Source organism: Carettochelys insculpta, chromosome 1 (assembly GCF_033958435.1).
Source record: "Carettochelys insculpta isolate YL-2023 chromosome 1, ASM3395843v1, whole genome shotgun sequence".
NCBI classification, from domain to species: domain Eukaryota; kingdom Metazoa; phylum Chordata; order Testudines; family Carettochelyidae; genus Carettochelys; species Carettochelys insculpta.
Window position 1 is genome coordinate 178,902,649 of NC_134137.1, and position 144,179 is coordinate 179,046,827.

Here is a 144,179-nt window from a genome sequence, read left to right on the forward strand (position 1 = left end):
CAGGATGCTGGCATACAACTTTGGCAAACAAACATCCCTCTGTTTTATGCCTTGCTTAATTTTGATGCTCAATAAATCATCAAAATACATGATTTCCATAGTTGTGTCCTTCATGGAGTCTCATATGATTCTAACATATATACTGGGGAGACACCCTGTGACAGGAGAGCTTTAGAACTACATTTTGTGCCACCAAGTCAAAGGCTTTTTTAAAGTCAATGAACAGCACACACAGTGGAATCTTATACTCGCTATACCTTTTGGTTATCCATGTGACTACAAAAATCTGATTCACTGTGGAGAATCCGCTGTGAAAACTTTCCTCTTCCCTTCTCATGTTTTCATCAAGAGTACCCTCAATACAAGCATAGATCATTCACATAAAGACCTTGTAAAGATGAAAAAGTGGGCAGATGGGTTGGTAGTTGAGAACATCTTCTCAATTGCCTTTTTTTGCAGAAGAATAGTTCACTATCATGTCCAATCTTCTAGAACTTTTCCCTCTTCAACATACCTTGAGAATCTCTCACTAAGTGCTTTTAGAAGTGTATCAACTCCCATGCAAAGTTCTTCCATGTGTACTTGGTCTAAACCAGCCACTCTTCCTGACTTCATTTTCTGAAAGGCCACTGCCACTTCTCCCTTGAGGACATCAGGCTCAGAGATGATGAATTCCAGATGCAATGGGTCCACGGCTGCTGCTGCTGAAAATAGTTTGCTATAAAAATACTGGCAAATCTGTTCCATTTCATGTCTGTTTGTCATTCTTCTAACATCTTCATCAACAAATGCACTTGGAAGAGTTTGGCTTCGCCAGGTTTCATGCCAAGCTCTTCGCAAACCTGTTTACTCTTCAACTGCCTTTCACTGTTTTGCGAGGTGATACTGCTCATAATCTTCTATAATCCTTCTCCTCATATTTTACAAGTAATCTTATACGCCAGGCTGTTATCGCCCTAGGCTGCCTTGTCTCTCCACTTGGCAAGAGGGTCAAGCGTTTGATGGATAAGATGGTCTCTGGATTCCTTTGCCTTCTTCACAGAGTCAGCAGTTCTGCATTTGTCAAACTTCAATAAAAAATAGTAGTAATTGGAATCAATATCTTTGTTTTCTTCTATTTCCTATGACTCAGAGCCAACAGCATACTTAAACAGATCTGAATGGAACTGCTGTGCCAACATGCAGTGCCAAACTCTTGCCTTTATCCTTCCTTTCCTTATGATGTTTTTTCTACTCTTATTCTAACCAATCGATGGTATGACTGTATGCAGATGGATGATTCTGAAATGATAATTACATCTGTAACCACTCGCCTCTTGTCCACCAGGACATAATCAATTTCATTTCTTATTACATCATTCAGCACTGACCAAGTCCATTGCCTTCCAACCCTCTTCTTGAAGACGGTATTTATGATGTATAGAAACAAGGCTTCTACATAATTCACTAGCCTTTGGCCTCTTTTGTTTCTCATACTCCAACCATATTGTCCGATGTAGTTATCTCAATCTTCCCCTGTACGCTTCATGGCATGGAAGTTGCCAAACACTACCATGTACGTTGCTTTCATCTTCAGGATCCTGCCAAGTTCTTCACAGAACCTTTCCACTCCTTTGTCCCTCCACAATCATCGTCAGTATATAAGGTGCAATTATTTTCATGGTGGCCTGTTCGCTTACACTCATCATAAGCACTCCAAAATGAGATGATAAGATTATCCATGATATGATGTTTCCTGTCACCATCCAGTACATAATAAATCCAACTCCACCACCTTTTCCTTCCACTTCTACCAGGAGAACTTGTGATCTGTCCTTCCATTTTGCTACAACTTCCGTTTTTCTTCTTGTTCCAGTTATGGCAAGAATATCAATATGAATGTGATGCAGCTCTTCCAGTAGTGTATCAACTTGCTCATTGATTGAGAGGGACTGCACATTAAGTACTCCAGTCTATAAATTAATACAAATGGACAATCTCAATATTGCAAGATTCTGAGCATCTTCTGCCTTCATAGCCATCACTCCACCACCATCACTCTGGAAGCGAGAGGGAACTGCATACAAGTGAGAGTCATACAATATTATTGTAGTGTTCATGGTTGCTATGGTCAAATTGTCACCAGATGGCCAACCGTTTGATGACAAATCTCTCCATACTTTTCTAGGCTGGTCCTTGGCTGGTGGACGCACAGTCTGCCACCAGGACTGTACTCAAAACCTTACCTGCATGCTAGAACCTACCAGAGCATACGCTCCAATGGTGTAGGCTTCAACAGCCCAGTCACCTCCGTGCTACAACAAAGCAACTGAGTAGGACTCTGTGGTGGAGGGCTCAGCTGTGGCTATAAAAATAGCGGTTCCTGGGGAGGAGGAAAAGACAGCGCACTCTTTCTCCCGCTGTGGAGCAGGAGAGACCTGGCTGTCAGAGAAGCTACAGAGGGTACCTGAGACAGAGCTGAGCAGACCAGGGCCAGGGAAAGGCAGGCAGAACTGGGGAGCTCCTGCTCACCTTTTTACCATAAATGTTGTGGTACTCAGATTCATGACTGCAGTTTGGACCCATTAAAGAGGAAAAATCCAACCCGCAAAGCTCAAAGTCAAATTCAGGCTTTCCCACAATTCATTGGTGTTTGGATCCAAAATTCAGTTTTAGATTCCACTCTACATAGTGCTCATAGTATCTTGTCTAGCAATATTAGGTATCATAACTAGAGAAACACTAAAGGCACACAAAAATGTGATTATCATTTGGCCACAGAACTTATTTGTCATTGTTACACTGCAGCATTTTAATTTAACTGTTTCAACAAATTAATTAAGTACCCTCAGACAGCAAAATGGAAAACTAGGGAAATCCTTAGCTAGGTCTAAGGAAAATCTTAGCTAATATTCTTCTTGGAAAAATTAAATAAAGCTAATGTTTCAGTATCAGTTTCACCATATTCTTTCTCAGATTGACAAACCCTCCCTTGTGAGGCTTATGATTTGTACATCATATAATCAAGCTTTACTCTGACTCATTTGTGTAAATTACGCTTGTTTGGATCCAGTTATGATTTTTGCAGATTAGGTTGCTGTAAAGAAACACCAGAGAATAAGAAAAATTTAGTCATCCCAGAGGTTTTCTAGTCATTCAACCCCTGCAAAATGTTAGCTGAAGTCAATAGCCCATCTTACAATTAATGCAGACTAGCATATGTTGAGTGAAAATGTTTGTATTTGTCCTTTGCTCCAGTGCTTGCAAATTTCTGTTTTTGTAATTATCTGGAGAATAGGCAATTTTTTTCCTCCAGTGGTTTGGAGCATCACCATGCAGAGAGCAAAAAGTAGGGGTGGAACACAAAACCAGTCACCTTCCAACACTTAGGCTGTGTCTACACTACCTCCCTACTTCAAAGGAAGGATGGTAAGTAGGGTGTTGGGAGTTTATTAATGAAGTGCATGAATGTAGCCTCAAAATTTTGAGGAGTAAAGGGACTTCAAAGTTGCCCAGGCACTTTGAAGTACCAGCGGGTTATCCACAGCTACACACAATCTGGCACTTTGAAGTGTAACACTTCAAAGTTGCCATGGGGAGAATTAGCTTAATGAAGTGCCGCATATGCAGTGCAGCACTTCATTAATAAACTCCCGACACCCTACTCACCATGCTCCCTTCGAAGTAGGGAGCTAATGTAGACAAGCCCTGATAGAGGAGAGGTGAGAAAGAGATGCCAGTGATGAGAGGAGCTTGCCTTCTTTACACTGGTCAAAGAAGAGTGGGGGTTTCTCACAGAACCTGAAAAGAGAAACAAAGGATGGAGTGACATCCTTGATAAGGCACAGTTTGGGGAAATGGGGCAAATTATACTGACAAGACTGAGACAGAGACGGGATGGGGAGAGAGGGTCACTACTACAATCATGAAAATTTAAATAAATGCCTTTTTCAAATAATTGACATTATGGCAGTCTTCTCGGTATGCAGTAAAGGTTGCCTAAACTAAGTGTGGAGCAGGCAGGGGTCACATTAATTACTTCTGAAGGCAGAATTGTAAAGATTTTGTTGGTGACCTCTGTAGCTCTTCAGAGGAGAAGCAGATAATTAAAGACACTTAGCTGCTGTGCCAGGTCTTGCCTGGGAACAGAGAAAAATATTAATGTTCCCAGTCTCTTTCTAATGCCAAAATGTTTTGCACATGAAAAAAAAACTGGTTTCAGAACATTAAATCTGGTTGAAAAGAGGAAATAATTTTCAAGAAAATGTTCACAAAATTGTCCTTCTTGGTGTGAAAACTTGAAATTGTGATGAAAACCATTATCAAAATGTCAAATGTTGAAAAATGTCTACCACCTTTATATCTGCTTAAAATTTCAACACATTGTTCCATAGAAAATTTTCAACTTGTTTTTAATTGATATTGAAAATGTAGATAAAAAATGTAAATATTGCACATTTCACAACTTTGCAAACAGCTCTCCAGAATATCCTGGGAATAAAAAAGTTGGAGTGAAGGCAAATTTCCCATCTCATGCATTTTTTCTACCTCCCGTTTGGTTTGATAATTTTAATCTCCATTTTTTTTCTTGCTTTTGATGGGACCATTTCAGTCCTAAAGTGTGTTGACATACATTAGTATGTTTTCAAGGGAAATTCACCAGCTCCCTTCCCATGAAGATCAGTGTGGGAGAAGCCAGTACCTGTCTTTCAACATGCAGTTGGGCAGCACCTTAAGCAATGTCCCACGGACGCTACCAACAGTCAGTAGGAGCATGGAGAAGCTAACTGAGTGTGTGGAGCAGCAAGAAGCCAAGACCAGTGGTTACAAGAACCAATAACAAAAAATGTCAGTAAAATATGGCTGGATTAAATATTTAGAGCCTATTTCTTGCTCTTGCTTACTCTGGAGTAAATTTGGAGTAATTCAAAAGAAGTCAGCAAAGCTAAGCTGGTGTAAGCAAGGAGAGAATGAGGCCCACAGTAAACAAGTTAAATTCCTTCCAGTTTTAACAACTCAGCACACCTCCAGCGTGTACAGAAGTTTAAAGAGAATTTACCCGTAACTCATATTTTAAGGGCCTCTGAACTTGGCCGCCCACACAGGAAACTGCTTAGAACAGGTGGTCAGTGAAGCTTGCTGATCACGTCTGGCTCCACTCACAATACTTGTGGGCTACTGACTCACTGCTTAATTATGAGGCCAACAAAAGGCTTTAAGATAAACTGCGTGTCAAGAAATTGAAGAAGACAAGGTGAAGGAAATGATGATCCCAGGCTGTGTCTTAAATAAATGTGATGGATGTAGAGTTGTTTAAAAAAACAAAAAAACACCAACGCTGAACACTAAAAATCTAAAAGGGATCTGTTCTTTTGTGCTCCTCCTACCTTCTAGAGCATTTGAAGGAAGAATCGTGGGAGTGTGGTGAGAAATGCCAGGTGAGATTAAAGCTCTTATATGTGTATTATGCTACGTCTCCTTTGGTAATCAAACGAAAGATTTATTGAAGGGAATATCCACCATATAACATAGTACTGAAACTGTTTGTTTCCAGCTGCTCATTGAAAATGTTGAATTCTTTAAGGAATGCTCTCTCCTTGATTAAAGTCCCATTAGTGTTAATGGGAAGTCACTGTAAGGGGATATTATACTGCACCTTTTCATCTCTGGAAAACTAGCAATGGGAGAAACAATTACCCGAGTTTGGGGTTGATTTACCGCATGTTTAATAGTGATATAATATGTACACATTGTCTACAAGTATTATTGTGAACTTACTCTTATATATATATATATATATATATATATATATATATTATTTCCAATCTGTTACAAATCATGTCAAATTGCTTTCAGGTAAACCAAAAAGTTTTGAGTTAAACCAACAAAAGCAAACACAAAATCCAGCATAAAAACTGAGATTATATTTTTAGTATACCCCTGTGTTCAAACAAAGGTAGCTGTACACATGGGATTTTACCTGCACACTGATAACATAATCACTGAAGGCAGAGTTTCACCCTTAATTCAGAATTCTTTTTTTTTTGTCAGTTTTAGTAATAAGTACTTGATCCTAGATTTTAGAGTGGGTTTTTTTTGAGCTAATGTAAAATTCTCCAAGTGTGTTTAATTTGTATATGTTAGCATGTCTGAGAGAGAGAAACAAAGGCAGAAAGAATGGGAAGAGATTTGGAGTAGTCAGAGATCAACGTGACAACAATGTTGCACAACCATTTCATTCACTAAATCCTCCCACAATCCCTTAGGTTTTTGTTCTTTTGGGGGCAGTCCCATTTTCATACCCAAATAGTTTGTGTGCAGCTGTCTAGAAAGTCTCCTGCCACTGCCGAGCTGCACAAGCCAAGTACAATAGTCAGCCAGGTCATCCATCTGACAACAATGCAAACATTTCCACTCATGCTATTGGTCTGTCTCTTTCTCTCCAAAATGCCTCCTGCAGCTTTCCGGACAACATTATTTTTATTACTGTCCACGAATTTGGAGCGTTAATCACTATACCAGTGTCACTTTGGTTTCTACTGAACAGAGAAAAAGAGTCACATTTCCTAAATGGGACATTTTCGTTTATGGAAAATGAATAGGTCATAACATCATGAATTCACACACTGCACCCTGGTTCTGCCTAGATCAGTCACACCGCTTGCCAGCAGACATACCTGCACAAACTCAAGACTGTGCTGACTTATAAATTAGTCTGGCTGTCGGAAGCAGTCACTGCACATCTAACCTCACTGGTAAAACACCCCATTGACTCCACTGGTGCAATATTACACTCTAAGGGCATGATCCAAAGCTCACTTTAGGCCATCAGCTTCTGTAAGTACTATCCGTGAGCTATGGATTTGATCTCATGCTACTACAGCATGCCTCTGCACAGTTCTGATTCAGCAAAGCACATGAAATCAGTAGAGCTATTACTCACATGAGTAAAGTTAAATACTTCAGAGCCCTGCCTCAGAGTTACAGCCTATATAATAATTATTGATGCTCAGATCCAACACAATTTTTCCTCTGCATTTCCGGGTTTTAAATGTAATCCAAGATCTAAACTAGAAACTCATGTTAATAAAATATCATTGAGGAGTATGAGCATTATACTGGCAAAAAGCTCTAGTACAGATGTAGCTGTGCTGGCAGAAAAGTGCTTTTGTTGGTATAGCTTGCTTTGCCCGGGGAGCTCGTACAAACACTACTGGCAAAAAAAAAACCTCTTGACAGTATAAGATGCATCTATACTCTGGTTTGTTGCCAGTATAAGAGTTATAAATAGTCACAGCTTTTACTGACATTGTTATGTCAGAGAAAGTTTCTCCTGTAGCTCTGGCCCTAAGTACGTTTCTGTGCATTCAGGTAAACATTTTTTTATTCCTCTCTATTTTATCAGTGCAACTTCCTGAATGTGACTGAGCCTTAACATAGCTTTGCCAAAACTTTGTTTTAAATATATTTACACATAAAGGAACAATACACAAATGAGGAAAATTTCAAATGTTATTTCCAATCTCCCCATCTACAAACTGTGTCATGGGCAGAAAAATAATGATTAGTGTGTTCTCCTTCTGCCCTCTCCCGCTACATTTCCAGCAGCACCTTTAAAGAGAAATTTTTATCTTTGTAATCTATGCCATACAATATTTCAAGACTTTCTAGAATTGGATCTTCAGACATATCGTGCTAGAAATGTGTTTCCTTTAGTTTTTATGCATTTAAGAAGTGTCATTAAAAATACAACCTTTTGCATGGTTAAATTATTTATTGGGAATAGTTGGCATGGCTGTGATAGGAAATTGAAGGATTTTAGGGATATGTGCTAGACTACAAGCAGCCCAGGGTATTTAAAGCATTGATCTTGCAGATTTATCCATGTGTTTAACATTGCTTGCCTGAATAGGTTCACTGAAGTCAATGGAACAGCTCACAGCTTACAGCTAAGTGCATATGTAAGCGTTTGCCGAATTAGAGTCTGAGATTTTTACTGTGTTTTTATTTCACTGCAATATCCAGATTGAAAACACATTGCATGGATTATTAGGGGCATATGGCAGTGTCAGATCTGCAATGTGGGTCTCTGCAATTTGGTGGTATTTATTCCTGTGTTTATAAATCATGATAGCAGCTTCCTCAATACATTTTGGCCTTCCTAGTCTGATACCATCTCTGAAATTGAGTGGGTTTCAAGATCCACATCATCCAGAGGTTTTTTTTTTAAGTCTGATGTTAACCAAATTCCACCCTGAATCACTTGAGAGCGATACGAAGTACAAAGATACTGCGTAATTTTTTGTGAGTAAAGTTTGATCTTGGCCACAAAAACTGGTCCAGTTTAACTTTTGCATGTATCTGCAGTCACAGATATTTAGTTGTGTGTGTTCTCAATTTCATAACTATCGTCCTTCCCTTTTCCATCTATTTTTTTGTTTGTATGTTTGTTTGTTTTGGTCACGCCAGTTTGTTGCATATCATCTCAAATAACAGTGTGCAGACATGACGTAAAGACTTCATATGTTTGTACAATGGCCAACAGAAAGGGAGTCTGATTTTGACGGGAGCTAGACACCTTGTTTCTGACACTCCGGTTGGGCGGACCGTACAAGTAGACTAAGTAGTTAGCTAACGATCTTTTTGAAAATCTTAATCTAGAGAAAACCAAAGACCTTTAAAACTTGAACCCCACTTAAGGTGACCAGATAGCGTGAAGAATTGGATTGGTGGTACAAGAAGATGTCCGTATAAGACACAACCCTTAATACCAGCATACTTAACAATGAATTTAGGGTTTTCACAACCTATGACTTTTAAGGGCTTATTAGATTTCTCCCACTGCCTTTTCCCCATACACATTTGTCATAATCATTCATCCAAGCAAACTAATATTATGTTGCTGGATTAAAAGCTAATGTGATGACAAGTTCAAGGCATTTAATGAAGTGCAAAAATCATCCCACTTGTGAAAAGGAAATGTTCATCACTCTAGGGAAAATGTGGCCTTTTAATGAAAATTATTTGTGTCAGTCTAACATACAGGACTGTAAGAAAATATTTTGTTATTGTTGTTGTTTTTGGCATGCTAATAATATGGAGTGCTGAACTACTTCCTTTTCTCTAACCAGTTGAACTTTTTGGCAGCCAGATTCTCAGTAGGCTGCATTACCTCTCTAGTTTAATGAGAAAGTTCATTAGAAGATTCAGTGGTGTACTTGACCAGGGTAGCTGAAAAAAATGTAAGAACTGATTTAGGTCAACCTCCTATTGAGTTCTGTAAAGCTTGGACCTACCACAGCTTCAGGATCTCTCAGTTAATTACACTGCCTCTGAATTATATTTTTCCCGCCCCCTTCATTTCTGTCATTCAGCCTAAGTTAATAAAGGGGGAAGGAGAACTGCAAAACAAAACAAAAACTTATGTGTAAATTACAAGTAGTGAGACTTTTCAAGCCACATAGCAAAGGCTGAGATAGCACTGTGTTTATAAAACAATCTATTCCATGTTGGTAGTCTAGGATGTTCTGAGCATGCACATACAAGATTCATAATAAGAATCTACAGGGTAAGTATTAGAACAAACCATTGCTTCTGTTTCTGTCTATCAAAATCAATATGTCACATGGCATAGTATTAATTTTTAAAGAGCTTAAAATACACCTATATTCCAATACTCCAATAAATTAAATTCTGAATTCTGTGTGAGGGATTTCAGCAAAAGGCACCTAACCTCATTATAGATGGGTATTTTCACTGGATTGGACAGAAGCATATTCATTCCAAAGCTAAAATGCACCTATTCAATTTTTGTGGAGTAGTTTCCCTTATGATGGAGATTTGCAACTGAAGATATTGTTATGGTGATTGATGGTACAGCCTATTTATTTGTACCCATAAGTAAATGATGTACAGGTTGAGCCTCTCTAGTCCAACACCCTCGGGACCTGACTGATGCTGAACCAGATAATTTGCCAAACCACAGAAGGTCAATATTGTCTAGCAGTATTACAAACACTTGCACTGCTTTCTGGACTCTTAGAAGATGTTTAGGGGTACATTAAAGCTAAATAACAGCACAGAACACTGACAGCCAGGACTGGTGGCTGTAAACAAACTTTATGGGACCACGAGAAACTTGGGCACATGCATGATAAGTGGTCTTCTGGCTATCTAAAATCATGCCAGGTGACAGATATTGCTGGACCAGAGAGTGCCGGATTAGAGAGATTCAACCTGTATTAATCACAAGAGGCATCATGTGTTTTGTTATTGAAAACCTGGGCTATTCTGTTAATTTTAAAGGGATGATATTATCAGAGGCACAGAATTCTCACAGTCTGATCCTATAGCCGAAGTGAGTTGGAGGTGCTCAGCACTAATTTGGGATCAAGGCCTTCTGGTTTTAAAGATTCCTTTTCTTCACAACTGTAGCAGTATTCATACTTAATTTTGAGCCTGCCTGGAGGTAGCTGTCCCCCAGAAACACTTGGCACGCTTCCTGACATTCCTTGATCTGCCTATGACGAAGTAGCACTTTTCATTCACATGTATCTATATATGAGAAACAGTTAAAGGATACAAACAGGGTATTTATATACAATTCAACTAGACTCACTATAGGCAGCACAGCAGAAACAGGTGTTCTAAGAAAACACAGGGTAATTCAACTGATGTAAATTCATGACTCCAGAGTGGTAAACATGCAAAAGACCAAGCAAGTCAGGTGCAAGGACCAAGTCTAGAAAATTCAAGTATGTAAATAATTTAACTCAGTTAGCACTTCTCAGCTAAAAGGAGAAGTAAAAAGCTAAGCAGGATTTTTTCTAAATGCTCTACTTTTAAAAAAATTACAAAATTTGAAATGCCATCAACACTGGTTTAAATGTCTGAACACCTCTAAGGCTGATTGGAAAAATCTCCACATTTTCCAACAGAACATTTTGTGGAGGTTTTTCTCCTGTCAAAAATCAAATGTGGAATGACAAAACTCATGCAACACATTCAGAGAATTTCAGCAAGTGTTCAGGTGAAGGCTGGTAACAGCATTCAAATAGGATTCCTTCTCAGTGTAAAATAAATATAAAGGATGGGCAATTCTCTGGTATTGTCTTAGATCAAAAGCAGTGCAGCCGTACCATTGAGAGGATATTCATCAGAATCCTGCTCCAAGACATTCAATCCTGCTGGCTCTGTACATTGCTGTTTTATTAGCAAGTCTAATATCTGAGCTGTAAATGTGATTTGGATTGAATGTTTAATGCTACATGTACAGGAGGGAGTCTGGGGTCTGATCCTGCTTCCACTGAAGTCATTGGCAAACATTCAATCAGAGTCAAATTTATAGCTCAGTGGACAACCCAGATATTAGACTTGCCAATAAAACAACAGCGTACAGATCCAGCAGTCTCCAAGGTTAACACAGAAGGCTCCTCTTTACAGCCGCAGCCTCTGTTTTAATTCATTCCATATAAAAACCTTTTCATATGTTTGACAAAGAAGAAAGGCCTCGCCGGAATGATTTGGGTGCTGTCCTCAGGGAAAGTCGCAGATATCCATGGTAACAAAATAAATAATGGGGGAAAGAACTGGGTCATGCTTTATTATAATGTTCCGCGATAACACAACTCTTCTTCTTTTTTTTTTGAAGGGTTAAACTATGTCCTTTAGTTAATGAAGCGTACCAGCCAAAACTGTGGCATTCAGCAGTCTGTAACTTATTAGCTATGATCTGCTCTCGTAGGGAGGCTTTCTGAATAAAGATTTGGCTGTATTTTATTTACAGCAGCTCAGTGTATTAGGCAGAATCGATGGTCTAGTAGGTGAATGTGAACAACAGAAATAATAAATTAGGAGAAGAAAGTGAATAATGCATCAACAGAACAATGCTGCTCTTTTATTTAGTTGCATGTGCACTGGCATGGAATTTCTCACTTGGGCCCTGGTTCCGCACTGGACTTAGGCATTTGCATAACTGTAAGCATGTGCCTAGTCTCATCGATGGCCATGTCACCCAGCCATACTGCACGGCTGGAACAATAAAGCTATTTGTGTGCTTAAAGTTACACATATACTTGCCAAACCAGGCTTTAGTAATTAAACCCACCTGTGAAATCCTTGTGGCCAGACACTTGCGAGGGTGTGGAGCTAAGGCAGAGCTGTTCTGAACGCAAACAAAGAGTTTGCTAGTGTGTACTCAGGGGCTGTGGCCCTTGATTTCAAAAGCGAAATTCAAGCCAGGAAAGGCCAAGATTAGTGGGGAATTAAACCTGCAGTTTACAGGAGATCTTCCAGGATTTTCCTGAACACCTTATCTCAGTTCTTCATTTGAGTTGTGAAGAAGCTGGGAGTGGATTGGAGGGTTAGCCCCTGTGCGTCTATTTTAAATGAATACTTTACTTTCTGGGAAATTGAATTTCTGGGACACACCCACTTAGAGGGAACGAATCAGCTTGAACATGTCTTTTGCACCACTAGAAAGAACGGCCTCTGTTTCAAACTTTTTCTCTGCATTTTTCCAGTCGGCAGGCTACCGAACTTGCTAAGTTGCCTGGTTTGGATTAAAATCCTCATAGGATCTGGGTTCTCCTTACTCTGGTACATTGGGGAGCTCCCTGAAAGACTGGAAACTCTATTGCTCTTGCCTTTGTGTGACAGCATTCTTATCCTCCGGATTTAAATGCTAAGCCTGACAATGAAATAGGTACAGTTTCAAATGGCCACTTTTTTTTTTCCTAGCTTCAGGAAGGCCAGCAGTGATCTTCATCTGTGTTACACATGGGAACTGTCTTACATCGAGCCTTACTCATTTTTTACATCTGCCTCAGAATTCCAAAGAGTTACTGATATCATACATGCTTCATGCTGAAAATAGTTTTTACCCTTCTTAAAGATGATGGTGAATGTGAGCCATATATACAAGCTCCAGCTTTTCAAAATGCACCCAGGTGCTGGACAGCCTTCTCCAAACTGCTCTGCCAATGCACCTTGAGTGAAATTTATCCCCGTGCAGTGGGCCTGGACGTGGTACAGACACCATTCACACCTATTTTAAGGTCTCTTTTGATGGCCTAAGTGCTAGTCCCCTGTACAGAGATGATTTATTCTGCCTAATTTGCCTTGTTCCACGTATTCCAATCCTAAACCTCTGTAGAATATTGATGTGTGCTCTGTACGAGCTGATATCTGGAGATCAGATTTGTGCCCCAAGGAGCTTGCAGTAGAAATTCAGCCTCATTAGTGTAGCCCAGCACACATGACAAGAATACTAGGCACATAGATGAAGACTGCTTCCCGCAGTCACAATGGTTTTAAAAAATATTCTTTCCTTCTCCCCTTTCACTTACCTCTCCTGTGTCTGGGAGATAGCGTGAAAAGGCCTCAAGAGAGAAGTTTTTGTGGCAGGGTTTAACTAAGGGAAGGGAGACTACCTGGCAGATAGGAGCAGAGAGGGAGTTCTAGGTGTAGTAGTTGGCAAGCACAGAAGAAATCATAAAGTGGGGAGAGGGAAAGGGGGACAAAAAACTCAACCATCACGCACACAGAGGGAGGAAGGGAGACTTTTTTTTCTAGGGATGGCAAATCGTACATTTGTACTACCACCTATAGTGACTATATTGTCCAAGAACACCGGACTCTTCCCCTTATTATCCAATTAATATATGAATATCCCCAAGCCCACCTTCCTAAGACTATTTACAAAAGTTATTGCTCATACACACGTAGCTCTCCTCAGACGTACCCGAGAATTCTTTGTTCTGATTCTCATGGAGCTCGATAAGTGGCACTGCAGGAATCAGTACAGTGGTTTACAGAGTTCTTCTGGCGATTCAGGGATATCAGGTGAACCAATCCAGTTATAGTGCAAAGCTGGAGACAGGGAATGGGAACAAGCCTGTGAATTTCCCATTCACTTCCACAGATGATTGATGGGGAGAGTTGAAAGAGTCAGTTAAATATTTTGGGCCATGTTCAACTCTGCTTCACTGACTTCAATAGAAGTGGGCAATGCAGGGGTTGCAGAACAAGAGACATCTTCCTGACATCATCATTTCAACATGCAGAAGCCATGATGGTTTGGGTTTGGTCTTCCATTCCTGATTTTACCCCAAGGGGTTTCAATCTATCACATACAGCCTATTCCTTTCCTTCCCACTCCTCTTAAGATCCCTGCTTTGTGAACACATTTGGTGGACAAGATAAGTAAAGCTCCTGATAGCATGAACTGAGAGAGTCCCTACTGAAATACAAAAAGCATTTGTTCTGTTCCTATGTACTGAGTGTCCAGTTTCTACCACATTGCTGGTCTGGGTAGTGAGGTGTAGTATATCAGAAGTAGAATTTATGTCTTTTGTACAGAGTGAAGATCCCTGCTACTAGATTGGTCCAGAGAATTACTCAGAGGCAGTGAAGTTTGATTACGATGCAGCTACGTTTATTCAAGGCCTGGGGCAGAACGCATCCTACACTTTAGAGTGCACCGATACCTTTCTAATGTTTCAGAACAGGGAAAATGTATCTGTGCATTTAGGAATTTCTATGGTGTTTTATGACTGTCTTAAGGAAACTCTGCATATGTATTAATTTCTGTCACTCATTCTCATTCCGTGCTTGATCCTGCTCCATTAAAACACTTTGGAATTTTTCCTTGGCAGCAGGATCATATATTTTTGTTAAAATAGATCCAAGGTACCATATGGGAGTACAGGAACTCCCCGACTTACAAACATCCGCACACACAGAGAAAAGGTCACCTGCAGAACTGGGGAGCAGGCAAGAAACACAGGGGGTGGCGAGCAGCACAACTGATGCTAAGAAGACTCTGAAAGAGCAGTGGGTGGGAACCACAGCCACCGATGGCTGAAGAGATGTGTCACTTTGAAGAGGAAAACACTGCTTCACTCTAGCCACGACTGCATGGCTGTCCACCGCTCCTCTGGAGTCCTCCAGCCTGTGTTTGCACTGCTCAGTGAATGGAGAATGAGTGCAGGCCATGGCAGTGGGGAATATTCAGGAGCCAGTGCAGAGCCCATGGTAGGGGGTGGAGTTAGGGGCTGGGGATGCCCAGAAGCTCCACCTACCTTCTCATCCTCTAATTAAACCAGCCTTTCCTCAAGTACCTGCACTCAAAGTTAAACAAAAAGCTATTTCTACTATTTTCATTGCACATCTAGAGCATTTCAGCTACATTATGGGTTACATAGGCTTTTGTGAACGAGCCTGGTGGTCTAACTGCCATTTATACCATTGTTTCTAGGGGAAAAAGTGTTCTGAGTTCCAAACAACCAACTTCGAAATAAACCTTAGGAACACAACCCGTTCGTAAGTCGGGGTCGTCCTGTATTTGGCACTGTCCCACTACTGAGAGAGTGAGAGAGAGAGAGTAAGGTGAAGACGCAGGCATTGGGCTTGGACCTGTCTCTGATTCATTGTAATACATTTTCTTCTTATTAATTTAATAGGCTGCAGACCAAATCAAACACTAGACTCTGCCACCCTTGACCACACTGAGCAGAACTTTAGCCCACAGTTAGTTCTACTGAAGATGTTACTCGTTATGAACAAGGATGGCATAATTTGGTCCTTCATCTGAGCAGAAGTGAGTCTGAAATGACCTGCTTTTCCACTTAGACTGAAGATCAGCTGGCCTCAAATATTCATGGCACTTTTGAAAATTTGCTTCAGACCCTAAATATAATCAAAGGGAGCCTGAAAATACCTAACTTACCCTGTTATTCTCCTCTGTGCTTGGTCAGTGTGGCTACGGAGCTGCTCACCCTTCTCAAACTCTCTCCAGGTTACATGTATGAGGCCTTTTGCACAGTGGCCATGCAAATATCTGTGTAAACATCCTGCTTTCTAACAGTACTTTCTATACATGAGCTGGGATGTGAAATTTTGACTCGTAGCCTTTCATGTTTGCATCAGACCTCTTTTAGGAGGGGATAACAAAGAGACACATTACGTAGTCTCTATTCATATCCAAAACACAAATATATTTTAAAAAAACACATGAAAGCACATGCTTGACTACTATTCACTTGACTACCAGAGATTCAAAACAAAGTGAGAAAACTGAGCCTTTTAAGGTTTCGTTCTCAGCTAATCCAACCCATTGTGACACTGAATGTCCCTCACCCACAAAAAGCCTTGGGTTTACACATAATTTCAAAAATTATCACAGCATTGTAGTGAACATCCTGTGAACCTTCATACTCTCTCTGGTCTATTGAAAAACGTTGTGTGATTAGCACTGGTCTGGAGGAAGGAATGAGGAATGCATTGCTCATAAACATCGGCCTTGGAAGCAAATGCAGAGAAGTGAAACTGAATGAATGGAACAGAAAAGCGAGAGAGGGTGGGAGAGAGTAAAAAGGGCAATTCTTGTGGTTTAAGTCACTGGGCCGGGCCTGAGGCTATCATCGTTCAGTTCCCAACTCTGCCACAGACCTTCTGTTTGAGTTGGAAAAGTTCCTTATCTGCAAAATATGGCTGATAGTACTAATACTTCCCTTACGACTTCAGGTGCCCTATGCAGCCTGAGCACCTGCACCTTCCCTCCCCATGGGGCAGCTGCACAGCAACTCTACAAAGTGCGGGGGAGGGGCAGGGCTGTGCTCATGGCTGCGGGGGCAGTAGCAGGACAGGGAGGCTGGTGGGGGAACATGCGGAGGAGGGAGAGGTGAAGCCCATCAGTGCTGAGAGCTGGGAGGTGGAGCATGGGGACAGGGGACCGGGGCCACTGGAACAGGAGTGCCATCAAAGCAAGGTGTGAGGAGGAGGATGGAAACAGCCACTGGGGCTGGGAGACAGAGCAGGGGGCTGAGATGCCAGGGGATTGCGCTGTGGGGCCGGGAGGCAGAGTAGAGGTCCAGGGAGTGGGGAATTAGGTGGCCAAATCCAGGAGGCAGAGTGGAGGCCAGGGTATTGGGGCTGCTTGAAGCAGCACAGGCCTTTGACTGCATTGGGAACATTCAGGCACAGCACAGGGTACTACTTACTTTGGGGCAAAGTGGTTCCCTAAATTTAGTGGTACCCAGCCTATGCAGCTGCATGCTGTACATATGCCTAAGGATGGCCATGACTTCCTTTTTCCCACCCTTCCTCTGTCCTGTGTGTTCAGAATAAGGTAGTGATGGTAGGGAGAGATGGCCCAGGATGAGAAACAAGGGGATCAAAATAACAAGGCTCCTAGAGACTATTTTCCCACCAAGTAATGATGAATACCAAATTATGGCTCTGAACAAATAATACGTACTGGTGGCACTTAGTTACGACATAGAGCACTATTTTGTAATTGTTTTTATGCAAAGCTTCCTTTGCTGTCACTGGAGGTTTCTATTTGATGTATGGAGTCCTAAATGTATTATTATATTAATGGAATTTGGCCATGCTAATCAATTGACCACCAGAGGGTCATTAGCTGCTCCTAGCTTGTTTTGTTGCAGCCCAGAATCCAACAGTAAAAACAACTATTCAATCTTAAGGTTGGATCTTGCTCTGGCTAAAATCAGCAGCAAATCTCTGCTAAATCTAATTGAGAACAGGGTTAGGCCTTAATTTGCCAGGAGAGAACATGGAGGAGAGGGGTTCTTAGCTCTTTGTGTGAAGGAACAGTGTGGTTTCCTTTTTTGTTAAGCATTATTATTTTCATGAAAAACCAAAGCAACAAACAGCCGAGCTGGATGCACTGCATTGTTCTTCAGGGCCAGTCTGGGTGCATGATGCCATTTGCTGGGTTCACCCAGACCACTCCCTCAGTGAAGGGTCAAGTCTGTACTACTTACAGCTCTGTTTTGCAGGCCCCACTGTCCCACTCTGCTTCCTTTGACCCCAGTGTGCAGCTCCGTGAAGAAGTGTTTATGAGTGATCCCGTGTACCAGGTAGAGCGAGCCAGCTCTTTTTATCCAGTTGTGTTCTAACAGGGAGTGTTGTCCCTCGGTTAGTGGCCAGTTTTGGTTGGAGGTATTCCTGGAGGTTTCATCACATGACAATTTCTAATTGAAAATTAAATCTTCAATTCCTGGAGATGGCAGGATAATCCTGGAGGGATGGCAACCCTACCCTCAGGTTGTCTGCAGGGAAAGCAGGACCCAACACACTTCATCTATTTCCACTGAGTCCAGAAACTTGGGGAAGTGGAGGTGGCAGCAAGTTTCTATATAGTTGAGATCCCAAGCCTGGAAAGAAACTGAAGTAGGAAAAGAAGAACTGAGAAAAATGGAATGACTGGCCAACCTGAGTAAAGTTCAGCAATTTTAATAACTAAAGTCATATTGATATGAAAAGCAGATGAATGCTCACTGTCTGCTGGCACTAGTGACTGCTTTAAGGAATAGATTCAAGTGCAGCAATGCTTGTTTATTACTGGAAAGGGCAAGATGGGGTCAAAGGTAAGAATGGTGGGCCTAGTGAGCTGGTGCAGTAGATTTCCCCTCTTATGTAGGCTCAATCTGGAGTTGATCCGTACATAAAAAACAGTTTGTGTTCCTAACTCAGTGCCCAGTCTGCAGTGTATCTCAGAACCAATCTGGTACGTTTGAAAGCTTTGTTCTGTTTAGGAGAGACCCACTGCTAAATGCTGGAGGAGTGCATGAAAATTAAAATAGGAAATATAAGTGGAAATCTGAGGCCAGAGATACTAAGGCTCTGCTTCACCATTGTGTTATGCTAGTTTTATGCCAGTGTAACTCCAGTGATATAAGATTGCAGTAATAGCTTCTAGTTTGGAAATCTTCAAAGTGTGAATGTGTAGAAAGAGAGATTGGCTTCTTTAGACTTGTGTTGTGCGGGAATTTGGGAGGAGCACAGTAAAGATACTTCCCTCCTGTAACTGAAAAGCACCATGAGAATATGCTACAGGTTGGACCTCTCTAGTTTGGCACCCCTGAGACCTGACTGGTACTGAATGAGAGAATTTGCAGGACTTCAGGAGGTCAAAAATGTCTAGCAGTATTACGAACACTTCCATGGCTTACTGGGCTCTTAGAAGAAATTTAGGGGTAAGTTACAGCTAAATAACAGCATAGAACATTGAGAGCTAGGACTGGAGGCTGTAAATAAATTTCATGGGACCACAGAAAACCTGGCCACACTCATACGTGGACATCTGGCTTACTAAGTAATGTCAGACTATGAATGTTACTGGACCAGAGAGTGCCAGACTAGGGAGGTTCAATCTGTATATTAGAACTGGTTATTTCTGGTTTTGTCTCTCCAAAAAAAAAAAATTACGTGACCTTGAGGTAACATTTTTGAGTCAGTCACTACTTCACCTATTCAGTGACGATTTATATCGGTTGCATTATAGGAGAGGAACATGTCTTCCAAGGACCTCCAGTGATCTACAGTAATATTTTAAAACAGTCCCATCTTTAAAAGTGACTCAGTGATTATTGGCTCCTAAGTATCTAAATTTGTTTTGAAGATGTTACCTCTTTTTCTATGTACGTTTGTGAGAATGTTACCTCTAAGCTAAGCACAGAAAATTTTCCTTTGGCTTTTGCCACAGAAGCAGCTCTGCAGATCAGTTTGAGAACTGTTGATTTAGAAAATTTCTTGCCACACTGTTATCACTGTTACAGCAGCATGACTTAAGTTGAACCAATTGTTTTTAAAAACAATAAACGTTTCAACATTTTCAAACCCAGTGCCTATGTTTGGTCACTTATCCCCATCTATAGGCATCTAATCAGAGTGACCTGATTTTTTTTGGAAAGACCCCAATCCTTTTTTGCCTCAGCAATAATAATGTTTGCCTTCCTAACAGGGTTATTGAAAAGTTGTGTTAGTTAGTGTTTGCAGAGTGCTTAGTCATATTTAAATATTAACTCCTGTGATACCTATGCATTCAGTATAGTAGTTCCCTCATATGCTGTAGGTTGTGTTTATTCACAGCATGCAGCAGAGTCAGCAATGTGCTCAGTGTGCCTCACTCCCTTGTTCAAAAATGCTCTGAAGGAAACTAAATCACAAACACTTATGTTCAAATATCGTTAAGTATCTGATTAAGCCCACAGAAACAGACAATTTGAAGTTAGCCTACCACAGTCACTTCAAAGTCGAATTGATCAGATTTACATTCCTTCAATCCTCCATGTTAAAGTGATTTCTAAACACTCAAATATTTTACATGATCTAGTCTATGCTGTGAAACATGAGTGGGACATGTATGACTCTGGGATGACTGTGCACATCAAATGGCACATTGTGCTATCAGAGAAACCTATCTCAGCAGTCGAGGGCGGTTCCTTTGCAGGTATAAGTTGTCAGCGCCCCTGTGAAGTGATTAGCCACTCATACCAGTTGAAGATCAGCCCTCAGCTATTCTCCAGTGCAAGAGCCGTGCCTAGAACTCAACACTTAACAAATAGCATTCAGTGCCTACAGCACTTTTCATCTGGAGTTCTAGGTGTACTTTACAAACACATCAGTTAAGTCTCATGTCTTCTCCAGGAGGTAATGATGCTGGACTGGCTACATTTAGCCGATGAGGAAACTGAGGTAAGAAGGTTCGATGACTTGCCTAAACACTATAAAACAATTTTCTGCCAAACTGACAGATCTGGCAGGATAGGCTCTGAAAACAGAGACATTGCTGGTTTTCTGAGATGTTTCTTTACTCTGGTTCTAAAAACAGTGATTGTATTATTCATTCACACTCAAGAAGAGTGAGGTCTCAGCCTGTTGGGAAGGAGCCAGTTTTGTTTTGTTTTGTTTTATTTTTTTTCATTTTGGAAGAAGGGGAAAAGTATGGATAAAGTTTTGCTGGGAAAGCTAAGGTGGTGTCAAAACATTTCATAGGCTTGGCAAAATGAGGGGAAGGCAGCAAATGGGCAAGTTTCTCAAGCGTAGCTGGCTTGAGTTTTTTCAATACATGAGCACTACTAGTTTCCAAGTTTTCCTCCATTATAGTCCCACCTCCTCCCTTCAAATGATGGTGATGCTATTTCTGAGGCTGAGTATAGTTAGTCTATATTCCTAACTACTGGAGACCGAGCATGCTTCAAAATGTGATGACTCATTTGAGCTCTAGATGGAAGAAAGGAGAATATAGTCTGCAATTTTTATAGCCAAACATTGCTAATCAAGGACTGATTGGAGGTGCTTAATGTCTCTCTTGACTTAGGTGAATGTAAAGCCCATGATTGTGTCTGTACTAATCGATACAGGGTGGCATAGGAGGAAAGGACCTGGTGAAAGAAGAGTTAGGAAAAGATCTAATGTCTAAAACATGGCTCAGCTTTCCAGAAACCCTGCATGGCAGTGATGCATTTGGCAGTCCTGTTGCACAGTCCTACATCTCACTGGCCCAGCAGAGGAGCTGAAAGGCTACAGGCTGCCAACAGCTCCCCCGTTAGGCCACCAGCGATCCTGTGACTCTCTCTGAGCCTGCAGCCCCACACCTCCTTTCTCACTGCTACCCGCAAAGGTCCCCAACTAACCAGGACCACTAGTTGCAGCTAGAGAAGATGGGGGAGGGCGACAAAAACAACCCAATGAGAAGGGCTCCCTACATCTGGCTCCCAGATTCTCCTGCTGACAGTCAGCTGTACCAGGTTCCTTCTACTGCACACCTCTAATCATGAGAACAGCTCTAGATCTTCCAACAGCCTCCTGCCCCAGCAACCCATGGCCCTCTTCTTCCCCAGAATCCATGTACTTCAGAACAACCTCCTACCTCCGTATCAACAGCCCCAGCAGCTTCCCTCTAGCCCTGCCACTCCTGTCTTCCCAGGGCTCCCTGCCCAGCTATAACCCCAGACATCCTTAAGTACCTCCACTCAAAGCCAGCAAGTTCTCTGAGGCTTCATTTCCCGCTCCTGTTGTTGGTTGGGGTAGGGCTTGTTGACTATAAATTTAGCATTACAGATATTTGTGAATGATTAGCAAATACATTAAAAGTTCAACGTTAGAGTACCGCATTTATAAACCAACCAGTCAACTACATTTCTCATTTGTAACTGGAAACATGCAATCAGACAGACATGGGGGGGTGGGGGCAGGCAGTTGTAATCAGAGGTCAGAACTGCGTTAAAAGACAACTACTAAAAACTAAAGGGAAAGTTTTAAAAATTGACAAGGAAAGGAAATGGTTTTTGTGCTTGTTTCATTTAAATTAAGATAGTTAAAAACAGCATTTTTCTTCTGCAGAGTTTCAAAGCGATATTGAGTCAATCTTCAGTTGTAAACTTTTGAAAGAGTTGTAATGTCTTGTTCAGAGTTACGAACAGATGCCAATTCCCAAGGTGTTCGTAACTCTGGGGTTCTGCTGTATGCAAAGTGTCTGATTCTCTCACTGAAGAAGGCTGGAAGAATAATAAAGAATAATTTTGGAAGCAATTATGTTGTGCTACCTTTTCATCCAATGCAAAATGTTTGCAGTGTCATCTATTAACTATATCTTGGTGCATGAAAGTGGGAGAAAAAGTAATGGAAACACAAACTTTGTCCCTGAACTCATTAACTGGCCATACAAGATGAATGTAAGGAAACTGACACTCTGAGGCTTCTCTTGAAAAACCGTCTGTTGAGAGAAGTTTTGTCGACAGAGCATGCATCAGACTTGGAACAGATTTGCTGGCCGGGAGCATTCTGTTGACATCCCTGTACACCTCATTCCACAAAGAAGAAGGGATGTCTTGACAGAAGGTGTTTTCCTGACTTTTGGCCCCATCTGGATGGACCAAAGGTTAGAAAAGCTTCTCCTGACAGAACTGTCAGCAAAAGATACGCAAATTGTGGTGAGCAATTTGTGTATCTTTTGCCTACAGTTATCTGCAGTCTAGACTCAGCCTTGAGGGATTCATGAAATAAAATAGAATTTTGTTATTATTTATTTGATTTATTTGTTTTATTTGTATGTAGACACATTAACTTCCTTACCAGATTCATTTTGTTTACCCGTGCACAGCCATGAAAAGCTTAAAATGGAAATATTTTTGTACATATGTAGTGGAAAATGCCAGTTTAAACAGGATGTTTGCGATCACAAGGGCTGACCCAGAATCTGTGCTGGGACAGACATGAAAGCATGAAAATTTCATTCACAAAGATTTTCTGGGACCACACTTTTTTAAGCCTAAACAGAGTCACGCACATGCTGGCTCGGAAGCTCTTACAGTGTTTCCAAAGAAAAGCTGATTGCTTTTAAAGTTATGCAGAGCTACATCCTCAATGGACAGAAGCCATGAAGAGGACTGGGAACAATTACCAGCTGAAGGAGAAATTCCTTTGCAGTGGGTGCACTTTTGCCAGCTACTACCCTTGGATGGCCCAGGGAGAAAGAGGCACAGTCAATCCCACGCCCACTTGTTTCCTTTCCCTTCTTTTGCCACAGTTTTAACTGATTTTGATTACTCTGGCGCCAAATAAATGCAAGCATCTCATAAACATATAATCATCCATCACTATGAAGAAAGGAAAAATGCTTATGTACGGCATGTTTATAAATACACTTCATGAAGAAAGGATAGCTCTGTCATTCCTAACAGCATGCTGCTGTGTAGCTAGCTGAACGTCATCAGGGCAAACTGCCTATGTTTTTTTTTGTTGTTGTTTGTTTGTTTTTTTGTTGGTTTTTTTTTCCTCTCTGTTCCTGACATGGTCTCAGACACCCTAGTGGAGCTCGTGATGGTAGGAATTGAGAGGTCTGTTGCCTCCACAGTTCTAACGGTTAGTACTGATTGGAGGTAAGTGATCCGAGGCTTTTGAAAGCAGAAGTCCAGTGTGTTCCCTGGGGCAGAGACATATAGTAACAGGATCACATCAAAGGGAAGAGGGACTCAACAGATTTAGTCTGAATAATGTTAAACAGTTCAGGGCAGTAAAATGATTCTGAGGTCCTCCGCAATGCTAGGAGTATCGTGTCAATACCAAGAGAAGGGGAGAAACTGAAGTAATAATTGGCATGCCCTTTGTGTGTGTATCTGTCTGTCTGATGTTCAGGCACTAGTCCCTATGTTATGATGTGCTAATATTGCTTGTGAAGGCGTGCAAATCTTTTTGACTATTTGGCAGATATAGAAAAGCTTTTTTTTTTTTTAACAAAATATAGGGCATTATTGTTCCTTTTGGTTTGAACTGCACTTGAAGAATGTGTTTTTTAACAAGTGCGGTACTTTTAAGGAATTGCTTAAGACACTCTTTTTGTAGAAAAAGAAAAGAAAATAGTCTTTTCCATGTTTTGTGCTGAAAACAAAAGAACAAAATAGCATGAAAAATATTATCAGACCATATAAATTCAGCTTTTTGACCCTCATTCATTGGAAGCAATATCAGCTGATCTGCTGATACCCTGCTATTTGCATTTGAGTTGGACACACAAGCACTAGCAAAATGTTTGTAAACTATTGTCTGTGCTCTAGTTCATAGAAATCATTAATGCAAAACTTCTGTTCATCTGAATCTCCTAAGAGTATTGAGTCGGAAAGAAAAGCTTCCAGTAAAATGGCTGAAATGCTGTGGCAATATGTGTAGTGTGATTCATTTGTATCCTACTTTAAGTATAATCAAATGGAACCACAGCATGTGTACATGGAATTTAGGGAAAGGCAGAAGACAGGGAGAAAGGGCAATTTGGTTACAAGGATTACAACTGAGTTGTTATCTCCGGCACCAACTTCCAGAAAGAGAGAGAGAGGAGTAGACCGTCGTTTGTTCTTTTGACTCCACGTTAGGGACTTCTCTTTATTATGGCACAGAGAATACTTTCAATGCTTGAATTATTTTTACTTTAAACATTTCATGGCTAAGACACTGTGGCCAATTCTTGCAGCCCTCTTAAGAGTTTATATTTGGTGTTTTTCAGAAAGCCCCAAGTCCTGATGACAAATGTGGCAATGCTGGCTTTCATTTAAAATTAGTTCTAAAAAGAATTGTCTAGCACCTACAATTGCAGGAAAAATGTTTGAAAATGTGGCCCCAGTACAAAGGATCAAAACCCTGAATATTAAACAAATTAATTAAACACATTAAAAGAACCTCAAATTTATTTTGAAGCTGATTGGACATAACCTTTGTCAAATTAAGTGTAAAAATATAATAAGGAAAGCCAAAAAGGAGTTTGAAGAACAGCTATCCAAAAATTCAAAAAGTGATAGCAAAATTTTTTAAGTACATCAGAAGCAGGAAGCATGCTAAACAACCGGGGGGCCACTAAATGATCAAAATGCTAATGAAGCCCTCAAAAACAATAAGGTAATCACAGAGAACATAAATAATTCTCTGCTTCAGTCTTTACGGCTGAGGATGTTGGAAAAATTCCCAAAATTGAGCCATTCTTTTTAGATTCTAAATCTGAGGAACTGTCCCAGATTGAGGGGTCATTAGAGAAGATTTTGGAACAAACTGATAAACTTAACAGTAACAATTCACAGGGACAAAATGGCATTCACCCATGAGTTTTGAAAGAACTCAAATATGAAATTGTGGAACTATTAACCATAGTTTGTAAACTATCCTTTAATTCAGCTTCCATACCTAGTGATTGGAAGATAGCTAATGTGATGCCAATATTTTAAAAGGGCTCTAGAGGTGATCCTGGCAATTATGGACCAGTAAGTCTAACATCAGTGCACGGTAAATTAGTTGAATCAATAGCAAAGAATAGAATTTGTGAGACACATAGATGAACATAATTTGTTGGGGGAAAATTCAACATAGTTTCTCTAAAGGGAAAACATGCCTTACTAATCTGCTAGAGTTCATTGAGGGGACCAAACAGCTTGTGGACAAGAGGGATCTAGTGGACATAGCGTACTTAAATTTCCAGAAAGTTTCCTCACTGAAGGCTCTTCAGTAGACTAAGTTGTCATGGGGTAAGAAGGAATGTTCTGTAGGGATTGATAACTGGTTAAAAGACAGGAAACAAAAGATAGGAATAAATTGTACGTTTTCAGAGAGGAGAGCGCTAATTAGTGGTGTCCCCCAAGGATGCATACTGGGATCAATCATATTCAACATTTATAAATGATTTGGAGAAAGGGGTAAACAGTGATGTGGCAAAATTTGCTGATGATACTAAACTGCTCAAGATACTTAAGAACAAAGTAGATTGTGAAGAGCTTCAAAAGGATCTCACAAAAGTCTGTGATTGGACAACAAAATGGCAAATGAATTTTAATGTTGATACATGCAAAGTAATGCACGTTGGAGAAAATAATCCCAACTATACATACAAAATGATGGTGACTAACTTAGCTATAACAACCGAAGAGGGAGATCTTGGAGTCATTGTGGACCAGTCAAAAAAAACCAAACAGAATGCTAGGAATCATTAAAAAGGGATAGAGAATAGTACGGAATACCTTATTGCCTCTATATAAATCCATGCATGCCCATATCTGGAATACTAAGTACAGATGTGGTTGCCTTATCTCAAAAAAGACATATTGGCATTGGAAAAGGTTTAGAAAGGGGCAACAAAAATGATTAGGGGTTTGGAACAGGTGCCATATGAAAAGATATTAAAAGGCTAGGACTGATCAGCTTAGAAAAGAGGAGGCTATGGGGCAATATGACCGAGGTCTATAAAGTCATGACAGGTGTGGAGAAAGTGAATAAGGAAAAGTTATTTACTTGTTCCCATAACATAAGAACTAGGTGCCACCAAATGAAATTAATAGGTAGCAGGTTTAAAACTAACAAAAGGGTATTTTTCTTCACACAGCACACAGGCAACCTGAGGAACACCCTGACAGTCAATGTTGTGAACACCAGGACTTTATCCTGGTCCAAAAAGAACTAGGTACTTTCATAGAGGATAGGACTATCAATACTTATTAATTAGGATGGGTGCGAACGGTGTCCCTAGCCTCTGTTTGTCAGAGGCTGGAAATGGATGACAGGAGAGGGATCGCTTTCATGATTACCTGTTCTGGTCGCTCCCACTGGGATATCAGCCATTGGCCACTTCCAGAAAACAGGACTCTGGGCTAGATGGACCTTTGGTCTGACCCAGTGTGGTCGTTCCTATGTTCTTAAGAGTTTTGTGGGCCAGGCTCATGATTCTGAATGGAATGAGGCAAGCAATACTACCGATGTGACAGCAGTCAAAGCTATGTCTTCCAAGTGATGATCTTTGACCCCTACAGCCTCACCAGCATTCTTATGCATTCTTATACTCCTCTCATCAGTGCCAGCTCACAGTCTTTACTGGCTATGAGGGGCAGAGAAGATTACATTGCTTCCTTTAAATGGTAGCATTAAATTAATTTTCCACCACCATTGCTCTTGCCATATCTTAAAAGAGAGGGACAATTGGTCTTCTGCGACACAGAACGCCTCTTAGTTCATTCCATACCACCCCTTGCAGGCAGCTGGCTGTGTCTAACAGCCACAATTTAACCCTAATGCCTACAAATGTAAAAACAGGGAATGGAATGTATCCCAGTTATAATTGCCATTTACACATGTGCCCTAAGGAGTTAAAACAAAGCTGCTCCCATCTGGTGAGAGAGCAAAAGGATGCTTGTGTAAACCCCACCTGCATTCCCACATTGGACATATGGATCTGGTGAGCGAAGTAAAATATTACCTAAGTAGACATTTTCATAATGAACCTGACCTGTGTCTAATTTAAACCAGGACATTATTTAAAAAAAAGAAAAATTAAATAGGGATTGACTCTTACTTGCGGGATTAGACCCAAGTGAGTTTTGGTCACATGCTCCTCAATTTAGACAATTTAATGGCTGTGGTCCTGTCTCTGATATTGAGACATAACTATTTGGTCACTCCTCTTGGCTCACTGGCTCCTGTAATGACTGAACTAGTATTTCGGTGGCAATTCTTACGTGATTGTCTTAGCGCAGTCTTGCAAGACACATACTGTTTAATCCCTGAGTACCTTTTGGAAGAGATCAGAAGGCTGTGTTCCCACTCCTGGATGTATTGGAGTGACTTTGCAGCAACAAAATTTAAAGCTCAAGTGGTCTAATTAAAAACAAGAATTATTAAGGGGAAAGAAAGAAAATAAGCTTAAGGCAAAAAAGGTCCCTCTCCCATACCTAGTCCTGCAGTTGGCAAGAGTGAAGCTATGAAAAACAGACGTGAAGTGGACTTGTGGTTAAAACAATAAACAGCAGCTCAGGTAATAGGTGTTCAGTTCTTCATTCTATCACAGGTACCTTTGAGATTTTAGGCAAATCATCTGTTTCTCATTTGCAAAACTGAGATGATTCCTTGTCTGTCTTATCTATGTAGATGGTTGACTCTTTAAAGCAGAGACTCCCTCATACTATATGTTTGTACAGTGCTTAGCACAAGGGAGCCTTGATCTGGGATGGAGCACCTATGCTGTCTTATCATACAGAAAATAAATATGAAGTAGTGAATCTTAGTTGAATTATAGAAGCAGAAAACTGTTATTTAACCAGAGGGCTTTCTGCTTTTCCTCTGTGACCTCTTTACCATCTCAGTCTGTCTGGCTGTGTCTAGACTAGCTCCCAACTTTGAAGGGGGCATGATAATTAGGGTGCTGGAGATTACTAAAGAAGTGCTGCGGCACACATGCAGCACTTCATTAGGCTAAATTTCCCCTGCAGCAACTTAGAAGTGTGAGACTTCGAAGTGCCGGCTTGCATGTAGCTGCGGGTCAGCTGCAGGTACTTTGAAGTGCTTGGGCCATTTCGAAGTCCCTTTACTCCTCAAAATTTTGCATGTAGCTGCAGGTCAGTTGCATTTACTTTGAAGTGCCCGCACTATTTCGAAGTGTCTTCACTCCTCAAAACTTCAAAGTAAATGCAGCTGACCCGCAGCTACATGCAAGCCAGCACTTGGCAAAGTTTCATACTTCAAAGTTGCTGCGGGAGAGATTTAGCCTAATGAAGTTCTGCATAGGCACCGCAGCACTTTGTTAGTAATCTCCCAACACCCGAATTACCATGCCCCCTTCCAAGTTGGGAGCTAGTTTAGGCACAGCCTCTGAGGCATGTCCTTCTTGGTTTTCTGCTTTCTTATAGTCCTCTTATTGTTCAATTATGTCTTTCAGATGTAATGCCTTTCTCTCCCCTACACCCATGTGGTATTTGCTGGGTTCTGTGCCTAAATTCATGCGGGGTTGTATTGAGGGCTGGGTCTAAACAGTTTTACTTCCTGACATCCTGTTCAGTCTCTACATCTTGTCATGCCAGAGCTATCTCCCTTTTTGTGCTGCTCTTAATAACTGTGCTTTGAAATGTCTGCAAGACCAGCTCAAACTTCTTTAAGACATGTAGAGTTCATGTAATGGTAAATTTAATTCTCAATATATATTTTTGTTACACTCTAGCAAATGTGACTCAGAGAAAGTCTAACTAATCTGTCATGGTCTCCTCTTAAGAGCAGCTTGTCACTTCCAAGGTAACATTGAACTTCAGTGTGTTAATCTGGTGTGCATTTGGATCTCTGGAGGTCTCCAATAGAGTGTAGGTTGTAACATCAGACCCTGAGCAACTGCAGTGGGGACCAAGTTCAGAGTAACTTCAATTGTCATAACTATTAAACTTTTATGGACTAGAACAGGGGGCTGATTCACTATGGGGCAAGATTTTAGCAAAAGCAGAACTCTCGTTTGAGGCTCATGACAACAGCAAGTGAGGACTTCACAAGAAGTCTTTCTGTGAGGTGGGTGAAGGTAGTATGGTCTCATATCAAAAAGGGGAAGGTCATTTATAAACCTACCACACCTGCAAAATCCAGAGGGTGCCCAATACTCAGCCTGAGGTAATCAATGGAAAATTTTCAGTGACTCCAATGAGAGCAAGAGTTATTACAAGCGTTAAATTGTGCTATTTCTTACTCTTTTCTCTCTTCTATTGCCCTGGGGTAGCACCACAGGAAATAACGCATATGATTATGGCCAACGTTTATGCACTTCTAAAGCATCAGAAAAAGGAAAGTGAAATCAAGCCATTTAACAAGTGCATTTTGTATTTTTAAAAGGAAATAAAATGAGTCAAGTTCATCCTTAATGAAAGATGATTGGATTCAGTGGAATCTCACCATGAATGAATCTGACCTCATGCTTTCTTATTTTGGCTAGCATGTACTGAATGCTTTTATCAAGAGGAGGCATTTGCAGCCCTATATAAAGTGGAAGTGTAAAGCAGCTTTTTAAAAGATAGAGCAGAATCAAGGGCATGTTGCTGCTACTGTAGATCCACAAGTAGTAAATCTCACAGAAACTCAGAGGGGCAGTCGTGTTAGTCTGTAACTTCAAAAAACAACAAGCATTCCTGCAGCACAATAGAGCAATAGAGACTAATAGATTTATTAGGACATGAGCTTTTCTGTACGGTGACCATATTTCCCTAGACAAAATATGGGACACCCTGGGGCCAAAGGAGTGGCTCCCCAGCTGTGGCTGCCAAGCAAGTGCAGGTTCCTGGCCGCCCCATGCCACAAGGTGCCAGAACAGGGCTTCCACCCCATGAGAAAACTCCCTGGTTGCAGGCCAGTTGCCTGTGGAAGGTGGGGTTTGCTGCCTGCCCCACACTGCCAAGCTTCAGGAATGCTGCAGAGATGCTCCCTGGCTCCAGTGGTGGCTGCCCTGTGGAGGCTGCCACCCTGTGGGGTGGGGGACTCCCTGTGTGTTTGGGGGGTGGCTGTGGCTCCCAGCTCCCCGTGCCTCTGGGCACCAGGAATGGAGCTCTTGCCTTGCCGGGGACATCCCGGCTGCCCCACACGCCCATGTGTTGGGAATGGGGCTGCCTGCCCTGCGGGGGGCCTCCCTGTCTGCCCCACACCTCTGGGTTCTGGTAATGGGGCTACTGTTCTGCAGGGGACTCCCCAGATGCCCTATGCTTTGGGGCACTGGCAATGGGGCTGCAACCCCGCAGGAGAGATCTCTGGCTGCAGGGGTCCCTCATGAGGTAGGGCAATGACTACACAGGAGGCTGTCCTGCAGAAAGGATTGGGCTACTGCCCTGCAGTGGTGTCCCCAGCTGCAGGGGCAGCTGCCCCACAGAGGGGATGCCTGGCACTGCTGGGGCATCAGGTTCCCCTTAAAATCTTAGAGCAGGGAACAAAACACACTACCCGACCTCCCAGCCTACATTGCCTTACCTTACCTCTGTGGCAGGGCCCCTGGCTACCTCTGCTGCTGCTGCCTGTACAGTAGACCCCCAACTTATGCATGGGTTGCGTTCTCACAACCCCTGTGTAAGTCAAATTTCCCATGCAAATTGCAGGGGAGCCAGGAAACTGATGAGGGCAGCAACCCTGGTCAGTTTCCTGGTTCCAGCAAGTGGAGGGGAGACAGGGACCAGGTGGCAGCCTGACTCCCAGCTCCCCTCCACTTGCAGAGCCAGCAAACTGACCAGGGCTGGTGTCCTGGTTAGTTTCCCCACTCCTGTCAGTGGCGGCAGCTGAAAGTCTGAGTCTGACAGCATCTGACTCTTACTTCTTTGTGACTCCAGATGCTACAAGTGCAAATTGAAAAAACCCTCCTGATTATCCACAATATTTAAGTAAATGTCTAAAAGCCGAACAATGAACAACTCATATCTAAATAGCAAACTATGGCTACGTCTACACATGCACCCAACTTCGAAATAGCTTATTTCGATGTTGTGACATCGAAATAGTCTATTTCGATGAATAACGTCTACACGTCCTCCAGGGCTGGCAACGTCGATGTTCAACTTCGACGTTGCTCAGCCCAACATCGAAATAGGCACAGCGAGGGAACGTCTACACGCCAAAGTAGCACACATCGAAATAAGGGAGCCAGGCACAGCTGCAGACAGGGTCACGGGGCGGACTCAACAGCAAGTCGCTCCCTTAAAGGGCCCCTCCCAGACACACTTTCATTAAACAGTGCAAGATACACAGAGCCAACAACTAGTTGCAGACCCTGTATATGCAGCACGGACCCCCAGCTGCAGCAGCAGCAGCCAGAAGCCCTGGGCTAAGGGCTGCTGCCCACGGTGACCACAGAGCCCCGCAAGGGCTGGAGAGAGAGCATCTCTCAACCCCGCAGCTGATGGCCGCCATGGAGGACCCCGCTATTTCGATGTTGCGGGACGCGGATCGTCTACACGTCCCTACTTCGATGTTGAACGTCGAAGTAGGGCGCTATTCCCATCCCCTCATGGGGTTAGCGACTTCGACGTCTCGCCGCCTAACGTCGATTTCAACTTCGAAATAGCGCCCAACACGTGTAGACGTGACGGGCGCTATTTCGAAGTTACTGCCGCTACTTCGAAGTAGCGTGCACGTGTAGACGCAGCTTATATGTGATCTCAAAACATTGCACTCGGTTGCACGTATTGTGGGGGTTTACCGTACTGTTGAGTCAGCACATAATGCATGTGCAGTCTGGCCAGCTCCTGATTGACTTTACCTGCAGCTGCAGCTGCACTGACTTGGAGAAAGGGCAGCTCAGCAGGGGGAGTGAATACATGGCACAATTACGTTTTTTGTTAAAAAAAAAGGCAGGACGCCTGCCTAAAATACAGGACTGTCCCAGTGAAGATGGGACGAAAGGTCACCCTACTTTAGTGGGCAAAAATCACTGCAGAATCAAAACATTTTTTCCAAAGTGCAGTAATGAGAACTCTGCAAAGCCTGCTTTAAGCAAACTCACTACTGATGGCACTAGGGGGTCAAAAACAGAATCCAGACTACATGGGGTTGATTTTAAACCTGTGTGTCCAATCCAGTGCTGATTGAAGGCTTTTGAATTTCTTCCATTGCCTTCCATAAGCATTGGGCCAGGTCTTTGTCCTTTCGGAGTGATGGATTATACAGATCTTCTCGTGGAAGAGCACCTGCTCCAACCCTCCTTTCCTGGGCATTCTGCTCATTCGTGTGGTCTGCAGTCTCCATACTTTGAAAGCCCTTATTTTAGAGACTGATGTGCTGTGTGACAAGATCCAGAAGGAAATCCAGGGATTTCTCAAGTGATCACACTTGCAGACATTGATCATGGGATTTTGTACAAGAAAAGAAACTTTGTGCTGCCCTTAGGTATACATTTTCACAGTTGAATGTGCAGTGTAGTACTCAGAAATTTATGCAAGCAAAGTAGCACCGCAAAGTCACTGACATTCATCATTGTCAGTCACAAACCTGTGGCTTTATTAGTTACAGTATGGTAAGTTATTTTCAATAAGAAATCCTAAGACAGTGAAACTCAATAGAAAATGTACTGCATGTTCAAGGAATTAATGTATCATGATATGGGTGTGGGAGAAAGGGTTAATTTCCTTTAGTGCACTTAATAAACCTCAGAGATTGTATCCTAACAAAGAGGCCCTGTGTTTATGCTCAATATGGGTGTGTACAGTACAGCATAATGTGCATCAGCAGCACAAACATCCGCAAACTACCATGATACTCCTCTAGTCTAATATGGAGGGACCATTTTTTATAGTTTGAGGATTTGTGATTTCTCTATCAATCCAATTTTTGGCCCCTCTGACTAAATGACCAAGGAAGATGTGAGTGTTAGTGCTTTCCGTATTGGACACTTCCTTTCAGCTAGAAATTAAACTGAAACCACAAACTCACTATGGCTACGTCTACACGTGCAGCCAACATCGAAATAGCTTATTTCGATGTTGTGACATCGAAATAGTCTATTTCGATGAATAACGTCTACACGTCCTCCAGGGCCGGCAACGTCGATGTTCAACTTCGACGTTGCTCAGCCCAACATCGAAATAGGCGCAGCGAGGGAACGTCTACACGTCAAAGTAGCACACATCGAAATAGGGATGCCAGGCACAGCTGCAGACAGGGTCACAGGGCGGACTCAACAGCCAGCCGCTCCCTTAAAGGGCCCCTCCCAGACACAGTTGCACTAAACAACACAAGATCCACAGAGCTGACAACTGGTTGCAGACCCTGTGCCTGCAGCATAGATCCCCAGCTGCCGCAGAAGTAGCCAGAAGCCCTGGGCTAAGGGCTGCTGCCCACGGTGACCATAGAGCCCCGCAGGGGCTGGAGAGAGAGCGTCTCTCAACCCCCCAGCTGATGGCCGCCATGGAGGACCCAGCAATTTCGACGTTGCAGGACGCGGATCGTCTACACGGTCCCTACTTCGACGTTGAACGTCGAAGTAGGGCGCTATGAGGTTAGCGACTTCGACGTCTCGCCGCCTAACGTCGAAGTTAACTTCGAAATAGCGCCCGACGCGTGTAGACGTGACGGACGCTATTTCGAAGTTGGTGCCGCTACTTCGAAGTAGCGTGCACGTGTAGACGCAGCTTATGTCTACCAGTGTTGAGTTAGTAATAGTGGTTTGACTCTCTAGCCCAGAGGTCTGCAACCTGCAGTTCCAGAGCCACATGTGGCTCTTTGAGGACCTCTTTGTGACTCCAGATGCTACAATTGCAAAGTGAAAAAACCCTCCTGATTATATGCAATATTTAAGTAAATGCCTAAAAGCCGAACAATGAAAAACACATCTAAATAGCGAACAAAATGTGATCTCAAAACATTGGATAACTCCCCCTTTAATATGTGCAGTGCATTGTGGGATATGTGTGTGTGCTGTTCTTAAAAGAGGGGTTACAAAAAGTATGGTTTGATGTTATTTATTAAGGACTGTGCATTGTGGCTCTTCAATTATTGAGTTTTTTACCGAATTCAGAAAATAGCTCTTGCTCTTTTGGTTATTGACCCTTGCTCTAGCCCATTAGATTGAGATATCCAGACTCTGAAAAAACTGAAATTCTTGCTCCTCGTGTTTTACATTCTGGAGCTTTGTCCTATACTGAAATCTAAAATTAGGTTTTCGGATGTTCGGCACCATTGGTATCCCTGATCAAGGGGAGATCCTCGCGGTATAGGTTCAACTTTCATTGCTCATCTTGAATGTTCACTGAATGTACGTCAAGAATAGCGATACTTTAAGAATAGAAGTAGTAGTAACAGTAAAACTTGAGGAAGGAAATGAGAGAGTTCCACTGTTATGATTTATCTTTAAAGCTATTGCACATTGCCACGCTTTTGGGTGATACCAAGCAGTCATTGTCCTCCCTGTGAATGCTAGGCATAAAGCTACCCATGAAATAGATAGATGTATATATGCCAGGGCCAAAATTCTGAGAAACCAAAAATCAATGTCCCAAATGAACACTACTGACTTTGGAAATTCTTGGCGTTAAACTCTGTAGGAAGCTTTTTAATTAAAACAGCATTTCCGTATGAGTAAGGGAGTGCTCTGAATTCAGAATGATCTCCGTCATATATGACAGAGGTGTTTTGTTAATTACATTACTATTAAGTATTTGGAATAAGAAATCCCAGTGCATGAAATTCACATCATGATGTGTAATGTATGATCAAGAAATTAATTGATAATAATTTAGACATGGAAGACAGGACAAAAAAGCTGTGGTGCTTTTTCCAAAGCCAAGTGAATACAAAAATCAAACTTTTCATGCTGTTGTCTTTCATGTTGTCATCATTTACAAGTCATGCAGTAAGAAGAAGAAAATCCTGATTTGGTATTGTGGGGAAATTTTTCCTCATTGTTTCCAGGGTGGCTGATGGAAGAAACACAGCTATTAGTGTCAAATTCTCTTACTCCAGGGTTATGCCATTAAAACAGTGGATTTGCTCTGTGGTTACATCCTGTACCTCGTGGTTAAACTTGACCCAGTAGTTGGAAAGTGATACGGTGGTTGTAAATTATGAAGGCTATTTTCCTCCCTCTAAACATTTTATTTTCAAGCGCTCTCTCATTCTTGGGTCAGCATTGTGAAGGCTCAGCACTTTCTTGTGCTTGTAGGGAATCTTGGACCTCTCTGTATGTTGGACAGAATGAGAAGTGATGGGGAGGGGACTTTTTTTTTCACTGATGACTGAACAGCTCAGCCTCATGGTAGCCAACCCACCTAACATTTTCTGTCAAGATTAAAGCCTATATGAACTTCATCTTTTGGGAAACTCATAATGAAGTATTTTATTCACTTTGTCATAGTGCCAAGTATTGTGCTGCATAATGTAAAGCAAACTGCACTGCAGGTCTGTACCACAGTGAAGAAAAGGAAAGAAGTTATTGCATTGATTCATGTAGTACATGTTGCCATAGTACCTGGAACATCAGAGAAGGAGCTACTGGCTACACTGGAGGGGGGAGAGGGTGGGTGGGGCCTAATTTCCTGTATGTAAAAGCAAGGTTAGGCACCACTATGGCACTGAGCTACTGATCTAAGCACTGTTCTATTCTAAGTTAACTAGTCTACCTCACAGATTTATATAGTGAGTTGTTTGGGAAGGAGAACTGGAGGTTGTAGAAATCTCATTCTTCTGAAGAGATTCTGACAGCTGAAAGTGGGATTGAGCCAACACTCCTTAGAAGTCAGTGGAAGGAGTCTGACTTTAGTGAAGGTTGGATTAGGCCCAGTAATACCAGTAATGGGTGAGAGTGTTCACTCTGATTTGGAGCCTACAAACTGCAGGCAAAGCCCTTGAGAAATACAGACAATGACACTATCCCAGCTATACTAGCATTTGCTGTAAACAAAATGAAGGGGCTTTATTTTCTCTGCCAGAGCACTTACTGATGGCCAACAAAAAGTTAGCACCAGATGGAATAGTAAATTATTATGTATTTGACTACAAAGGAAACTCAAGCCTTTTCTTGCAGGATGCACCAAGTTAACAGCTGCCATCCGCTTTGCTTTAGCACATCTCCAAACCTGCAATTAACTCTCTTCAGTGTTTCATTTTGTGGAAACAGAGCAAATGTAGACAATGCCATGAGGAGTGCACATGGAAGAAAACGCAGGCAAATCCAGCATGGAAAACAAGGTAAATGATCCCTTTAACCATTCTTCCTTTTATTAAGCTAGTCCCCAGCAATCCAATCACTGCCTTATACCCTTCCTTTAAGAGAACCGTGATAGTAATATTTTGCAATGATTCCAGGCAAATAGGCCTGACACTCTCTTTCACCTTAAGTCTATGTGCACAGCAGCATTCCTCTGCTTTATTTAACAAAAAAAAAAGGTTCCTCTATGTGATATCAGGTACATATTTGAAGGTCTGGCACATCACTCAACCTCCTCCCCACTCCACTCTCTGTGAAATGCAGCTGCTAAGACTCTCTTCTTTGGCCACTAACTCACCCCTCTTTGGCTCTTTCAACTGGTTTCCTGCTTTCTGCTGCATCAAGCTCAAGTTTCATGTCCTTAGCGTCCAAATCCTTCACAACTTTTCCCTTCCCTTCTTGTCTGCTCTTGTCTCTTTATCAATAACATCAGCTTCAATCCCCTGCTTCTGAACTTCTCCCACAATCCTCTTGGAACTGTCAGTGCTGCCTGCGCACAGAACACCCTCCTTAACCTAGTGCATAAGGCCTTCCTTTTCTCCCTTTGAATCCCTTGTCAACCCCCATGTCCAACATAGTCCCTATGTGAAAATTGCCATCTAACAATGGCTACGTAGAAGGCCAATCAGGGGAGGTAAGTGTGAAAGGCAGGTATGGGAGCTAGGCGCCCGATCCACAATGAAATTCCCCTGATATCGTTGAAAATTTTTCCCTGAAAAACCATTTTAGGTTTTTCCCCCCCCGACTTCATATGCAACTTGTCTTTGTGACTTCTTTGCACCAGGGACTGTCTTTCTTTTGGCACCCACACAAGGTCAGGCCTTTCTCTTTAGTTTAGGGGTTATAGGTGCTACCACATTCAAAATAAAATAATGCAGCATCCAACCACTATGTAATTAGGTATTTTTAAGCTGACCATTGCCATCTGATTTGGTTTCATTTGAATAGTCATCAAAATGGAGTTCATTCTTAGCTGGGTAAGACCCTCAATTTGTGGGCAATTAAAAACATGCGCTAAGGAGAAGAAACTGAACTGAGTTGAATTTGGCAGTCATGGGGCACTGTGGAAAGCAAAAACAAGAAATAATAGAGACATCAACAATAGTGAACATGCTATGGAGACACATGGTTCTAGTGCCAGATTGGGAACTGTCTTCCCCTGTCCTATTTCAACAGTTATAGAATCATAGAACTGGAAGGAACCTCAAGAGGTCATCAAGTCACCTGCCCTCATGGCAGGACCAAGCACCACCTCCATCATCTCTGAAAAATGTTTCTCTAACCTGCTCTTTAAAATCTCCAGGAATGGAGATTCCACCACTTCCCTAGGCAGCTTGTTTCAGTGTGTAGCCACCCTGCCAATTAGAAACATAAGAACATAAGAATGGCCATACTGGTTCAGACCAAAGGTCCATCCAGCCCAGTATCCCGTCTGCCGACAGTGGCCAATGCCAGGTGCCCCAGGGAAGGAGAACAGAAGACAATGATCAAGTGATTTATCTCCTGCCATCCATCTCCTGCCCTTGTACTGAAGGCTAGGGCAGCATACTTTACCCCTGGCTAATAGCCATTTATGGACCTAACCTGCAAAAATTTATCGAGCTCCTTTTTAAACCCTAATAGAGTCCTGGCCTTCACAGCCTCCTCCGGCAAGGATTTCCACAGGTTGACTGTGCGCTGTGTGAAGAAAAATTTCCTTTTATTAGTTTTGAACCTACTACCCATCAATTTCATTTGGTGTCCCCTAGTTCTTGTATTATGGGAAAAGGTAAATAATTTTTCTATATTCACTTTCTCCACACCATTTATGATTTTATATACCTCTATCATATCGCCCCTCAATCTCCTCTTTTCCAGACTGAAAAGTCCCAGTCTCTCTAGCCTCTCTCCATATGGGACCCGTTCCAAACCCCTAATCATCTTAGTCGCCCTTTTCTGAACCTTTTCTAATGCCAATATATCTTTTTTGAGGTGAGGAGACCACATCTGCACGCAGTACTCGAGATGTGGGCGTACCATAGTTTTATATAGGGGAAGTATGATATCTTTTGTCTTATTATCGATCCCTTTTTTAATAATTCCTAACATCCTATTTGCCTTACTAACTGCCGCTGCACACTGCGTGGATGTCTTCAGAGAACTATCCACTATAACTCCAAGATCCCTTTCCTGATCTGTCGTATCTAGATTTGACCCCATCATGTTGTACGTGTAATTTGGGTTATTTTTTCCAATGTGCATTACCTTACACTTACCCACATTAAATTTCATTTGCCATTTTGCTGCCCAATCACTCAGTTTGCTGAGATCTTTTTGTAGTTCTTCACAATCCCTTTGGTTTTGACTGTCCTGAACAACTTGGTGTCATCTGCAAACTTTGCCACCTCACTGCTTACCTCATTTTCTAGATCATTGATGAACAAGTTGAACAGGATCGGTCCCAGGACTGACCTCTGGGGAACACCACTAGTTACCCCCCTCCATTGTGAAAATTTACCATTTATTCCAACCCTTTGTTTTCTGTCTTTTAACCAATTCCCGATCCATGAAAGGATCTTTCCTCCTATCCCATGACCGCCTAATTTACATAAAAGCCTTTGGTGTGGGACCGTGTCAAAGGCTTTCTGGAAATCTAGGTATATTATGTCCACTGGGTGCCCCTTGTCCGCATGTTTATTAACCCCTTCAAAGAATTCTAACAGATTAGTTAGACACGACTTCCCTCTGCAGAAACCATGCCAGGAAACCAGGTTTTCCTAATGTCCTCCCTTGCTGCAATTTAAGCCCATTGCTTTGAGGATTAAGGAGAAGAATTTCTCTCCTTCCCTATAATAATGTTTTAGGTATGTGAAAGCTGATATCATGTCCCCACTCAGTCTTTTTCTTTTCCAGACTAAACAAACCCAATTCTTTCAATTGTTCCCCATTAATCAGGTTTTCTAGTCCTGTAATCAATTCTGTTTCTAGTCTCTGGATTTTCTCCAGGTTGTCCACATCTCTCCTGAAATGTGGCACCCAAAACTCCAGCTGAGGCCTAATCGGTGTGGAATAGACTGGAACAATTACTCCTTATGTCTTTATTGTAACATTCCTGTTAATATATCCAAGAATCACGTTTGCTTTCTTTGCAACAGTGTCACACTGTGGCCTCATATTTAGCTTGTGGATCCATCACTGTTATGCTAAACATCTCACAGCTCTTAGCTATTAGAAGCACTTCTGCCTGATAGGCAACAATAAAATAGTGCCTCTTATTATCTCCTATGAAACAAAGCTGCTGAGTAGTGCTGTCTGACTGTGTAGTGAACATCTAACTGGGAGGGCTTTCACGTGTTAATAAATAATTTGGAAGGTTATCTTCTTTTCATTTGTATTAAACAGCTGTAGTTCAATTACTTTATGATTATTGATAAGTGATGGAAGAAGCTTTAAATATTGCAAAAATATGCCTTTCAAAATGTTCAAAACACAAAAGTAAACCATTATGATCATTAGAAAATGTCATTTAGCCAATAAAATTTAACCCCAAAGTGATCTGCCATTTATGAACTTCATATGTCTGTTAATAGCCTGCTAGCTGTCAAGGGAAGAAGAAAACTTGGGAGATACGGCCATGTCTACACTACAAAAATAACTTACAGACTTCAAAGTTGAGTGTCTACACATACCCTACTTGGAAATTAAACTTTGCAGTAGGGTGCTACTCCATTTCTGGGAATGGAGTAAGGACTTCAGAGTTGGGCTCCCTATTTTGTAGTAAGGGAAAATGTGTGTAGACTCTCTGCTGGCTATTTCAAAGTAGCACCTAACTTCGAACTTAACCTTGAAGTTAGTTCCTAGTGTAGATGCACGCAGGGTGTTCGTGTATAAACATAGAGGTATCCATTGGAAATGGCCAAAATATTTTAATTGATTTTTTTTTCAAAAAATGTTATTTTGGGGGCAATTTTCTATTTCTCCCTTACCTGCCAATGTTCCTTCCCAAAAGAAAAAAATGGAATTTTTCTCCTCTCCCTATCCTCACCCCTTCTCAGTAGCAAAATGCAGGGGGAGGGGTGCGGATTAAAAGCAAGAAGTGGGAATAGAAAGAGATGAAGTAATAAGATGAAATGAAAATGAAAACTCCAAGACCAGAAAAATGAAAATTTTTTAAAGTTTTCAAATGAAAAAAATGTCTTTCCTTACCAAAACCTTTAGAGTGAAAATTATTTACAAATAACTGACATTTCTCCTGAAAACTCTGTGTTCAACCAGTTGGAGTACATATAAACACAAGTTCTATCTCTCTTTTGGAAAGTTTTGTGGGGAAGAGAAAATTCATCTATTTAGTGGAAATATTTTTCAGTCCTTTTGTAGCAAGCCAAAGATAAAAGAATTAAAGATATATATGCTTTTTGCTACCCAAACAAAATATAATACAAAAAACATAGGCCTCAGTCCTGCACACACGTGTACATGAGAGTCAAAAGAATGATTTTAATAGGACCTCTTGTGGATATTACTTAGGGACAGTTACACTGGCTTAATTGTATTCATGTGAGCAGTCCTCTTGAACTCAAAGAACACCGGCAGTGTCAGGACGGCTTACGCTTGCCAGTTCTGATTAGAAGCAGCCCAGGATATTTTTTTCCCACTTGAGGTAATGTCATTTTCTTCAAATATCCTTTTAAAATCTCCAGGATTGCTCTCAGTAATCACCAGGCGATTCATGCTGCTTCTGAGAGACTCCAGGCCAGTCCTGTAGGGTTGACCACCCTATAAATGCTCCTGTGAGCAAAGCTCAATATTTTAAACTCCTTTAGACCACTGGTGGGCAACCTGCGGCCCATGGGCTGCATGTGCCCATTGGGCTCCACCTGCGGACTGCGCACTCCTTCTCTTCCCTCTTTCCCCCGTGGCTCTTGCACACTGGAGCCCAACACTGTTTACTCCTCCTCCCTTCCAGCACTTCAGAGCACTGTGAATCAGCTGATTCGTTGCATTCAGGCTCTGGGAGGGAGGGGGAGGAATGTGAATCAGCCAAATCATGGTGCTCCAAAAGTGCTGGGAGGGAGAGAGGGAGGGGTAGGAGTAAATAAGTGTGGGGCTCCGGTGCCCCAGTGAGCGAGAGGCTTCAGGGAAGGAGGCAGAGAGGGGGTGCATGGGCTGCCTGCAGTTGAAACCCCAATGGGCCACAATCATCCCACAGGTTACCCAACACAGTATTTCAATCATGTGACCCACTGAAATGGAGGGCCACTCATGTGGCCCACATACTATTCTTTGCTGCTTTTGATGTTATTTGTGCTTAAATTTACACACATTGACGTCCCCTTGAATCCATTGGGACTACTTGCATTCACCAATTTCAACATGACTGTAAGTGTTTGCTGGTTGGTGGCCATCAGCATTGAAGCTTCTGGGTTCAATCCTTGCTGATTACTCATTGGGGATTGCTGGTAAAGACACATCAATTTATAAGCAAGTGTATTTTTCTTTGCTCTCTATGTCCCTCTGACCAAATATGTGCTTGTGCAAATAATTTCTTAATGTAGTAGTTCTTAATTGTTCTCAATCCTGCTGGAAAAGTATAGCAAGTGGGGTTCCACGAGGGTCTGAGTTACAACCGGTTCTGTTCAATATCTTCATCAATGATTTAGACATTGGCACAGAAAGTACGCTTATTAAGTTTGCAGATGATACCAAGCTGGGAGGGGCTGCAACTGCTTTGGAGGATAGGGTCAGAATTCAAAATGATCTGGCTAAATTGGAGAAATGGTCTGAGGTAAACAGGACGAAGTTTAAGGACAAATGCAAAGTGCTCCACTTGGGAAGGAACAATCAGTTTCACACATACAGAATGGGGAGAGACTGTCTAGGAATGACTACAGCAGAAAGGGAGCTAGGGGTTATAGTGGACCACAAGCTAAATATGAAGTCAACAGTGTGATGCTGTTGCAAAAAAAGCAAACATGATTCTGGGATGCATTAACAGGTGTGTTGTGAACAAGACACGAGAAATCATTCTTCCGCTCTACTCTGTGCTGGTTAGGCCTCAGCTGGAGCATTGTGTCCAGTTCTGGGCACCGCAGCTCAAGAAAGATGTGAAAAAATTAGAGAGGGTCCAGAAAAAAGCGACAAGAATGATTAAAGGTCTAGAGAATGTGACCTATGAAGAAAGGCTGAAAGAATTGGGCTTGTTTAGTTTGGAAAAGAGAAGATTGAGGGGAGACATGATAGCGGTTTTCAGGTATCTAAAAGGGTGTCACAAGGAGGAGGGAGAAACTTGTTCTTTTTGGCCTCTGAGGATAGTACAAGAGGCAAAGGTCTTAAACTGCAGCAAGGGAGGTTTAGGTTGGACATTAGGAAAAAGTTCCTAATTGTCAGGGTGGTCAAACAGTGGAATAAGTCGCCAGGAGAGATTGTAGAATCTCCATCGCTGGAGATATTTAAGAACATGTTAGATAGATGTCTGTCAGGGATGGTTTAGACAGTACTTGATCCTGCCACTGGGGCAGGGAGCTGGACTTGATAGCCTCTCGAGGTCCCTTCCAGTTCTAATATTCTATGATTCTGTGAATTTAAGGGATGGACGACGCAGCTTGATGAGAACCTGTTCAAATCAAAAATAGGCAAAATAATTTACAAAGAGAAGGAAAAAAGGTGCGGGAGCTCTTTTACAGAATCATTATCTGTTTGATGGATCATTGCTTCTTTTGTAAGTAAATTCTACATATTCATCTGAGTCATTCAGGGATCCTTAAGAGAGAGACTGGAGTCTGACCTTTGTCCATAACATTTGAGGAAACACTCTGGAATCTGTCTTGTTGATATGAGTGACGAGCAAACCTCACAATGATCTGAGGCTTTATTTGAGCCCTGAACAACTGTTCAAAGTCATGACTCTGGAATCAGATTTTTTAAAAATTTTGTTCCTGCTGCCTGCCTTTTGGATGTATATTTGGCTTTCTTCATATACTGGCTGGGGTCAAAAAGAAATGTCCCCTTCTGAAAACTTTTTATTGAAAATAAATAATGACATGTGAAATAATCCACAAATGCAGCTAGGGAATACATATCGGTAATAACAGCATCTTGTTCTTCAGTCTCTGCATAGCTGTGTAGATTTCTATAATGCTCTCCTGCAGTAAACAATTACAAAAGGAGTTAATATATGCCCAAATGTAACAAAAAAGGGAACCGTGTGTAATTGATACATTCATGGGGAAATTATCTGGAAACACCCGTTGACAACTTTAGCTATAGTTGAGGGTTATGGTGTATAAAAATGCATAGTAAACTTTTCTGAGTCGCTTACCTTCCAAGATGAGAGCCAGATGACCTAAGCTTATGCAATTCACTGGTAACTCTTGTATGCTGAGACATCTCCTGAAGACTTTATTTAATGCTGAGGTGAGGTGCAGTTCCCCATTGATAACCAGGTAGGGCCTCTCAGGGCAGCATTGACTTGCTATGATATCAGTTTTGTTTCATATTTGAAGCACTGAAATGCTATGTGGCTTTTCCAGGTCATTGAAGCCCACTGACATGTCTAACCATTCAGCCTTACGTCAATAAAAAGAACCTGATTTAAGGTTTCTAATGCTTTAATGCAGCAGCATCTGGCTTATAGGCACCATGAGGTTTAGTGTTTACACTGGTGGCTTTTCCATTTGCAAGTCCAAGCAAAACAAGGGTCTCTTTCTAGTATTATGCTGGGTGGAAGGAGACAAACAGGAAATCTGGAACTTTTAACCTGTATGTCTCCTTCCAACAAAGAGGGAAACAAATAGATAAGAGGATACATTTCCCCCTCCCCCATCCACCTTCCCTTCCCAGAATCCAAAGGAAGCCTTGCTTCATGATAATGGGGCTGGAAGAAGAAGACAGGGTGCATTGTGCAGACAGCTGGGGTAAGGTGATGATGTGCAGGCCCAGAAAGGCTTCTTTATGCAAGGCTGAAGCTTTGGGGGCTTCAAACTGTAAGGGATTCAGAGATCAAACTGCAAGCTCAGCCTCAGGAAGTGTTTTGGACTCTCTTCCACTGCTGATGGGCCTTACCTTGGGAAGGTGTGACACAGGCCTTAGCAGTGCTTTTATCTTTGATAGTTTTGGGGTTCAAACTTTTGGTCTGAGGAATGTAGATACAGATGTTTTCTAAACTGAACATCTTCCCCTGCCCTGTGTGTCATGGTTCGTGTAGCACTCCTAGTCAAAGAGACATCACATTTAATTCCAGAAGGGACCACCAGGTCATTTAGTTTGGGGGTCTCAAAGTCATGGGCCATGGGCCAACCCCAAATGGAGCAGCTGCACAATCTCTCCCAGGAGTACCAGCTGGGGGAGGGCAGGGGAAATGCCAGCTCTGCTCCACATATGGTGATTCGTTAGACCATGAGCATATAAGTAGGAACCAGGCATCCAACCACCTGTGGCGGAAACTGTTTGGTGCCATATCAGAGCCTTGGCCCACCACATTCAGAGTTCCATTCCTAGTACTGCATCCCTGATGCTTCAGAGAAGGGAGATCCCTCAGCTCACCCACACAAACCCAAAGCCCTAGAATACATTGTGGGGTTGGTAGGGGAGAGAATCACTTCCTCAACCCTGCAGGTGTCTAGCTGTAAACCAGAAGCACAGTCTTTTAAGGGGTTCTCAAACACACACGCAAAAATTGGTGGCCTCTAAGTGCAACCACCACCAGCTGGTGGCTGTTCTGACATTTTTTCTTAAAATGCTTAAATAACTTTAGGTAAAAATTAATAAATGTACACATATACATGTCCGAAACATTGTCATTTATTTATGCAGTGTTTTTCAATTAAAAAAATGACAGTTATCCCTGTTCTTTAACTGGACTTAAACGGGATAGAAATACGAATAAGGGATGTTGCATATTTTGCATTTTTGGTTGATTTTTTGATGTGCTGGTTAGTAAGTTTGCTACTCTGAAAAGAGGTATTTGTTAATATCAGACTTATTCATCCCTGATGAGATGAGGGACAAATTAAATCTTGGATGGGGCAGTGGGTGGGGAGGCAGTAGGGTCAGGGTGAGGGAGGGGGTGAATCTGAGCAGGGAGCTTGGGGTGTAAGGGCGACATTGAAGGCTGAGCCCAGGCCCCAAAGCCCTGCTACCATATGGCCAGACCCTGCTGCCCACCACCCCAGGGCTGAAGCCCAAAGCCCAAGCCCCACTGCCCCCAGGAAGGAGGTGAACTCACTTGTGTCCTGCTCCATTTCCTAGTACTGCATCCCTGTCACTTCAGAGGAAGGAGACTTCTCCCCTCTCCTCCAAAAACCCCTCAAGCTCTAGAATGCATTGTGGGGCTGATAAGGGTTGTGGCTCCAGAAGTGGGCAGGGACCAGCCCCTGCTGGCAGCCCCATCACCAGGGCTGTTGGTTGGCTCCCTCCAGTCAGTACCATGGCAGATTCAGGCCAGAGGGGTCCAGCAGAGTGAGAAAGACCTGATAAACACAAGCAGAGGGCAGGAGGGCAATTACAAACAGATGGGAGGGAGCTGGCTGAGGTGGAGTGGGACCAGCTGACTCCACTGCTGGCTTGATGAAGGCCTTTAAAACCCGCCACAGCTGGAAGGGAGGGAGATGGGAGGAGAGTTGTAGGAGGGACAGAGAGCAAGTAGAGCCAAAGAACAGATGCCTGAGAGGGAATCAGACCAACTCTGGCTCAGAAACAGCAGGGGAGGCAATCCCAGGAGGAGTGGCTGGGATTCCTACCACAGAGACACTGTGGAAAACCCTAGCCCCAGAGGAAAAAGGGGCAGAAGACTGATCAAGCAGTGGCCTGGCTAAGAGGGGCCCTTGCCACACCACCTAGAGGCTGTGGCCACAAGACAAGCCCTTTCTGACCATATTTGAGAAACGCACACAAGGTGTAAACCAGAAGTGAACCCCAGAGGTGCTGAGTCCTGCCCTCTGCCCCCTCAAGCAACCACCTCATATAATTGTATTCATACATTTCCGAAGATTAGGGGCCTGGCCAGTTACCATACAATCTCCTCCTGCCCAAATAGGGGCCAGAGCAACCTGAATCTACAGTGGGAGAGGTGTCCCAGGTGGGAGGTGGCCTTACTGGCCAGAGTTGAGCGGGACTAGCAGTGGGGGTGGAGACTGAGGCAGCAGTATGTGGTGCTGGCAGGAGAAGGACATAACCAGCTGGGCAGATGGGCAATGTGCAGAGGCTGGGACGGGTAGGTGGAGCTCAAGTCCTAGCAGGTCATCCCTCCTCCTAGTAGTGCTTTCTGGAGCCTCAGGAATCATCTTCTGGTGCCTGCTGAGCAGTAAGAGCTGGCTGGAGGTGGTCAGGGGACGTGTCTCCTTCCCCTTGACCCTCCCCCATCCTTGCTCATCTGAAAGTCAGGGTCCACCCAGTTTTCCTGGCTTAGCTGTGTCACTGGTCCAGCTCTTTCTTTAAACAAATTATGTATTGTAGTTTGCCTCGACAACTGCTGTTGGGAGGTTGTTCCAGAATCTCTGATGGTTACAAGCCTTCTAATTTCTAACCTGACTTTGTTCATTGCCAGTTTATTCCAACACACACACACACACACACACACACACATGGTGTAATTATAGACAGTAGTCACATCTTCCCCCAGCCTTCGTTTTGCTAGACTAAACAAGCCAAGCCCTTGCAGTGTCCTCTCATAGGTTAGGTCCACCATTCCCCAAATATGCTCTTTTCTGCACCTGTTCCAGTTTAAATTCACCTTTCTTGAACACGGGTCATCAGAATTGTACTCTGTATTCCAAATATGCTCTTACCAAAGTCTTGCACAAAGACATTAATACTTCTCTAATGCTACTGACAATGCCTTACCTGGTCCATCCTAGGGTCACATATGCCTTCTTCACAGATGCATCACGTTGCTGGCTCATAACGATCCTGTGATGGCCTGACACACTTAGGTCTCTCCTCCTCTCCCACTGCCAACTTATGAGCCACCAGCTTGTAGATGTAACACTTATTATTAGACCTTAAATGTATGACTTTGCACTTTGTACTACACGTTGAACCTCTCTAATCCGGCACCCTCGCTCAACCGGTGCCAGACGAGAGAGTTTGCCAGACGAGGGAACGTCGTATTGTCTAGCAACATTACCAACACTTCCACTGTTTACTAGGCTTTTAGAAACAGAGAGGTAACCATGTTAGCCTGTATTCTAACAAAACAAACCAGCAGTCATATAGCACTTTAAAGACTAACAAAATAATTTACTAGGTGATGAGCTTTCATGGGACAAATCCACTTCTTCAGTTCTATAGCATATCCAATACAGACTCAGTTTCATAGTACAGAGGTCAAAAAAAAAAAAAAAGCTCTTAGAAGACATTTAGGGGTAAATTACAGCTAAATAACAGCACAGAACACTGAGAGTCAGGACTGGTGGCTGTAAACGAACTTTATGGGACCATGGGAAGCTTGGCCACATCCATGATAAGTGGCTGTCTGGCGAAATGAAATCATGCCAGATTACAGATGTTTCTGGACAAGCGAGTTCTGGATTAGAGAAGTTCAAACTGTGTTGAATTTCATTCCACTCCAGGCTTCAAGGTCATTCAGGTTTTCCTGTATGATATTCCCATTCTTCTTGTCTAGATGGTGGCTCATAACTTTGTAACATCAGCAAATTTTGTGAGCAGATGCCTCCTTTCTGTGCCAGGGTTATTAATAAATATATTGAATAAAATTAGTCCCAAAACCAATCCTTGAGGAACTGCATTAGTGGCCTCTCTCCAGTCTGACAACTCACCTTTTAATGCAACCTGTCGCATTCCCCTAGTGACCAGTTGCTTCTCCATCTTACAGTTTTTGTACTGAGCCCCATCTTCTCCAACTTACCTAATAATTCCCCATGTGCCACATGGTACTGTCTCATGCTTTACAGAACTCCATAGATCTCATAGATCCACAGCATTTCTCCTGTCTAAAAAATTCACTATTTTCTCAAAGAAGGAAGTCAGGTTCATCTGCTGACCTACCTTTTGTGTGCCCATGCCTCATTACAGCCCCTACCCATTTACCTCTATGGATGTAATTATTCTTTCCAACACAAAATGCTGAGGTTAGACTAACAGGTCTGTAATTGCCATTTCTAGACACTCCGTTCTATCAACAAAATTGCCTTTGTGCGTTGATACATATCATTAACCTTAGTGAAAGCCGAGGTACAATACTTCATTAGTTTTGGGCCACACCTGGTTTACATATAATCTCATCCATGCTATACAGCAGCTCAACCCAACCCTTCCTTATTCTCTTTTAGTTTACATAACTTTAAAACTCTCTTATTTATTTTAATTTCCACCTAATTACGCTCAACTTTTAGCAATTTTCACTTTAGTGCTACACTTTCTAACCTCCACTGTGTAGTTTCCCTTGCTGATCAAGCCCCTTTCCCATTCTGAATAGGCTCTCTGCTCATCCCTAGCAATCTTTTTGAGGGGGGTGAGGGGGAGTGATTCTTCCAGCTCAGTCTGAAGCCTTTGCCTGTTCATTTCTGTGTGTGTTGAGCCAAACTGTACTGAGTTGCCTGCGACCAGTTAGCACCAGGTTTCACACATCTGAGAACATGGGCCCTTGCTTTTGACTGAAGCAGTAGGATATGTCTAATATGAAGACGAGGAGTGAGGAACCTGCAGCCCATGGGATGGATCTGCCCTGGCTTACTCGGAGCCAACCCAAGGATCAGGGCTTCCCCCCCGCAGCAAGGTGAGCTGGTACTTACTTTCCAGCCCTGCAGCAAGTCTCCAAGCCTTTGCACATGCGTGCAGGTACACACACACACACATGCACGCACAGAGGGGGCTTGAGCACAAGCACTGGGTCGCTGTGCAGGCCAGATCCAAGTAATCAGGGCTGCCTCTGGAATGCAAAGGCAAGACCTGAGTGTGTTGGGAACTGGGCCAGTGAGGGTTTTTGTGTTTTGGTTTGGTTTTTTACCCGTTCGGAGCCAGGTCAGTGAGTGGTGATTTTCCAGTGGGTCAGTGGTTCCTGATCTAACAAGGTTTGCCACTCCTGAAACAGACTATACTCCAGAGCCCAATAAGTGTGACTGCATTAGATATAGGTTGTATGTCCGAAAGACCTCAAGTGATTCTAAATGGAAAGGAAGGTGAACACTGAGAACATGGGTGTCACTGTTCATGTACAACTGGTTACTTGTTGGGCAGATAGAGAGAATATGGGCCTCCCTACATTGCTGTGTCAAACCTCAAACTGTGACCATGAGCTTGAGACTCCCCCTGGGACAATGTAATTCCCCCTCATCCTGCCCAGTTATCTCAGCAGCCTGTAGCTAGCTGCTGCTGGGTGATGCCATTGGTTAGTATCGCTTCAAGGAAACAAATAATTTCAACATAAAGACTTGGCACTTGAGACGAGCATCTACACTGGACATGACTGGCTCAAGTCGTTTTACAGGGCCTGGGCTCCAAGCTGAAAAATCGCTGTATAAATGCTCAGCGCCCACGAGCCTTAGTTTAGTTGACCCAGGGCAGCTGCAGGTTTTTATCCTTGTGTAGGTGTATCCTAAGGGAAAAATCCTGTTGATCTGGGCAGAGTCATGTAATTCATTAAATGATGAGTTATGTTCCGAATTTAGCCTGTGAATGAAATTCTCTAAGCAAAAAGATTTTGCTTTCAAAATTCACAACTGTTAGTCTCACTCTCTGGCTTCTTCACTTTTTCAAAATTTGGAAACCCCACTGGCGTTTGAAAAGGACTGGTTCACCTTTACCCTAGAGTCAGACGCCCATGTATTCAGACACGTACAATGTCATGTTCCAGCAAATGACGCTAGCTAATGGGGTCATGTTCCTCCATCAACTGTGGGAAATAAATTCTTTAACATCACTAGATCTTTGACCCCTGCCCAACACACCATATACCAAATTAAACAAATGACTACTGGCACCTTAATTTGCTCTTTCATAGTGTCATGTGGCCAGTTGGTAATTTGCTTCATGATGTGTCAGTTTCCAGAATTAAGTAGGATATTACCTAAAAGTTATAAAGCTGTTATTAGAGAGCACCAGACTCCAGATAATACTCAGATGATTGTTATGAGGAACTTTATATAGAAGAGGTGGAGTCCAGGTATAAAAAAAATTTAGCAGAGGCCAATTTTGATTAGGAATCTATGCCCAGAACATTATTTTGATAAGCTCTTTGGGGCATGGCTTGAGGGTATGTGAAATGGTTCAGCATGACATACATAACTATGGGCTTGTCTACACTACCACCTTCCTTTGAAGGAAGGATGGTAGTTAGGGTGTTGGGAGTTTAGTAATAAAGTGCTGCTGGGCACAGGCAGCACTTCATTAAGTAAATTCCCCCCCCATGGGGAATTTAAAATTAGTTTTAAACTTCGAAGTACTGGCACGCGTCTAGCTGCGGCTCCCCCGCTGGTACTTCAAAGTGCTGGGGCAACTTCGAAGTCCCTTTACTCCGCACTTTACACGGCAGCACTTCATTAGTAAACTCCCAACACCCTAATTACTCTCCTTCCTTTGAAGGAAGGTGGTAGTGTAGACTAGCCTTATATGTATTTAGTGACATACATATTAATTATGTATAATTTCCATTACATTTTACCTAGCGCCACAACAAAATGATACCTCAGCAGATTCAGTATAGCTGCTAAGAATTGCCAGGTGTAATCCATCATTGTTAGTATTCACAGGGGAGCTTCCTTAACTGTCATAACAAAGGCCTGCCTGGCCATGTAGTCGTTAATTCTTCAGCTAAGGTTTAGAATGGGTCTGGATGACAGAATTCAGAGTTGGGTGCTATTCTGTGATCCCTTTCCACAAAGTCAAAGTGTGCAGATGTGAGCAAAGCACCTTCAGGTGCTGCGTTTTGCAGCAGAGCAGGAACTGCAGTGGCAGGACATATGTTGAAATGCTGTGTTTTAACTCTTGTGTCATCTGCAGTAGTTCTGAGGTTATAAAACCAGACTAGCTGTTGCTTCTTGCCTAGCATAGTTGTGGCACGAATGGCGTGGCAAATGACTGTGGTGAAGGCATTAACATAGCTCACATTCAGCATGCAATGACACTTTCGTCCTAGTGCTGTGCCCACAGCCCTGCTGACCATTATACCATATGCTATCGCTGTCAAAGTATCTAGCTGCCTGGATGTCTGTCAGTTTTGGGAGCGCTCCCATTTGTGTGATTATTAGACCAAGGGAAATAAAAAGGGGCTTTAGTTATACCTTAAGACTGAAATCATTGCTGCTTTTTATAGCTTTGAGTTACTAAGGCTTCTGACGGAAGGCTCTCTTACTCGGTGACGTAGACAATGGAATATAAGCAAGAACCAGGCAGCATGGACAAGACTGGTTTCCTTCCCACACACACACCACCACCACACACACTCATGTACAGCTTCTATAAAAGTAAGCTGGGCCAAGCACTGACCTTCACAGCCTACCAGCAGTTTCCACACACTGCCTCTACAGTTTCACTAGAAATACATCTATCCTCTTGGTAAGAACTTCTTACAGGAAATGCACATCCTATTTTGAAATGACCTTATCAAACAGAACTGAGCTAATAATTCATAACAGAACTTATTCAACAAATTTTGCTCCTTGAATGTCTGTGAAAAGAGTGTGACTTTCTGGCATTCCTTATCAAATTTAAAATGAATTTTTGTGGCTTGCTTGGCCCAGTTGTGAGGTGTGTTTCTTGATATGATTGGCCGAATCAGCCACATGAAGCTGTTTCTGTCTTCCAATTAGCTGAGCTTAATTCTTACAACCAGATTTCTGGAGAGAAGCTTCGTAGAAAGCTTTGGAATTTTCTTTTTATGAATATTCTAATGTGTAAGCATAAACCTCATTTTCCCAAAAGGCATTCTTGTAGTGAAACCTACTTGCATGAATGTTCAGGGAAAAGAGAAAAGAAGAAGAAGAATATTGGGTGTATGAAAGTGTATTTATTAAAACAATTAGCATAGGTGATGGAACTAGAAAGTGCTGGGGGTACAGAGGGACCCCCTGGCTTGAAGTTGTTTCTGTCATAGACAAGGTTCTCTTTACAGTATGATTCACTGGCTCTCAGCAACCCTACTGTAAAAATTGTTCCAGAAGCACTGAATATTAGAACAAATATCAGAGGAAATATTTTTGAATTATTAATCAAGCTTTGTTATCCAGTAAGTTGGACTTTAAATGTTTAGCCAATTTATTTGTTTAATTGATTAGAACTAGGTTGGAAGAAAAAAAAAGGGAAAAAAAAGAAAAACTAGCATCAGCATCACAATCCCACTATTTTTGTAGGTCCCATCTAAGCTCCCTCTGCTGGTTCAGACTTAGCAATTACCTTATGCTTTACCCAGCTTTGTGGTACAAATTTATATCAGCAGTTATGCTCAAACATAAGCAAGGAAATAAATGGACAGCACCATGTAAACCTCAGGGGCTCTAACAGCACAAGAGACAAATCAATATTAGCCAAAAGGAAAGGCCAAAATCAATGAAGAAAAGAGATTTTATTTTTGCACTTGCAAGAAAATCCAGCAGAATAAAACATATGGTTTTGTTACTATCTAATAGAGATATGAGTCATGTGGGTAAATCCTTATACTTGTGAGAAGCCCCAAGCAAGTCAGGGAAGTGCTATGTAATTTTATGGACTAAGTGCATGAGCCCAATTGCAGCACTGTGGACTTATTGTAAACTCATGGGAGGGACTATGTATTGTGATGTGTTTGGGCAGAATCCAGTTTAATCGGGCCCAGACCCAGACAGGGGTCTCCAATAATGTACTTCAATAATATGTACTGCTTTTTCTTCAGGATGCATTTTTAAATGTATTGGTCACATATTACGTGCAGGACAATTCTCTTTCTGATGTGCTGTGTGAATGGTTCATTTCCTCTGTTGTCACTGGTTCCTTGGCAAATATTTTGTGGTTCAAAAAATCCTGTTGAGCTCCATGCTTCTGTACAGGTGTGAGGTATTTTATTGATTTGCATTGCAACACAGAAAAGTATCTGTCTAGTATTCTGAAGAGGGGAGAAAGGAGACAATAGCTGGTAAAACAGTCACTTCATTGTTATGAAATAAGGAGCTTTTCTAGTATTCTAAGCCAAGTCAAACCAGCATGGGCTGAGCTATGCTGTTGGTAAGGAAGCTCCACTGTTTTAGAGAGAAGTTTAGAATATTGTGTTCTTTGATCAATCTCTTACACATCCTAGCCTAAAAACTGATGAGTCTTTACTCACTTTTCATTCAGATAGAACTCCTTCTGAAGTCAATGGGAGATTTGCCTGGGAAAGGACCGCAGAATTTGCCTCTACAGGATTTTCCCCCAGGATTTAGAAGGAACTTACAAATTCATTTTTATCAGTTTCTACAGACTGGCTTCCTTCAAGCCCTTTGCTATGGGTTCTGTAGTTTGAGTCTTAATTTCTCCTTTTTATTTTTTTACTGCAAATTTTTACCCCCTTTATATTCTTCTCCAGCTAGTAGACTCTTTTCTGCATTTGATTCCTAAGGTTTTAAATGATGACATATGCATCCTCCTTTAGCAGCCGACTAATTCCAGGGTTTGAATTACTATTGAATAAGCAACAAAGAAATCTCTATCAAAATAATCACTAGTCCAAAAACCACAAGCAACAAAACAAGCAGAGTTGTACTAAATCAGCAACACCATTTGCAGAAAGAGGGGGTGTGAGTCACTTGTTTCCCCCTCCCTCTGCAAAATCTACTGTTTCTTTTCTCAGCCTAGGGGAGGGCAGGTGGAGAGGGTAGGACATTGCTTAGAAAGTTGTTTTTTTTTTAAAGTCGACATCACTCAAATCATGTGATCGGCACAGACCAATTGAGACAGGTTGTGGAAAGGGGAACAGTTAAATTTGTAATTTTGGTTGTGTGAAACACTTCTTTGGGCCTCATAAACAACCACAGAACCACAAGTTGGGTACAGAGGCAGTCACACAAGAGCGGGTCCGGGATATTGGTCAGCAGACAGGGCAAATCGTTTTGACTGCAAACCACAGAGTTTCGTAGAGTGGTAAGCATCATCAAACCACAACTGATCCGCTATTTTTTTAACGATTTCAGTGTTTGTTTTAGAAAAAGAACCTTATTATCTGGTTTATGCTGCTTCAAAGCATTAAGATAAAATAGAGAGTGATGGCCAGGAGCCATTATAACAATGACCATTCTTAATTTCTCACTTTCCAAGGTGAAAGAAATCATATATTCCCCCACTTTAAAGAGAGAGTAAGTTTTAAAGAGGAAACTATGGCTTCAAACAGCGTATTTGAGTCATTTCCTTCTTACCAGCAGTGCTTCATGAGAGGTAAGTGCTATTCAATGCTGTTTAAATATACTTTGGAGTGTCCCATGTTTAACAAAATGCATGTTTTTTTACACATTTCAGAAAACTCTTACAAAATATAGTTTTCCAGTTCTGTTTTCTTTGAAAAATTCTTACCGAAGCTAATGACTCTGCTTATTGGTTTATTAGCTTATTATTTGTCAGTCTTTGAGAGACATTATGAGAATTCACTTGAGCTGTTCAAACAAGCATTGCATTCTCACAAATTTTCCTTTTGTAAATCCAAGCATGTAATGCTATTCACATGAGTTACACAGGATACAATAGCAGCCGCACCAACATTTGGGCTTCTTTTGGCAGAATCTGTGCCTGTGAGCTACAGCCATTAAAAATAACAGCCAACAGTATGCTACACAAATCACTGTTTAAAACCAGCATAGTACTGAAAGAAGAGCGAGCTCATGTGTACAGCCAGCAGAGCGTGATGCTGTCTCATTTTTGCTACTTTGTCAGGCCAGGTAAAGGAAGAAGCATACTCACTGGGAACAAGCAAGAAAAGCTCAGAAACTTGCTTAAAGGTAGTTGCGACTCATACAGCCCAGGCGAAGAGGAGGTTCAAAACATTTAGTGTTGTCTTTGATGCCTCGTCACTCTCTGATGATTCCAAATTATTGGCTGTAGCCAGACCACGTCCTTTAAGGAGGGGGAAAAATTAAACTGCAACATCCAGTGACGTCCAGCTTTTCCAGACAGTGACAATGAAGTTTTACAAGTCTGGTCTAATAATCTCACAACCCTCAGTAGGTCAGATGCTTTAATCATTAGTTGTTCATATTAGTAAGCAAGTGGACTGGTGTGAGAAATGTGTTTGCATTCTTGCAGCTAGCCCCCTAAATATCCTGGTATAATTGACCTCTTTCCCCTAAATACCAATCTTTTGACGGTTTCAAGCCATGTGTGCAGGGATATGCATATTCAGTTTGAAATGAGTGCAAAACCATACACAGATCACTCATCGATTTGGCGGTGGTGCTATGGGAGAATAATGTTTTATAACTCTTTAGTTACAGAATGTTTCCAGCCTTGCTAGTGTCAGCATGAGTCATTAGTTATTCATATTAATAAGCGAGCTGCGGAATGCGGAAGGCTTGTCAGCTGCTTTGTCGCAACAAGCTACATTGCAAGCACCCTGTTGCTGCTGCTGCTTCTGCTGCTGCTTGGGGCTCCTTCGATTTAAAACCAGGTTGAATGTATGGAAGAAAAATGTCGCGACCGCTTTCTTTTTACCCCGCAAATGCAAGTTTTAAGTACATTTCTACTGGCGTCAGGAGAGTTTCAAGCATGATGAGCTGTATGGAGTCACACATTCTTACAGCATCTTCTGGCAGAGATACTGGAGCTCTAGCAAGAGACTGATAACTGCTCCCCTGGCTCCCTCTGAACTAGCATTTCCTTTGGGCTGCTAACAAGCAAAGGAAGCAATATTGGTAGAATAACAAGAAGGATCTTCCTGCCTTCAAGTCAGCTTTTTTTTTAAACTCACCCAAATGTTTATTTGCTGTTTTATCTCCTGTACAGGAAGACTTATTGAGGAAATTTTGCTCATTTGATAAGGTAATAAAGAGGGAACCCTGTGGGGCAGTGCATGAAGTATTAATGCACCACAAGCCTGTAGCAGAAGTCTGGAGACAATAGGAGCTGTAGTGAGGCGCCATAGTTAAGTAGCATTGGGGAAGCTAGCAATACACTGAAGACCAAGGGCCAAATTCTCTGCCGGCATGAAATGATGAAGCTTTATGACCATCAGTGGAGGTGTGTGAGTTTAGACTAGCACAGAATTTAAACTCCATCACATTGTCTGCACGGTCAGAGTGTCCACCTATATTATTAATTATTGATATTATCGTAGCCACTAGGAGCCCAGTGCCATTGTTCTAGCCTTGGCGTGGATACCTTGGGTCAGATTCTGATCTCAGCTATTCTGGTGTCTGTATCAGAATGAGTGAGATCAAAATCTGGCCTACCAACTATACATTAGGAAAGTTTGAGCAACAGTTCTTCAGTTGAGTTAGAAAGCAAATGTTTCATAATCACCAAAGAATAAAGCATTTGAACACAAAAGCCTTTGAGAGTTTTCCAAAACTTTTTTTTTAACTTCAGACAATTTCAAAATACTTAACAAAAGTGCTGCTTAGGGCCTCAGGGCAAGAAAAATAATCATTCCTCTGGATGAATTGTTCTCACCGATATTTCTCAATAGTGGTTACACAGACTGGTCATTAAAAATGTCCAAAATGATCTTTTTTCTTCCCACCAAAATTTATTGCACTTTCTCTCTTAAATGAAATTATGAGGTAAAGGGGAAAATAACAAGTTGTTTTCTGCCATGAATTTACTTTATCAGTCTATGCAGTTTTCTCAGAAGGAAATCCATAACTCTTTTTCAGCATGATACTATGTGAAAATTGGGAAAAAAAGAGGGGCGTGGGGAAGCAAAACAATTGTTCCACCGTCTGTGAACCAGTGACAGACTTAGAAAGCCTGACATATTAATTTAATGTGGTACACCACAAAGGATATGGCCCTTTTTCTATCACACCACACCAGGTCCTCCCTTGTGCCACTAGCTAAAGAAAGGAAGACTGTATTGAAACCTCTGCTGGAGCATCGTTCATGCTGAACTCATTAGGGTTTGTCAGGACTCTTTCTAAGGAGTGCCATATTTTCCTAATGGTACGATTTCAATGTAAGTTTGGGGTGGATGGCAAAAGGACAAAGGACATGTCTTCCTAAGTATGTTGCTAAATTGCAGCCATCTGAAAGCAGTCGGCTCATCTTTCTGTTGAACAAGGATTGGCTCTTCTGCTGTAGTTCAAGTCCTATCTGTTCTTCCAGTGTAACCCCCTAGTATGGCCCAGGTTTCCTCTCTGCCATAAAACATCCCAGGCAGGTTCTATCAAGGAGGTCAGAGCTATGAGATTTTGGGGGCGTGGAGAACACGTGAAAACATATGCCCTTGGAATTGCTTGTGGTTAAAAAGGCATAAAATTAGGAATAGGGATTTAAAATCATTCTTGGAATTTTTAAAAAAGTGCTATTATTCCTTAATTTAGCCTAATAATTTTTCCTGTTATGATGAAGAGAATTGCAGGTCTTGTGGGGGGTTTAGGGAAGTGCAGGTACCATGGAGTGTAATATTTTGGAAGTAAAGTATAGGTGGCATCTCCTCATCTCCCCTTTGTTGGGAGGTCTGACTAGTTATTTCCATCTATGGAAGAGGCTGTGTCTGGATTTTGTCTATTTTTTCTTTTTAATCAAGGCACTTAATGCTTGCAGATAAGTGTAATATGTGTCTGGTTTTTAAATAAAATAAAAATAAACTCCAGTAAGGAATTACATTCGCTTAGAAAAGTACATGCCTTGCTGCTGTCTTATTTCTTATCATTTATATTATACGAGTGCCCAGATTGTGAGCCATCTATCCTGAGTAAAGTACAAAAATATTACTGGCCTTCCTCTAAATAGTTTACAGTTAAGGCCCAGATCCTGAAAACACTTATGAATGTGCTTGTCTTTACTCATTGAAGTCCATGGCTCTCACTTGTCCTATAGTGGATCCAGGAAGTCAGTAGTTTGCTTCTTGAGTCACAAGTCTGTCTAATCAAAAATTCTCTGTTATCTGAGTAGAGATTATGCATAGCCCCTCTTTCTGACTCACTCAATAGCTCCTCTGGTTAGAGAATATGAGACTTCTGAATATTTGTCTCTAAAATATTTTGGACAAGTGGTGGTATAATATATTTTCCAACACCTATCATAAAAGCAGGTTATTTTATTAGCTTTCTTAATATTTCTTTTTAAATCTTCATATTGAATTTTATGTGTGATATAGCTTATACTTAGCAGTGTAAACAAACACACTCACTGACTGTAGTCAAGACTACTATTCATGGGTTACATCTACACTCCAGTTAGGTTTTGAAAGAAGCCCTTCCAAAAGATCTCTTCTGAAAGAACTTCTTTGGAAAGAGAGCATCCACACACAAAAAGGTGGATCAAGACAGTGATCTGCTCTTTCAAAAGAGAGCATCCACACAGCCCGCACTCTTTCAAAAGAACAAGCCAGGGACTGAAAAATCCAGAGCCATGAAGAAAAAAAAAGCTATTTCAGAAAGAAAAGGGCCCATGGAGTGTCTACACACATTTTCTTTCTAAAGGAGCTTTTGAAAGAAGGCGCTCTTCCTGAAATGGGAGTGGAAGAGCGCTTTTGAAAGGAGTGCCACTTTCTTCCGATTTAATTTCAAAAGAATGCTTTGTGTGTGTGTGTACACTCCGCTGGATATTTCTAAAGAGCCTCATCTTTTGGAAAATATTTCAAAAGAACTTGTGTGTAGATACGGCCATGGTAAAATCATAGTCCTTAGTGGTGTTTCCATAACTCTAACATAGATTTTGTTACATGTATACATTTGAGGGTGCACATTTGTGAGCATATCCACAAGCAAAGCAATGTGGCATTCAGTTCTGTAACAAACATTTATTGTAATCATGGTCATGCAATTAAAAAAAAAGAAATGGAAAAAACGTTCAAGGATGGATGATGGCAACCCACAAAGTAGTCTAGGGACTTCTGAGACAATCTGGTGATATCTGGGGCCCCTTGTGTGTTAAGATGTGTTTCCAAAACCAAACTCTGATCCCCTCCCAAATGCTGATCATCCTTTGGTGGCTCATCTGTGGGCGGGTGTTTATCCATAGAGAATTTTTGGAAGGGAAAGACGTACATGAAGAGAGGCGATGATTTTAGCTCAGTATTAAAATTGATTCATACAGTGTAACTACAGTATCGGGGCATTTTTTTCCTCTTGGAGAGCTAACTCACCTAACTTAAAATTAACACTAATTTGGAAAACTCTGTTTCTTCTCTTGCCCAGGTCAGTGATTTTTTTTTTTGAGGGTGAGTAAATCAACTGTAAATTTAAAAAAAAAGAAGAGGGAGAGAGAGAGAGAGAGAGAGAAATTGCCACTGAGGGATGAGGAGAGAGATAAAGAGGGTTTCAGTTCTCTGCAGACAGTTAACATGATAGTACTCACTCTAGTTAACTTTTTGCTGTAGACTGCTAACTCTACCTTGAGAAAAAGAAGCTGAACTAAAAAAAATCTCATAGACACAGTGGTGTACTAAAATCAAAGGCTCACATAATGTATGATTTACACAGCCTCCCCTCATTGTATCTATCTGCTTGCCTGTATACAGATACACACATGAGTGTGCGTATGTGTTTATTTTAAAGCCTTTGGATAACTCCAGAAACCAGAACACAGGAATCACTGTAAAGAAACAGGTAAAGTATCTTAAAGAAAAAAATAATTCTCTGGTCTGATAAAACTGAAAGATCATATACTGGCCCTGGAAACTAAATTCAGCATCTAAGCAAGGGTTAAAAGAAGTGATGTGCTGAGGTGGCAGGATAAGCCAGGAATCACAAGCCAGCAGTTATGACTGATTTACAGATAAATAAGATTGTCTTGCTCTTTATCCTGTGACCAGAAGTGCCTCTGAGTTGCATTTCAGCCAAAGAACCAGACCCTACCTCTGGGGCACTTGGCCAGAAGGAAGTAAAAATATCTGATATATATTGCCAACATATACAGTAAACTCTTTGATATCCAGCAGCCCCAGGACTGGGAGGTTACAGTATATTCCAATATCCCCAATATGTGAGAAGTTCCAAATGCTCTGAGTGGGGAGCCACTCTGGGCAGCTTGTCTATCGCCACATGGGGAGCTGCTCTGGGCAGTTTGCACCTTGTTGCATCAAGAGCCACCCTGGGGGGCTGCACAGGGAGCCACTGTGGACAGCTTGTTCATGGCTGCACCACATGAGGAGCTGCTGTGGGTGAGATAGGAGAGGAGCCTCTGGCTGTGACAAAACGCTGGTTAATAGAGAAGTCCGGTTGTTTGAATGCTGGTTAAAAGAGAGTTTATTGTACAATATTGATACAAAAGAAGTTTTTCTATTTTGAGGATCGTCGTACGCTTTCATTGCAATCAGAGGCAGTGCTTGTCCACTGGGGGCCTTAAGCGGGAACTTCCTCCCTCCCTCAGCCCCCACCCCGTCACCTCCCACCAACATATTCTGAAAAAAACGCAAATAGGGGCTCCCTCAGCTGCTCGGAGCCCTGCACAGTTGCGTACTCTGCTTATGATGGTGCTGGCTCTGTTGCCACTAAGTAGTCCTGTACTGGTGCTACACAGCAAAGTTTCAGTACTAAGGGACCATAATACAAGCAATATGCTTATCTTCAATGACATTTATAGTCCCATGATGTTGGCAAGTTCACGATGTTCACGAGAGGTAAATTAAGTAGTTTATTGTGAAGCAGAAGCAAGCGCTCTCTTTATCTGATTATCTTTGGAGGGGGGATCTGCAACTAAACATGGGAGAGAAATTATTATTGATTTATGTATAAATGGACATAATTGCTTTTAAAATGTAAGTGGAGCCACTACCGAGGAACCAGAGAAGCGATATTCTCTGTTTCTAGCCTAGTCTCTGAAATCACCGCTATAAAATATTATGGAACCATATTGCCAGCTGGGGATCAGGGAACACTCATCATGAGCTGGCCCCTCTCATGCCCATATTCCACACCTGGCGCCAATATACCCTATGGATGGTTAGAGGTTCGGGAGGGACTGAAATTTCCCATCCCAGGGCAGTCCCCATCAGCCCATTAGGGCTAATTTAAGGCTCCTCTGCACCACTCGGTTGGTACAAGGATATCTTAGCAAGGGAAGAGGGATCAGGCCTTGTGAATGAGCACTTTAAATACAAGGGAACAGCATTGGAATGCATCTACTGGGGAAGTAGAAAGCCTTTTTCTTCCCAGAAGGTGTGCCACGGTTATAGTTTGAGCAATAACGGTAAAACTGGCATCCTGTCACCCCCATCCTTCTCTCTCTCTCAATATTTTTCAGGTCAAATTCGTTCAGTTGATAATAATAGAAGGGAATATTTCTTATGACCAGCTCTGCAAAAATAATTTGCCAGTCCTAAAAATACAACACAATCAAGCTGGGTTTTTGCAGGTTGCCGTTTCACTGAGGAGTAACACAGATTCTGCTGTCAGCCCCGAGTTTACAATTCAGATGAACTAGAATAGAACCATAGCTGCTATGACCCTGCAGCTCTAGCACCAGAATGAGAAGCTAGTGTAATTGATAAAGCAAAACCATTTTGACTGAACGGGAAAGCATACCTATGTTGAATAAAAAGGAGCCACTGAGCATAACTGTACTTTAAATTCGAGTCCTACCAAATCCCTCTTTATTCACTGAGGCTATGTCTACACTACAGCAATCTGTCAATAGAAGTTACTGGCAGAAGAGCTCTTCCAACAAAACTTCTGTCAACAGATCGCAGGCACACCTGAAAGCAGATCACCCTGTCGATCTGCTCTGTTGACAGAGCAGACAGATTGAACGGCCGCTCTCTTGACAGAACAGCCAACTGGAAGTACAGCAGACAGGGCTGCCCAGTGATCCGGAAGCCCTGTCTGTTGACAGAGGGCCCACCACAGAGTCCACGTGGCTTTTTTTGTGGAGAGATTCCATCGAGAAGGGCGTTCTGCCTCACAGGGGGAGAAGCAGAAGGCTGTCAACAACAGTGCCATGGTCTGTTGAGTTACTGGCGACAGAACGAATGCATTTGTAGTGTGAATGCTCTGTGAGTTTTGTTGACAAAACTCTAGTGTAGATGTAGCTTGAGAGGCTGCAGGTATCCAAGTATGTTTTTGGTTTCAGTTGGCATTAGGCTCTTAATGGTAACAAAGCATTCTCTAGGATTCCAAAGTGTAGTAAGAGCTAGTGACATCCCACACAATCCCTTCACTGAAGCCTTCATATTTGTACATCTCTGTGTATTACAGTTTGAACATCTTCAAGGTTATTCAGAGTGAGATGTGGTGTTTTCCCCAAAATATTAGGTACATCCAGTCCTTACTCTGAATGGTGAGGAGGGTCACACTGTACTTTGTGAAACAGGTCCCCAGCCTGCGTAAATTCATTCGTATCAGAGAATCTATGCCAGAAGTCATTTTTCAAAGAATGTGACATCAGGCTCTGGAACTCATCGGTGGAGGATACTCTTGAGGCCAAGACTTGAACAAGATTTGTAAAAGGACGGGACATTTATATAGGTAACAGTATTCAAACTTAACATATCCAGACTTAAAGGGTAGAAGGTTTGGAAAAGTTGTAAGCCCATGCTGTTTCAGGGCATAGGCCAGCCCCGACCGATGGACTGATAGAAAGAAACATTCCCTTGTGGGCAAGTTATTCCAAAATTGCCTTCTGCAGAATTCTTGCCCTTTCCTCTCAGGCGCTAGTAACGGTCAGAGCCAGGAGTGTTGTCTAGATGTACCTCAGGTCTGACTGAGTAAACAATGCCTATGTTCCTATGAGAAGCCGCAAGCATAAAGTACATAAATGCCCTCTCCACCACCTCTCTTCTGATGTTATGAGTGCGCTTAATATGTATTTGGGGCTGTGACAGACTAGTATAACTCTCAAAAAGGCCTGCAGTAATTTGGTATCTCCTACGTGTTTGATATACTCAGTCTTGTCTGAACAAATATCTGGCTAATCTCTAGAAAAAATATCCTATGCACAGGCCTGCCAACGTGGGGGAGATGGGGGACAAAGGAGGCGATTACCTTGGGGCCCAGCTGGGGGAGGGGGCCAGTGTTCAGGGCAGCTGGCGAAGAGGGCTGACTGACACCCCCCTGCTTCTTTCGCCCAAGGCCTTGCCCCTTCTGGGGACACAGAACTAGTCCCACCCAGCTCCTTGCCCGTGGTTTCAAAGAAGCTGATGCCCTCCCGCCCCCTGCAGCTGCAGCAGCTTTGCCTCAGTAAAATGAGTTAGAGCTGAAAATGAAACTAGAATTTCTGGGTTGCCAATGTAAAATCTTCAAAATGAATTACATTTCTGTGACACTGGTCAAAGCAGGTTCAATTACAGGTTTAAATACAAGATAGTTGCTCATGTAAAACACAGTGTTTGCTATAAAACTAGATGCAGACATTTGAAATACCCTGAAATGGTATTAGTAGATTTGAGTGCAAATCTAGGAAAGTAGAGCACACACGCATTTGCTAACCTGACAGCAGGACTTCCAGCTCATCACACACACCCTCCTCAGCACTCACCACTTCTGCTTGCGAGGAAAGCTGTGTGAAATGCGTAAGTTTCACTTCACAGAGACTTGTGAAATCATGCTCTTCGGTTTTGATCAGTCTGGAATTTTTAGCCCATGCGTTTTCTTTTGGGTTTCAAATTCCAGTGAACCCAAAACTCTCTCTGAACAGTTTAGGGTTTTTTGGTTTTTGGTTTTTTGGCTTCTTTTCTGAGTTCATAGTGAAGTTATGAAATGATTATGATTTGGAGACATGTTCATAGTCTGGCCTCAGGTTTGACTGGGCTAGGGTACAGGTAAAAAATGTGCCTCCTTAGCAAATCTTTCCGTGAATGTGCTCCGAGTTTAAGGAAAGCTGAAACCAGCCAGATTTAATGTGATCTGCTGCAAACATGTCAGCCAGCTTTACTTGAGGAGGAAGCCAAGCCAGCCTTGTCAACCCACTGACTCTATCAGATCCTTGACCCTTTAATTTGCCCTTTTATGGTCTTTAAAAGCAAAGATGTCCATCTGTTAAAATATTTTTAAAGCTACAAGTACCGTCCCACAATGTGCAACAGATGCCGAAGTTCCCCTTGTGACAAATATATTACACATCCTAAACCCTGGTCACGCCCTCATCTCTCATTGCATTTTAACTGCTTATATGGTGCACACCTGTGGCATTCAGGCAAACCATGTGGCTTTGGGATAGTCATACATTCAGAGTAGTTTTACAATTATTTTGCACCTTTTAAAAACAAATCTGAAGATGTCTAGATCAACAAGTAGATGCTAAAGCTTTATGCACAAGCCTTTATGCTCTGAAACGCAGTTGTTGTTAGCATGAAGCCTGTAGTTTCACATTGTTTGCAATGTGCATGTGAGTTTTTTCACCTCTTGATGGGTATGTCTGTATTTATAGTTTGCACATCAAAGGATAACAGGTTGAAAAGTTGCTCGTGACATAATGCTTAGAGTACAGTCCTGCCCTCACTGATGTTAATGGCAAAACTCCCATTGACTAAAGCAGGGCCAAGTTTTTGCCCTTTAATCTCATACTAGCTATATATAAAAACATGAAGAAAAGTCCCAGGGTGGGAACAAGGCTAACTTTGAACCCCTGAGTATCTCCCAGTGGAGTCAAGAGAATTGTCATTAAGCACAGATTTTTTAATGGTTAAAGTAGGATTGTCAGAATTGGAAAGGTTTTGTTTTGTTTTGTTTTGTTTTGTTTTTGAGGTGGGGGGCATTAATCCATAACATGTTTGCCCTAAACAATAACACCTAATATAAATTGTACAGAGACCTTGGGAGAAACTTCTTCCTACTTGTAGTTGTTGGATTATATTTTAAAAGTTAAAGAGAAGAAAAATTACTAACTGGTCTGGTATGGTATTGTCCTGAACTAAGCAATGTGAGCAGTGTGGGAATGTGGGACATAAAACTTTCATCATCATATACCATCCTCTAGCTCAGCACTTCCCAACCTTTTCCAGATGGGAACCCATGTTGACAATTCAGGAAGACTTAGTGACCCAAGGCAATTCACAAATGGTGGTGGCAAAGCAGAGCCGTAACTTGCTAATTTTTATTCTCAGAGGCAAAAATATAAAATCGCACCCCCTCATGTTTATATATTCATAGTAGTTATTTCAGAGGAAAAGGGAGAATACATAAATAATAATAAAATAATAACACTACTTTTATGATAGTGACTTGTTTTATTATTACGGTTGATCGGGGTTGTGGTGGGGGAAAGACCCTCAACCCCAAATCACTCCCTACACCACTCCCCCCCCCGCTTAAATCCCACACTCAGAGGCTGGAGGGGCTCGGGGGGTCACACTCGGGTTGCAGGGAGTCACACCCAGGGGCTGAGCAGGTCATACTTAGGGCTGGGGGTTGACACTCATGGGTTGGGGGGTCACACTCAGGGGGTGAGGGAGTCACATTCAGGGGCTGCGAGGCTGGGGGAGTCACACTCAGGCTGGGGGAGTCACACTCAAGAGCTATGGGTCACTCAGGGGCTTGGAGAGTCACACTTGGGCTGGGAGCCTGGGAGGGTCACACTTGGGGGGTCACACTAAGGCTGGGGGGACTGGGAGGGTCACACTCAGGTGCTGGGGGAGATAGAAACAAAAAAAATGAAAACTGACAAATCAGAAGGGGGGGGAGGGAGGTAGCAAAAATTACTGCAAGAGTCTACTAAGTGGCTTGCCTGGGATGGCTACGAACAGCAAAGGTCTTTCTAATGCATAATTGCTTTTTTATCGATAGAGATAGCTGCTGGACGTGGCAGCATAAAGGTGCTGCAAATGGCTTCTTTAAGATCACATGCAGCTCTGAGCTGCTGGCAACCCTTAACAAATCTAACAGTGACCATGTTCGGGTCCTGACCCATAGGTTGGGAATCCCTGCTCTAGCCATATATAGAAATCCCAGTGATATACGTATGGGCTCTATGCAAAAAAGCAAGGTAAGAATATGGTCCTCTGAGATTTACAACGGGAAAGTTCTATCCCTATTGCACAGTTCCACATGGAGAACAATGAAATGTGAATACATATTTCCCCTAGGTCATAGGAAGTGCAATTGAGAGTTACAATACAGTCACTAGATAATATCGGGCTATCATGAAAACAGGAGAGTAAGAAGGAAATCTCACGTTTTCAGGTGTGAAGTTTTGGGGTAAACTTCTTCGTGAGAATCCATCCAGTCCCCTCACGGCTTTGCAGTTCTGTGCTAAGCCTCTCAGCTGCATTGTAATGAATGAAAATCCCCATTTGAAATATCTAAATATGTGCACGCCTGTTTTTCAGGCACCTTCAGTTCTGGAAGACCTTTTTTTCTTCAGTTAAGAGTGCCGTAACCGACAAGTGCAGTATGCTTTTTTGGGTTTTACACTTGACTGTTAGTCTGGTAGGAGTGTGATTTTTTTAACAGATATAATTATCTAAGTGCAAGCCCTAGCAAGGATGCAATTGCAATATACTGTACTGCAATTAAGGTGCTAGATGCCAGTATAGATTTTTCTCCTGACCATATGGGAATAAACCCTACCAACACATTCTAATAATTGTATCCACATGTGCAAGGGGGAGAGAATTTACCACTTGACTTACAGCAGGATAGCTAAAGCAGTGCAACCTCCTGGGATGGGCCCTGCTATATCTGTAAAAATGGGGTTATTGTGGATCTAGCTATATCAGTGTAATTAATGTAGTACAGCTTTTATGTGTAGTCAAGCACAGACCCAGATCCCGCTGATGTCGGTAGAAAGACTTCCACTGGGTTCAGTCAGCTTTGGATCAGGCCCCTTGTGGCCACTCCAGCCACATAAAAATCAGTGTTAACCATGCAAAATAAGGGCACAGTGCTAATGCAATTCAGCAGTCTCTTGTTCTGCAACTATATAAACAAATGAATGCAAAAGAAAAAGTATAGAGTGTAAAAGCTTGTCCCCTTCTCGGCCACTATCTCTGAGCAGCTTCTCTTCTTTTTACTGTGTTTGCCAGGGCCATTAAATAAAAATTCCATTGTCTATATTGGAGATCACATTTCAGGCTGCCTGCTGACTAGAAGACTCCTTTTCACTTGTTCATTAGATCGGTCTGCCTCTGCTCCCTTTCTCTCTCTTACTCCCCCTGTTTCCATCTCTCTGTGAGTTTCATGCTTTCAGTGTGTTCCAGCCCCTGAGCCCTGCTTTGACTAAACAGCAGCAGTTTAAGATCAAAAGCATTATTTAAACAGAAGCAGTTGGAGTGGTTTTAGACTTTCATCTTCCCTTTCAGCTTTCAATAGGCCCACTCCAGCTGAAGGGATTAGAAAATACAACAGGCCCACGCTGCAGGCCGCTGCTCTGGATCAGCTTTGACAGTCCCTGCTGTGTCACAGGAGATTAACCTAAAAGCAGTGAGAAGTCCTGTGGCACCTTATAGACTAACAGATTTATGGGAGCATAAGCTTTCGCGGGCAAAGATCCGTTTCCACAGTATTGGTGGAAGTGTACTTGGCACAGGCCAGGCAAGTCGATGTTTAATTGGTTGTGTCTTACTGTCTGAGACTTTGTCTACACCACACACTGCTCCATATCAGTAGAGCCAGCTGGGCCGACAGCCCCCGCATGCCCCAGGGCAAGGTGTGAGAGAAGACCCAGCTCCATAACCTGGATGGGGCAGGGCTTCGGGCAGTCTGCCCTTTGTGCCACCCAGACCCTACCCCCCCACCCCCACCCCCACCCCTCAGAGCTCTGGTGCATTCATGCTCTGGTGACAATCCAAAGGTGCCCAGGCTCTGGTTGCCACCACTGTTGCCGTAGCAGCGGGGAAGGCCAGGCACTCTGGGCCCCTTTGAATTTTTGGACTCCAAGGCAATTGTCCCACTCATGCCCCCTGTCTGCAGGCCTGGCTACAGTCATGTCACCAAAAGTCAGGCAACGCAACTGCTGCCTGTCAGCTCTTTTTTGCTGACAAAATGCTGCTGTCCCCAACATTAGCTGTGTTACCAGGAGAGCACTCCTCAGTGCAGCAGCCGTGGAGTATACTGTTTTCACTGAGTTCAAAATTAGGCTCTCCATCTCCATTGGGATCCCCTCCCAGCCAACTCCAACTGGCATGTTTTGGGGTTGGAGGTGGAAACATAGTCGGCTGTTGATATCTGATATACAGGTGCTTTAAAAAGTTGCCTTTGCTAGCTAGGCATCAGCAGCCAGGATAATGAGTATAATAGGATAATAATAGGTAACTCCCACAGCTGCTGTATGGAGAGAGTAGTCCATTGGCAATTAGCCGTCTTTTAACAAGCTTGGTGATTGAATCAGGGTCGCGCTTTTCACCCCCATCTTACATACCTATTCAGTTCTCTCCCTTTCTTCGCAGCTATTTTGGTTGGAATCGGATGCAGGTGGTGTAATAGAGCAGTGCGTCCACCTCTGACACCTCTTACAACTCCCTTTTCTTATTTTTGCAATACACCTTGGGCTCTTTCCAGCTGGTACAGAGGGTAAGAGAGAAAAGAGGGTGGAAAATAGGCCTCTGGTGGTCATGATGATCAGTAGTTGGTTTTCTACATTCTCAGCTGGCCTAGTAAAATGCTCATTGATCCTGATCAGCTGTTGATTGGTCCAGCTTTAGACTTTCTGGTGACTATGAGATCCTGCAGTTTCAAATTTTGCATGCTCCAGAGGTTACTGCTGGGTTTTGTGTTCATATTGCCTGACCAATAAAAGCAGCATGCTACTACATTTGTCTGGGGTGTCTTTGCCTTGGAAGATGGTAACCCCTACTGCTGTCACTTGTGATGTGCTAAGTCAATTAAATCAATGCAGAGACGAAAGTGGTTCTAAAAAAGAAGACCGATATTCTTACCTTCTTTCCTATAAAATTCGTGCCAAGGAAATGAGAGATCTGGGTACTGACACAACTTACAAAGTGGTAGACTCTAGACACTGACAAGCTTGTTGTCAAATGATTGAAGCAACATGAAGATTATGTCTGTAAGGTTTCAGGCTTTGGGTTTTGTCCTCTATTAATCCATGCCACCGTGGTAAATAAAAAGAAATGTAAATATGTGGCTTATACTAAATTAATCACGGGAGTACAATTTTGGTCATGATCTGCTGTGGGCCGAAACTGAGGTCAACTACCTAGATAAAATTACCATGATGTGCCAGTCAGAAGCTGGCTCAGGGATCAGAGAGCGTTGTTCCTGTCTGGCACCTTGTAATCATCTATGCTCAGTACTTAATGTTTTAAGTTAATTATCCTTTGTGGTAGTTGGGCAGTGTCCTTGTCCTGCTCCTTCACAGCAACGAGTCCTTTTAGCCAGGTTAAGCCTGCATCTTCAGCATGTTACTACAGCTATTCTTTTGGCAGTATTGCTAGAGAAACTCTTTGTACCGGAACGTACTGAGAGCTGCCTCAAGCACAGCACATAATTACAATGTTGAGTGTAAATACTCTTCCAATGCTGTTAAACTGCTTAGTCAGTATGATGATGCTAGTGCTGGAAAAGGCTCTTTTTTCTTAGAGCTGTGGAAAAATTTTCATTAGAATATTTGCTGGTTTTTCCCTCAGTGGTTACTGAATCTCCAACTTTTTACTTCACTGGGAGATTTCACAAGTCTTGCTGTCTTTTATTTTTCCCAAAGGAAAGCATGAAAAAATGTGCAAAGCCTCTTCCATGGAAATTGGAGGTCACTGAAATTCCAGAGAGAAGATCTCTCCTTTCTGGGTTTTTTTAAATTGAATTTAAAATCTAGTTTGATGTGTGTGAGACAAGAGCATGTGAACAGTCTGGTTTTTTGTGCACCAGATGCACCAATTTGGCCTATTTTTTGAGGCCTGAAATCGAAGAAGAGAGGATGAAAAAAGGGGAGCTAGCTAAATACCTTGAGCTTGTGCAACATATTACAGGCAGGATTTAATTTCTGGAAACATCTCAGTGGTAGGGCAGTGGCATTCTCTCAGTTTTCTAGCCTACCACAAAACCATCTTTCTGTGCTTTGAATTTTAAATTTTGTTGAGTGACTATTCCCACCAGAAACCTATTTTAGATTTCTGTTCATCTGCTCATCTCAACCCTAGAAGCCCTACCATGACTGAGCAACACAGCTCAAAAAGCCAGGCATAAAGGAATGGAAACTCATGCAAATGTTGTCCACTAATTTTAAAAAGGATTTGTTTGTTTGTTTGTTTGTTTGTTAAGCAGAGAGCTATATGTGACCATTCTGCAAACAGAAGAAGAAGGAACACTTACTGAAAAAATTATTAATTAAAAATTATTTGTTCAGCTCTACTGGAAATATTTGAAATTGCATATACAAGAAAAGTAACTCATTAGGGTCTTCTTTGAACTAGCTTAAAAGCATCACATTTTCCCTCCAGTCAAAATGGTTTCTGCTAGCCTTCCTGAGCCTCTTGAGTGCATGGGATAGGCTCAGTCAATCAGAAAAAGCCAGATATGCTGTGTGACTTCACATACGGCCATGAAAATCAACCAAGTCACGTAAAAGGTGCACCACTTAAAGAGAGACTGATATGTGTAGTGCTTGATGGGGGAAGCAGGGTAGGGACAGAAGCAACTAGGCACAAGTTTCAGGCTTTTTCTGACATGAAAAATTTCAAAGAAGAAGTTATGGGTTAGGGTGAAATGTTTCTTCGAAAAGCTCAGCAATTTCACAATGATGGGAGTTTTTGTAAAAAGCCTTGCAGATCCAGATTTCCACTGCAGAGCTCCAAGACATATTCTGCAGCTGCAACGTTCAGCTGCCATCACTAATGGAAAACCAGTTCTGAGAGCAGAATACATAATTAAAATCTAGAGCATGGATCTGAAAAGCAAATTTTGCTCCCAGTGAGTCTAAGCAGTAAAGGATAGATGTTGGCCATGTAAGGATAGGTGTTGGCCTATGGGACCCTTGGTAAAAGAATATTTGCCTTTGCTCACATCTGACTTCTGAATAGAAATCCATTCTTGCCTTACTTAGGACTGTGCGGGGTGCAACAGAATTTTATTAAGAAAGGTGAAATGACTTCCATTAGATACATCCCTCCCCTGCCTCACGCACCGCTTGAGTAGCAAAGCTTGGTCCAAGGGCTTTTCTAAGGTGGGGTGGAGAAACAAGGAAAGGGCTCTCAGGCAGAGCTGATCCACGGCCTTGGCAAAACCATAGTCACTGCAGCTGAATCTCTTCTCTGAAGCCAACAGTTAATGCATCTGCATAGTCAACCTGTCCTACTACCATGGCCAGTATGCCATGATGCAGAAGGAGCCTTTGTGGACTTGGCTTCATAGCAAAATGTGTTGACCCCATTCCCCTGTGCTATGGTGTCATACTGACTCTTCTGCAGTCAGGAGGAGTCAGGAGAAGATGAGATTTGTCCCCCATAACTGAAATGTAATCCATTACAAGACAGCACCAATAGGAATTACAGCCAGGTCAAAAACCATTCTTTGGAATCCTGTAATATGAAGTGTGGTCTCTGTAATTCCAAACAGCAAAGACTCCGGAACACAGGTTTGTTTTTTTAACCAGTTGCTCCAAAGAGGAGATCATTTGCTCCTGGTTCCTTCTTTTATTTGTGATGCACCTGAAGAAACTCCCCTGAAACAAAAAGTGGATAAGCGTTGACTGTGAGGCAAAGCTGTATCGCCTCTTTCTGTGAAGTGACAAGGAAGCTGACAGCTTTGATGGAGGTATCCTGTTTGTTGAAAAACAACTGACAGTTAAAGCAGGGTTGCAAGACCGAGAAAACCACAGGTCTCTGAGCTAAGCTGATAACAGGCCTCAGCAGCTTTTGCAGAAGTTCCGTCCCTACTACAGACTGATGAAAAAAAATGCTAAAGTGTCACTGGCTCTTTCCTGTTTCACGCTTTTTAGCACTGCCGTTTCTTGCTGTTAATTTATGCCACATTTTTTCAGTTACTTGCTCATTTTTCAAAGTATCCTCCCCTGCTATAAACAGAGTGACAGGCGCAGAACAGGGTCTGTCTGACCTTTCAAAATGATGACTACATTTGCTAAAGCCACAGGTGTCCACACATTTTAGAATTTAGGAGTCTAAGGCCCTCATCCTGAGAAGAAAACTGCATGTGCAGTTATATTCCTTTAAAAGTTTTGTTATATCTTTAATAATAATAATAATAATAATAATAATAATAATAATAATAAATAGCTCTTATACAAGACTTTTCATCCTTAGATCTCAGTGTTGTAGGAAAGAGGTCATTTGAAAAACAAATCCAGTATCTCAAGATGGGCAAAATTTTCATATCTGAGTACCTAAATATAAGCATCTATATCTATATATGGGTCTTGATCTGGCACAGACTTATATCCCAATAATGCAAGCACTTATGTGTGTGTTTAACTTGCCTACTCTGAGTAGATCCATTGATTTCAATGGAATTGCTGCGAGCAGTAAAGTTAAGAATGCGCATAAATGCTTGTGGCTGTGCCATGAACTTTCAGTGTGTACATGATTCTTTCCCTGGAACTGCTCAGGTGCTTTAAACTATGCTCACATGTAAGACTTTGAAGGATCAATGTTTTAGACATCTAATTAACTGCAACCTGTGTTGCAAAGTTGATGGACACCAGCAACTTCCACCAGAATAAAATGAGAAGTGTGGGTGTTCAGACCCATTGAAAATGGACCATTTTATTTTGCGCCTGAGTATAGAATTGGGTGACTGCCTGGAGACACCCAGGCTTGAAAAATTTTGACCATAGGCTCCGATACTCAGGCAGTATTAAATTGGCACAGTTCCATTAGCTTCAGTAAAGCTGCTTGACAGAGCTAGTGGAAGATTTTGGTTTTTCATTCAAAAATGGCTTTTTGCTACAAACAAAACATTTGATGACAATTTGTCAATGCTGTTAAAATATTGTGGCTTTTTGTACACAAAACCCGTGACATCTTTCAACAGATATTTTATTGAAATTTTATTAGCATTTTATTGTCATCAATTTCAAATTCAGCACAGGGAAGTTCTGTCTACTGTAAGTCTCGTTTTCAGTATGGCAATGCAGCTTTTAGAAAATAGTTTTTGATCGTGATTTTGAAAGCTTGGGGTGTGGGGACCCTGAACTGACCAATGAACACATTCCATGTAAAAGGGTTTCCATCTGAACCCTGTGAAACAACCCAAATTTCCAAATGCCCCTCAAAGATCTTTTACTCATTTTCACCCTTACTTTATATCTGGGCCCTGTTGCACTAGAAGCTGGGCAAACATATAGGGGGGACATCGTTCCTATACCAAAGAGTTTACAAGATTAAAAAAAATGCTAAAGGACAGACAAAAGGTACACAATATACAAGCAGATACAGTGGTCCTATTGAAGACTGAAGCATGTTTGCAGCTTGAAATGAAAGAGAAAGCTACATTGTTTTCAATAGCTCTCACATCCATTTAACAAATGTTTGAAGAACTGTCAGAGCCATGTATACAGCAATAGTATCTGAAGCCACATCTGCCCCCCGAAAATTATTCTGCCCCCTGCCCCTTTTAATTTTCTCCTGAAGTGTCTCGATCACTGCTGTTTTTCCCTTAAACTCCCTCCAAATTATCTTTCCAGTGAAAGGATCCAGTGCTAACGACCCACTGTGCTCACTGATGGGAGCATAAGAGGCAGGTGACAGCTAGGAAACTACTTGTGGCTCCCTGATTCGGTGGCCACTTGGGCAATAGCCATGCCTCACTGCTCCCAGGAGGCTGTTCTACAGTCCAGCAGCTGATAGTGATCTGCCCGGGCTCGCTGTTAATGTGCGTGCTCCAGCCATACCACTGACATGCCCTGTATGCCACAGAAGCTAAAGGGGGAGGTATGCAAGGGCTAGGGAATCACCAGCTTAGGGACTGTAGCCAGTCTGCTACATAAGAGTGACACAAAGTGTGTGAAGCCCACAGAGAAGCTGGCCTGATATGCCAGGTACCACTGTACTTGATTTGTTTAAAGAATGATTTAATTAGCTCATTACTTTGACAAGGCAAGTCAGGGGCTTGCAGTCTGAAATGGCATTAGCCAGTTTTGTGCAGAACGTGCTTCTTTACTATGGAGATAGTTTCCTTTGGGTACTTTTGACAGGGCAGGCTCATGGAGACCCAAAAGCTGGGTGGAACAACGCAGGTTGGCATTCATCCGCCTTATGACACTGGTCAGAAAACACTGTGATAAAAGGCCTAGCGGGTGCCCCTGGCTCAGGCTTGTTTGACAAATTGTAGGAAGTGAGAGGCAATTTTAAGAGGTAAAGACCATATTTTTCTGCTGTAGTTTTTTTTTTTTTTTAAAATGTGTTTTGAATTGTGTTTAACATTTATGAGGCTTTTGGTTTTGATTGGCAAGGGTAAAAGATGGAGCAGTCAGTCCCTGCACTGAGGCACACAAAAAGAAGGAATGGGTGTGTATCTGTAAGGGCTCAGAGGACAGAACAGAAACAGGGTTGAGGAGGTGGTTTGGGCAGTGAAATATTAGCAAGAGCTGCCATAGTAAAGACATTCGTCAAGGTGGTTGACTAGCCTAGGTGTCAGTTCAATACCTATGGAAAGGACACGTTGTCTTCGCTTCCTCCCTTCAGCTCACATCTCTCCTCACAAAAGTAATCGTCTTTATTCTGCAAAAGCGAGGAATTGTGTGGCACTTCAGAGTTGAACAGCTTGATTAGGTCGGGGTGGCCAACCTGCAGCTCTTGAGCCACATGCAGCTCTTTGAGCTTCTAAATGTGGCTCCTCAGGGCTGTACACCAGGAGTGCCACCTGCCTCCTCCGTGCACACGCCCCAACACTTGGTGGGAGAAGCATGTGGTGGCAGTGGCTCCAGCAGCTCTGGTGAGTTGCCGGCATTCATTTAGAACAGAGGGGCTGGGGGTGCTTGGCTCTGGGGGAGTGGAAGGGCATTCACCTAGATCAGGGGGCTAGGGGTGCCTGGCTCTAGGAATGCCTGGTTCTGGTGAAGAGCATTGAGCCACATATCATATATTTATTCTTATATATCTGTATAGATAGATGGATTTTATAGATATATAAAATATGTGGCTCTGTGCACTCTATCCACTGCTGTTTTGCCTCTTCGACTCTGACTGGTTGGCCACTCCTGGATTAGGGCATAAGCTTTTATGGGTAAAAGCATTTTCATCAGTATATCCGTATAGCCCAAAGTGCTTTATGAACAAGGTCAGTAAGATTGTCCATTTCACAGGTAGGAAAACTGAGGTGAAAGTGACTTGGCCAAGATCACCCACCTGACCAGTGTAAAGATTACGGCCGAGGTCTCCAGAGTCCCACTGTAGTGCTCTTTCTGCTAGGACACACTGCCTCCCGGATCAGTGATGGGAAAAGGGTGGCCCATGGAACACACACAGCCCACCATGGCAATCCACTGGCGGGCCACAAGACATCACCCCTCCTTGTAGCTCTCAGTGGTCACAATTCCCCATTCCTGGCCAATGAGTGCCATGGGAAGTGGTGCAGGCCGCTGTGCTGATCACTGATTCCTGCAGCTTCCATTGGCTGGGAACAGTTGGCCACAACCACTGGGAGCTGAGGGGGGCCATGCCTGCAGATGATCAACATCAGCAAAATGTCCCACAGTCCATCAGTGGATTACCCTGATGGGCCACAGATTGTCCACCACTGTCTTAGATTGTTCCAGTTTCTGGAGGACCCAGTCAAGTTCAGGAGCATCTCTGGAAAGTAATAAGCACACTGAATGCCCATTGATGCTGATGGGTGATGAAGATGCTCTGTACCTTTCAGGATTGAGCCCTAACTGTATAGGCTATTTTTCAATGGCTGCTGAGATAGATGCATGGCTTTTGCTTTGTGTAGTTTTTATTTCACGTTATTTTATTTTATTTTATTTTATAAAGAGCAAACAGTTACAATAAAAACAGGACTGCAAAGTTAATCAACAGTTCTGACTTTGTAAAGCCACGATTGGCTTTGATTTCATCTAGTAATTTCTGGAGAAATGACTGTGATGGTGTTTACCCTGGTGAGTTATGGAGAAAGCAAAGCCACACAAGTATTATGTTTTCTCTTGTGGGAAAGCAAAAGCCACGTACACCACTAATTCCACCACAATCATTCCCCTGGTTGCTGGTGATAGGCCGGGATGGAGGCAATCTGGGTACTCTGTTAGGCCACAGATATTACCAACTGACCTCATTTTATGACAATATTTCAGCATTTAAATATATCAGATTTAAATTGCCTGTCTTCTTGTATATATTTCCATGTGTCCTTCAGAGCAGCCGATTGTAGTGGCCTCCTCCTCCCAAAAAGCATTTGGAACGAGTTTTGCTGTTGCAAATGTCACTCTGCTGTGGAACTTGGTACAAAAGGGCTTACTTAGGGAATAGCTTTTTTTCCCTGAAAAATTGGCATCAACCAGTTTAAAAAATGTATGCAAGGAAGGGAGAAAATTCTGCTTTGACTTATACTCAGTGTCTGTCACTGGTTTAGGGGGATACAAATACATGCATTTTTATTCTCCTTGCTAAATAACCACACATTGATCGATTTTGCAAGGAAGAAAACTCTGCAAGAATAGATAGACACATGTCCAAAAAAACTTAGTATGCATGTATGGTAAGCTATCTTTTACTTAATTCTGAGTGAACCTTGCCTTGTTTTATGTCAGATAGAAGTGTGGACAATTATTTAATTTGTCCAACTGCTCGAGGTCTTCTAGCAAAGCTCCATGCAACATCCTCCACCCTCAAAGTTCTCTTCTGCCAGCCTCCTTTCCTAGTCCATTTCCTACCAACCTCTGCCTCTTGAATGTGCATGGGCTCTCCTTTGCTTTATAGGCAGGGTCATATAAAAGGTTTCAGCTCCAGCTCTCCTTTGCCCTCTGAAATGTTAAGGGGTTCAGATCTGAGGTTCCAGTATTGGTCCATCTGTAACTTTATATGATAAACACTGAAGCTTATAGAGTAGGATTTTCATTTCTTGACACTATCAGAGAAATGCTGGTGAGTATACCATCAACATCTATTAATAGGTTCTAAAGCTGAAACCCTTCTAAAGCCAACTGTGTGGTGGTTCACTGTCTATTACCTGCTACCTAATTTGCCATGTAAATGACTTTCTTCTGATAAGGTAAGAGTCACAAAACCACAGTTGTTAACTTTAGTTACAGTGGAAAGTTAGACTGTCTCTCTTACAGGAGAAGTTAAGTGGCAGGTGGCAGTATTACCTCTTTCTTGTGTTACTGGTCTCAGAGTATTTCACTTTCTTAACAGAAACCTCTGCAGAAGACAGCGTGTATTAATGAGTAGCCTGACAGAGCCTTCTTTAGGGATTCCAATAAAATCAGAGAGAAAGTATTCTAGAGAATTTCTAAGAAGATTTAGAATAGAGTTAGAATTTGAAATAGTCCCTTTAAATGCAGCTATGTTGCCTGCTAAAACACTGCTGGGTGCCCAAGCTCTTGGTACCATGTGTAGAAGTTGAGACATCCCCAGGCATCATGTTATATCACCAAGGTTTGTAGACACCTTGTGTAGAGTAAACTGTTTGCAATCGCCACCTAGAGCCCTGCACACTACCACATGAGCTGAAGGCCAGCTGTCTCTCAGCTGTGGCTGTAGAGCAGAGACTTCACTTGCCCCAGCTGAGGTCTCAGTATCTCTGGGTACCACATGCTTCCCTGGGGTGAGGTAGTATGTCCCAAGCTTCTGAGACCTTCCAGCAGTTCTTGCCAGCCAACGCACCAGTTGTAATAGCAACAGACCAAGGCTGCCAGCACCAGGGATAGAACCTACAAGCATAGGAGCAAAAGCCCTGCTCTCTACCATGTGAGATGAAGGCCACCTGGCTCACAGCTAAGGCGGTAGAGCAGAGACTTCACTCACCCCAGATGAGGTCTCAATGCCTCTGGTTACTACAATTGTATTGTGCAATGGTCCATGGTGCTCTTGTTCAGGATGATAAGGTTATGGAAGTTGCATTGAACTCATGTAGACTGAATTCTTAACTTGACAGGTATTGAAAGCATTATAGAGCTACAGGAGTGGATTTTTACCCACCTGTTTTTTAACTGGTGAATTCTTCTGTTTAGTCATGGCTATTTAAAGCTGCACCCTAATGTGCAGTTAATAAAGCACCAAAATATTGTGAGGACTTCCGAATATGACAAAGGTTTACAGTGAACTGTCCAAATCGAGAAGTGTGTACTGTTCCCTACTCCTCTTCCTCACTTCTCTCCTTGTGGTATGCCACAGTGGGCTGTTCTGAGTATTTTGGGTTATACTGTAAACACATAGAACTCTGTGCTGGCACACAGGACTTTCACTGCCGCTGTCTGTACGTTTCTTTTGCCATGGTTGGGGGAAGTGGTTTTTCTAGGCACTCTCATATAATAATTTAAATAGGTAAAAAATAGGTATCACGAGGCGAGTTCTGAGAGTCTTTGACCACAGAGTGAACTCCTAAAAAGCAACAGCGTATGGCACCAATGCAGGTGTATTGACTTTCAGTGTAAGGATATGATACACAGTCTCCGCATTACGCATTTATTCCAAGGTGAGCTTTGCATCTCTTGCAGAGGCATTTGTAATTTACATGGTTTTAAAAAGATAGCATCTTTAATATCTCTAAAGGTTGAACAATTAACCCTAAACAAAGGCACCTTCTCTCTTTCACTCCCATAACATGGCTGGTCTCACTCTGCTGGCGCTGGTACAACAAATTAACCATATTCTGTAGTCTGAAAATGGTTCCTTTCCTGACTTACAAGGCCTATTTGCTGCAAGAACAACATGTTAATATAAAATGCATACTGTGGAGTTATGTGGATGATTTGTGAGGCTGACAAGGATCCTTTAGTTATGATTCTACACCTGCTTCTTTGGACCTACTCCTTAAGTCTAGGTGCCTCAACAGGCTGCTGAAAGTCTACCTTAGCATGCTCAGATCAATAGCCAGCCACTTCAAAAAAGGGAGCTGTAGAAAATGGCTAAGGAGACTTAAAAAGGGGTTGTGGAGATAAGTTGGCTCAGAGGGGATGAGGAAGTGGGAGATATCTTTGGAGGGTACCAAGACCAGCAGTTGAAGGAATCATCAGGAAGGGTTGTTTTGGAGGAGAAAATAGAGAGGGCAGGGAACTAAGAAAGAGCAGAGAAGAGATAGTGGGAAGTAACAGATAAAAAGTGTCTTGAGGAAGGTAAGTGGTTACAGAATGGGAGGCCAAGGAAGCACTGGGGCTGAAAACACTGAGAGATTCTTTTAGGCGTTTCCTCCTCTTAAAGCTCTGTTGCTACAAGGGAGGATACGTCAGGTCTCTGAATGCCTGAGAGACCCCTCAAAAAACATAGGGCAGGTCTACACTACACCTGAAAGTCGATCCTAGATACACCATTCTAGCTATGACAGTTGCATAGCTGGAATCGATGTAGACACACTTATCAGGCCATCCTCACAGAGGGAGGTCGACAGGAGAAACTGAGTCAATCTTCTGGTAAGTACACACAGACCCGTAAAATCATAGAACTGGACGGAACCTCAAGAGGTATCGAGTCTACTCCCCTGCCCTCATGGCAGGACCAAGCACCATCGGGGATCCCTGATAGATATCTATCTAACCTGCTCTTAAAAATCTCCAGTGATGGAGATTCCACAACCTCCCTAGGCAATTTATTCCAGTGTTTAACCACCCTGACAGTTAAGAAGTTTTTCCTAATGTCCAACCTAAACCTCCCTTGCTGCAATACAAATCCATTGTTTCTTGCCCTATCCTCAGAGGCTAAGTACTCTCTCCTCCATGTATGATTCTTTCAGGTACTTGAAAGCTGCTGTCATGTTGTCCACTCTCAGTCTGCTCTTTTCCAGACAGAACAAACTCCCAGTTCTTTCCATCTTCCCTTATAGGTCATTTTCTAGACCTCTGATAATTTTTGTTGCTCTTCTCTGGACCTTCTCCAATTTGTCCACATCTTTCCAGAAATGTGGTGCCCTGTGCAGTGATTTGAATTTATTGAATTCAAGGCTGACCAGTGCTAAGACCTCCACTGTGCTGATTCCTACATCTCTGTATTTCACACAGACAACAACATCATTATTACAAGCTCAGGGAGAAGCTGTCACTTTCATTTCATTTCCCCGTGAGATAGCACAGTTCAGACCAAGTGAATTTAGCCTTCTTTTTAAACCACCTTTGGTAAAAGTTTGCATCTCTGACGACAAAAATGGTTTTTGCCCTTAAAAGGACATGGAGTCATCTTCACCCTTTTCTAGGATGCATCTGCAGAATAAGCTAGTGAAGCAAGATAAATTTAAGGCAGAAGTGTTTCTATTGTATCGCATTAGTCTTCAACATCAGTGGGAGACCAAAAGCTTTGTATAGTTATTTGCAAAATATGCAAGGGAATATAACAACATTATATCTGAACTCGATGTTAGCTAAGGGATTATGGCAACAGATCAAATTTAGTCACACAAAAAACGCTAATTCAAAGTTTGTTCCTGGCCAGCTACATCCTTAATCCAATATCACCTGCCATAGGACATCCAATAACCTACTCTTCAGTTCAGAGGAAAACATAGAAAAGAGAGTCTGCAGTGTGACTCATATTACAAGCCAGCTGCTCGCTAGAATCCGTTAGGCTTCTAAAGTACAGGGTCCAGATCTCTCTTGTGGCTTTCTATAGACTTTAAATAAAGACAGGGGAAAAACACAGTATGCACAGAAGCTCAGAACAAACCGAGAAGAATGCCTAGACTTTGGTTTGAGACATCTTAGCAATTGGTATTAGCAAGAGATCTTAAATTGTGTATTATATTTCATCACAATAAAAGCTCAATCTTCTACAAGGCAGAGTCCTCTATTGATGATGCTAGCATGTTATGATGTAACTTGAAAGATGAAACACAAAGTGTGCGCTATATAAAGAGATGGACTGGGATTTTCAAGGATCCCAGGGGCTTTAGGTAATGGAGTTAAACTCATAACTCTGTTATGAGCCTTTAAAAAATCCCCAGAACACTGACATTTGCATAGAAAGAGCTATATATGCCTCTCAAAATGCTAAGAGACTTGCCCACTGATGTCAAGTGTGGAAAAGTTACACAGTGCCAGAGATCCTGTTTTATTTTTCCCTTTGCCAGTTTATAAATGTTCCAAAGTTAAGGAAGATTTGAAAAATTAAAGCACTATTAAAAGAATAATAGGAAGATGAAAAAATAGGTGAAAAGACCCTGGACATCATTTTATTGCACTCAGTAGCAAAACAGCTTCATGAAAAATTCTGAAACAGAACTTTTTAAAAAAAATTGCAACATATTTTTCCAAACAAATATTGATCCAAGATATTTTGCAGAACAGGGAGAAGATGCTAATCATCTGGTAAATTGATGTGATCTAGTGATTGTCCCTAAAACAGAAAATAAATCACTTCAGGTCCAGGGTTGCTGGAACACACCACTGAAAACACGCAATATGAGTTCACAAATGATAAATCTCAAACATATACCTATTTTTAGCATCACCGCTACACAGTTTGCAACACAATTTACTGAATATCCAGTTGCTTTAAAGAGAATGGTTTTCCAGGACAAAGCAGGAGTCAGTGTTAGAACATCATAGTTTGTGGAAAAGGAAATAAAAATCAATTGATTTCCAGTCACTTTACCAGTAAGAATTACGCATATTAACTGAGACTTTAAAACCTAGTCAGTACAGTTAGAGACCCTGGCTTGTCCCAGGGCAGCTGACTCAGACTAAGTGGCTGGGGTTAAAGGGCTCTTTTGCCTGCAATGTTGCGACATTCAGGTTTAAGCTGCAACCTGGTTCTGTGACCCTTCCACCTTGCATGGTCCTAGACGGCAGGCTACAACCTGACTCTGAATATCTACATTGCAGTTAAGCAACCCCTGAGCCTGAGTTCTACAAGCCTGAGCCAGCTGACACAGTGTCTAACTGTAGTGTAGACAGACCGTGAGTACCTAAGGGAGCTGCAAAAATCATTGGGCCCTGAAATATGTTTACTCAAACTTTTAATTTACTTGTGCTAAACATGCTTAAAATATATTTTCACTGGGCCACTGCTTCAGAATGAGCAGTCATGACTTTCACACTCCTGTCTTTTTCTAGGGCCTGAACAAAAGTCCATAGAATTCAGTGGGACTGGGTCAGGCCCTTGCACTGGAGTTAAAACAGCTGCTGTGGGTAAAGCCTTTCAGATTCATGCTTGTGGTTCCAATATACTTATCCCAGCATTTTTCCCTTGAGCATCTTACTGTTATAGATATAATTGCTCTAGCTATCTTTGTATCACACTGCTTTTTTGTAGCAAAACTTTTTGCACAAACAAACCTCACTATGGAAACAAATTAGACCCCAGCCCAGCCAAACTGGCACATGGCTAAAGAGATGCAATACTGTTTTCCCTCTGATAGATCATATTTCCATTCAACGCTGTTCTAAATTCTTTAGGGCAAACGGAAAAACCACTGATAATTGTGTGTTATTCAAGGCACACACGACTGGCTTTCTCTCCAAAGGCCATGCAGCTGCCTCTCAATTACAATCATGAGACTTTTTTTTTTTATGGGCCAATGGCTCTTTTTATATATGTTCCTGTTAGGATATCTTAACATAGTGAAACTTCATCCTGCTCACTAAATCTGCCTTATTCAAAAGCAATGATTACCATGTTGTAATCACAGTGGTCTTACTCATTTGATCTAGCACCTTGCACTTGCTATTCTTAGCACATGTTATAGCTTTGTCAAGAACATTTACAAGAGTTGAATCTATGACGTATCAGGGTCACAGCTGAGAAGGTGCAATCCAGGCAAAATGATGTCCAAAATGGCTTTAAACCACCTATCTGCATAGAATCTGTTTGCAATGGAACACCCATATAGCCTCTGGCATAAATTCGAGCATCCCTGAGAGCTGCTCCGATTTATGTAAACCTCCTTAGGGCTGGAAAAGATGTATTCCACATCCGAGATTAGCCATGGTACAATCTGATGCAAATCAGAATGGCCAAACTGTCCTGTGCTGTGAGGAAAGACATCACAGGGACATATATACCTTTACAGCTGCCATACCAGTAGGAGGGAATCTGGTATTTAGCACATACACCTTGATACCATTAAGAATTTCACCCGCTATCTATGATAATGCCCGGACACCTCAGTCAAAACCTGGGCTTCTTTGAGCTGGACACTTTTGTTGAGAGAGAGAGTCTCTACCTCAGAGAGTTTACATTCTGAATAGGCAAGACAGGCTAAGGGTTGCAAAAGAGAGTGGTGTTACCCTGACTTTACAGATAGAGGGAACGGAGGTACAAGGAGAGTGCATGCCTTGCACCAGGTCACAAGGAAAGTCTGTGGCAGCACAGAGAATTGAACCATGGCCTCCCAGGCCTCTTTCCTGCAACTTAACCATAAAACCCCTCTTGCCTTCGAAAGTATTATTCTTTCCGGGTGGGGTTTTTCCTGGCGGTTGTCATTTCAGGCTATGTCTGCACATCAGCATTCTTTCAAAATAAGCTATTCCAGAAGAGCTATTCTGGAATAGTTTATTTTGAAATAAGGCTGATACCCACAAAAATGAATTTGGAAATAGCCATCAGCTATTTTGAAATAGAGCGCCTGCGCACAATAGTGCCTATTTAAATATAGAGTCATTGGACACACTATGGCTTGTTTCGAAAGAGCCCCTAATCCCTGTCTACACAGCCTCTATTTTAAAATAACTATTTCAAAATAGGCACTATTCCTCATGCAATGAGGTTTACCAATTTCAAAATTAGCCATCGGCTATTTTAAATTATTTAGAAATAGCAGTTGTGTTGTGTAGAGTCTAGTAAAGGTATTTCAAAATAACAGCTGTTATTTCAAAATAACTTTGCCGGGTAGATCCACCCTCAGTCTTGTCACGTTTTCATAGCTGCCTGGAAACTCAGTGCCAAATTCCTATGCTGCGTTCTGAGCATCCTGCTGCCAACACAAGATAGTTTTCTAGTAACAAAGAGGAAGCCGTGCTAGTCTATACACTGCTATGAGTTCTCAATTGTTTTCTCCTGTCTAGTTTCAGATGACTCAAGCAATGGTTCTTCTTACCATTTCCCTTGGGAGCCTATTATACAACCTAAATAGACTACACCATTTGCAAACTTTCCCAATATTCATTCCAAAATCTCTTTCCCTCAGTTTCATCCCACAAAGGCTGTTCCCAGGAGAAATAATGTTGTTGAGCTGGGGGAAGCAGGCATTAGAGTTGGCAGAACTTATATCAGCGTGGCTCATTGATTTAAAAAAAGAAAAAAACACTGCTTTTTGAAACATAGGTGCATAACTTGAATTTGATCTTAGCTCCCAGGCTGAGACCAAGAGCTGGGCAGCTAGCAGGAAACAAGCACATCCAGGATACTCTCCAGCCACTTAACAGCGTGTCTTCCTTAGGAATCCTGGTGGCACCATTAGTTGACCTCTAACATTGTGGTGAGTGGTGAGGCACTTCACAGGCGGAATTAACATGGCCAGGATTTCCAGTAGAAAATCTGGTGTGAGGAAGCATGCGGGTGACAATTCTCCATAATTCCCCATGTATGCCCAGAGCTCCAACCGGGAAGTGAGTAGAAAGCCTGGAACAAAGCCACTGCTCCCTTTCCACAACTTCATCTACTTTCTCACTGGCTTTTTCCTCACTTATGTAGGCAAAGGGAAACTGTTTCAGGCCCAGGGTGTGAACCACACCTCTCTTTTCTTACCCTTTTCTACCAGGAATAAAACCCCTTTCATTCTGCACTGTGTGAATCAGAGTTTCACACGCCATTGTATGGAAAAACTGGGTTAGATAACTTTTAGAGATGTCTAAAATATGTTAATCTCAGAGGGGTAGCCATATTAGTCTGTACCTGTAAAACCAATGAGAAGTCCTGAAGCTCTTTAGAGACTAATGGATTTATTAGGGCATAAGCTTCTGTGGATGAAACACACTTCATCAGATGGACTGAAATGGAAATTCAATATTTATGCCTGCCTTTGTATTCCCACTCCAGTCCATCTCATGAAGTGGGTTTTACCCACAGAAGCTTATGCCCTAATAAATCCATTTATGCCCTACTAAATTTGTTGGTCTGTAAGGTGCTACAGGACTCCTTGTTTTTTAAAATATACTAAGTCTCTATTCCTCCACATTTCTACTGCCAGCTTCCTAGTACTAAAAGTGCCTGAATTTACCCACAGAAAGACGAAGAATAAATCTTCAAGCAGAAGTTTCTATATTTTTTAAAAAAATCTAAATTAGTTTTCCTGCAAGGAGTGTGTCATGCACAAAAGGCACGATGGTGTGGCACAAAGATGTTATTGGCACTTATCTGAGATGATCTCAGCCATGGTTTGTCCGCTTGAGAGTTATGTGGCCTTTTTAAATTCATTCATGTGTGATTAGGTTTTGTTGTGTAGATATTATATAATTCCCACACGTGTTATAGTGTATTTATCATAAACACACACAATATATTCAAGAGCTGCCCATAAATTAAGCTTCCAAGTCTGCAAATTGAAACTTGGGGACTGCTTTTGGTGCACGTACATCTCTAAATAGTGTACATGTGTATCTGCAAACTACAGAATACATATACATGCAGAGAGAGAGGGAGAGAGAGAAAGAAGGGACCTGATGCTCCTCTCACTTATACTGATCTCAGTCCATTTGCGAGAATGGAATTATTTCTGAACCACACTAGTGTAAAAGGAGAGTAAGGCCCATTCTTCATGAACTGTGGGTGTGTGCATGTATGTGCATGCCTGTATAAACACACTGTTAAACTAGCATGGTTTTCTCCTCCATCACGGCAGCTGCTAAGTTGTTAGAGGAACAGGCAGCAATATCAATGGCCTTATCCATCTGTCTGTAATCTTCAAGGGATGTTAGAAATGGGATCAGCACGGCAGAAGGCTTGAGGTGCAATCCAGTGCTCGAAGTAAAAGGTCTGGAAGGTTATCCTGATAACTCTGAAAATCTCAGTACAAAAATACCAGATTAAATGGGTTTTCAGCATAATTTATTACCAGTGATATTGACAGCATGGAAGAATTTTCCTTTTCAAGAACTTTACAAAATGGGAATTGCTATACCTGAAAGCTGAAAGATGAAAATACTGGGATCACATGAAGGCAACTGTGTAATGGAGTGGTGATAAATTGAGAATGTGGAACAGTTTTTTTCATGCTGCTTTATAAGTTGCAGGCAGTACACCAAAAGTAGGGCAATGACATTCTCCTTGGACTTTAATTAAGCAAGTTGCTTTGTCTACCCAGCCTAAGACAAATGTGTATCGTTAGAAGCGCTGAAACTAAATTGCACTGTAATTTCATTTCTCAAAGTGCTGCCAGCTGGGAGGCAGAATTCTGAACATGGTGTCAAAACACAGCTGTACAACATACTTGTGGACATATGTGTATCTGTAAAATACCCATCGGTTCCAGGCAATGGGGTTGGGAAGGGTTGCTCTAATTTGGGAATGGGGGTTATACAGTAAAAATGGTATCAATAACAAGGGTATGTAATGTAAAATAAGTAAACCAATGGATATTTGTAAAATCTGGCTTTTCCTATATGCAGACTAATTAAATTACTCCGAGCAGGAAAAAAATCAGTTTGATCTGACTTCAATTTGACTGAAGTCTGGAACCAAAAATGTGGTGCTTTGAAGGACAGAATAGGCAGTTTCCTGAGTCATAAATTGAGTCACACAGACCCCTAATGGCGTTTCCAGGACTGCAGACAAGCTGCTGCTCTGAGACAAAAGATAAAACCTTTTGAAAGCAAAGTGGACTTTGCGGCAGACTTCCAGGATGTGTAATGTCCTCTGAGAGTCACCTCCAAGGCATACAACTGCCTTTCTGAGGATGTGTGAGCCTGGTGGAGATCAAAACTGAGAGCTACATCTGGGGAAGCCCAACAGCAGAGCGCTTTACTCTAAGTTTTCTGTGTTCTTAAAATGAAGACCAGTTTGTAGAACTAAAAGGCTTAGATAATTAGTCATTTCTGTACAGACACATATGTGGACTAGACCTCATGATGTCTCTTCCTGCCCTACATTTCTATGAATCTACAGTTTAGTACTAAAAGAAAGAAAATAAGCAAACCCTAAAAGCTATTTCTCCTATAGACTCTGAAGGAAGAGGAAGAAAACAGATGAGTATAGTTGTGTCTTCAGTTCTTGGGAAACATTCAAATGTTACAATGATGTATGCCAAGCGTCATTATTGATATTCTAGCAATGCTTAAAGGCCCCAGTCGCCATTGGTTTGGGCCACTGTACAACTGGAGGAAAAGGCAGTCACTACTCCCAGAAATACAGATGGACTTCTCACATGTAGATCACCAGCTCCAACTGAGCCCTCACTACAGGCTGAACCTCTGTCGTCTGGCACCCTCAGGACCTGACCAGGACCAAATGATAGAATTTGCCAGGCCATGACAGGACAATATTGTCTAGCGGTATTACCAACACTTCAGCTGCGTCTACACGTGCACGCTACTTCGAAGTAGCGGCACTAACTTCGAAATAGCGCCCGTCGCGTCTACACGCGTCGGGCGCTATTTCGAAGTTAACTTCGACGTTAGGCGGCGAGACGTCGAAGTCGCTAACCTCATGAGGAGATAGGAATAGCGCCCTACTCCGACATTCAACGTCGAAGTAGGGACCGTGTAGACGATCAGCGTCCCGCAACGTCGAAATTGCTGGGTCCTCCATGGCGGCCATCAGCTGGGGGGTTGACAGATGCTCTCTCTCCAGCCCCTGCGGGGCTCTATGGTCACCGTGGGCAGCAGCCCTTAGCCCAGGGCTTCTGGCTGCTTCTGCGGCAGCTGGGGATCTATGCTGCAGGCACAGGGTCTGCAACCAGTTGTCAGCTCTGTGGATCTTGTGTTGTTTAGTGCAACTGTGTCTGGGAAGGGCCCTTTAAGGGAGCGGCTTGCTGTTGAGTCCGCCCTGTGACCCTGTCTGCAGCTGTGCCTGGCATCCCTATTTCGATGTGTGCTACTTTGACGTGTAGACGTTCCCTCGCTGCGCCTATTTCGATGTTGGGCTGAGCAACGTCGAAGTTGAACATCGACGTTGCCGGCCCTGGAGGACGTGTAGACGTTATTCATCGAAATAGACTATTTCGATGTTGGCTGCACGTGTAGACGTAGCCTTCCACTGCTTACCGGGCTCTTAGAAGATGTTTAGGGGTACATTACAGCTAAATAACAGCACAGAACACTGAGAGCCAGGACTGGTGGCTGGACACAAACTTTAAAGAACCAGGGGAAACTTGGCCACACCCATGATAAGTGGTCATTCGGCAAACTAAAATCATGCCGGATTATGGATATTGCCAGACAAGAGTGTGCTGGATTAGAGAGGTTCAACCTGTAGTAGTGACTGAAAGCTGGTAAGGCCCATAAACAAGAGATAGGAACTATCTGTGAACTCCAATGAATATTACATTCTGCCTTCACTTACAACCTGAGCAACCTCATTGATGGCTGGAGGATTTAAGACAATGATGAACATATGAAGGTGCCTCTGAAATATTATTCTATGTGTGATCTCATGCATCAGTACCCTAGATATTTTCCCTAATGGAGGACGAAGCCTAGTTTTTTGGCTAAAGCTCAGAACTGGGAGCCTAGCATATGAGTTTGATTCTTAGCTTTGCTACATACTTCCTGTTATGCCTATCTATATTTCAGTGACTCCCCAGTCCATGAACTCTTCTGTTCTCACTGAATGTGCTCCCCACTGCAGATGGCTCCTTTTGATAGCTGTAGTCTGAATATTACAAAATTGGTTTGAGCATCCACCCTAGCAGACCCTACTGTGGCTGCTTTGATTCTATGCCTGCAAATAGAAATCCCACCATACTGTAAGAGGTTTCATATTACCCTACTGAATGATTACATACTACTTTTTGGCAAGAGAAGGTATCTTAAATGAATGGGCTGTTTACGCTGAGCCGGCCTGTCATAAAACTCATTTGAATTTCCACATGAAATTAGACTATTAGACAACACCTCAATAAAATCAAGTTTGACAGCAGGATACCAGGTGGGAAAAAAAGACCACACTAGTCAGCCTGAGGCTGTGGGTAACTGAGCAGATGAATCAGGCCATATCTTTATTCTTGTTAAGGTGAATCAGAGGCACAGCTGCACTTCAGCACAGAAATCCCCCACAACAGATTCTGGAAGATCCATTTGCTGTATGCCCTGGGATTGTGCATTGCACATCGCTGATTCACACTTGTCCTGTTGAGGCCAATGGGACTGCTCACATCAGCCAGGGCTCACCAGTATGAGTTTACGGTCTAGCCCAAGCAAAATATTAGTTATTCCGAGACCAAGTTTAAAGAAGGTCTTGTCTGCCTCATCAGTCTCCTAGCAGACAACAGATACATATCCTAAATTGAAGGATGTACTAGGTACAATCATATATTAAGTACACAGGCTACAAATGGCTAAACCCTGCCCTCTGGTGTGCAAGATGAGGATAGGGCAGGGGGGTGTCTGTATTTCCCAGGCACTTAGATGCTCTGTAGCCCATGCAAGTGCCCAGGCAGGTAGCATACTAGGGGAGGTGTCACATCCTCAACAGGTCGTGGTGTCATCAGGAGGTGCGGCTAAGACTACGTCTACACTACAGCGACCTGTCGACAGAAGTTACTGCCAGAAGAGATCTTCCTGCAAAACTTCTGTCGACAGATCACATCCACGCACAAATGTGGATCGAAAGACCAATCCACTCTGTTGACAGTGAGTGGTCACATTGTCCAGCCATTCTCTCAATGGAATGGCCAACTGGAAGCACAGCAGACGTGGCTGCCTGCTGACCCAGAAGCCCTGTCGGTTGACAGAGGCCCCTTCAGAGCACCCACACAGCTTTTTTGTCAACAGAAACTGTTGACAAAGGCGTTATTCCTCATCACAGAGAGGCAGAACGCTGTCGGTGGAAGTGCCGCATTTCGTCGACAGACTGGTGACAAAATACATTTTGTGTGTAGGCACTCAGCGAGATTTGTCAACATTACCCTGGTTTTGTTGACAAAACTCTCTAGCGCAGACATAGCCTCTTGTCTCAGCTGCTGGTGGCCACTGTTGTGATCAAACCTTTATGTAGTAGTAGTGCATACGTGAAAGCCAACCACAGAAATTCTGTGTCTACAGCTCCTGTTCAGAGGAGCAAGAAACAGCATCTAGAAGCACAAGTCAGTGGCCCAACAAAACTGATCAGCACCCCAGAGCATTATTGCCTTTTCTACCAGATGTGTGGCCAGCAGAGGACTTCTATACCTTCCTGATCTGCATCCTCAGATAAGGACAAACTGATGCTTCCTCCACTTCACAGAAGCAGTAGCCTTCTTATGTCCCCCTTCCCTATTATATATGATACAATGACCACATTTTCAGATGCGGCATACCTTGAATCAAGTATGGTAGCATTTTGCCTCTGACCATCTCAAATCACTCACTACCAGAAACATTTCTGAAAATAAACCCTGAAAGCATCTTCTGAATCTTTCAGGAGACAGTTTCCACCAATGTCACAAAATGGGAGGTTTTTTGTTTTGTTTTCCACTCCATTTGTTGTTTGCATTCCAGATGGGACCTGAATCATTTCTACGTCCATTTTCTCATGATAAATAGGTTGTGCAGGAGTTCAGTGTCTGAGAAGCATCCTCCTGAGTTGGTTACGTTGCTGTGCAGTGCATCTAAAGACAAAGCTGTAGTCTTGTAACTGTTTTACAAGAAAGGACTTGTGTGTGTATTCTGAACGCTGGTGATGTCATGCAGGAGCAATCTTTCACAAGACTAAAAAAGAAAAAAGAAAAAGAAATGGATGAGTCACATCTTACAGGCAGCTTTTTCCCTTCTTGTTCACTCATCATTGAAGTGCAAATCACAGCTCAAATATGTGCAATTGTAAATTTGTTTGGCACAGTGGTGTCTAAATGTACTGAGTTTCCCACTCGTGGGAGTCTCCCATTACCCTTGCTCCTCACTGACTCACTTGCATGTGTATCAGTGATTTCACTACCAGCTGTCCTGCTGCTCCAAAAGATCCAAGATTTGCTCATATATATTTCAACTCTGCCGTGTTGGCATTGCACATATAACATAATATACACTCTAGCCCATCAACATTTCACTTTAATATTAGCTTGTCTGCAGTGACTGTTTTCACAGACTGGAAAACCAATTAGAAAACACAATTCCAAGAAGAGCAGAGGTAAGGACAGCAGCATTAGCCGTGGGATTCCCACTGGGTTTAATGGGTGTTGCATGGCCTAAAACCTTGTGCAGCTGCTTGGTAAATTTAGGGGATTTTAGGAGATGATACCATTGTTTTCCTGTGAGCTTGCAATCATTATTATGAAGTCAGGCATTATAAAGAGAAGGCCAGGAAAAATAAATACCGTCTAGTTAGGAAACTAATTTTGGAAGCTGTTGACAGAAATTTTAAATGCATTGTGTCACTGTGATTTTTGCTGCCTAATTCATACTTCTGTTATAGTAAATGCATGTTCACGGGTCACTCTCAGGAACTGAAACTGATTTTCAGTGCTTTTCAATCATTCCTCACTTGCAAACTTCGAACAAATTTCAAAGGGAAGGGCAGACCCTTTTGGAAATCTAAGACATGGACTGTGGACGTGGGAGTCCGCAAACCACAGGTTGAAACTAGTTTGCGAGGTGCTCTGAAATCACATCTGAAGACATTGCCCCTGCTTCTAGGGTGCTTACAATTTAACAAAAACCATGATGTTCACAGGGTATTGGGACAGTGATGCACTAAACTAGATACAATTTGTCTGTAGTTAAAGTACCTTATAATGAAATATAAATGCCTGAAAGTGTCGGTTAATCCTGTCAAGCCATGAGTAATTCATTGTGCTGATGGGTTAGAATAGTTGAGTCAAATCAGATTCCCCTTTATCTCATCAATTTGATATCGAGTCACAGGCAAAAGACTGAACTGGGTTTCAGTGCCAATGCTAGCATTACAAAAGTTTACAGCTGCACTGCCAGAAAGTACTTCCATAGGAGAGGTGAGGTGGGCCAGTGGGTTCAGTGTGAGATCAGAATCAGGTACTCGAGAATTCTACCTACAGCTCTGCGCTGCCCTGCTCTGTCATTTAGCACACTGCCCTTTTCCTCACTTGTAAATGGGAGATAATTCTTACACTACCTACCTTACATTGAAAATGTAATTAGTTAAGACATAACTGAGAGCTTTGAAGTTGTGAAGTGTTGTGCCATTATGAGTTGCTTGTCACTGTGTTGTTGCCAATAGTTAATTTTTCAAGGTGGTTAAACTGTTGTCATGTTAGCCTAAGTAATTTGGTTTATCAGACATTGGAGGGGTTAGTGAGCATTCTTTGAACAATATCCTCCCTCCTAATAATGGGCATTTAACAATGCAACACGAGCACTGCGTTGGGACCTAGCATCAGACATTCCAGCCGTGATTTATATATCATTTTATAGAGTGCTATTTTTGTAAAAAATAAAAAAGAGGAGCTGGTACTTGGTCAGCTCCCTGCCACCTATCTCACCCCATCCCTTGGGCTATACGCCCAAGCCAGCTCCCTGCCATGGGGCTTCCAGGGACCCCTGCCTCCTGGCCAGGTCCCCAGGGCTAGAGCTGCCAGCAGAGCTCTGGCCCCAGCCAGCTCCCAGTCGCGGGGCTGGCGGGTTGAAGAGGTGTCAGTACAGCACACTGGCACAAACCGGCGCAGAAAAAAGCACTGATTTTATATATCATAGATGTAGCCGTGTTAGTCTGTATCTTCAAAAACTACAAGTCCTGTGGCATCTTACAGACTAGGAGATATTTTGGAGCATAAGCTTTCGTGGGCAAAGACCCGCTTCGTCAGATGCATGAGCTGGGGGGAGGGTTCAAATACTCCTCTGAAACCCCCCTCCACTCATGCATCTGATGAAGCGGGTCTTTGCCCACAAAAGCTTATGCTCCAAAATATTTGTTAGTCTATAAGATGCCACAAGACTTCTTTTTTGATTTGATATATATATATATATATACACACTAGGGGGCTATGTCTGATGAATGCATCTGACAAAGTGGGTCTTTGCCCATAAAAGGTTATGCTTCATAAAATCTGCTAGTCTATAAGGTGCCACAGGACTTCTCCTTGTTTTTGCAGATACAGACTAACACAGGCACCCCTCTGACATGAGGGGTCTGCAACCCTGCTTGCTATGCTCGCCAACCCTTTATCCCTTCCTGGAGGGTTGGAGAGCTGCACAGCCTTCCCCAGACCCTCTCCCCATCTCCTCTCTCTGCCTCTACCCACTGAACGTGATGATGTCATTCTGTCACCTACACACACACAAATGCACAAAGGGAACCAAGCCCTGGGTGTATAGAAGTCCATGTAAAATTTTTGCCTAGATTATGAACACACCAGGATGTGTCCTGACCTTTGAACTTTTTTGTTATGTTTGTTTAGCAGCAAAAGGAAAACTAATCTTGGTGGCTTCAGCCAGACACTAAGTTATATGCCCATTACAAACTGTTTAACAAAAGTCTGATTGTAGAAATTGAGATTTGTAGGTTGTGTTGTATTTACTGACCATGATTACTCGCTGTAGGCATTGTCTTGCTGTCCTGGGACTTGACTGAAGTCATGGGAATCCATTGGTTATTGAGTCAGGTTTATGATTCTAATAGTTATTTTTTAAACTGAGAGGCTACGTCTACACGTGCACCCAACTTCGAAATAGCTTATTTCGATGTTGCGACATCGAAATAGGCTATTTCGATGAATAACGTCTACACGTCCTCCAGGGCTGGCAACGTCGATGTTCAACTTCGACGTTGCTCAGCCCAACATCGAAATAGGCACAGCGAGGGAACGTCTACACGCCAAAGTAGCACACATCGAAATAAGGGAGCCAGGCACAGCTGCAGACAGGGTCACGGGGCGGACTCAACAGCAAGTCGCTCCCTTAAAGGGCCCCTCCCAGACACACTTTCATTAAACAGTGCAAGATACACAGAGCCAACAACTAGTTGCAGACCCTGTATATGCAGCACGGACCCCCAGCTGCAGCAGCAGCAGTCAGAAGCCCTGGGCTAAGGGCTGCTGCCCACGGTGACCACAGAGCCCCGCAAGGGCTGGAGAGAGAGTATCTCTCAACCCCCCAGCTGATGGCCGCCATGGAGGACCCCGCTATTTCGATGTTGCGGGACGCGGATCGTCTACACGTCCCTACTTCGATGTTGAACGTCGAAGTAGGGCGCTATTCCCATCCCCTCATGGGGTTAGCGACTTCGACGTCTCGCCGCCTAACGTCGATTTCAACTTCGAAATAGCGCCCAACACGTGTAGACGTGACGGGTGCTATTTCGAAGTTACTGCCGCTACTTCGAAGTAGCGTGCACGTGTAGACGCAGCCAGATAGACCTGAAATATGATAGACTTGGATATAGACAGAACAACTATACATATTTTCTTGATATTTTTCACTAACGTTCCTTTGAAAACCAATTTGCCTGGTGAGATGGAATAAGGCAAGAATGAAACTGTCCCTGTCTCACCTTAACATATTAACTCTGCTTAGCAGGAAGAACACAAAGCATTTCAAAGACTGTCGGCATCTCTTTAGTCCTAAGGAAACTAGCTACTTATCTGATATGTATCACTTGGGAAATGACCAAATTCCAAAAACTCCGTGACATCACTGGGAGACAGTACGCGAGAGAGGCAGAGTTTCTGATTGCTGGCGGCTGGATCAGATATTTGGAAGGAGCAAGTCTTGGCCATTTAAACAGCCATTCTGCTGGGGAAGCTTATTCCTCCACAGCCTGTCCTCATGACCCGTTTTCTTTTTTTGCTGCTTACTACCCTATAAATCAGTGCCTTTGAACTATAGTGTAATATACCAGAATTACTGCCAATATGTTCTGTACAATTCCAGATAACAGCCTTGGGAACTTAGTTTTGAAAAAATCCTGAAGTTGAATTAGACTCATGTTCTTCTTTGTGCAGACAGCACTAAAAAAAGATTGGGTGTAAATATTTTTTTCTTGTTCATAAACCGGCTGTCTTAAACCAAAGCAGCATCTGTAAATGATGGGTAGGCTGTCAGCAGATTTGAAGTGTGGGTTTGCAAGGCTGCCTATCTGGATAAAGCATAACTCTAAGGCCTTCAGAACTAGGATGGGAAAGGATTTCTTGTGGAGTTTCCAGCACTTTCTGCTCCTTGAAGGCCAGAAATGCCAGAAGTGCCACATGGTACATATCCAAGTATTTTGGAACTTCCATTGCTAATCCGGGATAGAATTTGGAGTTCAAGGTTGTGCAAAAAGAAATGTGAAGAAAGGTAAAATAATTTCTTAAAAAATACTGAAAACATTTCGTTGGTCAAGTTTGCAATGGAAAGTGGAGATGTAGAACAGTGTGGGATGCAATCAATGTCTTTTTTCAAACATTTTACCTATTGCTAATGTTTAATATTCACTCTAGAGCCAGTTTCATAGTTTGGATAACTTTCAGTAATGTGGGTCTCCCCTCCTAAGCTTCTCTATAGTAATGCTGTGTCTTTTAGCCCCAGTTCTTCACAGACTTAGACCCCATTTATTCTATCCATGGTAACAAAAAGGAATTTAAACCAATAACTTAAAGAGATAATCTCACGCTTGTCTACACATTTCTGGTATTTCCTAATTATTATTTGTGTTTTGAGATTTAATCTCATACACCAGACCCAACTTCTATTTGATTAGTTTGAACTCATCAACAAGGAGTAAACTAGATAATAATTTGCTATAGAAAATTAATGAAATTTTCTTAGCTCTGATTAAATAGATCAGAATAATATTAGGACTGGACTGCTAGGTAAAGGTGGAAGCTTTTGACATATACAGAGCTAAATGGCAGAGCTTTTTTGAGGAGTCTTAGGTGCTACCGTTTTCCTAATGTGATAACATAACAGTTGTGATCAAAAGAGATACTCAGGCATACTGCCTCCTGGTTTAAATGCTGGTTGGTGGATGTTTTCAATGATGAGTCCTGCTTCTAGTTGACCCTCGGGGAATACAAGCCTTGGCCCATTTATTTTGTCAGACTTTCTTTGAGGATGAAGGTAGAGGGAGACATGTTTGTGACTTTTGGTGGGGCGATAAGTTGTTCTGTGGGTGTTTGCAAGAAAGATGTGGTTGTGGTTTTATAAGTTAACACAATGTGCCCCATGTATGAGTTGGAAAGGACCCATTGCCCATCTGACAAAGTGAAAGTTACCCATGAAAGCTCATGACCTAATACATTTGTTAGTCTCTAAGGTGCCACACAACTGATGGTTATTTGTAATGTGTCCAGTGTAATAAACATAATACTTAAGGAAGTAATCGGAGGAAGTGGTTCTTGTCCACAAAAGCTCATTACGTGATAAATAAATTTGTTAGTCTTTAAAGTGCCACAGGACAGTTTGTTATTTATAATACTTGAGGTATAACTATGTACTTAGTAATGGTCTCATGTGTTAGATATTTATGAATCTTACTTAATTATGCCAAAAAGCACGTGGATTCACATACAGGTTCTTAAGACATTTCTTGAGCATGAAACCCTTTTTTCCTTTGCACTTAGTGTAGTTATTTGTTGGCAGTTAGGATCAGACCAGAATAGCTGGAGACTGCAGAGATGCATTTATATTTCTGTCCAAGTGCTTGTACCTATGCTGCACACTGTGCTCTTTAGGAGATGGGGTAGTTTGTTGTTCAAAAAGCATTGTGGTCTGAATTCAGTCCTGGAGCAGGAATGTCCCTGGCTGATCTCTGGCTGGAGAATTAAAACTCAACCAATCATTTCCATGGACAGCCACACTATAAATCAGTGGTTCCCAAACTTTTCAGTAACATGGCACACTTCAATGCGGCAAACAAACCCACAATACACCCACTTTTTTCAGCTGAATTGATTGGTCATAAACATCACATTTACTTACATTTACTATGGTTACAGTTTTACTAGAGAGGTTTGCAAAATCGTATTGCATACAACAAGATAAACAGGCATCAAATGCATTAATATTTCAAGTCCATCACAGAACACACTGTGTTAGACAGCAAGCACAGACACATTTTCAAAATCTGCTCAATGCCATGCTAGGCATGTTGACTAAACAAGTAACCAGTGAAAGCAGTTGCCCCCGCCCGACAGCCTTTTGGAACATGGCATTTAAAACGTGTCCCACCTCCACTGGGCTCCCTCCCTTCCCCTTGCCACATCAGGGAGTTGGGACAGGCTCCCCACTAACTTGTTCAGTCTTGAAAGTAGCATTTCAGCTGCCTCCCGGTGTGAACAGGGTCCTGTGGGGCTGACATTTCCTGTCACCATGGCTCTGCAAAGAGCCATCTCAGGAGCAAAACTGGCAAACCCCACACCTGCTGGGACTCATGCAGCCTTGCAGCTTGAGCCCCAGCTAGTGTGGTGTCATCAGTTTCTCCCTACCATGGGTCTGCAAAAAGCTATAGTGTAGGGAAACTGACAAAATTTCATAGCCCACCTGGACAGTTCTCATGGCACACTGGGTGAAAACTACTGCTCTAAATCATATTAAACACACAAGCTAAAAATCTTCTATTTGAAAAGAATGTTGTTCTTGCCTCCTCTCTACTGCTTCCCCTCTGAGGATCTATGTACATCAAGCAAATCTTCCAGCTGAGATTCTTTCTGTAAAAGCTCATTCTAAACCACTCCTATAGTAGCCAGTGCTGACAGAGCAGGAACGGGGACAGGGCATGCTGATTCTAAAGTACTCCCCTTCCACTGTCTTGGATAGCAAAGACTCAGGCTTGTTGCTTAACCTTGGATCCACTGTAGAATACCAGATTATGCTGCCACCAGATACTGTTGGGCTGTTAATTAACGTAAAGTGTTCAGAAACATCATACACAATGAATTGATATCATTTAGGCTACAGCCACACAACCATGGAGCAGGTCAGTCTTCCAGGGTTTCATTTCATACATGCGCTAAAGTGTGCTTTCTGGGTTCAAAGTCAATCCTGGAACTTCTTATGAGAGGTGAGAACTAAGGAAGGCCAATGGGAGAAACACTCCCATTGAACTTTCTTCTGTGTAGTCAGACATCAAAGTCGACTGCTGATAAGATGATTTTAGTCATGCAATTGGCGTAGCTAAAATTGTGTATCTGTGGTTGACTTCTATGTCTAGTGTAGACATAGCCTCCATGCCATTAGAGACACAAGGTGATGGAGGTAATGTTTTTTAAGTAGACCTCTTCTGTTGGTAAAAGAGGTAAGCTTTTGAGCTGATTTACAGCTCTTCCTCAGGTTTTCTTCAGTGATGCTGGCATTTCAGTTTAAAAATGATCCAGGGAAGTCAAGTGCCTGATGCCCAGTGAATTTCAATTGGCATTGGGACAAATGCTTCATTTAAGCTCCCAACTTTAAATCTTTGTTTCAACCCTTAAAATGGGTAGAGTAAGAAAGAGCCTATTCATTCTTTATGTCGTTCTCACTAAATAATGAATAGTCTCTTAAGAAAAATAGCTGAGTTTCTCCTGACATGGAAAACGTAACCTAGAATGGAATCTTTTCACTGCAGAGTGATGGAAAAAATCACTACTGGTCATTTTAGAGCAGGCAGAGGGTGCCATAAGCTGCAGGAGCGGGGTGCAATTTTCTCCATTCCCTCACATCTGTGCTTCCACTGCTCATATTTGTCCATCTGCAGATCTTTTGGTTCCCACCACTTTCATTGTCTGTTTTTTTTAAGAAAGCAGACAGTTTGCTGCTGATGCTCTCAGCATCAGTTGTTTGGCTGCCAATGGGACACAGTGTTCAGGTGCTCTTTTTGCAGTGTGTTGGCCTGGAAGCCCTGGAAGAGATCTAGATATTCTTGTGCCACTCTTATTAAAGTGAGCTTCACCATCACATCAGCAGCAAAATGCACCCAGGATTCACCTGTATAAAACTCTTATTTTTTGTATGTTCTGACTGCCTTGTAGAGTCTGGGAGCTTGAACCAGGGCCCTCATGGGCTAAAAGCATGAGCTTCAGCTAAAGAACAAAGACACTCTGGCTACAGCACTCACATGCTCGATGAGTTGGGCACAGAGAGGACTTGTAACACTCACCCATACAATGTGAAAAGCAACAATCCAAAGCTAAGCAGAACAGTATTAAAGAGCAGAATACCCACAACAAATCCCGATTTCCTGAGCAAACAGGTGCTGGGTACATACACCTGATTGTAATCCCTTGTTTCACTGGAGGGCTGAGCAGGCACAGCTCCGTTGAAGTGATAACCGCATTTGGGCCTCAAACGGGGATTTCCTCCGACTGCTGTGGGACTTTCCAGAAAGAATTCTCAAACCTCGTGTATTGTTCAGTCTCATGCAGTAGCCACTTGGACACTTACTGAGGTTTTTGGTTTTTGTTTTTTTTTTGAAAGAATCAACTCCACACTTGAGCTTCAAAATTTAGAAATAAACGTTTATGTTGATCTATATCCAAAGCACATTCCTGAGACACCAGATCAGGGTTTACAACTTTACAACTTTCTGAATGAAATTTGGAGAGGTTCCCCCGCACAAAAAGATGGTGCTTTGTCTATTTCAGCAGAATAATGGTGGAACAGGTAGCAGTGGAGGCCCTCCTGTCTGGTTTGGTTACAAGGGCAATCAAACGGCCAATCAAAATTCTGGGATGAAACACGCCTGGTTGCTTGGCCTAGCTGGTGTTTACTGGGGCATAGGCTGAGTTTGTGGGTGCTGTGTATACTTTACAGAATCCAGTCTAGAAACCCAATAGACAGACTTTGGAAATATTCAACCTGTGTGGCTCACCCTCAAAATTCATAAAGTAACACCAGAGTTTTGTGTTAAATGTGTCAAGTTCCAGTACACCGCTGTCTCTGCTCTTGAGGTTTAACCTCCCTCAGTTGATTAAACAAAGGGTTTTCCCTCCTCCTTTGCTTGCTCCTGAGGGAACCTGAAATAGTGTGTCAGGAACCAGCAGCTGTCTTTGGAACGAATCACCAGAATGCATGGTGACTTCATTAGTCACACACATCACAGAGACCTAATCCCCCTGCTCCCTGCCTGTGTATCAGCACTCTACAACCCTTGCATGTCTGGCTCTTCCCTGGTAACTTGTTAAACGCTCGTGTTCTCACAAAGAGGCAGACTGTGGCTACAGAGCAGACTAAACTGGATTTAATTGAATCTTTAGGCAATGATTCACTAAACAAAGGTCTGAGTGTGTCTGACCTGGACTTCTCACAGCAGGGGAGCTTGTGGGACAGTCAGCGTGGTTTAAATGAAGTTTGCTAGTCTGGCATTGATTGAAGTTCAAAGTCAGAAAAATGTAAGGAACAAATTGATAAAGATGCACAGACATTTACTGTGCTGTGTTAACATGAATGGCTGGGGATTGATGTTCCCATCTTTAGGGCTAGTATAATATTGATGCTGTGCTCCAGGAAACGCATGCCTGAGCAACCAAAAATCATACGGGTATGCTATAAACAACCAAGACAGGGATTCAGTCTAGTAGCTATTTTGCTTAACATCAAATTACACCTGAATCTGCTTGGTCTTGGTACATTATCTCTACTTATCTACAGCTATCATAGGAGCAGGGACATTCTGGAGGAGTTGAATGAGAAGGTGAGTAGGATGCCTTCTAATGAGAGTAAACAGTTGAACAAACTTCTTGGAGTGTTGCACGTTTCCTGGGCTACTGCTAGGCGAATGGAGAGCATGGATGTGATGACAGCACTGCAAGAGGCCAGACTTTCTCTGCAAAACTTCATTAAGCTCTCAGCACACCCTCCATGCCCAGGAGTTTTAAAAGGGGAAGGGGAGGAAAGGAGATAAAGAAAAGCAGATTTGTGCTGTCACACAGGCTACAGCTACATGGCAGCCCAAACTCGAAATAAGCGATGCAATTTGTGCTATGCAAATTGCATAGCTTATTTCAAGTGTAGTTCAAAATAGGCTCTGTCAGCATTTGGTGCTGGCTAAACAGCACCAAATGTCGAAAATGCTATTTCAGGCATCCCTTACTCCTCCTGCAACAAGGTGTATAGGGAAGTCAAAATAGCATGCTTGTTATTTGGGGAAAATATTTTGAAATAATGGCTAAATACTGTGCCTTGCATAGTGACATGTATCAGAGAGGTAGCCATGATAGCCTGTATCCACAAGAACAGCAAGAAGTCCTGCAGCACCTTATAGACTAACAGATTTTTTGGAGCATAAACTTTCATGGTCATACATCTGACGAAGCGGGTCTTTGCCCACAAAAGCTTATGCTCCGAAACATCTGTTAGTCTATAAGGTGCCATAGGACTTCTTGTTGTTTTTTTGAAATAACAGGTGCATGTCAAAGACACAGAGTAGCTATTTCATGATACCAAGGTAACCCAAACTAGCTCTGCAATGTAGATATAGCCACAGTGATTGTCTTTAAAACGTCAACATTTGCCACCGGTTCCTAGACATGTTTTTAATTAAGCACATGTGAAATATTAAATTAATCTAGGACCAGCGTTTCCCCTTAATTTTTTCCATCCATGGGTGGAATAAATTTTATTATTTGCACCAAGGCATATGTGGATGCACACCACCAGTAGAAACACATGGGCTGTGTCTACACAGGCACAAATCTTCGAAATAGCCATATTTCGAAGGTTACTAATGAGGGGCTGAATTGAATATTCAGCGCCTCATTAGCATTAGGATGCTTCTGGCTGCGGTGCTTCGAAAGCGCTGCTTTCAAAAGCGCGTAGCTCGGCTCGGCACAGCTACATGGGGGTCCTCTTCGAAAGGACCCTCCCCTTTCGAAATCTCCTTATTGCGCTCAGTGTGCGGGATAAGGGGATTTCAAAAGGTGCAGGGTCCTTTCGAAGCGCCGCAGCCGGAAGCGTCCTAGTGCACAGGTTACAGGGAACACTGTGTAGGACACCATTATGTGGTTAATGTTTAGCAAATGGTGCTTTCCGTTTTATTATGCATTGGTGCTAGTAAGACAAACGACTTTATTCAAAACTCCTTTAACATAGCATGCTCTGGGGAAGTCATTCCAGTCAGTGAGCATTGAACCAGACCTTCTTTGTACTTGATAGAAAAGAAAAAAGTAACTATTGCATTGGTACAAAATATTTCCTATAGATTGTTCACCTATACATCTGCTACTTTTCCCTCTTCCCTATGAACACTTTGTGGCCCCCTCTTAAACTACATCATGCAGAACTGTAGCCCTGTCATAGCCCCATTTGAATGGCAAGACAGGAGCAGAAGTCTGATGTCCGGCATTTACAGCAGACTAGTCATTTAAATCATGACCATATTGGCTCCAACACTTCTAGTGGAAAAGGTTAGTCTGTAACATAGACATGTCCATGGTAGTTAATGTTAATCAGAATACAATTTTCCTTTCTCCATTTACTGGAACCTGTATGGTTAAAAAAGATCCTGTGCCCATATTTCTATTTTGTGCCACCTCACAGGACAAGGATGAGTAACCAAACTGATTTCCCCTCTTCCCCCTGCTCACAGAAGAGTGCATGACACACAAGCTGGCTAGAGTAGCTGATCATTAGGAGTGTTTCACCAGTCAGTCAGTCATGAGAGAAAATAAAACAAATGCTCAGAGGGATTATACACCCTAATGATAGTGTCAGCACTTGCTGCTACAGCACTATGAATGTGTATATATGTTGTTGGGACTCAGTTAGAGCTCAATTCAGTTTTCAGTGAAGGGGTCCTCATCTGCAGAATTTGCTGTTTGTTTTGCCAAAGCCCAAATGTGTTGCCCTTCAGGTCACGCTGCATGGCCTATTTATTCTTCCGGGCTCTTTTTTGTGGGAGAGGAAGAGGACAAAAGACTAGTGGCAATCCTCCAGCTGGGGAGGGATCTGGTCCTTGATGTTGATGTTATTGTGAAGGTCCTTGCACTCAGCTCATTGGATGAGTGCTGAACTTATATAAATAGCCACGATTGATGGCTCTTATGAGTCTGAACCATGCAGAAGAACAAGAGGAATGTCGGGGGGGGAACCATCCATTTGGCTATGGTGGGTGATGAAAATGCAGGGAAGGCCTGTGCCTTACTGTGCCTTTGTAAGCAGTATTTGTGTGGAATAGCAGAAGGCCTTGGGCCTACCCTCTCTCTGCATAGAAAAAGTCCCTCTCTGGCCACTAATGGTGATGGGATTGCTAGCTGGGTCCATTTTACTGGCACAGACTAGGCCTGGCCCTGGCACATATGCCAGGAGGAGGTGCGCTGCCTGTACTCTGCCCCCGGCACACACACACACACACACACACACACACACACACACACACACACACACACACACACACACACACACACACACACCACTCTCGACCAGGAAGGAGCATGATGTAGCTCTCTGTTTCTGGCCCAGGCCATCGGGAGTCCCTTGCGTATTGGGAGACAGATTAACACAGCAGAATTCCACTGTGCCCACCTAAAAGGAGAATTTTGACCATTTTCTTCTAAAGCTGTCTCATTCCTACCACTTCAGCTCTCACTTTAGCCCACCAGGTGCACGCTAACACAATTTTTTACATGGAGGCAATGTCTAATTTGAACGCGGCTGTACCCAGCTCCAGCATCTCCAGTGTTAATGGATCTTGTTCATTCTGTTGAGATCCATCAAATTTATTCCAGCCCATTCAGGCTGCACCTCACTCTTCTAGCACCCTCAGGACCTGACTGTTCCTGAACAAGGGAATTTGCTGGATGAGGGGAGATCTCCTGCCTCCAGCTCCCCAACATGCTGCCCCTCCCTGCTGCCAGCTCTGCATTGCCTCCACTGTCCCCACTACTTCTAGCATCACAGCCCTATTACCTCCTGCCTGGCCATGGCCCCTGCTGGGCTTACACCAGCTCCAACCACGCTCAGGCTGCCAGCTGTGGACACCAGTTCTAGCCCTGGCCAGTCTGCTGGCATGGCCTCAGCCCCATCCCCAAGGGTACCAGCTCCAGCCCATGCTGCCAGATGGCCCTGTGGTCAGGGTCACAAGCCCCAGCAGCCCCTCTTGCCTATGGCCACCAGCCTCGCTATAACCAGGCTCTGTCCAGCTCTGCCCCTCCTACTCCTCTCATACTGCCACATAACCCAGGGCTCTCTGGTCCAGTAACATCTGTGGTCCTGCCCAACCACTGATGTTACAGGACCAGAGAATCCCAGTTTTGAGAGGTGCAACCTGCATTCAGTAAGTTAACTCAGCATGGTCTATAGTGACCTTATCTGTTGAACATGTAGAGAGATTAATCCTGCAAAATGCTGAGCTCTGTGGCTTTGATCCTACACCGCATGAAGCGCATACTTAGCGTGAAGCAAGTCCTTCTGTCTAGCAGGAGCCAGGTGGCTCAGCACCTTTCAGGATTAGCCCATAGTTCTTTTGTTTTGTTTGTTTGGTTGGTTGATTGGTTGGTTGATTGCCTATAGAAATAACCTTACCAAAAGCAATCAAGCGATCTGCTGGGTGACCGTGGACAAGTCATTTTCTCTCCCTGTGCCTTAGTTACACCAACTGCAAAATGGCGCTAATGATGCTGACCTCCTTCATGACATACTGACACTGAGGTAGGCACCTATAGTCATAAGATACTCTAAACAGCTTGACAGTCCCAGTCTCTCATCCTGGAGTGCTTCAAATTCTCATGCTCCACAGCTGCAGTGTTTTTTCTTCATGACTTGGCCCACCAGCCAGGTCACTAGGGTGTCCCCCTCAACACACTTTTGGAATATCAAAGTCTCTCTGAACAAACCACATCAAGCAGTCTTCAAAGTCCTACGCCCTGTTTGTGCAACTCCCCTCTGTGGCTGACAGGTGAACCTAGTCCCCTTCCTCTACGTGGAGTTCCAGCCTATGTACCCGACAATCAGCAGGTAAGGTCCATGACATGGCCACTTTTGCCAAAGCCCAGCCCCTCATGTCGTCCCTTTTGAGGTATTTCAACCCCTTCAGCAGTGTCACACACACGTATGCAATAATCCCCAGCAGATTGTGTAGTCTGTGTAGTGACACTTCATTTTATGCTCTTCTTTTAGCTTACTATTAGAGAAAAAACACCTAACTGAAAATAAACCACATAAGAAGGTTAAAGAAATGTTTAATTTAGTCTGAACTAAATTTTATATTCCCAATGTGAATGCTCTTATTTCATGGAAAAATAGGCAATCTAAACCCTGTTCACTGAAGGGAGAATAGTGTTGGGCCCTAAACATCAACATCTTGAGAGAATATTGCAATGTTATTATTGGCTAGGAGGGGACTACAGACGCTGTGGGCTAGGCATCTTTATTCATGTTTGTTACGATCTGGTCCCCTTAGACTTTTTAATGATTTTCTGAAATTCAAATATTTTATCCTTATAAAATTAGTGGCTTACAGTTGAGGCTAACGAAACAATCATTTAACTGAAGGATTAAGATGGACACTGGGTTCATTTGCTGTAGTTTGCAATTAATAGTACTGTATTCCTGAATAGGCCAGATTCTAATCTACACTATTTACATACACTTCAAGGCAAGATACTATAAAGCATATGACAAAACATCCTTGATGTACATGAGAAATACGTCCATTGATGTTTAAGTTTAAAAGCTTTCTGAGTCATGCATACAACTTCTGGGAGAGGAAAATTGGAGGGAAAACTACCTACACTGCTAATAGAGGACTCTACTGCACTTCTGTATCTGAAGTTCAAATTTCTGTTGCAAAGAACAAGTTCCTTTTATGGGATACAGGTTTCCATATTCATCCCCAAAGTTACAATAATTGAGGGACAGTATGTGAGGGCAGTGAAATTCAGATGTGAAAACGCTGAGCCAGACCCCTGCTGATTGAATGGAACTATGTCGGTTTATACCAGCTGAGGAGCTAGCCCGTTGTGTTTAGTTGCAGACCTGCAATATTGTAGGAGTGAAGTAACACTACTTTTGGAGTAAATTTTCAAAGTGAAATGCAGAGTGCTAATTGTTCATCTCCCACTGACCCCTCTGAGAGTCCTGTGACTAGGGGACTTGGAAACGTTCCAACATTTTAAAGTGGCAAACTCATGAATGTCTCCTTCTTAAAAAGATATCCAAAATCTATTGTCTAGCTTTACACCTAAATTACATCAAACTCTTTCATGTTTGGCATTCTATTATCAGAAACTCTCAAATAATCAGCATTTTCACTTTAAGTAAATTTTAGCTGCATTATCCATGAGTACTGCATAGTGAAAGTAAATGCAAATAAATACAGCAAATACAGTATAAGATTACAGTGTACAATACAACAGTTGTTGGTAAATAAAGTAATCTGCATAGATTTTTGTTTGCTTCTTAATACCCAATCTTTTTTATTTAGCGTTGTGCATTGCTAGGTATACCTCTCTATTATCCAGAATATTTGAATATCCCACAACCTCCTGGTCCCAGGGCTGCTGGATATGAAAGAGTTTATTGTATACCTTGATACTTGTGATGTAGCTGTATTTTGTTTTCTCTCTTTGAGGGTGTGTCTACACAGGCACAAATCTTTGAAATAGCCATGCTCATGGCCATTTCAAAGATTACTAATGAGGCGCTGAATTGAATATGCAGTGCCTCGTTAGCATTAGGACACTTCTGGCCGCGGTGCTTCGACAGCCCCGCTTTCAAAAGCACACAGCTTGGCACAGCTACACGAGGGTCCTTTTTGAAAGGACCCCACACCTTTCGAAAACCCCTTATCCCGATCACTGATCGGAGTAAGGCAATTTTGAATGGTGCAGGGTTCTTTCGAAAAGGACCCCATGTAGCCGCACTGAGCCGTGTGCTTTCGAAAGCGGGGCTTTTGAAGCGCTGCGGCCGGAAGTGTCCTAATGTGAATGAGGCACTGAATATTCAATTCAGCACCTCATTAGTAGCTATTTCGAAGATTTGTGCCCGTGTAGACACAGACTGAGTTATTAAGGAATGGGCATTTCCAAGTTTTCAACACTGCTAACATCAAATAAGTTTCCTTTTATGGTTATTATTCCAGTTTTTACATTTTTCACTCCTTTGCGTTTGATTTCCATGTAGATTTGCCTGCCATGTAAAACAAAGAGATTATTCCTTTTAAATCTTTGGAAAGTTCTGCTCTTTGGCACAGAGTTATGTTGCCTGATACCTCTTTTAAGTTTTGGATTTCTGGAAGGGAAATCCTTCCGATGAGGTGACTTAAGTTTCCATCAGTCATGGGAAAAACTATTCCTTTGAGGATCCTAGAGGTGGGCTTGGAAGAGAAGACTCAACAGAAATGAAATTCCAGATTGCTTCATTTTGAAGTCAAGATCTTTTCTTTTTGAGCAGTTATATTTTCCAGTTTCCATTTTGTTATCCAATCTGTCTTGGTGTTTTGAAGTTTAGTACTTTGAGTATAAGAACTAGGATACATAAATAGCACCAGTGCAGCAGACAAGGGGAAAGTAAGGTATCTGGCATTAGGTCAATATCTGCAGCATACAACACGGTAGAGTGCTGTTACAAAAAACATAAAAGCCAAGCAATGCAGAACTGACTTTTCCTCCTTGTTGTGCCTGTATTTCTTCACTGAAAGAGGGATTCTAGCTGTATTGTGCAAGATACAATAGAAAGCTATTTCACTTACACTAGGTTCCCTACAACTGTAGGGTAAGTTCCCTGGGTGTGATTTTTTCCTGATTGCCAACTAAGGCTAACATATACCTCAGGAGACTGATAGTTCATTTGGATGTCATGTCCGTGAGGGGGTGATCTGCCTTCCCTTTGTATTCAGGTCCCTTGGTTATTTTGATCTTTCTGTTCTTATGCATATGTTGGTCTGTTTCAGGGAATATACAGAGATGTATCCTTAACTACATACTGTATAACTGTAGATAAATTAGTGCCAGTGCTAGCCCACGGAGGGCCCTAAGCAGGAATATCCCTCTCCACCCCCTGCCCCGCAATCACATACTAATAATTAATAAGGGCCCCCCTGAGCTGCTTGGGACCCTTGTTTAAGCAGTTGCTTGATTATTCCTAGCACCAGCAGTGCATGACATATATCTGCAGTTTGCCTTGTTATTATAGATGATGTGGTCACTTCTCGTCTTTAAATGAATAGTTTGTTGTCTTTAGGTGTCTGTAGATGAATACTTCCTAATGTGGCCAGAGGGGTCAGAGGCTTCCTGGAGACACACAGCTTGATTCAACCATTAGATGCCCCAGTTTCCAACTGTTTATTGTGATAGGGCAAAGTGCCAGCCCACACCTATTCCTGCAGACTGTGTAATGGGGTTGAGACTCACTGGTGGGGAGCCTTCTGCTGGTCACTCTGGTAATCAGCTCAGTCCTTAGCAGGGTGCACCCTTCTGGCTGGTGTCTTACCCATTGCTGCTCTGCAGTCTCTCCTCACTCTTCTCTGGACCTGCCTCCTTCCCCAGATCACTGTGTCCTCCTCAGAGCCCTGCCTACGGGCACTGCCCACTCCTCAATCTCTCACCCTGTTTCAGGGCTATCAGCAGTCTTCTGTCCCACCCACCACCATGGCCAGCTGCGGCCAAGGTCTAGCCCTGCTGCCTCAGGGGGAAGCTGCAGTCTGTACAGGCCACTCTCCTTGGTGGAAAGGTGTGGTGTAAGGGGAAATGGAGGGAGGGAACCAGGACCAACCACTCCTCTGGGTCCTGGCCCAGGGATCCTCTGGCAGCAGCTTTGTCCTGCCTTCCTTCACTCTCCCTTAATTGGTCTCGCTCCCTGGGCCACTTCCCCGTAACCCCAAGCATCTTCTTGGCCCTGCAGCCTGTCAAGTATCATGACAGTGCCTCTCCCCTGAACCTGACCTGCACTGCTCTATCAAAGACGCATCCCCTTCTCTGGAAGCCAGTCCTGCACCCTTATTGGTGAGGACCCAACCGCCTCTGCTCTGCTGAGCAGCTCCTGATATACAGGGCTGCCCCAGCAAGCTGCCTTCTCATTGGCTCCTTATAAGCCCTGTGGAGGCTCCCTCCAGCCTGCTTTAACCTCTTCTGGCTAGTGTGGGGCATCTGCCCAACTGCAGTCTGGAACAGCACGTTTTCTATTAGCAAAGTGCATGCTTGCACCCTAGCCTCCCCAGGCAGAAGTCACTGCAAATCATCAGGCAGAATAGAGTTACCTTATATGCCCCCTTTATGTCATTAACTTCTACTTCCTTTGAAAAACAAAGGCCTTGTTTAGAGTATATGAGAAAATATTTTTTCCTTTGATCTAACACAAGTCTTCACATGACAACACTAGAGCTCACATACACTGTATAAATGCTCATTAGACATAAGAAGATTGCTTTCAGTAGCGTGGTATCCCAAAGACTGAACCTTCAGGCAAACGAGTGTTCCAATAATGAGCCAGCTCTCTCGTCTGTCAGGAGAACTGGCAGAAATTTCTGTCTGGTCTTAAATTACATTTCAACAGATGTTTTTAAATATCTGTGTTTTCTTTCTGAAATGTGGCCCACAAAAGAAACCCTTAGCAAATGGTGAACGGGTTATTGTTTTTAACCCAGAAATACAGAACTGCAACACAAGGAGCTGTCATAGGCAAGCCAAGATCTTTCCAACAAAAATAATTTCCTTCCCAGAACCACATCATTAATGATGCCACTCTGGATGATGTGGAAAGAAAACACAATGCATTGGGGCCTGGAATAAAGGCCAAAGCCGCATCTATATTGAAATGTGGAATCTCAAACTGCAAGGGTTACCTGGCAGCCAGCAGGCCCCTTGGCAGTAAGTAATCATGCAGTGTGAGGACACCCACAATGTATCCCCTGCTCCAGGCAGAAAAAGCTTTCCAGCCTAAGCAGCACTTCCCAAATCATAGCATTAGTGGGAATAAACTTGTCATCTGAGGGAGAGGAAGGAGCAATCCCTGAGCTCTGTGGGAAAGGGAAGGAACTACTCTGAACTACTCTGTCCTCCCAGACATTCCCTGTTTGGCACATGTGTTGCTGAATCCATGCAAACAGTCATAGTCACAGCCTCCTTTCCCAGAATACCCTCTCTTACTACAAGGCCTTCCTCCTTGTCAAGCTGCAGTGTTAACAGCTGTCCCATGTGTACCCACTGTGAGCCCTCAGTTCTCTGATGGATGCTCCAGTGGAAGGTGAAAATCAGTTTGCCCCTACTCTCTGGTTGGAGAAAAGTTCTCACCAGCTCAATATGATGGTGACCATCTCTGCTCCCAGCATATGAGAGAGGATAAAACTGAATGACTTCAATGATGTCATACAAAACCTAATAGAAGTAAATTTGTATGTTTACACAGAAGAAAAGGCCTCTGCTTGGGCCAACTCGAGGATGGTGAGTGGGGAGCACTTCAGTTGATAAACAAAGAAACAAGTTTGACTTTTCTGCCACTGACCCCCTATGTTTTGCCCTGGAACATGTAAGGAGAGCCATGTGAATCCCCATAATACAGACCTCCTGCTACTCCCTTCCCCAGTCACCAGGGTCAGCCTCCCCACCACTCCCCATTCATCTCAGGGACACATAATTTCAGAAAGTACAAAGCCAAGCAGAAGACTCAGAGGAGAGCAACAGTAGTGGTGAAAGGTTTGCAGTAGAACTGGCTGTACGAAATCTGGACGAAAGGTGGCTAAGATGAGATACTTTTCCCTCAGATCTATACATAAGGGGGAACTGTAGAAATGATAAGGTTCAATTGCCCTTGCTTGTCTCTGAGATCAACACAAAGATGCTGACGTAACCTACGGAAAAGAAAAACTGCACCAGAACCGGTCAGTGATGGAACAAGTTTGGAACCAGTTGTCATTGGAGATAGTGAAGGGTAAGCTAGATGATCCTCACCAAGGCATGTCCTAGGGTGTGTCTACACTAGGAACTAACTTGTAAGTCAACTTTGAAGTAACGCACTACATCAAAGTAGCCAGCAGAGTGTCTACACACATTTTCCCTGACTTCGAAGTTAAGTTCGAAGTAGGGAGCCCAACTTCAATATCTTTACTCCATTCCCGGGAATGAAGTAGTGCCCTACTTCAAAGTTTCACGCCAAACTAGGGTGTGTGTAAGACACTCAACTTCAAAGTTGCTTCCTTCGAAGTTGTACTTCAAAGTAAGCAACTTCAAAGTTATTTTTGTAGTGCAGACCCCAGCCTCACAGTGCCCAATAAAAAGTCTCTTCTAACCCAAATGATCCCACAAATACAATAACATTTTCTTCTGAAAACAACACTTGATATTACGTTAAACCACCTTGGCTACGTCTACACATGAAGCCTACATCGAAATAGCTTATTTCGATATAGCAACATCGAAATAGGCTATTTCGATGAATAACGTCTACACGTCCTCCAGGGCTGACAACATCGATGTTCAACTTCGACGTTGCGTGGCACCACATCGAAATAGGCGCTGCGAGGGAACGTCTACATGCCAAAGTAGCACACATCGAAATAAGGGTGCCAGGCACAGCTGCAGACAGTGTCACAGGGCGGACTCAACAGCAAGCCGCTCCCTTAAAGGGCCCCTCCCAGACACAGTTGCACTAAACAACACAAGGTACACAGAGCTGACAACTGGTTGCAGACCCTGTGCATGCAGCATGGATCCCCAGCTGCCGCAGCAGCAGCCAGAAGCCCTGGGCTAAGGGCTGCTGCCCACGGTGACCATAGAGCCCCGCAGGGGCTGGAGGGAGAGCGTCTCTCAACACCTCAACTGATGGTCGCCATGGCAGACCCCGCTATTTCGAAGTTGCGGGACGCGCAACGACTACACGGTCCCTACTTCGACGTTGAACATCGAAGTAGGGCACTATTCCTATCCCCTCATGGGGTTAGCGACTTCGACGTCTTGCCGCCTAACGTCGAAGTTAACTTCGAAATAGCTCCTGGCGCGTGTAGCCGTGACGGGCTCTATTTCGAAGTTAGTGCCGCTACTTCGAAGTAGTGTGCATGTGTAGACACGGCTCTTAAGTGTCAACGAAATGCATCAGACATTTTAAAATAACACAAAAAACAAATGTATGGACATGCTGGGATCAACTGTCTGCGTGGGAAAGGTACTGGCATTGGAGTGAGCTGTCTATCTTGCCCATATAAAACTAAGAAACCAATGTTCAGCCTGGCTGGGGACTACATGGGACAGAGGAAGGGCAGAGGAGAGCAGCAGCCACCGCAGGTGATCGCCTCCCTAGGGGCTCCCTCCCACCCTCCCACATTTCATAGGTGGCGCTCTGCTGCACCCTTCTGGCTCATTGATCCTTGCTTCTTGGGAGGCAGCAGGAGGCTTCCTTATCTTGGGGAGTTTCTGTATTGAACATTTTCTTATAATAATTTGTATGTAAAAACAGCCAGACTGAGTCAGACCAAAAGGCATAAGGGTCTGGCGACAAAGGGGCTTTGTGCCAGCAAGGGCATGTCCACACGACCTCTGTACTGCCAGCACGCCACCCCCACCCTGCCAAGAGCGAGCCCTTGCACGGCTATGCTAATGAGCCATGGGACCACACTAATGAGCGGCCATTTGTGATTTCAAGGTGGCTCATTAGCACGGATCTGCCCGGAAAAATGCGCTGCGTAGACCCAGCCCAAGTGATCTCTCCCCTGATATCGTGTCTCAACTTTTGCCAGAGACTAGGGACACTTGGAGCATGGGTTTCATCCCTGCCGATCTGGTAAACAGCTGCTCATGGATTTGTCCTCCAGCAACTGCTCTAGCTCTTTTTTTAACCCTGTTATAGCTCCGGCCTTCACAGAATCCCCATCCAAGAGTTCCACAGGTTGACTGTATGTTTTGTGAAGTAATACTTCCTTCTGTTTGTTTTTTTTTTAACACCTAACGCTTATTAATTTCATTGCATGACTCCCTAGTTCTTATGTTAGGTTAAGGATTAAATGACACTTCCTTATCCACTTTCTTCACACCAGCCAAGATTTTATAGATCTCTATCATATGCCCACTTAGTTGTCTCTTTTCCAAGCTGAAAAATCCCTCCTCCAGTTTCATATCCCTAATAATTTCAGTAGCCCTTTATTTTATTTATATACATAGGCTACTAAAATTATTAGGGACATGAAACTGGAGGAGACATTAAGATAGATAGCTAGATGGGTAGATAGATATAGTGGGATGGGGTGACCCGACTACACACAATATTCAAGATGTGAACATACCATGGATTTAATAGTGGTTTTATGATATTTTCTGATTTACCTATCACTTTTCTAATGGTTCTTAAGATCCTCTTAACTTTTTTGACTGCCACTGCACACTGAGTGGATGTTTTCAGATAACTTTCCACAATGACTCCAAGAGCTCGTTTTTCAGTGGTCACACCTAGTTTAGACCCCATAATTTTATACAGTCTTCCCCCTCCTTACAAGGTAACAGAGGAAGCCGTGCTAGTCTATACACTATCAAAACAAAAAGCAGTCAAGTAGCACTTTAAAGACTAGCAAAATAATTTATTAGGTGAGCTTTATTAGTAGCACTTTAAAGACTAGCAAAATAATTTATTAGGTGAGCTTTTGTGGGACAGACCCACTTCTTCAGACCATAGCCAGACCAGACATGGTCTGGCTATGGTCTGAAGAAGTGGGTCTGTCCCACGAAAGCTCACCTAATAAATTATTTTGCTAGTCTTTAAAGTGCTACTTGACTGCTTTCTCCTTACAAGGGTAATTTGTTCCTGAAAAACCCCATAAAAATCTCGTAAGTCGAAAATGTAATTACCATAAATTGCAATGTGAAAAAATTTTATGTGTTCCTGAGCCCCAAAATTTACACCCATTTATGCTAAAACAACACCAAATCCCATTAAAATGAACACAATTACTTCAATACTTAACCTTAGTTATCATAACACAACCTAACAAGGCATTTTCCCTTCATTAGTTACTCTGTAATATGGCTGTTTACCCGCTTTCAGGGGGCTCTCCCAGGTGCAGAGACAGGGCTGTGAGGGGAACGGAAATTGAAGAGTGCCTGGAAGGGGGCTCCAGGAAACTGCCGCCGGGTGCTGTGGAGAGATGCACTGGGTGGGATGCAGCTGCGGGCAGCCATTGCCTGGAGCCATGGCCTTTCTCCCGCTGCAGGGGGCCGCGTCCCCCTGAGGCGCGCGAAATCCAGATCAGTCCTCATAAATGTGAAGAAATGCCTCATAAGCCGAAGCAGGGGTATTAAACGAAACTACTTGTAAAGCCAAATTCTCGTAACCCGAATGGGCGTATCTGAGGGTATGACTGCGTACATAGCTGAAATCGCTAAGTGCGAAGTAGAGCGTATTGGAAAACATCTCACCCCTCTTTGGTCCTGACAACCTCCCCAGTATAAATTTGAACACTCCCTCCTCATTTCAGTTCCTAGGGAATATTCTGGCTTTGTTGTGCATTAGATGGACAGGCTAAAGTACTGAACCCTAGTACTTTGCTTTCATTCGCAGAAGTGAAAGAGTCATATGGCATTTTGTGAACTGTCAGATATGGCAGATAATGGTGCTTTACCCCCACTGTGCTGCGTATTAGGTTTTTCTGATGCTTACCACTATTACCAAGAGTATTGATGCATAAAGATTAAGTAGGGAACATGTACTTTTCAAGGCATCTCCTGTTTTGATCAGAACACGAATCCTACCCCAACCTTAAAATACTGCAATCCTGAAATACCATAGCCTATACGGTGTTCCAAAAAGCTGCTAGACTGATAATCATCATCACGACCATTGTCCTAGTGAGGTCACAGGCCTAAATATTTATGTGATAGAATAATTTTTAATTACATTTCAGCTTTACATGTTTGCAGAGTAACTGAAGCAATAGATTTCCAGTCCCTGCAAAAATATCAAAATATCTAGGCTAGGCTGACCATTGTAAAATGCTTATTGAATGTAACTGGACAATATCTTTTTGCTAAACTAGCATGATACCAACCTTTGGACTTTCTTTCACTTTTCATTGCCTTGTAGCTTATTTGTGGAAACTTATAATTAGATTTTCCTTTTCCTTTTGTTCTCCCCTAACTGATAAAGGACCATAAATCCTGGGACATCATCCACAAGTGCAGTCATTTATGAATTTTGCTATTTTTTGCACATTGTACCATATGGAAGACAAACTAACAGAAAGGCACAGTTTCTTATTCCTGGCATGCTGGAGAGTCACTGAGAGATATCATATGGTCTCCTGGCAAAAGTACAAAGTGGCTCTTGTTGTTTGATCTACTGTCTTAAACTTATATGCAGAATCTGATAATTGGGTCAGGCAGGAGAAGAACCTTACTAAAAAAGCTCTTTTCATTGTCCTTTCCTATATTTCCTCTTTTCATCTTTTCTTTCTCTCTTTCGTGGTTAGTTCTGATGAGCAAAGGTTTAGAAGTAGAGCTTGGCTTATACCTTTCAGCTCCTCCTAGAAATCCCTCTGTCTGTCCTCCTCTAGCATGAGCCATTTTCTTTTACTTCCCTGCCAATATCTTAACCTAACACACTGGACTTGCTTTGGATATTCTCTGGTAATTGTCTGGCAGTTTACAAACTCAGACTCCTGGATATGTCTTGAATGTTTGGAAATTGCAGCCTCTTTAGGCTTGGCTTTCCTGCAGGGGGCCTGTGGGAGGATTTTTTTCTCCATCTTACAATTTCTGTTTTAGACCATTAAACAAAGACAGAGGGTTGTACTTCAAAGAACTCCAAAGATAAATGGAAACTGCTCTGCCTTTTCAAGCAAAATATATGCTTTAATATAAGAAGACTAGTCCTAGTTCACTCAGATGAGTGGTTTTTAAGCAGTAATAGAAAACTTTTGTTCTCTCTTAGGATTAGCACAGCAAGAACATTTCATGGTCAGTTTCATGGCCAAAATTGGATAATTCATGGCTGCCCGCAGTATTTGCTTTGTCATCATCTTTTTTCCATGATTTTGCCCAAAATGAATCCAAGAGGTGAAACCCAAATTCTGACAAATACAATAAACTACTTACAAAAGGAAGCACAACTCTAAAGTGATCAACAATTCTGTCCTCTTGTGCTCTCATTTAGTATTAAAAAGCTTGAAAAATAGTTAACTGTTCAACTGGAGCTTTCCTTGCTGGGTGGTCAGTAGAATAGATAAATCAGTTCTGATGTGAATGCATTAGCAAGGGTTTTCAGTTGTATAAAAAAAGTTCACAGAAAAAGATGATTCCTGGCCAAAAGTGACTAAATAGTAGTGGTTTAGTTGATCTTTAAGCCCCCATTATGATGTACTTAACACACAGAAATCCCAGCAGGATCCCAGAACTATGAGAGCAATCAGTTTTATTGCATTATTATTACTATTATGTTGACTGTCACTTGGCAGTTTTGGACCTGTGACTGTGCTCCATAGCTCGCCTCTGGAAGGCACGGGAACTTTTTTTTAAAGTAGAAAATATGTTCACCGTTTGTGACGGACCAACGTAGATTTTTTTCCCCTTAATATCAACTGCGAACATAGCTCTCCTATGATCAGAAAAGCTGCCTATAAAACAGTTGTGCTGCAGCTAGTCGGCTACAGAGTGGGGTTGTGTGTGGCTACAGATGCTCTCTAAACTTCATCCTTACTGACATATTTATGAGGATGATTGAATGACTGCACTGCTTACAAACTGAATTGACCCCCTGATTAAGAGTTCATAAATAATTCCATCACTCAATACAGCACCTCCCATGAAAAAAATGCTTTATAATACATATGCTTGGATATTAGTTTACAATATGAATTGGGAGAAATTACTTAGCCAAGACAAGTTGCATTACCCTTTCACTGTGTATTCCAAGTTTAGCCTTTTATATTGTATTTTGAAGTATATAGAGGGTACTTTCACAGACGTGCATTTTCACACAGTAAATTATTAGAGGTCCTTATTCATATTGCCAGGGCATGCAGAAACCACAAATGAAAAAGAAAAGAGCAAGAATGCAAATCTTCCTTCTTTCCCACTTTTTCCCCAGTGGTTCTGCATACCCTCAACCTTCAGCTATGCCTATACTAGACATGGGAGCCGACTGCTGATACGCAATTTAGCTATGCCAATTGCATAGCTAAAATCGACTTACCAGCAGTTGACTTCAATGTCTGTCTATATGGAAGAAAGTTGATGGGAGCTTTTCTCCCATTGACCTTCCTTAATCCTCGTCGCTCACAAAGAGTTCTGGGGTTGACTTTGAGCCTGAGTGGGTCGATCTTCCGTGGTCATATAGTATAGCAATGATGTGATCCCAAAGTGAATGTATGTCCACAGATGGCAATATATATAGGAATGAATACACAACATTATACAGTCAGTGTAAGCATTCAACTCACTGCCGCTGTAGTGCCTCCTGCTGGTCACTCCAAGTATTAGTTCTGATCCTCAGCAGGGCATCCTCTTCTGGCTAGTGCCTCAGCTGTCATTGCTCTCCTGTCTCCCCGCTCTCTGGCTCTGGGTCCACATCACTCTCAGAACCATGGCATCCCCTTCTGGACACTGCTCTCTGGCTGCACCCACTACTCTGGTCTCTCACTTCCTTCCAGGGGGTTATCAGCAGTCTCACACTTGCCACCTTGGTCCACTGCTGCTGAGGTCTAGCCCCTCACTTAAGGGGCAAGTTGCAGTCCATATAGGCCACACAGCAATGGTGGCTAGATGTGGTATTTGAGTAGGTGGGCTGAAGCCCTCCTGCTATTTTGGGAACCAGCCCAGGGACCATATGGTGGCAGCCTTTTCTTGCTCTCTTCTACTCCCTTCCACTGCTTCTTGCTCCCTGGGCCACTTTCCCCAAGCCTGCCCAGCACTGCTTCTCCTAAGGTGTTTTTCTCAGTGAACTAGTCCTGCACCTTCTCTGGTCAGAACACAACTGCCCTCTGCTCTATCGAGCAGCTTCTTATAAAAGGGCTGCCCCAGCAAGCTGGCCTCCAATTGGCTGCTTATAAGCCCTTTCCTAATTGGCCACGGCTCTGCATAAGCTTCCTTCAGCCTGCTTTAATCCCTTTATGGCCAGAAAGGAGCAGCCACCCCACCACAGTCAGGCACACCTGTACTGTTTGGTGACTACTGAATGTAGTTTACATAGAAACGCAAGGTAGCACCTTGCATTTAAGAAAATCAAGATAGAGTCTAAAGAAAGTACTGCATCTCTTACAGTTACCTCTTCTGCAAAACGCTATGTTTCCACCATAGGTAATGTGCAGTTTAATTTTAAAACCAGCTTTCTTTTGGGATTGAAATATTTTCCCTGAGAAAGGACTGATGTTGAACAAAATGTTCAAAAACCTGGCAGGAAAAAATTGGAGAAATCTCTTTATTTGGATGAGAACCTGGGAGGAGTGGCTACAGGCAGCATGGAGTTTTGAGTAGTTTTATTTTTCATTGTGAATATTATACACATCTATATACATTTTCTCCATAACTCCTAACTGACAGCAGTATACTTTCCACAGAAGTCAGGCCCTTCCGATGAGCAGTATCAAATCTATAAGGAAGTCTGGCTGTCCATTTAGCAGTCACAAAATTGGATGGACCTTGACACACTAAAATGGCTGACGATCTTATCCTCCACCTATTTTTGGTCTGTGGCAACACTACTGTTGATCTCAATGCAGCAGAATTTGGCCCTACATGACTTGTGGACTCATTCTACCAAACAAGCCACATTGGCTTCTTGGTCAGTTGATAGGGAGTGAACTGTCTTTGTGAGTGGAAGTAACCTGATGAGCTTTAAGGGTTCACCAAGAAGATTCGTGCTTCACTGAAGCTCTGTCAGTAATCTATAGCATTTGGTTAGTTTAGTTGTGATGCAGATGGTTTTAAATAAGTGAGAAATGGAACAGACTGACCACCCCACCATTTTAACAAGTGTCTTGGTCTCATAACAAGACTGAAGCTCAGCCTTAGGAAAACCATGAGACAGAACAGGAAAGTGGCTCTTCCTTTTGTCATATTGGCATGGCTTTTTTTCTTGGTGTTCATTGGAATGAAAATTTCCTTGATAATTAACTGAAAGGGAAACTGCGGGAAATACTGCAGCTTAAGCAACCTCTAATAACTGGAATGAACCAGGGCCCTTGTGGCAACAGAGAGCGAAAGAGGGAGGGAGAGACAATACGCACTCTTAGAAGCATGACATCTGCCAGTAATCGACAACTTCATGTCTTTAATTATGTCTCCTACTCTTATTCTAACTTCACTGCTGCAGTGTTCAAGTCTGCTTAAAACTTCCTGTGCAGGATTCCATTTTGTTGACATTCTGAAATCTGCTAAAACTTTTCACTTTCTGTATGTTTATTAGTTGACTTTTTAAAAAAAGACCTTTACTTGAAAGGGCAGGAGAAATAGCTATGTTATTTTAGTTTAAAAATGTGAATGGAACTACTCTTGACAGTTAACAAATATGAAATACCCTTGACTTCTCGTCTATTAAAGAAAAGCAGCAAAATGTTCCCAGCAGTTGCTTAATGCAATTACTTGATTAGAGAAAGGCATTTCATTTCTTAACCGCTACAAGAATACGCCATATAGCTGTCAATAATTTTGCACAAGGCCTCAGGTCTGGTGGTCAGCATCTGACCACATCTTTACATGGTCATTAACGCATTTCCATCAATGCATAAAAATGCACCCAGCAAAACCTTAAGAATCTTAAGGGATTTCACTGGTATGCGAATGACCTTTTCCTTCATCAATTTCCAGAATGTTTTTTCATTACTGAATATGCAGCACATCATACTGTTTTACATCAAGCCTCCATTTAAGTCATATTGTGTTATATTGAGGCTCCTTCTCGCTGCTCTTTTAATCCAGGGTTTTAGATATAAATGAGGTGCTTTCCTATTTGCCATGTAAATTAAGACCCTGTTAAGTGGAAGAAGGCCTCAGTATGCTACATGCAGAATTTATTCTTTAAAGTATGAATTTGTGATTTATCTTTCCCCAGAATAATGGAATGGTGGGTAAGTGATTGATTACTTTTATGGTACTGTCCGGAGATGCTAAAGCCAGCCCTAAAGAGAGCACAGATTAATTTCCAAAAAAAATTGTGTAATTGACATTAGGGGTGAACTTCAGTCCACTGACAGAAAGTTAGTGCAGGATATTGGATTAGTGGACACAGAGTGCACCCCTAATCTGGGCTCAGGCCACAGAGCTACAACCTAACTCTTCTAGACGCCATGGGCTAAAAATGCATCTCTAGACCCTCCACTTCACTTGCACAAGCTGCGAGGACCACTGCATCAGAGTGAGTATGGATTCATTGGGCTTTCCCTAGCTCTGTCTAGACTAGCCCAGGAGATTTTTATTGTTTGTTACTTGTATAACCACACAAGCTGTGGACTGGGATCCTGTTGTGCTAGTTGCTGTACAAGGACCTGGGGAGGATAGACAGTCCAGGTGCAAAAGAGTTTACCATCTGAGTACAGAGCCATGTCTGGGCTGCAGGGCAGGTGGAGCCCCTCACATGGCTGCTGTATGGGCAGATCCCCTTCTGCTAGGCCACTAGAATGTTCAGATTTTGTAAAGGTCCAGCCATGACAGAAACAACTTACTGAGGCAGTTCAGAGCATCGTCTACTGTACCATTCCCAGCTAGAGGACTAATATTCATTCCTTCCATTACCATACTGTTCAGCCAAGGAACGAAAAGCATTTTACTGATATGTACTGAGCTTCACAATGCCCCTGCAATACAAATACCACTGTGTTGTTTCACAGAGGGATAAACTGAAGCAGGGGACAATTAAATAACCCGCTGAAGATCCCAGGCAGATCCGTGTCAGAGCTGAAAATATACCCAGAAGTGCTTGATTTATAGAGTTTTGCTAAATGAGTTTCCCAAGCTCAGCACCGACACGTTCCATCCACATGGTCACCCAGTACTTTCTAAATTACCTGGGGCTGAGTTAGTATCAGAGTAAAAATAGCCCATTAAAATGGCCTAGATGACTCATTTTTAAAAAGTGCTATTCTGGGTAGAAGAGAAGGAGTGGGGATAATTAATGTACTGCCTTTTAAAGGATTCAATTGAATGCAAATATCACTAAGTTTCAGCATTCAGATGTATTTGTTGCCATCTCTCAAAAATTAGGGTTTATAAATAGAAAAAGTAAGTGACCTTTAACTGAAATGTACTATTTACAACATTATACAGGTTAAACCTCCCAAATCTGGCACCTTTGGGACCGGAGCGGTGCCAAACAAAAGAATTTGCCAGACCACAGGAGGTCAATATTGTCTAGCACATTACCAACACTTCCACAGCTTACTGGGCTCTTAGAAGTTATTTAGGGGTAAATTACAACTAAATAACAGCACAGAACACTGAGAGCCAGGACTGATGGCTGGAAACAAACTTTGTGGGACCACAAGAAACTTGGCCACACCCATGATAAGTGGTCATCTGGATAACTAAAATCATGCCAGATTACAGATGTTGCCAGATGAGAAGGTATCAGACTAGAGAAGTTCGACCTATACTTCAGTACTATTTGTGTGTGGAAGATCTTTCTGCTTTCTCCAGTGGTAACAATAGTTTCCTCATGCAACATGGCCACTTCATTATTTACCAATAGAAATATCTTGCAAATATAATATCCTCCATTGCAAAGGAATTTACTGACTCACTCTTGTGTAAAAACGCTATAGCACTTGAAACATTCAATGCGTATTATATAGGAATATACGGTATTGTATAGATATTATACATATAAGCTACGTCTGCACTGGGACGCTACACTGAAATAGCTTATTTCGATGCAGGGAAATCGAAATAAGCTATTTTGATATGTCACATCCACACATCCTCCAGGGCTGGTGCCATTGACATTGAGTGCTACATTGAGATGGGCTCCACAGAGGAGCGTCTACACACAAAAGCAGCCCCGATCGGAATAAGGGGGCTAGGAAAGCCTGCGGACAGGGTCGCAGGGCCGACTAGCCCTTCAGGGGCTACAGCAAGCTGCTCCCTTAGAGGGCCCCTCCCAGACACATTCGGCCTGCACAGCACGAGGTCCACAGAGCCCACAACAGGTTGCAGACCCCATGCACACAGCACGGACCCCCAGCTGCTGCAGCAGTAGCAGCAGAAGCAGCCAGAAGCCCTCAGGGCCATATCCGAGGCAGGGGTCGCCCTGCTCGGTGCCAAGGGGGAGGCCTCCCAGCACATCCTGGAAGAAAAGCTCTCCTCCTCGGGGGATGAAGGAGCCACCCAGACCATCATGGGGCCCTCCCATTCCCCCCCCAACCCCCACCGGGCGCGCCATGGGCTATGGAGGTACCCCACCAGCACGGAGTGGTGGGAGCGCCTGGTCCTTGAAGAGTGGGACAACGACCACTGGCTCCGGAATTTCCGGATGAGCCGGCAGACATTCCTCGAGCTCAGCCAGCGGCTCACCCCTGCCCTACAGCACCAGGACACCCCCATGCAGTGTGCCCTCACCGTCAAGAAACAGGTTGGCATCGCTGTCTGGAAGCTGGCCACTCCACACAGCTACCGATCCATAGGGCAGCAGTTCCGTGTAGACAAGGTCACCGTTGGGGCTGTCATCATGGAGGTAAGGAGGCCTGGGAGGGGACCCCGGGGAAGGTGGGGCGTGGGGGAGGGGGGACTCTGGGGAGTGGGGGGGGGACTTTGGGGGGTGGGGGGGAACTCGGGGGCAGGAGGGGAGCCTGGGGGCAGCTCCAGGGGGGGCCAGGCACACCCCTCATGGGTACTCATGTCCTCCCCCCGCAGGTGGTCCGCACGCCGAACGCTCTGCTGCTCCACAGGCTCGTGCGGCTCGGTGATCTGGATGCAGCCATTGCGGGGTTTGCCAGCATGGGGTTCCCCAGCTGCTTTGGGGCACTGGACGGGACCCACATCCCCATCTGTGCTCCAGAGCACAGTGGAGGACGCTTCCTGAACAAGAAGAGCTACCACTCGGTGGTCCTCTAGGCCATGGTGGACAGCCGGGGCCACTTTCTGGACATATGTGTTGGCTGGCCTGGCAGCACCCATGACGTCCCTGTTTTTAGGAATTCGGACCTGTGCCACCGGCTGGAGGCAGAGAACTACATCCGCCTGAGGGAGAGCTGTCTGGGGGGCACCACCGCGCCCCTCTGCCTCGTGGCGGATGTGGCCTACCACCTCCAGCTTGGCTTATGCGCCCCTACATGGGCCGCCTCCACACCAGCCAGGAGGAGTTCAGCACCTGCCTGAACCATGTGTGCCAGGTGCTCAAGCGGACTTGCAGATGCCTAAAAGGCTGCTGGAGGTGCCTCCTTACCTTCCCGGATGCAGGGCTCCCCAACATCCCCCAGGTTGTGGGCGCATGCTGTGCATTCCACAACCTGGTGGAGAGCAAGGGGGAAGCCTTCGTGCAGGGCTGGGCTGTGGAGGCTGGCACGGCCTATCCCCAGCCAGCCACCGCCCTGAGCCGCTAAGTGAACCACAAGGGGACCCAGGTCCAGGAGGCCCTGTGGGCCCATTTCAACCAGATTGTGGGGCAAGAGCCAGCGGGGCCATCCTGGTGGGCCACTCACTGCCCCACCACCACCCACAACACACTACTGCCCACACACCCACACTACTTCGCCCTGAGGCACGCGACACGTTTTTGTTTTAAAAATAAACCCGAACATTATTGAAACCAACAAAAATGATGAATATTTTTAAACAGGAATGGGGGAACTATGTACATTGTGGGGGGGACAGCTACTAAAGGGGGGACACAACAACTATGTACAACGAGGGGGGAACTATGTACAAAGGAAGGGGGCCTGGGGGGGCCCAGTCCTTGGCCCCCTTCCCTAATGTCCAGCGCCTGGCGTGGGGGGGGCACGACCCACGCCTGGGTGGGAGGCCCCATCAAAGCTGGGTGGGGGCCGGGAGGACTGGGGGGCAGCATCCACTTGGCGATCTGCTCCAGGGTCCCAGCGATCTGCTTGAAGGTCCGCATGAAAGATCCCCAGGCCTCCTGGTGCCAGGCCAGCACTTGCTCCTGCAAATGCAGCCAGTGCTCCTCTACTTGCAGGTGGTGCAAATTTTTACATTTTTCTACCAAGTCATTTTCACGTGTTATACACTTTGCAATTCTAACAGAGACAATAGAAGAAGCTCTATATAGCTGCAAACATTGATTTAAATCATTGTGGTACCCCCAGCAGGCCTTTGCCAATTTTCAGTCACATCTGAGTTTTCATCTGCGTGATTGGCAACTGACTTAGCTTCTGTGATTAGTGATTCCATGTTATGAAATGCTGTTTACTTTCTTTGCATAGCTTAGAGGTTTTGAAAGTTGTAATTAATTCTGTTACTGTAAAGTGATTGGCCATGTCTACTCATTCCGGGATAAGAGAATGGTGACAGAGGTGGGATTTAGCTGGCAGAGGAACGTCCACATGGCCTCTTTACTGCCAGCAGCCCCCTCTGCTGAGAATGAAATCTTGCATGGCTATGCTAATTAGCCATGTGAGTATGCAAATGGGAAACAATTTGCTATTTCCAGAAACTTAATTTGCATAGTGCTTCTGGCAGCTGCGCTGTGCTCCAGGGCCATGTAGACCCTACCATTATGATTGGTCTGAGGGTGAGTTTAACCTTTAAATTAGATGTTTATCTCTGCATAGGAGATTTTGATATTCCATTTTTTTCTTATGTGTCTTCATATATAATAGCCATGTCAGGCTCAGCTGTTAACAACTTCTTCATCCACTTTTAGACTCACCTTTAAAGGCTTTTTTGTGATAGTAAACTTAATTCTAGCTGTTTAGTAAACTTTACATCTAATCTGGTAATTGCCCATGTTCATATTCATAATAACGCACAAGTTAGTAGAGAAATGTAATAAGGGGAAAATGTTAGCAGAAGAAATGTCAAGACTTTTAAATAAGGTTATATGGGCCATAGTAAATAACATCCCCAAAGTATTACTATATAATATTCATTGGAAAGTATATACAATTAACATTTGTATAGTGACTAGCCTTTAGTGAATTGATTTATTGTGTGGTACTGTGTTTTAAAAGACACCCTTTATAAAATTATATGAAGATTTGCAAGTGGTGAAAGTGACTATCCTGTTTCATTTTAATAGTAATACTTCAGGTGCATCTATCTGTCTTATCAATCAGGTTGTGGCATCAGCAGAGGTTAAAGCTGAAAGACCAAATACGTGCACATAAAACTTCAGTAATGTATGTGTAATTATGTTACATGGAAATCAGCTAGTAGAGCAGCACTAGCTGACAGTCCAATTGAAAATTTTCTCCTGAGTGAAATAAACACAGAAACTGATAACTGGAAAATAATTCTTTTAGCACATCTTGATTTTTTTTTCTGAATGGGGATTGGCATTGTTTGGTTCCAGTCAATGCATGGTGACCCTACAAATAGAAACTTTCTTGGTATACTTCAGCTTAGGAAGCGTGACCCACTTTTATCAGGCATTGGTAAGTATACTTATGAATCACCAGAGGTGGGAAAATGCACACAAGTCCATGATCTGTCTACCAGAATACAAGATGAGTTTTTTGAGCTATATAAAGCAAAAAATCAGTCCTGTAGCACTTTTCTCGTGAAAGCTCATCATCTAATCAATAATATTTTCAAAGCTTTAAGGTGCTACAGGACTGCTTTTTTGTTTTGTGAAGATACAGACTAACCCAGCTACCCCTCTGAGTTTATTGAGCTGTGTGGGGCATTTGTGCAAAGAACAATGCTTGAGAGATATGACGTTCAAAGTACTTTTCAATCATTAGTAACACAACTCCAGACTGTTCTCATGAAGAACTGCTGACCTTGGTTTTTCAGTATATTAAAAGTGCAGGAAGTTCAAATGTTTCAACTGAAGAATGATTCATTTTCTCCAATAATCTCATGACAAAAAAAGAAAAAACTGGAAAAGAAATTGCCACTCATGTATTAAAAATTCTGGAAGGCTTCAAATTAAATTTTCAAGTCTGCATTGGCTATGATGACATATCTAATATGGCTGGAAAGCACAATAGAGTACAAGCAGTCTTTCTTGACCGAAATCTAAACTGTATTTTCTACAGTTGAGGCAACCGCACAGTAAATCTTGTCGGTGTTGATTGTGCTGAATCATGCAAGGAATCAATCCCATACTTTGGAACAATCCTGCAATTGTACAACCTCTTCAGTAGCAGTCCTCAAAAGTGGGAAATTCTGAACCAGCATCTGTCAGTTTCCTTTCATGGCATGTCAACAACGAGATGGTCAACATGAACTGATGGCGTTAAGCCAGTTGCACAGTTGCACAGCATTTGTACTCTATGAGAAAGTCTTTAAGTGAGCTTGAATCTCTTACTCGCACAGCACAGGCTCACACTGAGCTTAAGTCAATTCAGAAGATTACACCCAAATTTGAATGCATTTTAATGGCATCTATGTGGATGAAGCTGCTAAAAATGATCCACACAACTAACCTTATAACTGAAGCACACAATGCTACATTAGGGGTGTGTCTACACTAGGAACTAACTTTGAGGTTAACTTCAAAATTAGGCACTACTTCGAAGTAGCCAGGAGAGAGTCTACACGTTTTCCCTTACTTGGAAGTTAACTTCCAAGCAGGGAGCCCAACTTCAAAGTCCTTACTCCATTTCTGGGAATGGAGTAGTGCCCTACGTTGAAGGTTAACTTCAAAGTAGGGTGTGTGTAGCCGCTCGATTTTGAAGTCTGTTACTTCGAAGTTGTACTTCAAAGTAAGCAACTTCAAAGTTATTTTTGTAGTGTAGACACAGCCTAGATGTTGAGAGGGACAACACTGAATGACTTCTTAAAAAAATGTAAAAGATTCATGATCAATGGGACACAGTCCTTTCTGAGTCCAAATCAGTAGCACAGGGTATTGACATTTCATCTAAGTTTTCCACCAATTGCAGCCTAACATCACAATCTGATGCAGGAAGACACTATCAAGTCCATTTTTTGTGTGTGTTTTTTGGTGTTATTGACTCCATCAAATCTGGTCTTACATGTTGATTTGAGCCACTGCAATAAATTTGCACCCCTTTTGGATTCTTTTGGGAGTTCAGAGAGCTAAGTGATGAGGATCAATATTTAGTGGCTGAATAGTTTCAACAAAGGAACAAAAACAAAAGTTCAAGAGATCTCTGTGATGAGATCGTCTTCTTGAAATGTACACATTCCACCAACTTCAAATCAGACTCCAAGCCAAAAGAACTGCTTCAAGAAAAGATCCACCTTGGCTTGTTGACTGTATTTCCTAATATCACAATTGCATTCTTTATTTTTTGTCAGTGTCCCTGCATCAGCAGCTTCAGGTGCATGTACATTCAACATGTGAAAACAAGTAAAGAACTATCATCATTCTACAACGGGACAAGACCATTTGAATGGGCTTGTAGTACCTAACATTAACAATGGTGTTGCATATAAATTAGATTTTTTTCAATTATAAATGAGCTTTAACTTCATCCTCCTGCCTCCTACTCTTCCATGTTATTCATGTGCATATCGTGCCCCGTTCTCAACTAGTGTAGCTCAATATCATCTTCATTTAAGTCTGCAGAGTTACGCTGGTGTAAAACTCCTGCCAGAGAAAGAAGAATCGGGGCAGGGGGCAGTGTTGTTCCTTTGTGACACATCCATTATTTTCTACGTTTTTGGTTAAAACAGTTGAGTGTAACGTATCAGATTGTGAGCCCTGAAAGCAACCGTCCTTTGTCCACAAACCAGGTACTGCACAGGCTGTGGCAGTACAAAGCCTCCTCATCCCACGTATGCTAACTATGGGACTGAACTTTGTTTTGGAGGTAGCACATATAAGAACCTTTCAGTTCAGTCCTGTGCTCTTTCATATCATAGAATCATAGAATCAAAGAACAATAGAGCTGGAAGAGACCTAAAAATCCATCAAGTCCAGCCCCCTGCCCAAGGCAGAACCAAACCCATCAGATCAGCCCAGCCAGGGTGCTGTCAAGCTGAGACTTAAGCACCTCCAGGGATGGAGACTCCACTACTTCCCTGGGTAGACCACTCCAATGCTTCACCACTCTCCTAGTGAAAAAGTTCTTCCTAATGTTCAACCTGGACCTTCCCAACCGCAACTTGAGACCATTGTTCGTGTTTTGTCCTCAGCTTCTCGGGTAAGGGTGAGGAAAAGGATGCCAATTAGCAATGGTGGGTCTGTGCTAGGGGTCAGCAACCAAAATAGCAAGAAGAGCTATTTGTTTTTAATTTGGTAAAACACTCAATAATTCATGAGCAGCAAACCATGTGAATAAGATTTTATTAGCAACTTGATCAAAACACTGATACAGTATCATATCCCACATTGCACTGCGCATATTAAAGGGGGAGTTATCCAATGTTTTAAGATCACATATTGTTTGCTATTTAGATATGAGTTGTGTATTGTTGGGCTTTTAGACGTTCAATGTGTAGAGAAAATAATAATGAGAGGGGCTGTTGTTGTTTGTTTGCTTTTACTTTGCAATTATAGCATTGGAGACCACAAAGATGTCCTTAAAGAGCCACATGGGGCTCCATAGCCACAGGTTGGAGACCTCTGGTCTGTGCTTTAGTTAAATGTGGAATACATGGATCAAGACCCATGTGCAAAAGCACCAAGCCAAACCAGAACAAATTAATTCCTACTGGACCTTTGGAATGGACAGTCCTTACTTTACCCCAAACCGCAGCTTTCTGTTCTTGCACTGAAATGAATTTGAACTTGTGCATTGTCCTCTGGGAAAAATATAGTTCACATTTTCTGCTTTGGTTTGTTCATTCTCCTGCTTAATCTGCTTAGTTTATCAGGAACAGTGTTCTCTCTCCTTTTGGTTCTATCCAATGAGAAATGCATCCTGTGTTTGTAGTTTACGTTTCAAAGGCCCACTCCTTCAACATGTAATATTATAAAGGTTTGTGACTTTGTGACAAACTCTGCATTAGCAGCAGTAAGGAGAGGAGTTCATGCAATGCTCTTTCCTCCAGGAAGTTGCTCTTTGCAACTGTGGATCTGTGCTATGGGAGGGTACCAGACTCTGAGTTGCTTACTGAGAGCTGTGAATTGCCTTTGCCTGTGAGGCACCAGACTCAGATACTGATATTGGTATGCCGTGTCTGTGAAGAGTTTTTGCCTGTCTTTTCATCTGTCTGTTCAGGTCCTGAGCCTGGAAAGCCCTGCACTCCCATAAGTAATTTGACTGAGTTTACTCCCATTTGTAGAAATGCATAGGCCCTTACATGGCATTCGTCACTGTGGTAAATGAGGGTACGCCTACAGTTCCCCTCAGTTTTGACTATGGGAACATGACAGCAGTGCACACAAAAATGTTGTGGATGTGAATTAAAATGTTCTAGTTCCCGTTCATGTAATCTTGTTCAAAGAGTACTACCTTAGTGCAAATAGAACTTTTAAGTTAGCACTGACAGTCTGGTCACAGGGAAGTTGCAGAGCAGGGCTTCATTGTGTGTAGCTAATTAAGTCATAATCTGAACTGTGGGGTAGGTAGACATGCCCTGAATGCCTTAAATAAACCAGTAGGGAGTTTGGTCATTTTGTAGTTTTCTCATTTCAGTTTAAAGGGTTTTAACTTCTAGATCTTGATAAATATATTTTTCTTTTTAACAAATGCTGTCACTAATGTGAAATTGTCATATCAAATAACAAAACAAACAAAGACACTGCAAAGGGTCATATTTGAAGTGAAATAAATCTGCTGTGAAGTAAGAGATCCAATTCTATGTTGCTATCTCATGTGTACTTGCGGTGGCATTTTCATTGCTAACACAAACTGCAAGTAAATTATATGGAAGGATGTCTAATTTCTAATGGGATCATTTGCCTAGTTATCATATATTTCATTCCTGCAGGGATCTATAATACAGCAAATATGGATAAACAAAACTGGAATGCAGAGCTAGCTGGAATATGGAAGCATATTTTGAAACTCTGTATCCCTTTTTAGTCAAAAAAGAAGTTTGAATTATTTCATCAGCTTTCCTAAAAATATTCTCCAAAAATCGTCACTTTTCTGTTAATCTTTTACAATTTGAAATATTTCAACCCATTGTCGTTAGATTACATTACAACTGTTATCTCTTAACAATATATCTTAGTCTATAAGTTGCCACGGGACTTCTTGTTGTTCTCTATTACAACTTCTGTGTGTGTCAGCTGCCCATCAGCAGTAGCTGTGTGGGAAGAATTACCTCCGGTCAGGGATTATGGCAGATTGCTAATCTGAAACTGGTACAGTGGAGCACTCTTTGGGGCTCTCTCATAACAGCCCCTTTTTAGTTCTAGCCCATCTCCTTTTCAGGTCGGGTAATGGTAAGTAAAAAATGTTCACTGTTTCTGAGGTGCAGCATTAATTCTCAGTGGAACAATTAGGGGGGATTCGGGGAACCCGGATCATGGAAATGTTGCACGATGGGATCAGGGGCCAGGTGAGGAAGGCAGCTATGGATTAGCAATGTCTCCTAACACTTGATAGCTTCGATCCTCTTTGCAATCTTAATTTCCAATCTGAATGATGTATGGCAGAGCAGAGTCAAGGAACAGCAGTATCACTTGCAGTGAGGTAATAATTCCCTCTCAGCAGCTTTGGTGAATGCTGCAAGGATTTTATATACTTAGCAGGCTGAGAGCTGGCGAGTGGCAAGAAGGTATGTGCAACCAGTGCTGGAGACATGGCTGGAAAGGCACGGAAGCAGACATCCTAACACACACATAGATGGCCTGAAATCTGCAGGCAGACCCCACCCACTAGTCACACAGATCCTCTGCTTTAATGAAATGAGAGGCCTGTGTTTCCTCTCAGATTCACACAGCCACACAGCCCTATCTCCCAGCAGGGATGGTACAGCAGACTGGAAGCAGCATTTGTATGTGCCTTTTTCAGCAGGTCCTCTCAGTCATGCCTTCTTACAATTAAGGGAACGAGATGGGCTTAAATCCAGAGCTTCCAAAGCTCCTGAAGCGGTTTTGTCTCTTGCTGATACTTAGCTGAGCCCAGTCACTGAAGAGAAAAATCAAGTGCCTGAAGCCATGCTAAATCTACAAATGGAAGAGCAGTAGCCTTTTCAGGAGGAAGAAAAACATCCCATTTAATAATAATGTAATAATAAGCAGGACTAACGGCAGAGAGGGAGGTGGAGAGAGGAGAGAAAACAAACTGGAAGCCTCACACACGGAAATCCAATTGGATGTCAGAGCAAGGGCTTTGATGTTGGTGAAGGAGATTAAATGTCCACATAAAGGATTGGACTCGGGTGGTCTGTACTGTTTCCTCTCACATGCACTGTAGTGTGACAATTGCTTTTCAAACACAAGAAATTTACCGCATTCTAAACCAGAACTTTAAAAAAGACATCAAAGAGGGGAACACTTCTGGGAAAAGTCTGTGCCTTGTGCAAGTTTATACACTGCATGGTGATGCAACACTCTATTAACTGATTTATTTAACTTTTTGGAATAGCTGCCATCTTTCTCTAGACAGGAAAATATAATAGTTTTGTGAGGCAGAGAAATGCCAGAGTCATGACCCTCTAATAGCAGCATGTCCTGAAAGGGCAGGTCCCAAAGAGTATGCTCCAAAGCATGCCTTGCTGGACAAATGCAAAAAACTCTCCAGCATGTGCTCCTGAATGTGATGCGAACTTTTGGGGAAGCAATTTTCCTTGTTTACTTTTGTTCTTCTACCCACTCAGTTTCGCCCCAGTGCAGCAGTCCATTCCAAGGGAAAGCACGTGAACATGTCTAATTCTAAGCATGTGCAAAAGTCCCGCTGAGCTCTATGAAACTTGACCACATTCTTAACTTTCACATGTTTGCATACTTTGCTGAATTGGGGCCTCACTCAATAACAGCTTCTCTGGAGTTCTGAGGTCAGAACCATAAACTTGTGAGTTATTTAGAATAAGAGTTGGTTAATTATCCAGTTTTGCCAAAATAACAATACTTAGGATAGATGATGGTGCCGAACAAAGCAATAAAAATCTTCAGAATTTTTAATCTTAAGGATTAATCCCCAGCACTACATATGCACCAGTACGCACACTGCCCATTGCAGGGTTTGATTTTGGTTGTTTTTAACTTTTGGTGCTGTATCTGCAAATGTAGGATAAAAGAGTAGCTCAAAAGACATTTTTCTGTTCTGTTACCCTCTGCTGGGCTGGACCCAAAGCTATCTGAAATTCATGGGAGTCTTTTGATTGAAGTCAATGTAGTTTGGATCAGACATAAGCCGTGTCTACACGTGCACGCTACTTCAAAGTAGCGGCACTAACTTCGAAATAGCGCCCGTCACGGCTACACGTGTTGGGCGCTATTTCGATGTTAACATCGACGTTAGGCGGCGAGACGTCGAAGCCGCTAACCCCATGAGGGGATGGGAATAGCACCCTACTTCAACATTCAACGTCGAAGTAGGGACCGTGTAGTCGTTGCGCGTCCCGCAACATCGAAATAGTGGGGTCCGCCATGGCGGCCATCAGCTGAGGGGTTGAGAGACGCTCTCTCTCCAGCCCCTGCGGGGCTCTATGGTCACCGTGTGCAGCAGCCCTTAGCCCAGGGCTTCTGGCTGCTGCTGCTGCAGCTGAGGATCCATGCTTCATGCACAGGGTCTGCAACCAGTTGTTGGCTCTGCGGATCTTGTGTTGTTTAGTGCAACTGTTTCTGGGAGGGGCCCTTTAAGGGAGCGGATTGCTGTTGAGTCCGCCCTGTGACCCTGTCTGTAGCTGTGCCTGGCACCCTTATTTCGATGTGTGCTACTTTGGCGTGTAGACGTTCCCTCGCAGCGCCTATTTCGATGTGGTGCTGCGCAACGTTGATGTTGAACATCGACGTTGCCAGCCCTGGAGGATGTGTAGACGTTATTCATCGAAATAGCCTATTTTGATGTCGCCACATCGAAATAGGCTACTTCGATGTAGGCTTCATGTGTAGACGTAGCCATAGTGAGAGAGAGTGCTCGTAAAGCTAAGAACTGTAAGCTCCTTTTAGCTATAGTATTGTAGGATGATCCTAATGCCAATAAAGTTAATGTAAAAAACTCTGATTGATATCACTAGTGTAGAACTTGGCCTTTTGTTGCTACATTCAGGGTATAGCTGTACAGGGATTTTAAAAAACTAAACAAATGTGAATGGCTTGGGTCAGCAGCAGATTTTGTAACCTTTGTAGACATAACCTGGTGCCTGCACACTATTGCGGTGAGGGGTCCATTACTGGTGTTTTAGTTTAAATATTTGTATCTGAAATGAGTTATTCCACCTAAATACTATTCCCTGTTCTCCTTAAAACATTTTCTGATTACAAATTTTATATTTATTGTTGATTTTTCTACATGAGCTCATCTTAACATTGTTATGTATTTGCTTTGGCCAAAAACCAGGAAGTTTAGGCACTAACTAAAATGATATCCAATCTGGAAAGAAATGTAATTTAAAAAATCCATGAATTCCTTCATCGTAGAGGCCAAGAGTAATCCTGTGCATGAAAACAAATTGTGGACTTGAACCAGCCGTTCAATTTCACCTCCAGTTTTGTCATATGTGTCCTCAATATGCCATACAGATGTGCAATACTTAAAATGAGCCTTATAAATTGTTCCTCCAAAATTTGCATCTACATTAATCCCCACTTCTGCTGCGGCTCTGGTTTAAAAAGTTCTTTTGAAAATGTAGTCTGTCATATAATATAGTGTACTGTAAAAACCAATCCTGGTTGTTAACCTTGCTGTCACAGTTTTTAGGATGGCTCATTAATTATGAAAATGTGTAGTCTTAAACAGAATTATAGAAGATGAAGTTTTTGTACTTAGAACAAAACTCTTCATCGTTGAAGAGTTCCTTTGCACCCCAACCAGAAAGAAAAACTAAGAACGCATATGAAATGTTGAATAGAAATGGAAACTGCTATAGTTATACTAGATACTTTGTGGACAAGTGACTGGAGTAAAGTTACTGTGGTGATTCATAACTGATTTTGTCACACTGGTGTTTGAGGGATGGTTTGCAAATCTTAGCAGAAATTCAATGAATGTCATTTTGATCGTGTGTGCAAATGAAATATTGGGTTGTATTCTATGCGTAAACTCAAGTGCTTTTTTAAATCTTTACAATGGGTAAGGTAATTGTATTTTGTGGTTCACGATGCCACACATAACTCAAAGAATTTAGTGTAATTTTGTAGGATACAGAGACAATCTTAGCTTACCAGGCTTAAGTTACTACATATGTTTTCCATTAAATAATCCATCCTTGATCTTCACAAAACCCCCACCATCACCACCCAAAATCATTGTCTATAGCAAAACATCAAACAATAAAATTATCGTTAGCTTTCTAAACCATTAAGGAATGAAAACTCCTGCATTAATCTTGCTGTTATTCAGTTTTAGTGAAGTGACCTTCAAAAAGCGTTTGGATGAATAAAGCACTGAAACATTTGCAGTGGAGTAGACAGTCTGACATTTATGAGAATTCTCCAGTTTTACTGTAATCAACATATGCAGAGGTAATGATTTTTAAAAAAAAGTCTGAGTGATTAAAAAAAAATCAGTTGCTCAGACAAGAAAAGGACATATTTTCTGGTGTCTGGAGCTGGGTCTACACTATAGAGTTCTGTTGACAAAACAGGGATTTTGTCAAAAAAACTCATGGAGCTTCTACATACAAAATGCATTCTGTCAAGAAACTGTCAACAGAACACAGACGTTTTCTCAGGAGAGTTCTGTCGCTCCTGTATGAGGCAGAAAGCCTCTGTCGACAGAATCTGTCAACAAAACTATAGTGTAGACACTCAGGGGGGAGGGAGCAGACCTCCATCAACAGAGAGGGCTTCCAGTTCACCAGACAGCCTTGTCTGCAGAGCTTCCAGGTGGCCATTCTGTTGAGAGAGGGCTCTCTGTTGACAAAGCAGATTGCTCTTTGGAGCCGCTTTTGTGTGTAGATGCAATCTGTCAACAGAGGCTTTGCTGGAAGATATCTTTCAACAGTGACTTCTGTAGACAGATTGCTGTAGTATAGATGCAGCACTAGATGTCTTGAAGTCATTTTAAAAATGTATATACATATAGTGGAAAAGATGCAATATCAGCTTTAGGCTGTAATGCCATCAAATGGATTGCACATTGACATAAATCATTTGCCAGAGGCATACAAATGAAGATTAGTCAGATCTAAGGTACCTGTATTTGTAAAATTATAATGCCTTACATTTATGTACTGTCTTCCATCCTTAAGAACCAATTTCTGAGATGTTTTACAGAATGATAAATGCAGCCACCTCTGGGTAATTTGTTTGGCCAGGCTGACACTAGACCTTAAAGGTGATTGTAGATACACAATTCCAGCTATGGCAATTGCATAGTTGGAATCAACTTACCTACAATCAACTTACCTGGCCATCCTCACAGACGGAAGTCGAAGGGAGAAACTCTCCCATCGACTTTCCTTACAGCTTCCAATATTGAAGAGTACAGGGATCCTCCGTTGCCCCCTGATAGTTCCATAGTGAAGTTCCATATTGAAGACATACCCTTAATGACAGAGCTTCTGTAGGCTAGGAAGTGAAGAACTACTTGTCCAAATGAATCTATAGTAAGTAAGAAATGTGGTACATGACCATAAGAACTTAGCCATGATAGTGGAACTGGCATCTACACATAATGCCTTTTAAGTGGTTGTAGTTAAGGATAGGCCCCAACTGCAAAGTTAGGTAATGGATCTACATTTTTTTTCAAAGTTCAAAGGAAGTCTGATGTAGGGTTCTTTGTTCAAGCCTACCTCTATTTATGACTTTGTTTACAATCCATCATAATGTCACCTCCTGTAACTCAACTAATTGGCTCAGTCTGCTTAAAAGAAGAAAATGTGCAAAGCAATCTGTCACCAGTATCTCTTCCAAAATCACCTTAGGCTTTTTTCTAAAATATCTTCAGTTCAAATGCTGGCAAATATTAAACCAGTGTAACTATGAAGTCCAAGCAGTACACGTTCCAAGGCATTGTAAAGATTTGCTACCAGGGCAACCAGAAGTTGTACAAAAGACACAAAATCTCTATGTGGATGGTCTTTTCCACGTTGCAATTCTCTGGCAAGCCATTCAACTCTTGTTTTCATAGATTCCGGGGTCAAAAGGGACCACTGTGATCATCTAGTCTGACCCTATTATATATCACATCATAGAACTTCCCCCAAAATAATTCCTAGAGAAGATCTTTTAGGAAAAATAACCAGTCTTGATTTAAAATTTGTCAGTGTTCGACGGTCCACCACAACTCTTGATAAGTTGTTCCAGTGACGAATTACCTTTACTGTTAGAAAGGTATGGTTTATTTCCCGTCTGAATTATTCTAGCTTCAACTTCCAATGTAACATATTAATCTTTTCTCTGCTGGACTAAAGAGTCCCCTGTTCAGTATTTGTTCCTGATTTAGGTATTTGTAGGTTATAATCAAATTACCACTTAACCCTCTCTTTGTTAAGCTAAATAAATTGAACTGTGTGTCTGTCTCTGTTGTGCATATATCCTTCTAGAAAGGTGAACCGGAACTGAATATAGTATTCCAGCACTGATTGCACCAGTGCCAGACACAGAGGCAAATAAAATTTTCTCCTCCAACACGAGATTCCCTTAGTTATGCATCCCCACAGATTGCATTAGTCCCTTTGCTAGTTTTTAATCACAATGTCATTCAGTACCAAGTCAATTGCCTTACAGACATTTAAGTATATTATATCAACACTATTACCTTTATTGACTACATTTGTAATCTCATCAAGAATTATCAAATTTAACAGGCTCTATTTCCCATAAACTCATGTTAGTGAGTATTAATTATATTATTTTCCTTTAATTATTTCTTAATCAAGTCCCATATCTTCTGTTCTATTATCTGGCTCGAGATCAATGTTAGAATAAGAGATCCATAGTTATCTGAGACAACCCATTTATTCTTTTTAAATATTGGTGCAAACTAGCTTTTTCCCAGTCTCCTTAAACTTTCAAATATTCCAAGATTTATAAAAAATCAACCTTAAGTTTACAAAAAACTCCTCGGTCAGCTCTTTTAAAACCTGAGATGCATGTTTTCTATACCTGCTGATTTTAAAATGTCTAACTTCAGTAGCTGCTGCCTAACATTCTCTAAGTTATTAGTGGAATGGAAAGAATATTATTGTGTGACATGACTATATCATCTGTTTCATCCCCAGATACAAAACAGAAGTATTTATTGAACACCTCTGCCTTTTCTGCATTACTATTGATAATTCTACCTTTTCAATCCTACCTATCATTGGTAGGATTCATTTTGTTCTTAATAAACTTCAAGTCTTTCTTATTGCCCATAACGCTTCTGACTTTTGATGTCTCCTTGTGCTTCATTTCCCTTATCAATTTTTTGCAATTTTTCACTTCTGATTTGTATTCATTACTATCAATTCCTTCTTTCTTCTATTTATTTATTCTAATCTATTTATTTATTTATCTATTCTTCTATTATTTATTTATTTATTTTCTTCTATCTAATTTGTAGCTTCCTCTCTAAACTGGGTCAGGGGTTTTTTTTAACCCAGACAGCCGCCTTCCTCAATTTTGAGATACTTAGAAGAATACATTGGTTTTGGGGGGGCCAGATACCCACTTCATTATGGTGGGGAGGAGGCAAACACCCTGCCCTTAGAGACTAAACCAAATCTCTTAACTCACCTAGCATGAGGGATTGTTCTTAGATGGAAAGTAATTCCATGCAAATGCAATGAACAATTGGGCACTTTCACTCACCTTTGCTACAGGCAGAGTTTCAACATATCTGAGTTCACTAAAAGCAGCTTCCCCCATGTTACCATCATTATTTATCACTTCCAACTATTTTTAGTTACTAAGGGATACATAAAATAAAATATAGGATTCATGGAGATAAGATATCTTTAATTCAGAACACATTTAAGAGGGACATTCAAGGACAGATGAATTCTTTGCACATGGTAGACCACATGTTCTTCTTTCCTTTCATCTGAAGGATTTGGAACCTAAGCTAAAGTAGAATCTACTATTATTAATTATATTTCAAATCATTAAAGCTCCAGCAGCCATCCAGCACTCTCAGTTTATCAACATTCTCAGACACCATATTCAGACAATGAGTCCCATCTCACGCTATTCTCAGGGCATGGAGATATTCAGCATTGTCTGGATATCAATGAAACCTTAGGAAAAAAAGTTCCAAAAAAAAAAAAAAAGAAAGACAACTTGGAATAGAATGTTCCAGTACTGCATGATGCTTCTTTTATGGTAGTGACCAGCTGGTCACATTACATTACATTAAAAACAAAAGGAAGGGAAAACAAGATGATTGAAGGTAGACTTATAAATGCAAATGATTGATACTATGTTACTTATATAAACATTGGACCTGTAACCTCAACGAAATTATCATCCTGATATTTTCATCCATACTACTCTGGATGGAAATTTATTGGCTTTCATAAACTAAGCACAGCAAGGTAAGATCAGTACTTAGATGAGAGACCTCCAGTAGGAATATGTTGCCCCTTGTTTTACTGGTGATTCCTCATGAGGCTTAAAGGAGTCTGTTCTGCTAGAGAAGCTGTATTCATAGTGAGAACTAGAACCCAGGTCGTAAGCAGTTGTTTGATCATTGAATATCTCTTGGCATTAAGCTAAATTAGCCCTGGTTCCCATGAGGGAAATTGAATTATGCCTAATTAAGGGTAACTTAATTCTCTGTTGGATAATTTATGTCTGTGTGAAACAGTCCTGATTAAACAGTTCCTGCATTTCTCCTCAGATGTGGTTGCATTTCTTCAGGGGATGCGTGTGTGGGAGAGAGAAAGGGGGAGAGAGAGAGAAATGAGTCTCTTTATTCTGGGAAGACTCAATTGGCCCCTTTGGGATTGAAGGTGTAAATAAAATACGCAGATTGAACCTCCATGGTCCGGCACCCTCAGGACATGAGCAGTCTTGAATGAGAGAATTTGCCAGACCAGTGGAAGTCCCCTGCCTGCTGCCCTTACCCACTGCCGTGTCTGTTTCTGGCCCAGCCAGCCCCAGCCTCTGGCCCAGTGGGGCTGCCAGCCCAGTCCAAGCTTGCCAGAAGCCAGCCTTCTTACCACTGCCCCTGGCCCAGCTCCCACCTGACTTCCAGATGTCAGCCCCGCTGCCAGACACCAGCCTCCCTGAAATTGGGTTCCGGGCTCCAGGGCTCTCTAATCCAAGCACATCCATGATCCTACCAGTCCACAGCTGTTGCCGGACCAGAGAGCCTCAATATAGGGTGGTACAACTTCTACATGTGAATTGCTGTAATGATGACAAAAGAAATAAGAAAGATCTTCAAATATGAAAACACTGAAAACGAGATGTGGAAAATACAGCTTAATTTTTAAATTGAATTTTCATACCTTCAGAGAAGGACAAAAGAGTAGCTATCGCACGTGAAAATATGGGAACTTGTAAGGGGAGGAATGACTTTTTAATCTGCATTTTTACACCAGTTCTGGTATATAATTTAGATTCATTTTCAGATTATACACAATTCACTACTACTAGCTATCTTATTTATTTACTTGGTAATAAGGATGCACATATTTTGCTCCAGGCTCAAATTTGTAATACAGTATCTCAGACTCAGAAGGAATTCATTTTATATATATTCAGCAAAAATCTGTTTAATCCAACTTGAAATAAGGGAATGTAAACTAGATTACTGGCTTCTGGCTATCATGTGCATTCATATAACTAAATGGGCATTATTCTCAAACCTAAAATTTCAAATGAGATTATTTCAAAGTAGAATCTAATTGATTTAGATATTTGGAATAAGAGAGACCAAATTCAGGCTTGATGTGCAGTCGCACACGTTTTATCTGGAACTGCCCAAATGTACTTGAAGGGCTGGATTTGGCCACATCTTTCCACTGCGCATGATATTAAAACTTTGCATTGGGTAAATCTCAAAAGCTTCAGTTCTGTTTGGAGAAGCAGAGCTCCACTGTTCTTCTGGAGGTTATATGAACTTACTAAACTTCTTTAGCCTCAAAATAGGGCTAAAAATATTGCACGTGTAGAATTTTCAAAAACTTTTCCAAATCTGATGTCAGGAAACAGCGCTAAGAGAATCACTCCAGTTTGTAACATAGAGTTTGTTTATGTTCACATTCACCAGATAGACTGGAATATAACTGCACGATTTAAAAATGTACCTTAATTATTGCTAGATTTCAATGGGCTTAATCCTGAGAAGTACTGAACATTTCCTGAGTGGTTCTGAATATTCTCAGCTTCACATAAAATATGAGAGAAGTTGGGCCTTAGATTGATTTTCTATGTATTTCTCTGCTATTCCAGTAACTTGGGTAAACAAACAGTGTATCAGTGTGTGTTACAAAACACACGCAAGTATTCTTGTTTGTCAGGTACAGAAAAATCTTTCATATCCAGCAGCTCTGGGAATGCAAGGTTGCCAGGTATTCATGTATTCTGAATAACAGAGAGGTATACTTAGCAATGAAGAACACTGAAGAAAAACAAAATTAGATATTAAGAAACAGAAAGAATATGTGCAGAGTACTTTATTTACCAACAACAGTAGTACTGTACACTGTAAACTTATACTGCATTTGCAGTATTAATTTGTATTTACTTTCACTGTATGGTACTTAGTAACTAAAATTTACTTATGGTTAAAATACCAGTTATTTGAGAGTTCTGGGTGATAGAATTCCAGATATGAAAGAATTTACTGGAAATACTGCCCTGCTCTAGATTTCTTCAGTTAAATTATGTTTTGCAAGTGTCTGTGCAAGCTTTAAAAAAATCACTTCCAGTTTGCTCAGATAACATTAAACCTGTGGCATACAAAAATGGGAAAGTCAATGCGACTTTATTGACATGATTAACTATGTAAGGGTTGTCAATATTTAAAAAAAAGAGGTCAGCTCTAAATGTGTCTGTCAGAAATTGGTAAAATCCACCCAGAATAGGGCCGGGCCCTGTGTGTGTCTAAGGTTTGATTCTGCATGTCCATTTGTTATTACCACACCCTCCTGATTCAGTAGCAGATTACTACACAGTGTGATGGCAATACTAAATCAAGGCTCATACTCCATCTTCAGCTCATACCACTGAGAAATTCCCGATTAATTTCATGAGATTTTACCTATTCCCTGCTCTTGATCTGCTCTCTACAGCATCTTCCTTGATTTTCTGTATCCTGTCTTTTGTTAGTGCCCAGTATAAATGTAGTATTTACATGAAATTTATTGTTTCTATTTAAGTTTAAAATGTGAAGGCAGAGGGCAGAGGAGAGAAACCATATGTCAAGAAAACTGAATCAAAGTGAAAGCAACATCAACCTGAAGAAGCTAAATTTGGCCTGATGTTTTCTATTTTAACTACTGGAAAATTTTGGTGAGCTGTGGGCTCTGTGTGACATCTGTTTGGCTTTTGGGCATGTGTGGAAAGGACTGATGTCTTTCTTTGTATGAAACTTCACAGTATCATATGCTGATATAAAACATGAACACCCACATAGAACATTCATATAATCTTCTGTGGTAGTTCAGCTGTCCTTGTTTTGATAGGTTTTAACCAATGGACTCTCACTGGACACAAAAAAATGCTCTTCCACGCTGTCAGTTGTGCTCGCCCAAACTCTAAACCAGCGTTCCGGTTTACAAACTGCTGGAACAAAATGATTATTTTTAATAAGTAGACCCGTCCCAATGCATTAACTCAAGCTGTAAAGACATGTTGAAACTTTGATCTCAGAATATCACTACAGCTGACTTTTCACATATGAATGCGTGGGTGCAGCTCCCAGCTCTGCTCTAATGGTATATGAATGGGTGGGTATAGCTCCCAGCTCTGCTCTAATTGCCCGAGAGCAGAGGTCTCAAACTCACAGCCTGAGCAGTTCCACGGGCCAACCTGCGAAATATTTTGAAAAAATGATTCAATCAGGCCTGCCCAGCTCCTGGCACATAAGTCCCTGAAGCCAGGGAGGGGGGCTGCTGGTGCACTGGTCTAGCTTCTGGAAGCAACACATGGAAATACACACCTCCCGTAGGCCACAGTGAGGTGCTGGCAGAGGCACGGAGTCAGCAGCCAGCAGGTACTCTAGCCCTGCTGTTCTGCTGGTGGTGGCAGTGGGATCCCTCCCACCAGGGTGTTTTAAATCACCCTGGGGCAGCAGGAAGTGCTGAGGTACCTGCAGGGTAGGGGAAATGTGCAGACCAGCAGGCTGAGCCAGGAGACCCATACGAGCGGGAAATGCAGAAACTCCCTGCCCCCCAAGCCACTGCCAGAGGGGTACGTGCAGCAACTTCCACACCCCTCACATGCCCCACTCCTTCCTAGAGCCTACACCTTCTCCCTTTCTCCCTCCAGCCCCCAAACTTCCTCCCAGAGCCTGCACCCCCTCATGCACCTGAGTAACCTGCCCCAGCCCAGAACCTGCACCCAGCACCCAAACTCCTTCCCAAAGCCTTCACCTCTCCCCCATCCAAACTCCCTCCTAGAGCCTTACACAGACAGGGAGGAAGGCAGGGTGAAGATTCTTCAGTGACATTTTTTGCCCGCTAGGCAGATTTGAGGACTGACCGAAAAGTAAATTGAGTTTGAGACCCCTGCCCGAAGGTCTAACGGTCTGATTTTCAGGGGTGCTGAGCCCTTGAGATTGTCATTGAAGTTATCCCTGAAAAATCAGGCTGTAGTCCCACCCCAAGATCAGAAACTAAACAAGCACCTTTTGAAACAAAACAGGCTTTATAATGTCCTGTTTCTCACCCACACAAACATTCATTCTTGAAAAAAAAAATTAAATGGAAATTACAGTGTGTGATATATAGTTCTACTGAAACCAGAGCCTAATATTCCAGGGCTTTAAAATCAAGTGCCTGCAATCCAGCTTTTTTCACCACTGCTGGCAATAGTTAGCCATTCAGACGGTACAAAAAGATGCCTGAAGGCAAAGAAACATTGCTAGTTGGATTTTATTTTTTTCTAAATTGGTCAATATTTTAGTTGCTGCTGCTGCTTTTTTTATATTTCCACCCCAATGGTTTTTAGGGCATCTCTAGACAATCGGGAAGATAGTGTTGCACCTACCCTAAAGGACAATATTTAACATTTATCACTTTTTCAGTCACTAAAGCATTTTATATTAGTGCAGTTTCTATTTCCATGTAAAATCCTGAACATCTGTTCCACAGAAGATGGGGTGGCTACCAAGCACTACTGTTAGATTTCTCGCCAACAAGTTTCATTGCTTCATGTGGTTTGTGTTTTATCCTTTAAACGGTTAATTATGTTTTATTCTTTCTTCCATAAAAGCTAAATAGAGGCAAGATCTTCACTAATCTGAAACATTTTATGGAAATGACAGTCTATTTTTTAAAACAAAAACCTTTCTGTGCAGCCATTTCAAACGTATAAAATAAGTGAGCATAACGTCTCTTACGTCACATCT